Consider the following 144179-nt stretch of genomic DNA (forward strand, 5'->3'; position numbering starts at 1 on the left):
GGGGCTTGGACAGTGTGAGCTGGGGTGTAATGGGAGAAGAGAATGGGTAGGTAAGAGAGAGAGAGAGAGCTGACGTGGCTCAGTGGAAAGAGCCTGGGCTTTGGAGTCAGAGGTCATGGGTTCAAATCCCGGCTTCACCACTTTTCAGCTGTGTGAATTTCGGCAAGTCACTTAACTTCTCTGGGCCTCAGTTACCTCATCTGTAAAATGGGGAGGAAAACTGTGAGCCCCCTGTGGGACAACCTGAACACCTTGTTAACCTCCCCAGAGCTTAGACTACTGCTTTACACATAGTAAGCGCTTAATGAATGCTATTATTATTATTATTATTTAGGATGGACCACGGTCTTGGCCTGATGTATCTTCAATTTCCAGAGTTGAAACAAAGACTAATTATTACTCATGAAAACAGAATGATGATGAGTCCATGACTGTTGTTCTAGGAAGGAGTCCCACAGTAGAAACCACGTGGGACTGGGCAGTTATTTAGCTTTTAATGGCTGAGACCACAGGAAGCCCAGAATCCCGGCCTTCTGAGATTCCCGGACAGTGAACTGCCTCAGCTAATCTCTGGGCCCGTCCTCCCATGGGGAATCCCTCAGGAAATAATTCGGCCGTCGTCTGAGGGGACGGCACAGACATCCAGTCAGCAGAAAGTGGGAGAGAGAATCTTGACAGCCCCCTCGCCTCACCCAGACCTTTCTCTCACCCCCACCACGGTCCAGGATCGACGAGGTGGAGTGAGCCTCCCTTTCAGTAGAGTTCGATGCTCCCCAGCTCAGGACAGGACTAGTGATTCCGGAAAGGAGCAGCGGAAGGTGAGGGGCAGGGAAGATAAATTTCAATATACGCCCAGGGTATAATAGGAATTTTCCTGTTATTTCTTAATAATAATAATTGTGGTATTTCTTAAGTGATTACTGTGTGCCAACCCCATACTCAGTGCTGAAATAGATATGAAATAATCAGATTGGACATTGTCCCTGTGCCGCATGGGACTCACCATCTTAAACACGATTTTACAGGTGAGGAAACCGAGGAACAGAAGAGTTAAGTGATTTGCCCGAGGTCGAACAGTAGGTAACTGTCAGAGTCGGAATTAAGGCCAAGGTTCCCTAGACTCCCAGTACCATCCTCTTTCCACTAGGCTGTGCTGCTACTCCAATTATGTAGAATTATGTGACCAAATTCCTTGCAGATATTTGTATATGGAATAGGCTTCTAAGAGTGAGGAATGGTTTCAGTGCCGTCCTGAACCAAGACAGGTTGATTGGAGGAGATGAATAACCTGATTAGTGTTTAGTAAAGTGTTTGGAACATAGTGAGCATGAGAAATCCCCATAAAGCGCCCCGAGATTCCCACCAACCAAAAGATTTTCTCCTCTCCTGTGCACTTTTCTCTGCAATATTATTCTCATCCGTATCATTTATAAATGTCCTTAGGCAGACAACGTCAATTCCCGGAAAATGAACGATGTCACCATGAAGACAGAATTCCTCCTTCTGAGATTCTCGGAGGTCCGGGAGCTGAAGCTGGTTCAGGCCGCGCTGTTCCTTCTGGTCTACCTGGAGGCCGTTACGGGGAATCTCCTCATCGCAGCCGTCACCACCCTTGACTGACGCCTCCACACCCACATGTCCTCGATTTCTGCTACATCTACGTCACCGTCCCCAAATCCATCCACAAATCCCTGACCAACAAGAGATCCAAATCTCCAGAGGGATTTGCCCTCTAGGTCTTTTCTGTGGTCTGGTTTGCCGGCTCAGAGCTGGTGGTCTTTACGGCAACGTCCTACAACCGATACGCTGCCATCTGCCTCTCCCTGAGCTATGAGGTCGTCATGGTTCAAGAGGTAGTTGGGAAGTTGGCCGCCGCCTCCTGACGCAGTGGGGGTCTGTTTGCAGCAATGCGTTCAGCTGGGAGGTGCTCCCTGTCCTTCTGCGGGTCCAACACCATCCCCAGGTTGTTCTGTGACGTCCCTCTTCTGCTGAAGATCACCTGCTCCAAAAAACACATCGCCATCGACGTGACTGTAATACTGGGGAAGCCTTAGCTGTCGTCTGCTTTATTCCCATCATCGTCTCATACGCGCGCATCTTCTGGGTCATGCTGAGGACGCCGGTCACAGAGGGCCTGGCCAAAGCCTTCTCCACCTGCCTGCCCCTTCTCACTGTTTTCCTCTCTGCTGGTGCATTTGTCTACATCAAGCAGCCCTCAGACTCCTCCATGATCTTGGACCTGCTGGTGTTCTTGTTCTACGCAGCGATACCCCCTGCTCTGAACCCCCTTATCTACAGGTTGAAGAACTGGGAATGAAGACCGTCATTGGCAGGATCCTAAAAGGGTCACTCACCCAGCCTCTACTCTGGACAAAATGTCTCCTTCCTTGTTCAAATAATCTCACACAACCACTTAACCAAGGAATTGTTCTTGTACCTGGCCAGATACTTAGCTGTCCTACTGGGTCCCTAGAAAACGCTGGATGTTGATGAATTGTCGATGTCTGGGAGGGAATAGGCTAAGACTAAAGTAGGACGGATGCCTCCAGTTTTCGTGAGGCATCAAGGCCTAAAAGAAGGGGAGTCCCTGTAGACTGTAAGATCACTGTGCGCCGGGAATGTGTTTAACAACTCTGGTACATACTTTTTGCCAAATCCAACGGCTCCTACTCCATCCTAATCCTCCTCGATTTTGCAGCTGCCTTCGACACTGTGGACCACCCCCTTCTCGTCAACACGCTATACAACCTTGGCTTCAGAGACTCCGTCCTCTCCTGGTTCTCCTCTTAGCTCTCCGTCCATTCATTCTCAGTCTCCTTTGCAGGCTCCTCCTCTCCCTCTCATCCCCTTACTGAAGGGGTTCCTCAAGGGTCAGTACTTGGTCCCTTTCTGTTCAGTACACTCACTTCCAATCAATCAATCAATCAATCAATCAGTCAATCGTATTTATTGAGCGCTTATTATGTGCAGAGCACTGTACTAAGCGCTTGGGAAGTACATTTTGGCAACATATAGAGACGGTCCCTACCCAACAGTGGGCTCACAGTCTAGAAGGGGGAGACAGAGAACAAAACCAAATATATTAACAAAATAAAATAAATAGAATAGATATGTACAAGTAACATAAATACATAAATAGACTAATAAATATGTACAAGCATATGTACATATATACAGGTGCTGTGGGGAAGGGAAGGAGGTAAGGCAGGGGGAATGGAGGGGGGGAGAGGAAGGAGGGGGCTCGGTCTGGGAAGGCCTCCTGGAGGAGGTGAGCTCTCAGTAGGGCCTTGAAGGGAGGGAGAGAGCTGGCTTGGCGGATGTGGGGCGGGAGGGCATTTCAGGCCAGGGGGATGAGGTGGGCCAGGAGTCGACGGCGGGACAGGCGAGAACGAGGCACGGTGAGGAGATTAGCGGCAGAGGAGCGGAGGGTTCGGGCTGGGCTGTAGAAGGAGAGAAGGGAGGTGAGGTAGGAGGTAGCCAGGTGATGGAGAGCCTTGAAGCCGAGGGTGAGGAGTTTCTGCCTGATGCGTAGGTTGATTGGAAGCCACTGGAGATTTTTGAGGAGGGGTGTAACATGCCCAGACCGTTTCTGGACAAAGATAGTCTGGGCACCGGCGTGAAGTATGGATTGAAGTGGGGAGAGACAAGAGGATGGGAGATCGGAGAGGAGGCTGATACAGGCTGATACACTTCCATGGTGAACTCATTCGCTCCCATGGCCTCAACCATCATCTCTACGCTGATGACACACAAATCTACATCTCTGCTCCTGCTTTGTCTCCCTCCCTTCAGGCTCGGGTCTCCTCCTGCCTTCAGCACATCCCCATCTGAATGTCTGCCTGCCATCTAAAACTCAATATGTCCAATACTGAACTCCTTATCTTCCCTCCCAAACCCTGCCCTCTCCCTAACTTTCCCATCACTGTAGACGGCACTACTATCCTTCCCGTCTCACAAGCCCGCAACCTTGGTATCATCCTCGACTCCGCTCTCTCGTTCATCCCTCACATCCAATCCGTCACCGAAACCTGCCGGTCTCACCTCCTCAACATCGCCAAGATCCGCCCTTTCTTCTCCATCCAAACTACTACTTTGCTGGTTGAATTTTTCATCCTATCCCGACTGGATTACTGCATCAGCCTCCTGTCTGATCTCCCATCCTCCCATCTCTCCCCTCTTCAGTCTATACTTCACGCTGCTACCCGGATCATCTCTGTGCAGAAACGCTCTGGGCATGTTAGCCCCCTCCTCAAAAATCTCCAATGGCTGCCAGTCAACTTACGCATCAAGCAAAAACTCCTCACTCTCGGCTTCAAGGCTCTCCATCACCGCGTCCCCTCTTACCTCACCTCCCGTCTCTCCTTCTACAGCCCAGCCCACACCCTCCACTCGTCTGCCGCTGACGTCCTCACTGTACCACCTTCTCGCCCGTCCCGCCGTTGACCTTCGGCCCAAGTCCTCCCTCTTGCCTGGAATGCCCTCTCTCCACACATCCGCCAAGCTAGCTCTCTTCCTTCCTTCAATGCCCTACTGAGAGCTCACCTCCTCCAGGAGGCCTTCCCAGACTGAACCCCCTTTTTCCTGTCCTTCTCACCATCCCCCCCGCCCTATCTCCTTCCCCTCCCCACAGCACTTGTAGATACGTTTGTACAGATTTATCATTCTATTTATTTTACTTGTGCATATTTACTATTCTATTTATTTTGTTAATGACGTGCATTTAGCTTTAATTCTATTTATTCTGATGACATGACACCTGTCCATATGTTTTGTTTTGTTGTCTATCTCCCCCTTCTAGACTGTGAGCCCGTTGTCGGGTAGCGACCATCTCTATATGTTGCCAACTTGTACTTCTCAAGGGCTTAGTACAGTGCTCTGAACACAGTAAGCGCCCAGAACATATGATTGAATGAACGAATGAATGGTAAACTGAACTCTCCCAAGTGCTTAGTAAAGTAAATCCAGTTTCAGTGTAGTTCTAATCCCTGATAAGCCACTTGTCTTCTGTGTGACATTGAATGAGACACTTAACTTCTCCGTGCCTCAGCTATGTCATCTGTATAATGGGGATTAAGACTGTGAAAGCCACATGAGATAACCTGATTACCTTGTATCTACCCCACTCTGATTAGAATAGTGCTTGGCACATAGCAAATGCTTAACCATAATATTTTTACAAAATTATCGTGCCCTAAAGGAATAGGAATCCCTCTACACTTTAAGCTCATTGTGGGCAGGGAACGTGTCTACCAATTCTTTTAAATTGAACTTTTCCAAGTGCTTAGTACAGTGCTGGGCCCAGAGAAAGTGCTGAATAAATATGATTAATTGATTAGTTGAGACGAGTTCTGATGCCAGCTCTGCTACTGGCCTGCTCTGTAAGCGTGGGGTAGTGACTTAATACAGGAGATAGGAAGAGGAGACATTGTCCAGCACTTCTTCTGTGACGTCCCGTCCCTGCTGAAGATCTCCTGCTTCAAGGACCACGTCGCCATCGCTGGGAGCGTCACTGGTGGGGTAGCTTTAGGTGTCGTCTGCTTCGTCTTCATCATCTTCTCCTACGTGCACATCTTCTATGCCGTGCTGAAGATGACGGACTCCAAGAGCCGGGCCAAAGCCTTCTCCACCTGCCTGCCTCACCTCGCCGTCATCACCGTCTTCTTCTGTACTGGAGCGGTTGAGTATCTCAAGCCCATGTCAGACTCCACCTCGACCCTGGACCTGCTGGTGTCCGGGTTCTAAACCGTGGTGCCCCCCGCCCTGAATCCCCTCCTCTACAGGGACATGAAGGCCGCCCTGTGGAGAGTCCTAAAGGGAAGATTCCTCCTCCCTCCTCTAAGGGACGAAATGTCGGTTTCATTTTTCTGACTATCCCATTCCTCATCAAGGTTCTGGACTTGGGGGTATCCACATAAAGAGCTGCCCATAGACAAAGTCCAGCGTCTGAGGATTTGTTAGTGTCTGGGACAGATGTTGATAAACCGTGTGTGACTGTAAGCCCGGTGTGGGCAGGAATTATCTCTCTTCATTCTGAATTGTACTCTCCAAGCGCTTAATACGGTTCTGTGCACACAGTAAACACTCAATAAATATGATTGAATGAATGAATGAATGAATGACAAGTGATTGTTCTGGGCGGCACCATGGCTTAGTGGAATGAGCATGTTGCTAGGTGTCATAAGACTTGAAATGTCTGCCAAGTTCTGACACCGGCCTGCTGAATGACCTTGGTCCAGCCACGTATTCTGTTTGGGTCTCTCTGTAAAATCGGGATTCTATAAGTTCTCTCTCTTTCTCTTACAGTCTGAGCCCCTGTAGGTCAGGAAACCTGTCCCATATAATTAGTTTGTTTCTACTACAGCACTTGGCAGTCTTTTGCAAATAAATTCTTAATAAATTAAATAATGATAATGTTGATACTACTACTGATAATAACAGTAACTTTATGAATTTTAAGATCACTCTTGGTGGTTATGAAAATCAGAAAATCGGAGCATTACAAGGGATGCTGTCATGGAAACTGTTCCCGACATTTGAAAGCCTGTTTACTTGTTTTGATTCCTGTCATTTATTCATCCATTCATTCAATCGTATTTATTGAGCGCTTACTGTGTGCAGAGAACTATACTAAGGGCTGAGGAAGTACAAGTCAGCAACCTATAGAGAAGGTCCCTATCCAAAACGGGCTTACAGTCTCCCCCTTCGAGACTGTGAGCCCGTTGTGGGCAGGGATTCAACTCTATTGGAATTGTACTTTTCAAGCACTTAGTACAGTGCTCTGCACATAGTAAGCGCTCAATAAATATGAATGGATGAATAAATGAATGAATTTGACTGATCAAATCTTTGCTTCGAATCAATTCGTTCATCCATTCCATCCATCCATCCAACCTTCAATCCATACATCCATCCATAATAATAAAAATAGTGGTATTTATTGATCGCTTATTATGTGCCAGGCAGAGTACTAAGTGTTGGGGCAGATACAGGCTAGTCAGCTTTTGCACAGTCCCTATCCCACATGGTGCTCACAGTCTCAGTTCCCATTTTACAGATGAGATAGCTGAGGCACAGAGAAGTGACGTGCCTTGCCTAAGGTCACACCGCAGACCTTCAACCCATCCATCCACCTGTCAATTCACCTACCAACCCACCCCTCCATCCAAACATCCAACAACCTTTCCATGCATCCATCTATCAATCCATCCATCAATCAATGATATTTGTTGAATGCATCCTGGGTGTAAAGTGCTGTAGTGAACCCTTCAGAGAGATCGAAATAAATTAAACACCATCCCTGATTTCCAAGAGCTTAAAACCTAACAGGGGAGATTGACACAGAATTAATTCATGAGAGGACAGAGAAGAGAATGGAAAGAATGGTGAATAGATGACTATGTGCTCAAAGAGTACATTTTATAAAAGCCACTACGTACAGAACTATAATGTTGGGTGTGAGTGCAAAAGTGAAGAAGTGGTGTAAGATGCTGATTGGAAGTTGAGAGATGACTTAGGGAGAAGAAAAGTGAATCGTTTGTGGCATACTAGGAGTGGTGGGAAGACAGAGGGACGAAGTTGGGGAAAGCTGTGCTCTGATGGACTGGAAGCCGGGAGGAGGAAATGTGGATGATTGTTTCTCCGTTTTCCATCACTGAGATATTTTGAAAGGGGACAGGGCCATTCAGAGGAGAGAATGCAATGACCTCCGCATCCCCCGTTTGGTACAGTGTCTCAGATCTGAGATAGAAGAGGACGAACACTAGGCTACAACCTGTTCTTTCTGAAACCAGGGATTTTCTCATTGTGTCCACCCAGCCAGTATCAGTGTTCCCTGCCCATCACCCCATTCTCAGAAGCCCTCAGCCCACCCCAAAATGATAGTATTAATGACAATAATAAGAAACACATTTGTTAAGCACTCACTATGTATCAATCATTGCTCTAAGCGCTCGGGTAGATGCAGCGTAATCAGGTTGTCCCAACTGGGGTTGGTTCATAGTCTTATTGGTGGTGACAAAGGAGAAATTTGCTTCAAGCAAAGAATATCCACTTTGTTTTCTGTAGCTAAGGTGGTCTTCAGGGCCACAAGGGAAAACATATGAGATGGAAAAGTGGAAATTTGCTATAAGAGGAAAATCTCCTGCTGCAGTTTCTCTACCTAACGATTTCAAGGGCTGAAAAGACAATATTTAGGGTAAAAAAGTGGAATTTTAGTTCAAGCATAAACTCTCCTCCTTATTTTTCCACCCAAGGTCTTCAAGGCGTCAAAGGAGAGTACATTAGGTGCCAAAGAATAAATCTGTTTCCCTGCACATACATCCTCTGGTCCTTTCTCCACCTCGGGCCTTCAAGGTCTTTTAATTGAGAATGAATAAGAGACTATTTGAGGCGAAAAGGGAGACAATTTCTACATGTAAACGATCTAGGCTTTTCGTTCTCTGTCTGAGTATTTTGAGGCCTCCAAAAGAGGGTATTTGAGGTGAAAAAGGAGAAGGTTTATCTCATGCAAACAATCTCCAATTTATGCTTTTCTAAGATCTCCAAGACCTCAAAAAAGAAACTTTCTAAGGAAAAAGGAGAATTTGGACAAATCATTTCCTGCTTTCATTTTTGTCACTAAGTACTTGAAGGCCTGAAAAAACTTGATCTGGCATTTTTTTAAAAAGGAGAATTTCACCTCATGCAAAAACTGTCCTGCTTATTTGTCCACCTTAGGTCTTCAATCAATCAATCAATCAATCAATCAACCAATCGTATTTATTGAGCGCTTACTGTGTGCAGAGCACTGTACTAAGCGCTGGGAAGTACAAGTTGGCAACTTATAGAGACAGTCCCTACCCAACAGTGGGCTCACAGTCTAAAAGGGGGAGACAGAGAACAAAACCAAACATACTAACAAAATAAAATAAATAGAACAGATATGTACAAGTAAAATAAATAAATAAATAGAATAATAAATATGTACAAACATATATACATATATACAGGTGCGGTGGGGAAGGGAAGGAGGTAAGATGGCGGGATGGAGACGGGGGCGAGGGGGAGAGGAAGGAAGGGGCTCAGTCTGGGAAGGCCTCCTGGAGGAGGTGAACTCTTAGTAGGGCCTTGAAGGGAGGAAGAGAGCTAGCTTGGCGGATGGGCAGAGGGAGGGCATTCCAGGCCCGGGGGATGACGTGGGCCGGGGGTCGATGGCGGGACAGGCGAGAACGAGGTACGGTGAGGAGATTAGCGGCAGAGGAGCGGAGGGTGCGGGATGGGCTGTAGAAGGAGAGAAGGGAGGTGAGGTAGGAGGTGGCGAGGTGATGGAGAGTCTTCAAGCCCAGGGTGAGGATTTTCTGCCTGATGCGCAGATTGATTGGTAGCTACTGGACAATTTTGAGGAGGGGAGTAACATGCCCAGAGCGTTTCTGGACAAACACTATCTGGACAGCAGCATGAAGTGTGGATTGAAGTGGGGAGAGACACGAGGATGGGAGATCAGAGGGAAGGCTGATGCAGTACTCCAGACGGGATAGGATGAGAGCTTGAACGAGCAGGGTAGCGGTTGGGATGGAGAGGAAAGGGCGGATCTTGGCAATGTTGCGGATCAGAGACCGGCAGCTTTTGGTGACGACTTGGATGTGGGGGTGAATCATAGAGCGGAGTCGAGGATGACACCAAGGTTGCGGGCTTGTGAGACGGGAGGGATGGTAGTGCCGTCAACAGAGATGGGAAAGTCAGGGAGAGGGCAGGGTTTGGGAGGGAAGTTAAGGAGTTCAGTCTTGGACATGTTGAGTTTTAGGTGGCGGGCAGACATCCAGATGGAGATAACCTGAAGGCAGGAAGAGATGCGAGCCTGGAGAGAGGGGGGGAGAGCAGGGGCAGAGACGTAGATCTGGGTGTCATCAGCGTAGAGATGATAGTTGAAGCCGTGGGAGCGAATGAGGTCACCAAGAGAGTGGCTGTAGATCGAGAACAGAAGGGGACCAAGCACTGAAACTTGGGGAACCCCCACAGTGAGGGGATGGGAGGGGGAGGAGGAGCCTGCCAAAGAGACTGAGAATGAGCGACTGGAGAGATAAGAGGAGAACCAGGAGAGGACAGAGTCTGTGAAGCCAAGGTCGGATAGCGTGTTGAGGAGAAGGGGGTGGTCCACAGTTTCGAAGGCAGCTGAGAGGTCGAGGAGGATTAGGATAGAGTATGCGCCGTTGGATTTGACAAGCAGGTGGTCATTGGTGACCTTTGAGAGGGCAGTTTCCGTAGAATGCAGGCACGTGAGAGGTGAAAAATGATCCATTTCCTCCATGCAAACAATATCGAGCTTTAATTCCTTTAAGGCCTTCAAGGCCTTACAAGAGAATCATTTAGGTGAAAAGGAAGAAATGTGCTTCATGTGACAGATACGTCTCTTGTTCATTACTGCACTTCAGGCCTTCCAGACGTTTTCAGTGAGCACAAATAGAGACTATTTGGTCTTCAAAAGGAGTAATTTGCTTCATGCAAACCATCTCCAGCTTTTATTTCTCCATCTGAGGTCTTCAAGGCCTCCAAAGAGAATAGTAGAAATGAAACCGGAGAAATTGGCTTCATACAAAACCATCTCGTGCTTTCATTTGTTTAATTAAGTCTTCATGACCCGATAAGAGGATATTTGAGATGAAAAAGGAGAAATGTGCTTCTTGCAAAGACTTGCAGCTTAGATTTCTCTACCGAAGTTCTTCAGGGCTAGCAGATAGAATAAGTGAGTTTCATAAGGAGAGCTCTGCTTCATGCAAAACATCTCCAGCTCTTACTTCTCTACTGAAGGTCTTCAAGGCCCAAAAAGAGAATATCTGAGGCGAGGAAGGGGAAATGTGCTTCATGCAAATCATCCCCAGCTGTTACGTTTCTTCTTAAGGACTTCAACATCGTAAAAAAGAAATTATGTGAGGTGAAAAAGGAGAGATTTGGTTCCTGCAAAGGCCTCCATCTTTGATTTCTCTACCCAAAGGCATCAAGGCCCGAAATGAGAATATCTGAGGTGTAGAAGGTGTAATTTGCTTCATGCAAACCCTCTCCAGCTTGTATTCCTCTACCTAAGTTCTTCAAGGCCTTAGAAAAGAGAATATATGAGGTGAAAAGGGAGAAATCCGCTTCCTGCAAAGACCTCCCGCATTGATTTATCTGCCCAAGGCCTTCTAGATCAGAAGAGAGAGTATTTGAGTTGCATAAGGAGAAATTAGGTTCATGCAAGCCGACTCCAGCTTTTACTTCTGTCTAAAATCTTCAAGGCCTCAAGAGCAAGTATTTTAAATGAAAAGGGAGAACATTTCCTTCTTGCAAACGACCTCCAGCTTTGATTTCTCTATCGAGAGTCTTCAAGGCCAGAAAAGAGAATATCTGAGATGTTAAAGGAAGAATGTGTTGCACCGAAAGAGTCTGCAACATTGATTTCTTTATCACGGGTCTTCAAGTCCCCAGAAGAGGATATCTGAGGTTACAAAGGAGAGAGGTCCATGAAATCTCCCAGTTTGTATTTCTCCAACGTCTTCAAGCCCTTCAAAGAGAATATATCTAGTGCAAAAGGAGAAATTTGCAATATGCAAACAATTTCCTGCTCTAATTTTTCTGTCAGATCTTCAAGGCATGAAACAATGATATGTGGAGTTCAAGAAGGAGAACCTCGCTTCAGGAAAAAGCTATCCTGCTCATTTGCCCACCTTAGGTCTTCAAGGCCTTTCCAAGAGAATATATGAGGTAATAAATGATTAGTTCACTTCAGGCAAACAATCTCGAGGTGTTAGTTCTGTACGGCTTTGGTCTTTAGGGCCTCCAAAGAGAACATTTGAGGTGAAAAATGAGAAATTTGGTTCATGCAAGCAAATTCTAGTTTTGATTTATCTAAACACTTCAAGGCCTCCAAAGATAATATTTAAGGTGGGAAAGGAGAAATTTGCTTCATGCAAACAAACTCTAGCTTTAATTTCTCTAAGGTCTTCAAAGCCTGAAGAGATTGTGTATCTGGTGAAAAAGGATGAATTTGCTTCATGCTAGTAATCTCCAGCTGTTATTTCTCTACATAAAGTCTTCAAGGCAGAGCTTCAAGGGCAGATACACTTCTTCTGTACTACTCCACCTCAGGCCTTCAAGGCATTGTAATTGAAAGCATTTGAGGCGAAAAAGGAGAAATTTGCTTCAGGCAAACAATCTCCAGCTTTTACTTCTCTGTCTAAGGTCTCCAAGGCCTCGAAGGAGAATAATATATGACATTATAAAAGGAGAATTTTCTTCATCAAAAAATATCCTGCTTATTTGTCAACCCAAGGGCTTCAGGGCCATCAAGGAGAATTTATGTGGTGAACAAGGATGAATTTTCTTCATGCAAGCAATCTCCGGCTGTTATTTCTCTATACAAGGCAGACTTGCAAGGGCAGATACACTTCCTGTGCACTACTCCTCTTCAAAGCCTTGTACCTGAGAATGAAAACAGAATATTTGAGGTGCAAAAGCAGACATTTACTTCATGCAAATCTTTTCCAGCTTTTACTGGAAAAAGGAGAGAGTTTCATGTGGGCAATCTACAGTTTGTATGTCTCTAAGACATACAAGACCTTAGATCTTCAAGACTTTCTAAGACCTCTCTAAGACCTTCAGGGCCTTAGAGGAGAAAATTTCAAGTGAAAACAGGGATATGTGCTTCAGGTAAAACAACTTCCTGCACTCGTTTCTCTAAATCAAATCATGAAGGTGAAATTTGCTTCATGAAAAAAAACTGCCTGCTCATTTGTCCACCTTAGGTCTTCAAGGCCTTTCCAAGAGAATATGTGAGGTGAAAAATGCTTAGTGTACTTTACGTAAACAATCTCCAGATGTTATTTCTGTAAGATCTTAGGTCTTCAGGGCCTCCAAAGAGAATATGTGAGGTGAAAAGGGCTATATTTTCTTCATGTAGTCCAACTCTAGCTTTTAGTTCTCAAAGGTCTTCAAGGCCTGAAGAGATACTCCATGGAACTAAAAAATGAGACTTTTACTTCATGCAAACAATGTCCTGCTTACCTGACAACAGAAGGTCTTCAGGTCCATCAGAGAGAATATCTGTGGTGGAAAAGGAAGAATTTGCTTCATGCAAACCATCCCCAGCTTTGATTACTCTATTCAAGGTCTTCAAGGCAGACCTTCAAGCGCAGATATACCTCTTGCGCATTCCTTCACCTCAGGCCTTCAAGGCCTTTTATCTGAGAATGAATAGAGATTATGTGGAGGTATAAAAAGGAGAATACCCAGTATTTTGCTTCTCTAAGGTCTTCAAGACCTCAAAAGTGAATACTGGAGGGAAAGCAGAAAATGGGTTTCATGCAAACCACCTCCAGCATTTATTTCTCTACCCTAAGATCTTCAAGGCCAGAAATGAGAAGGTTCGAGTTGCGACAGGAGGAATTTGCTTCATGCAAAAATCGTCTCCAGCTTTTACTTCTCTGTCTAAGGTCTTCAAGGCAGCAAAAGAGATTTGAAGTGGGAAAGGAGAAAATCTGTTTCACGTAAACCACCTCCAGACCGTATTTTGCTCCCTAAGGTCTTCAGGGCCAGAAAAGGGGATATTTGATGTGAAACTGGAGAAATATGCTTCATGCATACGATCTCCAGCTCTTATATCTCTAAAGGTCCTCAAGGCCTGAAAAACAGAATGCTTGAGTTGAAAATGGAGAAATGTGCTTCATGCAAACCATCTCCTACTTTGATTTCTCATAATGAATGTCTTCAAGACCTGGAAAGAGAATATGTGTGTTGAGAAAGGACATGTTTTCTTCATGCAAATAATCTCCTGCTTTTGTTTCTCTGCCTAAGGCCCGGAGAAGGTAATCTATGGAGTTCAAAAAGGAGAAATTTCTTGATACAAAAATTCACCTCATAATGTTCCATTTAAGGTCTTCAAGACCTGAAGGGAAAATGCACGACATTGAAAAGGAGAAATAGGTTTCCTGCAGAAAGACCTCCTGTGTAATAGTACACTTCAGGCCCTCAGGGCCTCTGAAATGAGAATGAATAGAACATATTGGTGGTGGAAGGAAGAAATTTGTTTCATGCAAAAAACCCTGCTTGTAAACAAAATATTTGAGGGAAGAAAGGAGAGGTTTGCTTCATGCAGATAAATCTCCGGTTCATTGCACAACTTGAGGCATAAAAGGCATTTTCATGGAGATTATTTGACTCGTTGGGTCACTCGGGCCCCGACCACTTCTGTTGCTATCCCACTGGGTCACCTAGTCACTGACTAGCTGGCCGAGACGTTTCGGTGAGGGGAGAGCTGAGCTTCCAGCTCTAGGTAAAAGCCCAGGACACAGGGGAGGAGAAGGGGAATGAGGCTTGGGCATGAAATGTAGTTGAAGGAAAGGAATCCGCTCAGATGATATCTAAATGAAAAAATGACTACTGAGAAACCAAAAGTACTAGCCCAATACACCCGCTTCTTGGGGAATTTGACGGGATTTGCATGACTTAGTGGAAAGAGTGCAGACTTGGGAATCAATGAACGTGGGCCCTAATCCCGCCCCCGCCACTTGACTGCTGTGTGACCTTGGAGTGAAGCTCCACTTAACTTCTATGTTCCTGTTACCTCATCTGGAAAATGAGGATTAAGGCCGTGAACCCCACGTGGGACAACCTGATTACGTTGTATCTACCCCAACACTTAGAACAGTTCTTGGCACGTAATAAGTACTTGACACATACCACGATTATTATTATGATTATTATCATTATTATTATTCTCACTCCCCATTTTTCAGATGAGGTAACTGAGGCCCAAGGTCATACGGCAGAGAAGTGGCAGAGTTGGGATTAGAACCACATCTTCTGACTCATAAACCCGGGCTCTTGCCACTAAGATAGTCTGCTTCTTATGCTGCTTCTCCTGGTTCATCCACCAAGCCAGCTCGGGGGAGGGTCTTAGGATGGATTTAGAGTCATTACCAGTTTTTTCTGGATTTGAAATCAGAAGATGCAGAAAATACAACTCATTAAATGATAGATTGATTGTTTGAGGTCATGAACAAGATGTAACTCAGATCAGCAGCCTGGCCTAGTGTATAGATCACGGACCTGGGAGTCAGAATGACCAGGTTTATACTCTCGTCTCTGATACCTTTATGCTATGTGACTTTGGGCAAGTCTATTCACTTCTCTGGGCCTCATTCCCCTCATCTGTGAAATCGGGTTTGAAACTTTGAGCCTATGTGGGACAGGGACTTGTCTGACCCAATTTGCTTGTATCCACTCCAGCGCTTACTACACTGCCTGGCACATAATAAACTCTTATCAAATACCACAATTATTATTATTGCTATTATTATTATTAGCATTAAGGATGGGGAGGGGAGCTTTTTACTCAGGCCCAGATTGAGACAGGTAAGCACCCTGAGACAGGGAAGTGCAGGGAAGCAGCATAGCCCACTTGATAGAGCATGGAACTGGGAGTCACAGGACGTGAGTTCTAATTCAGCCTCCACCACTTGTCTGCCATGTGAACTTGGGCAAGTCATTTCACTTCTTGCCTCAAATTCCTCATCTGTAAAATGGAGATTAATACTAGAAGTTCTCTGCGGGACAGGGACTGTATCCAACCTGACTAGCTTGTAAGTACTTCAGTGCTTAGAACGGTCCCTGGAAAATAGTAAACACTTATCACGTACTATTATGAAAGAAATAATCAGGGATGGTTCTGTGCATTTAATAGAGTTTCAGGAAAGGGTTTTGAAGATGGCAAGCCCTGTGGTCAGGTGGCTATGAAAGGAGAGGGATTTCCAAGCGTGGGAAAGGTGGTGAGGTAGGGGTCTGAGTGGGGGAAGTTGGGAACGAGGCACAGTGAAATGGTGAGCTTGGGAGGAAAGGAGAATACAGATAGGAATTCAGTACGGGAAAATAATGCATATCAATTGATAGATCATATTTATTGAGCGATTACAATGCTCAGACCTTGGTACTAAGCGCTTGGGAGAGTACGATATAACAATATAACAGGGTTGGTAGATACATTCCCTGTTCGTGATGAGGGTACAGTCTAGAGGGCAGTGTCTAAGATGGTTTGCTGCAGATTTCATTTGGTCCCATGCCCTGGCATGGGATGAAGCTCCAAACCTCAGCGCTTAACCAGAAAGCTATTACTAATCAAAGAAAGGAAATGATGATTACTCTGTTTATGTTGTCATAGGAAGGAATCCCACAATGGGACTGGACAGTCATTTGGGTTTTGGGGGCCGGGACCACAAGGAGCCCATGATCCCGGCCTTCCTAGAGGTCCGGACAGTCAGCTGTCTCAGTGGAGCCCCGGACCCGTCCTCCCACGGGGAGTTTCCCAGGAAATAACCGAGCCGTCGTCTGATGGGACGGTGCAGCCACCTAAAGAGCCAAGAGGGGGAGCAAGAATCCTGACAGCTCTCACCCCTCGCCCAGTCATATCTGTCACCACCACCAGTGTCCAGGACCGACTAGATGGAGTGAGCCTCTCTCTAAGCAGAGGTAGATACTCTCCAGCCCAGGACAGGCCCGGTAACTCCGGAGAGGAGGGGGGGAAAGGTAAGGGAAATTTCAATAGGGAACTGGATGACTAGGGTCAGAGTCACAATTTCTATAAATAAAAAGCAGTGTCGCTTAGTGGAAAGAGCATGGGCCCTGGAGTCATGAGGACCTGGGTTCTAATCCTAGTTCTGCCACTTATCTTGTGTGTGACATTGGGAAAGTCACTTCAGATATTTGGGTCTAGATCCAGACCTCCAGGGATTCCCCTCAGAGCGGCGGCTGCTTTATCCTTGGGGACGGAGTCCATCTGAAAAAGCATCTCAGTGTCCCCGGGAGAGCAGAGAGCTGAGGGCTGAGGGCTCCTCAATGTCCCTTCTTGGCTGGCAGAACCCAGGAGTCCGAGAGGATCCAGGGCACCAGCTCAGACTGACAGAGGACGGCGACCCCCAGCCCCACGCTGTCCCGATGAATGTGCCCTGTGGTGGGGATTTAGGGGCGTTGAAAGGCCAGCAGCCCATGGTGAATCTGTGGAGAATCTCGCACTCGGTCCCCAGGTTAGAATTCGTATCCGGGCTGCATTGCAGGAGGGTTTGCAGGAGCAGAAACCAGGCTTCATCAGGGATGAGTCAGTGGCAGGTACCACAGCACAAGCCACTAGTACTAGAATCACTTCCTCCGCTCAGGTTCTCAGTCGCATGGTCTTTATACCTGAACCAGCACTCATCTGCTATTTGCTCTAGGACATCCCTTCCGTCGTCTCGCTGACATCCCTTCATCCTCCCTCCTTTATCCCTCCGTCACTGGTTCATCGTCCCTCCATCATCTCTCCATCGTCCCTTCATCAATGCCCCATCATCCTTCCATCCCGCTAGACGGTCAGCTCGTTATGGGCAAGGAACGTGTCTACCAACTCTATTGGACTGTCCTCTACTTAACGCTTTAGTCCAGTGCTCCGCACACAGTAAGCCCTGAGTAAATACCATCGATTAATCATTTCTCCCAGTCCTCTGTCAAGCCCGAGGCGACGTATGTAATTGGGGTCCCATGCCAGACCCTTTCCCCTTTAGAAAGATTTCACTCTGCAGTTCATTTTCCTCGTATAGAGACAGCTGCAATCGGATTCCTTGGACCCACACCTTTATGTATAGGTGTGTGTGCGTGCTCAGGGCAGGGTAGGAGAATCAGGGAGCAAATCCCAGGCTTTAGGGAAAGGGGACATCTGGGTATGGAACAGTAGGGAATGTTCTCCATCTCTCCCTAGATACAGGTTTGGGGTTCAGGGAAGAGCCGAATGAATGACTATATACGTTTATGGGCTTATGTGACTGCCTATATGTTGCATTGTACTCTCACAAGTGATTAGCACAGAGCTCTGTAAGCTCTCGATAAATGCAATTAACTCTGTGTGACTGTCCATCTGTGGCAGAACCCCGATCTGTGAGTGAGCGGGAATACATGTGAGGGAATTATGTGTTTGCATGCATTTATGTTTAGCTGTAATTTTGGGTGTGAGAATGAATTTCTGTGCTTCAGGTTGCCTTGTAGGGTTAGTATAACCTTGCCTTTTGTGTCCACGGGGGGCTCGATAGACACCGTCATTACTATTATTATTACTATTAACACTATAGAGAAGCAGCGTGGCTCAGTGGAAAGAGCACCGGCTTGGGAGCCAGAGGTCATCGGTTCTAATCCCAGCTCTGTCAATTGTCAGCTGTGTGACTTTGGGAAAGTCACTTAAGTTCTCTGGGCCTCAGTTACCTCATCTGTACATAGGAGATTAAGACTGTGAGCCACACGTGGGACAACCTGATTACCTTGTATCCCCCCCCCCCCCGCGCTTAGAAATAGTTCTTTGCACATAGTAAGCGCTTATCAAATGCCATTATTATTATTATTATTATTATCAGTCAGTCAATCAGCTTAGGACAGTGCTCTGCACACAGTAAGCGCTCAATAAATACAATGAATGAATGAATATTTATTGAGACCAGATTAGAGCTCTCTGTGTAGAGCACTACAGTAAGTACTTCGGAGAGTACAATATAACAATATAACAGGGACACTCCCTACCCAAAACGAGCTTACAGTCCCTGTACATATCTGTAATTTATTTTATATTAACATCTTTACCACCTTTAGACTGTAAGGTTGCTGTGGGATGGAACATGTCTACCAACTCTGTTACGTTGTATTCTCCCAGGTATTTAGTACAGTGTTCTGCACACAGTAAATGCTCAAAAATATGATTTCTTAATTGATTGATTGACAGTACAACTTCTACCAGGGCTTTTGCTGCTATTGATGCTACTTTTACTGTGAATGCTTTCCCCTCTTATATCTTTGTCATCTTTTTTGTCCCCACTTGGAGAATTATGGTGTTAATCCTCCTTGGGAATTCTGTACTAGTTATGTGGAAATCTTTTACCCAGTTTCTAGGTCATTTTGTAATTGATAACTCTCTTCCAATATACCATAGGTTGCTCCTCCCATGCACTCAATGGCAAAACTCCTGTTGATTTCTTCACTTCATTAAGATCTTTGTCCTGTGCAGGGAGTAATCATCACTTACCAATGACTAACATCTCCACGGTGAGGGAATTCTTCCTGCTGGGATTCTCGGAGGTCCGGGACCTGCAGCTGGTACAGGTTGCGCTGTTCCTCCTGGACTACCTGGCGGCCCTGACGGAGAATCTCCTCATCATCGCCATTACCGCCCTCGACCGACGCCTCCACACCCCCATGTGCCATCCATCCATCCATCCATCAATCCATTCATCTTTCCATCCAGAAAACAGACTTGGGAGTCAGAGGTCACAGGTTCTAATCCCTGTTCTGCTAATTCTCTGCCATAAGACCTGGGGCAGGTCACTTCACTTCTATGAGCTTCTGTTGCCTCATCTGTAAAATGGGGATTGAGCCTATGAGCCCCATGTGGGACGGGAACTATTTCCAACCTGATTACCTTGTATCTACTCCAGCACGTAGGACAGTGCTTGACACACTGTAAGCGTTTGACAAAGAACATAATTATCACTATTATTATTATCAGTGGTATTTATTGACCACATCCTGGGTGCAAAGCAGTGTAGTTGAAAAGAGTTGAAAAGAGATAAAAATGCATTGTTCCTGCTCTCTAGGAGATTATGGTCTAATGGGGGAAATAGAGGAGGAAGGAGAGAAGGGAAAGATGAGAAAGTGAATGAACGCTCGATTCAAGAGTACTGTTTATATAATAAGTATGAACAGACCTTCAACGGTTTTGCAATTAGAACAAATCAGAAGAAGCAGCGTTGCCTAGTAGGTAGAGCAGGGACCAGGGATTCAAAAGGATATGGGTTCTGATCCCGGTTCCACCACATGTCTGCTGTGTGACCTTGGGCAGTGTCGCTTAACTTCTCCGTGCCTCAGTTCCCTCATCTGTAAAATGGGGATTGAGATGTGACCCCACGGGGGACGTGGACTCTGTACAATCTGATTAGCTTTTAACTAGTCCAGCACTTAGTATAGTACCTCATATATTATAAGTGTTTAACAAAGGCCATAAAAAAGTTAGTTGGCTGTTTGACTGACAGATTGAGTGTTCAGGTTGTGAATTAGACAAAGATGAAAGCATTCACAGTGGCTAAAGACTTTTGTTGAAAACAGGAACTGTTGGGACGCTGGGATGCAGATGTCTCTGTTTCCACGGAAACCCCGAGGGCTGGCTCCACCGCTGATGCTGCAGGAACCGCACCCTTATATCCCAGCAGCCTCATAAACCACGTGATCTGAGAGTGCTTGGCTTTTCCAGGCCTCGAGGGATCCACCACGGAGCAGCTCCTCCTTTATCTACAGGGATGGGAGCCGTCTGGAGAGCTTCTCAAGGTCTAAGGGATAGCGGAGAGGAATCGAGGGCTCCTCTCTGTTCCTTCCTGGCTGACTGAACCCAGGGGTCTGAGGAGAAAGAGAGGACTAGACCAACCCTGCAGAGGCCAGAGACCCCAGCCCCACGCTGCCCCGGTGAGATTGACCGGGTGTGAGTAGGATGGCGAGGTGTGGGGCACGAGAATAAGGATGGAAGTGATGGAGCCAGTCTGGGGCCCAAATTCGGGTTCGGATTAGGGCCTTGGACCCCATCGGGGCAGGGGTGCTAGCAGGAGGGGAAGTGTTTTCAAGTTCAGTAACCCCCAATCATCACAGACCTCTCCTCCTTCCTCCTCAAACCTCGTTACCATGCCAAACACCTGCCGGGCTTGGGTGCTTTACAGTGTCAGCACTGTGGACAATCAATTTGGCCTTCTGTGGGTCCCAGAATCCCTTGCAGAGGCTAAATGACAGATAGGGCTGAGAGAGTTAGACCAGCTTTGGACCACAACTGGCACTCTCAGCAATTCCTCCCGGTAAGAGTTCTTCCCAAATATTGGGAGAAGACAAACAGTGACAAAGGTTGTAATCCCTGCCCTCAAGAATTTTCCAGCCTACTGGGCTAGGTTGACACAGTATAATTTACTATCAATCAATTAATCTTGAATCATATTTATGGAGCACTTATTGTGTGCACTAAGTAGCTGCGGTAGTCCACTACCACGGTGCCCAGCGTGTTCAGGCCCTCCACTTCCACTGCGTTGTAATAATAATAATAACAATAATAATGATGGCATTTATTAAGGGCGTACTATGTGCAAATCATTGTTCTAAACGCTGGGGAGGTTACAAGGTGATCAGGTTGTCCCACGGGGGACTCGCGGTTTTAATCCCCATTTTACAGATGAGGTAACTGAGGCACAGAGAAGTTAAGTGATTTGCCCAAAGTCACACAGCTGACAATTGGCAGAGTTGGGATTTGAACCCATAACCTCTGACACTAAAGCCCGTGCTCTTTCCACTGAGCCACGCTGATTCTGTAGCTGCTTCTGTTGTAGGTGCTCATTCCATTCAGGTCGTGGCTGGGGGCAGTGTAGGTGGCCGATTCACCCCCGAAGCCCTTGTAGTGGTCGCGCACTTCGAAGTCCAGGCCGAAGAAGATGTTGTTCCAGATGAACATCTGCATTTTGGTTTCCTCACTGGGGATGATGTCCATCACATTCCCATCGATCACCGCAAAGGCCCCCCGGGTGGCTGACGCCGTGAGGTCACTGTATACCTGGAGGGGGCAGGGGCTCGGCTCAGGAAGGGAGTCCCCGGGGTGGATGCTGCTGGTCAATCTGGGGGTTTAGGTGCCGAGAGGCGGTGTGCGGGGGACTGGCGCCAACTGCCCATCCCCTAACCCCCCGACCCACACAGAACCAGCCCCTAGCCACCCTGTACCTTGAATATGGCTCTTTGCCTCAGCAGCCGCTAAGGCACGTTCTTCAGGGGCAGCTCTCGGTTTACCTGCAACTCCTGGTTTCAATCCCGCGTGTGGTGGGTGGGGGAAGGGAGGTGGGAGAGCGAGGGTCAGGGGGTTATCACTCTGCAGGGTGCGGCCTGAAACCCTCCTTGTCCTCTCTGGGTTTTCAGAAGGGCGATGCCACGACTCTGTCTAAGCTCCACGCCAGGGAGATAGAGAGGGCAGACACTGCTCCACTCAAACCCCCACAGCCACTCCCTCACACAAGGCCGGGCTCGGGCCTTGCCCCCTTCAACCTGAAGCCGTAGTAACAGATCAGGGAGGGTGGACGGTCCTTGGGAATGCCTGGGTGCTGACCGCACGGGGCAGGGGGCAAGGAGGGTGGGCAGGCAGGCACCTGTCCAGGGATGCGCTCCTCGTAGCCCAGGCGCGAGGGGTAGGTGTGCTCAGCCCGCACGCAGTCCCTGGCGTACTGGGAATGGGGCGCCTTCCAGCTGTACACGTGGAATAGGATGGCAATCTTCTCGAATGGGTGGGGCTGTACCCTGTAGTCAGTGTTGTGGGGGTAGGGGTCATAGCCATCATTCCCAGGGCACGAGGACGCTCCTCACCACCCCGGCCCATCACCGAGCCCGGGGGCTCCCAGCATCTCCCAGCCCAGCCCAGCTCTTGGGGCAGATTTTCTCCAGCTGATCGGGGGCCCCAGCTCCCACCGCCTCCCCACCCGGTGCGGAGAGAAAGGAAGGAGTCCCGATTTATTCATTCATTCATATTTATTGAGCGCTTGCTGTGTGCAGAGCACTGTACTAAGCGCTTGAGAGTACAAGTTAGCAACATATATTGACGGTCCCTACCCAACAACGGGCTCACAGTTTAGAAGGGGGAGACAGACAACAAAACAAACATGTAGGCAGGTGTCAAAATCGTCAGAACAAATATAATTAAAACTATATGCACATCATTAACAAAATAAATAGAATAGTAAATATGTACAAGTAAAATAGAGTAATAAATCTGTACAAATATATACACGTGCTGTGGGGAGGGCAAGGAGGTAGGGCGGGAGGGATGGGGAAGAGGAGAGGAAAAAGGGGGCTCAGTCTGGGAAGGGCTACTGGAGGAGGTGAGCTCTCAGTAGGGCTTTGAATGGAGGAAGAGAGCTAGCTTGGCGGATGTGTGGAGGAAGGGTATTCCAGGTCATGGGAAGGACGTGGGCGGGACAGGCGAGAACGAAGCTCAGTGAGGAGGTTAGTGGCAGAGGAGTGGAGGTTGCAGGCTGGGCTGTAGAAGGAGATAAGTGAGGTGAGGTAGGAGTGGGCGAGGTGATGGAGAGCCTTGAAGCCGAGAGTGAGGAGTTTTTGCTTGATTTGTAGGTTGACAGGCAGCCTCTGGAGATTTTTAAGGAGAGGACTAACATGCCCAGAGCGTTTCTGTACACAGATAATCCGGACAGTGAGGTGAAGTATAGATTGAAGTGGGGAAAGACAGGAGGATGAGAGATCAGAGAGGAGGCTGATGCAGTAATCCAGTCGGGATAGGCTCAGAGATTGAACTAGCAAGGTAGTGGTTTGGATGGAGAGGAAAGGGCAGATATTGGCGTTGTTGTGGAGGTGAGACCGGCACGTTTTGGTGACGGATTGGATGTGTCGGGTGAACGAGAGCGCGGAGTCTAGGATGACATCAAGTTTGCCCACTTGTGAGACGGGAAGGATGGTAGTTCCTTCCACAGTGATAGGAAAATCGGGGAGAGGGCAGGGTTTGGGAGGGAAGATAAGGAGTTCAGTCTTGGACGTATTGAGTTTTAGATGGCGGATAGATATTCAGATGGAGATGTACTGAAGGCAGGAGGAGATTCGAGCCTGGAGGGAGGGAGAGAGAGCAGGGGCAGATGTAGATTTGGGTGTCATCAGCGAACAGATGATAGTTGAAGCCTTGGGAGCGAATGAGGTCACCAAGGGAGTGAGTTTAGAAAGAGAACAGAAGGGGACCAAGAACTGACCCTTAATGAACCCCTACAGTAAGGGGATGAGAGGGGGAGGAGGAGCCCGCAAGGAGACTGAGAATGAATGGCCTGAGATCTTCTCTACCCAATGTCTTCTAGTCCAAAAGAGAGAGTACTTGAGGTGCAGAAGGAGAAATTCACTTCATGAAAACCGACTCCAAATTTTACTTCTCTGTATAAATTCTTCAAGGTCTCAAAATTATTTGAGATGAAAAAGGAGATCAGTTACTTCTTGAAAACAACCTCTAGCTTTGATTTCTCTATCGAGGGTCTTCTAGGCAAGAAAGGAGAATATTTGAGGTGGAAAAGGAGACATTTGCTACATGCAAAGATTCTGCAGCTTGGATTTCTCTACCAAAGGTCTTCAATGACCCAAAAAAGGATATTTGAGGTGAAAAAGGAGAAAGTTTCATGCAATCTCCCAGTATGTATTTCTCCAACGTCTTCAAGTCCTCCAGAGATAATATATCTCGAGCAAAAGGAGATATTTGCTTTATACCAACAATTTCCTGCGCTTAAGTTTCTAAATCTGATCTTCAAGGCCTGAAAAAAAATATACGGGGTTAAAGAAGGAGAATTTTGCTTCATGAAAATGCTGTCCCGCTCATTTGTCCTCCTTACGTCTTCAAGGTCTTTGAAAGAGAATATATGAGGTGAAAAATGATCAGTTTTCATCCTGCAAACAATCTCCAGCTGTTATTGCTGTAAGGCCTCAGGTCTTCAAGGCCTCCAAAGAGAATATTTGAGGTGGAAAAGGAGAAATTTGCTTCATGCAAAGATACTCTAGCTTTTATTTCTCTAGGGACTTCCAGGCCTGAGGAGATAGTATTTGGCATTAAAAAAGGAGACTTTTGCTTCATGCAAAAAATGTCCTTCTTAGTTTTCATCCTAAGGGCTTTAGGACCATCAAAGAAAATATATCTGGTGAAAAAGGATGAATTTACTTCATGCAAACAATCGCCAGCTGTTATTTCTCTATACGAGGCCTTCAAGGCAGACCTTCAAGGGCAGATATATTTCCTATGCACTACTCCACCTCAGTCCTTCAAGGCTTTGTATTGGAGAGTATTTGAGCTGTAAAAGGAGATATTTGCTTCATGCAAACCATATCCAGCTTTTACTTCTCTGTCTAAGGTCTTCAAGTCCTTAAAGGAGAATATTTGAGGAGGGAAAGGAGAAATTTTGCTTCCTGCCAACAACCTCCAGCTTTTATTTCTCTACCCAAGGTCTTCAAGGCCAGAGAACAGAATATTGGAGGTGAAAATGGAGAAATTTTTTTCTTGCAATCCAACTCTCATTTTGAGTAATAAAGACTTCAAGGCATCCAAAGAAAATATTTGAAGTGGGAAAGGAGAAATTTGCTTCATGCAAACAAACTCTAGCTTTTATTTCTCTAAGGTTTTCAAGGCCTGAAGAGATATTATATGATATTAAAAAAGGAGAATTATGCTTCATGAAAACTACGCCCTGCTTATTTGTCAATGTAGGGGCTTTGGGGCCATCAGAGAAAATATATCTTGTGAAAAAGGATGAATTTGCTTCATGCAATCTCCAGCTGTTATTTCTCTATATAAGATCTTCAAGGCAGAGCTTCAAGACAGATACACTTCCTGTGCACTACTCCACCTTAGGCCTTCAAGGCCTTGTAATTGAGAGTATTTGAGGTGCAAAAGCTGAAATTCACTTCATGCAAAGCTTCTCCAGCTTTTACTGGAAAAGGAAGAAAGTTTCATGCAGACAATCTTCAGTTTGTACATCTCTAAGGCCTTCAGGGCCTCAAAGGAGAAGATTTCAAGTGTAAAGGGGGAAATTTGATTTAATCCAAACAATGTCCTGCCCTCACTTTTCTAAATCAGATCTTCAAGGAACTAAAAAAATATATGAGGTTAAAGAAAGAGAACTTTGCTTCATGAGAAAAAACTGACTACTCATTTGTCCACCTTAGGTCTTCAAGGCCTTTCCAAGTGAATATATGAGGTGAAAAATGCTTAGTTTATTTCACTTAAACAATGTCTATGTGTTATTTCTGTAATGTCTTATGTCTTCAAGGCCTCCAAAGAGAATATATGAAGTGAAAAGGGCTAAACTGCCTCATGCAGTCCAGACATTTGCGTAATGCATAAATGTCCAGCTTACTTGACAACCGAAGGTCTTCAAGGCCATCAACCAGAATATTTGTGTTGAAAAAGGAAGAATTTTCTTCATGCAAACCATCCCCAGGTTTGATTTCTCTATACAAGGTCTTCAGGGCAGACCTTAATGCACAGGTATAGTACTTGTGCATTCCTCCACCTCAGGCCTTCATGGCCATTTATTTGAGAATGAATAGAAATTATGTGGAGGTGTAAAAAGGAGAATCTCCAGTATTTTCCTTCTCTAAGGTCTTCAAGACCTCAAAAGCGATTACTGGAAGGAAAATACAGAAAATGGGTTTCATGCAAACCACCTCCAGTTTTTATTACTGTACCCTAAAGTTTTCAAGGCCAGAAAAGAGAAGGACTGAACTGCAAAAGGAGAAATTTGCTTCATGGAAAAATCGTCTCAAACTTTTACTTTTCTAAGGTCTTCAAAGCTGCAGAAGAGAATATTTGAAGTGGGAAAGGAGAGAATTTGCTTCATGCAAACAACCCCCAGCCCTTATATTGCTACCTTAGGTCTTCAAGGCCAGAAAATAGAATATTTGAGGTGAAAATGGAGACATTTGCTTCATGCAAACCATCTCCTACTTTGATTTCTCATAATGAATGTCTTCAAGACTTGGAATGAGAATATATTTGTTGAGAAAGGACAAGTTTTCTTCGTGCAAAAAATCTCCTGCTTTTGTTTCTCTGCCTAAGGGCCGGAGAAGATAATATATGAAGTTCACAAAGAAGAAATGTCCTTGATACAAAAACTCACCTCATATTTTCCACCTAAGGTCTTCAAGACCTGAAGGGAAAATGTATGAACTTGAAAACGAGAAATTGGTTTCTTACAGAAACTCCTCCTGTGTAGTAGTTCACTTCAGGCCGTCAAGGCCTCTGAAATGAGAATGAATGGAGTATATTGGTGGTGGAAGGGAGAAATTTGTTTTATGCAAAAAAACCCAAAAAACATCTGCTTTGATTTCTCTCCATATGGTCTTCAGGCCTAAAAAGAAAATATTTGAGGTGAGAAAGGAGACGTTTGCTTCATGCAGATATATCTCCTGTTCATTACACCACTTGAGGCCTTCAAGACATTTTAATGGGGCTTATTTGACTCGTTGGATCACTCGGGCCCCAACCACTGACCCAGTTACTTTCTGGCCAAGAGGTTTCAGTGAGGGGCGAGCAGATAGTCCAGCTTGAGGTAAGAGCCCAAGGTAAGGACCCAGAACACAGGGGAGGAGAAGGGGAATGAGGCTTGGACAAGAAATGGAGTCGGAGGAAAGGAATCCATTCAAATAATATCTAAACGAAAACATAACCCAAAGAAACCGAAAATACTAGCCCGATCGTTGTACCCCCCTCCATGGGGAATTTGACGGGATTTGTGTGGCTTAGTGAAAAGAGCATGGGCTTGGGAGTCAGAGGATATGGGCTATAATCCCGTCTCCACCACCTGGCTGCTGTGTGACCTTGGCCAAGCCTCTTAACGTCTGTGTGCCTCAGTTACCTCATCCGGAAAATGGGGATTAAGACTGTAAGCCCCACGAGGGATTATATTATATTATATTATAATATTATATTATATTGTATCTACCCCAGAGCTTAGAACAGTGCTTGGCACATAGTAAGTGTTTAAGAAATACCACTATTATTATTATTATTATTATTATTATTATTATCATCATTATTATTATTATTAATCCCCGTTTTCCAGATGAGGTAACTGAGGCCCAGAGAAGTTAAGTGGTTTGACCAAGGTCACACAGCAGACAAGTGGTGGAGCTAGGATTAGAATCCAGGTCTTTTGACTCCCAAGCCCAGAATCTTCCCAGTAGGCTATGCTGCTTCTTATGCTGCTTCTCTGGATTGAGCCCCCAAGCCAGTTCGGGGAGGATTTTAGGATGGATTTAGAGTAATGTCTCATTTTCTCTAGATTTCCAATCAGAAGACGTCAGAAAATGCAGTTGATTAAATGACCGATTGATTGTTTAAGGTCAGGAACAAGATGTAACTCAGAGAAGCAGTGTGGCCAAGTAGATAGATCATGGACCTGAGAGGCAGAATGACCCAGGTTCTAATCTCGGCTCTGCTACATTTCTGCTATGTGACCTTGGGCAATTCTCTTCACTTCTCTCGACCTCAGTTCCCTCAACCGTGAAATGGGGTTTGGGTCTGTGAGCCCATGTGAGGCAGGGACTTGTCTGATTCAATTTGCTTTTATCCACTCCAGTGCTTACTACAGTGTCTGGCACATAATAAACGCTTATAAAATACCACAATTATTATTATTGTTATTATCATTATTAAGGATGGGGGGGGGGGGGCGGTTACACAGGCCCAGACAGAGACAATTAAACTCCCTGAGACAGGGAAGCACAGGGAAGCAGCATAGCCTCGTTGATAGAGCATGGACCTGGGAGTCAGAGGACATGAGTTCTAATTCTGCCTCTACCACCTGTCTGCCATATAACCTTGGGCAAGTCATTTCACTTCTTGCCTCAACTATCTCATCTGTCAAATGGGGGTTAAAACTGGAAGTCCTCTGCGGGACACTTACCACGTACCATTATGAAAAAATAATCAGGTAAAGTTCCATGGATTTAATAAAGTTTTAGGAAGGAGTTTTGAATATGGGAAGTCCTGTGATAGGGAGGAAATGAAAGGAGAGGGAATTCCAAGCCGAGGAAAGGTGGTGAGGTATGGATCTGAGTCAGGGGAGTTGGGAACGAGGTACAGTGAGATGGTTAGCTTGGGAGAAATGAAGAATGCAGTTTGGTGGCTCTGCCATGTACCTGCTGTGTGCCTTTGGATAATCCACTTACCTTGGATTATCCTTGGTTCCGTTTTCTGCAGAATGGGGATTCAAGAGCCCGTTTTTGAGTAGGGACCGTTTCCATATGTTGCCGACTTGTACATCCCAAGCGCTTAGTACAGTGTTCTCTGTACACAGTAAGCGTCCAATAAATACGATTGAATGAATGACTGAATGAATGAAATAATGCATATCAATCGATCAAAAATATTTATTGAGCGCTTACTATGTGCAGACCTTGGGAGAGTACGATATAACAATATCACAGGGTTGGTAGACACAGTCCCTGCCCATGATGAGCTCACAGTCTAGAGGGCAATGTTTAAGATGGATTGCTGCAGATTTCAGAAGGTGCCAAGCCCTGGCATGGATTGAAGCTCCAAACCTCAGAGCTTAACCAGAACGCTATTATTAATCACAGAAAGGGAATGATGACTAGTCAGTTGATGTTATCATAGGAAGGAGTCCCCAGAGGGGGAACCACGTGGGACAGGACATCCATTTAGTTTGTGGGGGCCGGGACCACACACGACCCCGGAATTCCGAGATTCCCTGACAGTCAGCTGTCTCAGTGGAGCCCAGGGCCACTCCTCCCACAGGGAATCCCCCAGGAAATAACAGGGCCATCGTTTGAGGGGACGGCGCAGCCATGCGGAGAGCCAGGAGGTGGAGCAAGGATCCTGATAGCTCTCACCCTTCGCCCAGTCCTATCTGCCAGCACCATCAACGTCCAGGATCGATGAGATGGAGTGAGAATATCTCTCAGCAGAGATCGGTGCTCCCCAGCCCAGAACAGGCCCGGTGACTCCCGAGGGGAGCAGGGGGCATGTGAGGGAAATTTCAATAGGGAACTGGATGACCAGGGTCAGAGTCACAGTTTCTCTATATTAAAAACAGTGTCGCTTAGTGTAAAGAGCATGAGCCCAGAGGTCAAGAGGACCTGGGTTCCAATCCCAGCTCTGCCACTAATCTGGTATGTGACATTGGGCAAGTCACTTCACTACTTTTGAACCCCGATCCAGACCTCCAGGGATTCCCCTCAGCGGTGTCTGCTTTATCTTTGGGGACGGGGTCCATCTGCAGAAGTATCTCAGTGTCCGTGGGAGAACGGAGGGGGGCTGAGGGCTCCTCGATGTCCCTCCTTGGCTGACCAAACCCAGCAGTAAGAGGTGAGAGAGGGGACTAGTCCAGCCTGGCAGAGGTCGGTGAACCCCAGCCCACGCTGCTCCGGTGAGTGAGCCCTGGGGTGAAGATGGAGGGGGTGGGGAGAGACCAGCATTCCGTAGTGAGTCTGTGGAGAATCTCGCACTCGGCCCCCAGGTTGAAGTTCAGTTCAGGGCTGCATTGCAGGCGGGTTTGTAGGAGTAGAAACCAGGCTTCTGTAGGGACGAGACAGTGGCAGGTACCACAGCACAAGCCACTAGTACTGGAATCACTTCCTCCGCTCAGGTTCTCAGTCGCATGGTCTTTGTACCTCGACCAGCACTCATCTGCTATTTACTCCAGGACAACCCGTCTATCGTCTCGCTGACATTCCTTCATCAGCCCTCCGTCAACCCTTAGTCATCCTTCTATCACTGCTCCATCGTCCCTCCATCATCCCTCCATCGTCCCCTCATCAATGCCCCATCATCCTTCCATCCCCCTAGACTGTCAGCTCGTTGTGGGCAGGGAACGTGTCTACCAACTCTGTTGTACTGTCCTCTCCTTAACGCTTTAGTCCAGTGCTCCACACACAGTTAGCGTTGGTAAATATCATTGATTAATCATTTCTCCCAGCTCTCTGCCAAGCTTAAGGCGACGTATGTAATTGGGGTCCCAAGCCAGACCCTTCCCTGTTTAGCCAGACCTCATTCTGCAATTCATTTTCGTCATATAGTGACGTTGCAATCGGATTCCCTGGACCCGCAGCTTTGTATGTCTGGGCACACGTGTGTGTGCGCATGCACGGGGAAGGATAGGAAAATCAGAGAGCAAATCCCATACTTAAAGGAAGGAGGACATCTGGGTAGGGAACAGTCGGGAATGTTCTCCATCTCTCCCTAGGGAACAGGTTTGAGGAGCAAGAAAGAGCCGAATGAGTGACTGGTTACGTTTATGGGTTTATGTGTCTATTTACTTGTTTGTATTGTACTCTCCCAAGTGATTAGCACGATGCTTTGTACACAGTAAGCACTAGATAAATACGATTGACTCTGTGCACCTGTCCGTCTGTGGGAGAACCCCGGTCTGTGAGTGAGCGGGAATACATGTGAGGGCATTATGTGTTTGGATACATGTATGTTTACCTGTAATATTGTGTGTGAGAATGACTTTGTGTCCTTGAAGTTGCCTTCCAGGTTTGTTTGTGTCCGCCGAGGGCTTGATAAACACCGTTATTACTATGGCCAATCAGTCAATCAGCTTAGTACAGTGTTCTGCACATTATAAGCGCTCAATAAACACGATTGAATGAATGAATATTTATTGAGCTCAGAGCAGAGGTCTGAGTGTACAGCACTGTAATAACGCTTGGGAGAGTACAATATAACAAAAGAAGCAGCGTCGCTCAGTGAAAAGAGCACGGGCTTTGGAGTCAGAGTACATGGGTTCAAATCCAGGCTCCGCCAATTCAATCAACACAGCTGGCACTCGTCAGCTATGTGACTCCGGGCAATTCACTTAACTTCTCCGTGCCTCAGTTACCTCATCTGTAAAATGGGGATTAAGGCTGTGAGCCCCCCATGGGACAACCTGATTACCTTGTAACCTCCCCAGCGCTTAGAACAGTGCTTTGCACATAGTAAGCCCTTAATAAATGCCATCATCATTATTATTATAACAATATAACAGGCATACTGCCTACCCAAAACGAGCTTATAGTCTCTGTACATATCCAAAATTTATTTCAAATCAACATCTTCATCCCCCTTTAGACTGTAAGGTTGTTGTGGGCAGGTGACATGTCTACCAACTCTGTTACATTGTATTCTCCCAAGTATTTCGTACAGTGCTCTAAACACAGTAAATGCTCACAAAATACGCTTTCTTAATTGCTTAACTGATTGATCCTACAATTTATACAAGGGCGTTTGCTGCTATTACTGCTACTATTACTGTGATTTCTTTCCCCTCTTATGTCTCTGTCATCTTGTTGTTTGCACGTGGAGAATTATGGTGTCAATCCTCCCTGGGAATTTGCTCCTAGTGACGTGGAAGTCTTTGACAAAGTGTCTAGGTCATTTTGTAATTGACAGCTCTCTTCAAATATACCATAAGTTGCTGCTCCCGTAGACTCGCCGGAAAAACTCCTGTTCATTTCTTCACCTCATCAAGATCATTGTCGTGTGCAGGGATTCATCATCACTTACCAATAACCAACATCTCTACGGTGAGGGAATTCCTCCTCCTGGGATTCTCGGAAGTCCGGGAGCTGCAGCTGGTCCATGTCGAGATATTCCTCCTCGTCTACCTGGTGGCCCTGACGGGGAATCTCCTCATCGTCGTCATCACCGCCCTCGAGCGACGCCCCCACACGCCCATGTAAGTCTTCCTCAGAAACCTGTCTGTCCTCGACCTCTGCTACATCTCCGTCACTGTCTCCAAAACAATCCACAAACCACTGACCGACCCTAGATCCATCTCCCTCCTGGACTGTGCCGCCCAGGTCTTCTTCGTTGTCTGGTTTGGCTGCTCAGAGCTGTTGGTCCTCATGGCCATGTCCTACAACCGCTACACCACCATCTGCCTCCCCCTGAGCTACGAGGTCGTCATAAACAAAGTGGCCTGTGGGAATATGGCCGCCGCCTCGTTGCTCAGTGGGGGCCTGACTGGAGCGTTTTTTCAGCTCCGACTTTCTCCCTGTAGTTCTGTGGGTCCAACATGGTCCAGCAGTTTTGGTGTGACGTCCCCTCCCTGCTGAAGATCATCTGCTTCGAGGACCACGTTGCCGTCGACGTGAGCATCACCGCCGGGGTAGCGTTAGGTGTTGACTGCTTCATTCTCATCTTCGTCTCGTATATGCACATCTTCCAGGCCACCGAGAGCCGGAACAAAGCCTTCTCCACCTGCCTGCCCCACCGTTTCGTTGTCACTACTTTCCTCTCTGTGAATGTATTTCTCTACATCAAGCCGCCCTAAGACTCCTCCTTGATCGTGGACCTGCTGGTGTCTGGGTTCTATGAAGTGATACCCCCTGCTGTGAACCCCCTTATCTACAGCCTGAAGAACGGGGACATGTAGGCCGCCATGGGCAGGATCCTAAAAGAGACATCACCCGGCCTTCGCTCAGGGACAAAATCCTCCTTCCTTGTGCAAAAATATCACACCACCACTTAACCAAGCAATTGCCCTTGGACCAAACCAGAAACTTAGCTGTCCTACTGGGTTCACAGAAAACGCTGGACGTTGATGAATTGTCAAAGTCTGGAAGGGAGGTGGCTAAGATTGAAGTATGATCGACAGTCCAGCTTTGGGGAGGCATCGTGGCCTAACAGATGGGGAGGTCCTGTAGACTGAAAGCTCACTGTGGGAAGGGAATGTGTTTAACAACTCTGGTAGCCTGAACTCTCCCATGTGCTTAGTATAGTAAATCCAATTTTGGGTTCTAATCCCTGCTCTGCCACTTGTCTTCTTTGTGACCTTGGGCCAGCCACTTAACTACTCCGTGCCTCAGTTACCTCATCTGTAAAATGGGGATTAAGGCTGTGAACCCCACATGGAGCAACCCGATTACCTTGCACCTACCCCAGTGCTGAGAACAGTACTTGGCACATAGCAAGTAATAATAGTAATAATAATGTTGGTATTTGTTAAGCGCTTACTATGTGCCAAGCACTGTTTTAAGCGCTGGGAGAGATGCCAGGTAATCAGATTGCCCCAACGTGGGGCTCACAGTCTTAATCCCCATTTTACAGATGAAGTAACTGAGGCCCAGAGAAGTTGTGATTTGCCCAGAATCACACAGCTGATAAGTGGCAGAGCTGGGATTAGAAGTCATGACCTCTGACTCCCAAGCCCGTGCTCTTTCCATTGAGCCACGCTGCTTCTCTAAGTAAGTACTTAACACCATAATTTTTTAAAAAAATTATCATGGCCTAAAGGAATGGGAATCGCTCTAGACCATAAACTCACTGTGGGCAGGGAGCGTGTCTACCAACTCTGTTTTAGTGAAATTTTCCAAGTGATGGTCCCAGAATAAGTGCTCAATAAACATGATTGATTGATTGAGATGAGTTCTGATTCCAGCTCTGCTACTGGCCTGCTGTCTGACCTAGGGACAGTGACTTAACAATAATGATATCATTATTGGTAATGATTATGAAAATGTAATGATATGCTCCTTAGCAAGACTCTGCGTGTGGGAATGAAAGCTGTAAAATGGAAGATGGAATTAGGGAAGGGAGGAAAGGGTGACTGCAGCTCCATCTATCTTGTCAACTCCATCCTCTCTCATCAATCCATCTTTCTTTCCTTCCATCCATCCTTCCAACCATTCATCCATCCTTCCATCCATCCAGAGCACAGGCTTGGGATTCAGAAGGCGCGGGTTCTAATTCCAATTCCGATATTTGTCTGCCTTGTTACCTGGAGCAAGTCAGTCCACTTCTGTGCCTCAGTTACTTCATTTATAAAATGGGGATTGAAACTTTAGCTCCATGTGGGGCAGGGACTGTGTCCAACATGACTACCTTGTACCTATTCCAGCACTTACAACAGTACTTGGCACATAGTAAGTGCTTACCAAAAGACCATAATTATTACTATTATTATTATCACTGGTATTTGTTGACCACATCCTGGGTGCAAAGTACTGTAGTAAGCTCTCAGGAGAGTTGAAAAGAAATTAAGTTGCATTATTCCTGCTCTTAGAAGATTATGATTTAATGGGGGAGATAGACACCGAGTAAAATACGTAGAGAAGGAAGGAGAGAAGGGAACGATGAGAAAGTGGATGAACCCTTGATTCAAGAGTGCAGTTCAAACAGCAGGCATGATCAGCTCTTCAGCGGATTTGCAATCAGGGCAAATCAGAAAAAGCAGCGTTGCCTAGTAGGTAGAGCGCTGGCCTGGGATTCAAATAGGCATGGGTTCTGATCCTGGTTCCACCAAATGTCTACTGCTTGACCTTGGACAGGGTCGCTTAATTTATCCGTGCCTCAGTTCCCTCATCTGTGAAATGTGGATTGAGATGTGAGCTCCACGGGGAACATGGACTCTCCCTAATCCGATTAGATTTGTATCTACTCCAGCAGTTAGTATAATGCCTGATATATAGTAAGCACTTCACAAAGACCATAAGAAAAAGTTACAATTGGCAGATTGACTGACAGATAGAGTGTCTCAAGTTATGAATTAGAAAAAGATGAAACCATTCACAGTGGCTAAAGACTGTCACTGAAAACAGGAACCGTTAGGACGCTGGGATACAGATGCTGCTGTTTCCACGGGAACGCCGAGGCCCGGAACCATCGCTGATGCTGCAGGGAGTCGACCCATGTCTCTCAGGAGCCTCAGGAACCATGTGCCAAGAGGGTACGTGCCTTATTCAGGCTACGAGGTCCCTCGGCATGGTCCCGAGCCATCCTCCAGGGATCTCCCTCGGAGCAGCTCCTGCTTAATCTACAGGGATCGTGGCCAGTCTGGAGAGCTTTTCAGGGTCTGAGGGAGAGTGGGGTGAGCCCGTCGTTGGGTAGGGACTGTCTCTATATGTTGCCAACTTGTACTTCCCAAGTGCTCAGTACAGTGCTCTGCACACAGTAAGTGCTCAGTAAATACGATTGAATGAATGAATGAGTGGAGAGGGATCGAGGGCTCCTCTCTGTTCCTTCCTGGCTGAATGAACCCAGGAGTCTGAGGGGAAAGAGGGGATCAGCCCAGCTCTGCAGAGGTCAGCGACCACCAGCCCCACGCTGCCCGGTGAGAGTGATCGGGGGTGAGTGGTATGGAAGGGTTGGGGTGGACGAGAATGAGGATGAAAAAAATGGAGCCAGTCTGGGGCCAGAGTTGTGGTTCGAACCAGGGTCGCGGCCTCCAGCGGGGTAGGGGTGCTAGCAGGAGGGGAGGTGTTTTCCAGTTCAGTAAACCCCAACCACCATACTCCTCTCCTTCCTCCTCAAACCTCGCTACCATGCCAACCACCCTCCAGGCTACGGTGTTCCAGCATAGTGGCAGCACTGTGGACAGTTACTTTGGCATTCAGTGGTGCCAGAATCCCTTGCAGAGGGTAAATGACAGGCAGGGCTTTGAGAGTGTGACCAGCTTTGGACAGTCACTGGCACTATCAGCAATTCCTCCATGTAAGAGTTCTTCCCAAATGTTGGGAGAAGAGAAATAGTGGGAACGGTTGTAATCCCCGCCTTCACGGGCTTTCCAGCCTTCTGGGCTAGGTTGACACAGTCTAATTTACTATCAATCAATTAATCTTGAATCATATTGATTGAGAGCTTATTGTGTGCACTAAGCAATTGGAGAGTAATAATAATGAGAAGAGTACTGGTTAAGTGCTTAACATGTCCCAAGCACTGCCCTAAGCTCTGGGGTAGATACAAATTAAGCAGGTTGGATACGGTCCTTGTTCCACATGGGGCTCACAGTCTTAACTCCCATTTTACAGATGAGGTAACTGAGGCTCAGAGAAGTTAAAAGACTTACCCATGGTCACACAGCAGACATGAGGTGGAGCTGGAATGACAACCCGGGTCCTTCTGACTCCTTGTGACTCCCAGCCCCCTGCTCTATCCACTTCATTACGCCATAACAGACACATTCCCTGCCCCTTCTAGAAAGAAAAAAAGAATGGAAAGATGAATATGCATTTATTGTGTGCCATTTTACAGATGAGGAAACTGAGCCCCGGAGAAGTGAAGCGACTTGCTCAAGGTCCCACAGCAGCAAAGGGACAGAGGCAGGATTAGAACCCAAGTCCTCGGACTCACACTATTCATTAATTTATTAATTCAATCATATTTATTGAGCGCTTACTGTGTGCAGAGCACTATACTAAGTGCTTGGGAAGTACACGTTGGCAACATAAGCTATGCTATGCTTGGGATAATACAATAGAACAGAGTTGATAGATGTGTATGCTGCCCTTGAGGAGCTCACAGTCAAGAGAAGAACTTCTTTGCCCATGCTTCTTCCACTAAATGAGGACGGAAATGAGTTGATTCACACTTGAGTTACGTGAAGTGGGTTTAGAGTGCTCGGAAATGAATCGGGGTAGTTGGTTGGAGGAGGGGGAATTTTAGCAGGGCTTAGAATTCGGAAAGAAATGTGCTCTCTGATTTTGAGTGGATAAGAGAGGGAAACGGGAGAGTCGTTGAGTAAGAACTACAAAATTGCTCTGAGAGCTGAGAAGGCGAGTTGAAGGATGGAAAGGGGGTGAAGTGCAGTCATAGGGTGGAAAGACTTCAAGCCGATTGTGAGTTTTTGTTTCTCGTGAAAAGACATAACTTGTCATGAGAGGAAGTTGAGAAGAGGAGAGAAGTAGGCTAAGCGATGCTTTAGGAATGGACTAGATGAACAATGAGATATGCTTGTGTTTGTGTGTGTACAAGTGTTAATGCAGTTATGTGAGCAAATGCAATCAGTTTGGAATATATGTAGGCTTTTATTGTTCTTTTTGTTTTATTTGTTTTATGGTATCGGTAAGTGCTTATTATGTGCCAGGTACTGTACTAAGCACTGGGGTGGATACAAGCTAAGTAGGTTGGACATAATCCATGACCCATATGGTGCTCAGAGGTGTAATTCCCATTTTTCAGATGAGGTACCTGAGGCACAGAGAAGGTAAGTGACTGGCCTCAGGTCACACAGCAGACAAGGAGAGGCTACAGGATTAAAATCCACGTCCTTCTGTCTTCCAGGCCCGTTCTCTCTCCACTAAATGCATGAATTAATTTGTAAAGGCACTTCTTGATTGACTTTAAAAACCACCCCCAAAATTTCACAACAGTCATGAACATATCTTTATGTTCTCTCACCTCTGCTATCTGCTATTCATTTTAGTTTCGTTCTCCTCAACCAAAAATAATTCTCTTGAAACTTATTAAGTGCTTACTATGTACCAAGCAAAGTATTAAGTGCTGGGGGAGATTAAGGTCAACTTGGTAGGACACAAGCCGTGTCCCACGAGGTATTCACAGACTAAGTAGGGGGGAAAAATACATATCGAATCCTCATTTACTATTGAGAAAACTGAGGGGTAGAGAAACTAAGTCGCTTTCCCATGGCTATGTAGTTAGTAAAGAACTGGTAGAGCTGAGATTAGAATCCAGGTCCTCTGACTCCCAGGCCTGTGCTCATCCCAACAGTGCACCCTGCTTCTACATGGTTCGAACCTCGTTGTTTCCAATAGAATGGAAGCTCCTTGGGGGCAGTGATCATTTTTACTAATGCCGTGTTCTCTGTAGGTTCTCAATAAATAGACCTGATTGACCTAGTCTTATTCCTTCATCCCCAGCTTGAACTTCTCTAAATTGAAGTCTTCCCTCTTCCTGTGCGGGGAGTCGACATCATTCCCCAGAAATGTTCAATGTCTCCATGGTGAACTCAGAGATCACTTTAAATTCAATAACTGTCTCCTCTCCATAGAGAATCACCAGCAAGTGTCCTGTCAGTTCCTTCACTCATCCCATTTATTGACTCAAACTTTGATTCTTCTCTCATTCATTGCAGAAAGTGAATGATGCCTCCCAAAAATGTCCAACGTCTCCACGGTGACGGGATTCCTTCTGCTGGGTTTCTCAGAGGTCCGGGAGTTGCAGCTGATATACGCCGCGCTGTTCCTCCTGGTCTACCTGGCGGCCCTGACGAGGAATCTCCTCCTCGTCGCCGTCACCGTCCTTGACCGGCGCCTCCACACTCCCATGTACTTCTTCCTTAGGAACCTGTCTGTCCTCGACCTCTGCCTTATCACCGTCATCGTCCCAAATTGCGTAGTCAACTCTTTGACCAACTGCAACTCCTTCTCCTTCTTGGGAAGTGCTGCTCAGGTCTTCCTCGTGGCCCTGTTCGTCGCTTCAGAGTTTTTATTCCTCACAGCGATGTCCTACGACCGCTATGCCGCCATCTGCTGGACTCTGCACTATGAGCTTATCATTGTCACCCGTCGTCCGGGGACGGGTTCGTTCAGTGATCGGCGAGGCGAGAGAGAGGGAGAGGCTGGGGGCGGAAAGCCTGAGTTTTATATAAAATTGATTCCGCGAGGCGAATTGAATTCATGTAATTGTTTAGGGGCCATCCATTGATTGAACTTCCCTTTCGGGAAGAATATAATCAATTAGCAATATTAGAGCTTCCCTACCTGGGAGGAGTCCGCTTGAGTTCCCGCGCACGTGGCGGGCGGCCTGCTGGCCCCCGCCACGTGGTCTCCCACTGGGAAAGAATTCACTTTCATGCGTTGCCCGTGCGCGCGGTGAGGCGGCTAGTTCTCACCACGTGCGCTCCCAGTACGGGAGCAACCCACTTCTGTTCCCCGTCCTCAGCGGGACACCTGGCTCCCACCCACGGGTGTTCAACGAGACACTCACCCGTCCCGCGGTCCTTCCCTCAGTGTGTTGGTCTGGTTGCAGAGCGGCCGTCTGGCGTTTTAGACATTGGGATAGAGACACGTGGGCCGCCGCTGCTGCTGCTGCGGCTGCTCCTACTGCTGCTGCCCGTCTCGATGGTCTGCCTAGGAGGTCAGAGGCCACAGGTATTTATATCACCTGTGGCATGGGCCATTCCCGTTTCCATTTGCTTGCTCGGTCTCCGCCCCTTCCTGCCTCCATACCTTATTTGGTCGGCACGGAAGTGAGGGACACCTATCCTTCCACACCGTTCCCCTCCGGCCAGAGACGTTACATCAGAGGTGGCATTTTGGCCTCAGGATGGCCGATGCCTAGGGTCACTTTGGCACAATCATGAACAACACGGCCTGTGGGAAGATGGAGTCTTGTATTTAGCTTCGACTTTTCCCCTGAGTTTCTGTGGGTCCAACATCGTCCAGCAGTTTTTCTGTGACGTCCCCTCCCTGTTGAAGATCTTCTGCTCCGAAGACCACGTCGCCATCGATGTGAGCGTCAACTGCGGGCTAGCTCTGTTTCATCTGCTTCATCGTCATCATCATCTCCTATGGGCACATCTTCCAGGTCTTGCTGAGGATGCTGGCCACCGAGGGCAGGACCAAAGCCTTCTCCACCTGCCTGTCCCACATCGCCATCTTCACCGTCTTCATCTATACGGTCGTCATCTCCTACCTCAAGCCCTTGTCAGACTCCCTCTCGACCCTAGACCTGCTGATGTCCGTGTTCTACACCGTGGTGCCCCCCGCCCTGAACCCTCGCATCTACAGCTTGAGGAACCGGGACATGAAGCTCGCCCTGGGGAGCGTCCAAAAGGGGAGATACCTCCTTTCTCCTCTAATGGACAAAATGTCTGCTGAACCATCCCATTCCTCATCAGGGTTCTGACCGTGGTTGTATCCATATAAAGAGCTGTCCAAAGAGAAAGTCCGGCGTCTGAGGATTTGTTAATGTCTGGGAAAGAGGCTGATTAGACGTGTGTGACTGTAAGCCCGGTGTGGGCCGTGACTGTCTCTCTTCATTAAGAATTGTACTTTCCAAGCGCTTAGTACAGTGCTGTGCATGCGGTAGCCACTAAATAAATATGACTGAATGAATGAATAAATGACTGGCTAGTAATTGTTTGGGCGGCAACATGGCTTAGGGGAATGAGCGTGTGGCTGGGAGTCATAAGATTTGAAAAGTCTGCCCAGTTCTGCCACCGGCCTGCTGTATGACCTTGGTCCAGCCACGTAACCTCTTTGGGTCTCTCCGTAAAATCGGGATTCAATATGTGCTCTCTCTTTCACAATCTGAGCCCCCGTGGGTCATGAAACGTGTCCGATCTGATTAGTTTGTTTCTACTCCAGCACTTGGCAGTATTTGTAAGTAAATTCTTAATAAATTCAATAATGATAATGTTGATGATAACAGTAATTCTATAAATTTTAAGATCACTCTTGCTGTCTATGAAAATCAGAAAATCGGAGGATAAGGGAGAAGGGTGAGCCCATTGTTGGGTAGGGACCGTCTCTATATGTAGCGAACTTGTACTTCCCAAGTGCTTAGTGTTCTGCGCACAGTAAGCGCTCAATAAATATGATTGAATGAATGAATGAATGAATGAATGAAAGTGTCCCCCACATTTGACTGCCTGTTTACTTGTTTTAATGCTTGTCTCCCCCCTTCTAGACTGTGAGCCCGTTGTGGGCAGAGCAATCTCTACTTGTTGCTGAATTGTACTTTACAAGCGCTTTTTCCGGTGCTCTGCACACAGTAAGCACTCAATAAGCACGATTGAATGAATGAATGAATTTGAAAGAGCAAATCCTTGCCTCGAATCCATTCGTTCATCCATCCATCCATCCATCCATCCATCCATCCATCCATCCATCCAACCATCCATCTGTCTGTTCACCCATCTGTCTGTCCAACCATCCAGTCAGCCAGTCATCCACCTGTCCATCCTTCCATAATAATTATAATAGTGGTATTCGTTAAGTGCTTACTACGTGATGGACATTGTACTAAGTGCTGGGGCCGATGCAAGCTAATGAGGCTTTATACAGTCCCTATCTCACATAGTGCTCACAGTCTCAATTCCGATTTTACAGATGAGATAACTGAGGCAAAGAGAAGTGAAGTGCCTTGCCTAATGTCACACAGTAGACATTCCACCCATCCAACCAGCCATCCATCTATCCATCCATCTACCCACCCAACCCTTCCATCCATCCATCCATCCATCCAACAACCCATCCATGCTTTTATCAATCAATCCACCTATCCATCAACCAACGGTATTTGTTGAAAGCATCCCGGGTGTAAAGTACTGTAGTGAACCCTTCAGTTGGATCAAAATAAATTAAACACCATCCCTGTTTTCCAAGAGCTTAAAATCTCACAGGGGAGATTGATACCCAATTAATTCATGAGAAGACGAATAGGAGAATGGAAAGAATGGTAAATAGATGACTATGTGCTTAAAGAGTACATTTCATAAAAGCCATTATGTACAAAACCATTATGGCGGGTGTGAGTGCAAAAATGGCTGATTGGTAGTTGGGAGAAGATGACTTAGGGAGAAGAAAAAAGAATCGTGTGAGGCATCCTGGAAGTGGTGGGATGACGGAGGGACTGTGAAGATGGGTAAAGCGATGCTCTGATGGACTGGAAGTGCGGAATAGGAAATTTGGGCTGACAGGTTATTTCTCCATTTTCAATCACTGAGATATTTTGAAAGGGTACAGGGCCATTCAGAGGAGAGAATGCACTGAGCTCTTCACCCCAGTTTGGTACAGTGTCTTAGCTCTGAGATAGAAGAGGATGAAATAGAAGAGGATGAACCCTAGGCTACAACCTATTCCTTCTGAAACCAGGGATTTTCCCGTCGTGTCCACCCAGCCAGTATCAGTGATTCCTTCCCATCACCCAGTTCTCAGAACCCCTCAGCCCCTGCCAAACGGATAATAATAACAACAATAATAACAATTGCATTTCATAAGCACTTACCATGTGACAAACACTGTTCTAAGCGCTGGTGAAGATACAACGTAATCATGTTGTCCACCTGGGGTTCACAGTCTTAATGCCCGTTTTCCAGATGAGGTAGCTGAGGCCCAAAGAGGTTTAGTGGTTTGCCCAAGGTCACTCAGCAGACAAGAGACGGAGCTGGGATTAGAATTCACGTCCTCTGACTCCCAGGCCTGTGCTCTTGCCACTAAGCCAAGCTGCTTCTCATGCTGCTTCTCATGCTGCTTCTCTGGGTAGATCCCCCAAGCCAGCCCGGGGGAGGGTCTTAGGATGCAGTTAGAGTCATTTCTCATTCTCTGTAGACCTGCAGTCAGAAGACGCCAGAAACTTCAACTAATTAAGTGACAGACTAATTGTTTGAGGTTATGAACAAGATAAAACTCAGAGAAGCAGCGTGGTCTAGTCGATAGAGCATGAACCTGGGGGTCAGAATGACCTGGATTCAAATCTCGACTCTGATACCTCTCTGCTGTGTGACCTTGGGCAAGGCTCTTCACTTCTCCGGGCCTCGGTTCCCTCATCTGTAAAATGGGGGTTGAGACTGTGAGCCTATGTGGGACAGGGACTTGCCTGACCCAGTTTGCTTGCGTCCACTCCAGCACTTAGTGTGTGATGGCATTGGATGAAGCTTCAAACCTCAGAGCTTAACCAGAAAGCTATTATTAATCACAGAAAGTGATTGATGATTAGTCTGTTGATGTTGTGGTCATAGGAAGGTGTCCCAGAGTGGGAACCACGTGGGACTGAACAGTCATTTAGGTTGTACGGGTCGGGACCACAGGAAGTCCACTATCCCAGCCTTCCGAGATTCCCGGAAAGTCAGCTGTCTCAGCGGAGCCCCGGCCCCATCCTCCTATGAGGAATGCCCCTGGAAATAACCGGGCCGTTGCCTGAGGGGACAGCACAGCCAACCAGAAAGCCGAGAGGGGTAGCGAGGATACTGACAGCTCTCATCCCTTGCCCAGACCTTCCTGTCACTGCCACAAGAGTCCAGGACTGACGAAATGGAGTGTGCCTCTCTCTCAGCAGAGGTAGATGCTCTCCAGCCCAGGACATGCCCGGTGACTCCAGAATGGATCAGGGGAAAGGTGAGGGAAATTTCAATAAGGAACTGGGATGACCGGAGTCAGAGTCACAATTTCTCTAAATTAAAAGCAGTGTCAGTTAGTTGAAAGAGCATGGGCCCGGGAGTCGAGGGGACCTGTGTTCTAATCCCGCCTCTGTCACTTGTCAGCTGTGTGACTTTGGGCATGTCACTTAGCTTCTCTGTTCCTCAGTTACCTCAACTGTAAAATGGGAATGAAGACTGTGAGTCCTACATGGGACAACCTGATTACCTTGTATGTACCCCAAAGCTTAGAACCGTGCTTGGCACATATTAAGCACTTAACAAATACCATTATTATTATTATTATTATTATTATTATTACTGTTATTATTATTGTTATTAATCCAAGTCCTGCTACTTATCTGGTATGTGACATGGGGCAGGTCACTTCACTTCTTTGTGCCTCAGTTACCTCATCTGTATAATGGTGATTAAGACTGTGAGCCCCGTGTCGGACAGGGACTGTTTCCAACCCGATTTGCTTGTACCCCGCTCAGTGCTTAGTACAGTGCTCGGCACATAGTAAGCACTTAACAAATACCATTAAAAATCCAGAGAGTAAGAGCTTGTTGACACATTCAATTTTGCCATAATCCTTGTTTCTCTGCACACAGTAAGAGCTCAATAAATACCGTTGAATGATTAATGGATTGATTGAGGTTCATCCCCAATAAAGGGCAATATCTTGCCACGTATGTTTCTCCCTGAATGTTTTTCATCTCTGTCTGAAATCAGGTCCTATCACATGATGCCCAAGGACATCTTGTATGACATGCCCAACATCTCCACGGTGACGGGAGATGCAATCCTCCTGCTGGATTGCACTTGTATCTATCCCAGCGCATAGAACAGTGCTTGGCATATAGTAAGCGATGAAAAAGAATAGGAATAATAATAATAATAATAGTAATAAATAGCCGGAGGGGCAAAGGGGCTGGTGCTGGACAGTGAATAAAGCTGTGGGTAGAAGAGTGGGGAGAAGTGAGGGGGGTGGTAGTTGACAAAAGGAGCGTAATTTTAGAGAAGGCAGGGAGGGTAGCAAGCGGGATCAGGAGTGGGAGGGTTAAAGTGAGGTCTGGAGGAGGGAGAACTAGTACAACTAAACCATTTTAAAATGGCCTCCCCACAGCTGTGAAGCGGATGAAGCCGGTGGGTCACTGACAAATAACCAAGATGGACAACTCCTTGTCATCTACGCAGTTACTCTGGAGGTTCTCCCTGTGCAACGCACACCAGTGTGACGGGTCACATGGCCCTAGTGGGGTAGTCACGTGGGGCAGGGCCACTTTCCCACCCAAGGTCCCCAAGGTCCCCAGCAGTGCCGGACCCCCGGGGAGCCAGGCCCGAACAGGACATAATAAGGCCCCTCCGCCCCTGCGGGGGACGTCCCGCAGAAGCAGCAGGGAGCTTTTCCAGAAAGGCCCGGCTTCACCGACAGCCGACACACTCCAAGGAGATAGCAAGAGCCAGGACCCCGCACACCTCCGGGAGATCCTCTTGTGACCGACGTCCTGGAGCTGATAGGACAGGGAACGGTTGAAGGACAACAGAGCCTAGAGCCGGCTCGCTCCAGTCTGACCAGTGAGTCTAGGCCGGGGAGAACACGGATGGGTTGTGGGTCTTACAGGGGAGCTGGTGGTGACCGAGAACTAGAATCTCCTCACATATCCATTCGTAAAACCGATCTCTCCACCGGGCGTCTCCGTGGCTCGCCATCCACTGGATCTACTGGCTGGGCGGAGGCGGTGGACGGAGATTGATCGGTGATGAACATTCTGGGTGGCCAATCGATCATATTCATTGAGCACTTACTGTGTGGAAAGCACCGTACTAAGTACTTGGCAGAGTACAATATAGGATTGGCAGGCATATTTCCTGCCGGTAAGGAGCTTACAGTCTAGAAGGGGGGACAAACATTAATAGAAATACATAGATTATGGATCTACACATAAGTGCTGTGGGATCGAGAGAGCGGTGAATAAAAGGGGCAAATAAAGTGAAGGAAGACACGAAAGGGAGTGGGAGTGGAGGAAATCGGAACGTAGTGTAGGAAGGTCTCTTGGAGATGTGATTTTAATGAGATTTTGAAGGTAGGGAAAGCAAATGTCTGTTGGCTGTGAAAAGGGAGGATATTCTAGGCAAGAGACAGGACGTGGAAAAGACGTCGTTGGTGAAAGGGAAGAGATGGAGTTAGGGTGAATAGGTTGGGATTAGAGGAGGGAAGTGTGCGAGCTGGCCTGTAGTAGAGTAGTGAGGTGAGAGGAGGGGGCAAGGTGGTTGAGAGCTGTAAAGATGATGGTAAGGAGTTTCTGTTTGACTCAGAAGTGGATGGACAACCACTGGAGGGTCTTAAGGAGTGGAGAAACATGGTCAGAGTTGGTAATGTCTGCTCTTCAGTGGTTTTTACTAAGCACCTACTATCTGAAGAGCACCATGCTCAGATCTGCGGAAGAGAAAAATGGTGGCTACATTAGACACGGTCTTTTGAGACGGCAGTCACTGACAACTAAATGAGGGTTAAGCTCAGGTGGGAGATAAAAGGCTCTCCTACACCAGATTTGTCACGAAACAGGAGGCTACATCTGGTGAGGGATAATTTATTTGGTTGCGCTCAGCAACATAGTAAGTGGTCAAGATATTTCATCAATTGATTTTGGTTTCCTTCTGACTAAAGGTTGAGGATGAAGAGGGGCAGCTTCTCATGTCGACACATTTGGCTTATCTAAAACCAACCTACTCACTGCATTTTGGTTTCATCTATCCCGCTACTGACCTGGAACTACCTCCCTCTCCATATAATAATAATAATGATAACAATAATGATAATAATAATGATTGTATTTGAGCGCACTGTTCTAAGCACTGGGGAACATTCAAGGTTATCAAGTTGGACACAGTCTCTGCTGCACATGGGGCTCATGGGCTTAGCCCCCAATTTACAGATGAGAGAACTGAGGCCCAGAGAATACAAGTGACTTGCACAAGGTTACACAGCAGGCATGTGGCGGACCCAGGACTGGAACCCAGGTCCTTCTGACTCTCAAGCCCTTGCTCTTTCAACTAGGTCTCGCTGTCTATTCTGACAGACCATCGCTCTCCCCACTTTCAGAGACTTAATAAAATCACATCGCCTCCAAAAGGCTTTTCCCAACTAAGCCCTCATTTTCGCTACTTCCTCTCCCTTCTGCCTTGCCCTTGCACTTGAATTTGCACCCTTTATTCTCCCCACTCACATCCCCACAACACTTATGCACCTAGTTGAAATGCATTTCAATGTATGTCTCCCCATCTATCCTGTAAGCTCCTCGTCGATAGCAAATATGTCTGCCAATTCTGCTATATTACACTCTCCCAATCGCATAGTATAGTGCTCTGAACAAAGTAAATGCTCAATACCGTTGATGGATTGATTTGACTGTCATTTTCTGTTGAGGCTCTAAAATATCTTCCTCCTCATTGGTTTTGTAGGTGATCCCAGCAATGTTTGGGAAATGGTCAACCGCACGGCGGTGAGGAGATTCCTTCTGCTGGGATTCTCGGAGGTGCGGGAACCGCTGCTGGTCCACGCCGCGCTGTTCCTCCTGGTCTACCTGGTGGCCCTGACAGGGAATCCCCTCATCGTCACGGTCACCGCCCTTGACCGGTGCCTCGACACCCCCAGGTACGTCTTTCTCAGGAATATGTCTGTCATCGACCTCTGCTACATCTCCGTCACTGTCCCCAAATCCATCCACAATTCCCTGACCAACTGTAGAGAAATCTCCTTCCTATGCAGTGCAGCACAGGTCTGGTGATTTTCTTTTTGTAGGTGCAGAATAATTTCTCCTCACGGTGATGTCCTATGACCGCTATGCCGCCATCTGCCTCCCCCTGTGTTACGAGGTCTTCATGAACAGAGTGGCCTGTGGGAAGATGGCGGCCGCCTCGTGGCTCAGTTGGGGCCTGCTTGGAGTCTTGGTTTCAGCTTAGACCTTCTCCCTATCCTTTTGTGAGTCCAAAGTCATCGAGCAGTTTTTCTGCAATGTCACCTCCCCGGTGAAGATACCTGATCCGAGGACCACGTTGCCGTTGACGTGAGCATTACCGCTGGGTTAGTGTTAGGTATCGTCTGCTTCATTTTCATCATTGTCTCATACGCGTACATCTTCCGGGCCGTGCTGAGGATGCCGGCCGCCGTCGTCACTCTCTTTGTCATCACTTGTTTCTGTGCTTCCTTGAAACCACCCTCAGATTCCCCCTGAGTCCTGGAACTGCTGATGTCCGTGTTTTACACCATGGTGCCCCCGGCCCTGAACGCCCTCATCTACAGCCTGAGGAACCGGGACATGAAGGCCACTCTGGGGATATGGCTAGGGAGGGAGTGGCCTTTATCTTGGGGATGTGAAGTCACCATTCTTTGCCTGCTGGAGTTTACATGGCATAGGTAACTGACCCCAGCATCTTTCAGAGACCAGATCATTGTGTGTTTCACCAACAGACTACCCTCGAGGAATGGAAAACCATGTATAACACTTATTTAGAACAAGTCCCTCGTTTCCACATACAGGCTAGATTCGTCTTATGCCTCCTGAGCTGAAGGCCAAACTTCAAAGGAGGGCACAAGTCTTAATGGAAGGTGACACTCTAAGATGTAGCATTGTCAGTCAGAACTGATTGTCCCCGAGATATAATGTCATCGGTGGGGGAGTAGCTCCTGAATTGACTCATCTCCCTTCCTTGGAACCCGGTCTGAAACTTCTAAACTTTACACTGCCCGATTACCACGTTGCAGAATGTACCTTGCTCCTATTTTTGCATTTCATTAGTGTTTCATGTCTGAATGTGTGCGTGTGTGTGTGTTTGTGTGTGTGTCTGCACAGTATGGCTCAAATAAAACTAATTTTCCCCTGAGTGATTAATTAATTTTTGTTTTGTTTTTGCTTTTTTCACTGGCGCTCAGAGTGATAAATCAATGCTTTTTTGTGTTGTTATTTTCAGACTGGTATTTGTTAAGCACTAACTATGTGACAAGCACTGTACTAAGCACTTGGGTAGATACAAGGTAATATGTTTGGACATAGTCCCTGTCCCTCCTCGGGTTCGTGGTCTTAGTCCCCATTTTACAGATGAGGAAACTGAGGGATGGAGGAATGAAGTGAATTGCCCAAGGTCACATAGCAGGGAATTGGCAGAGTTAGGATTACAACCCAGGTCCTCTGACTTCTGGGCCCATGTTCTATCCACTAAGCCATCCAGGCACCACATCTTCTGAAGCAGAGTTCCACCAGCACCGCTAATTTTTCAGGACTAACTCTCAAACTACAAGAAAAGATCAGCGAAGCAGCATGGCCTAGTAGAAGGAGCACGGGCGCAGACGTCAGAGGACCTGAGTTGTAGTCATTCATTCATTCATTAAATCGTATTTATTGAGCGCTTACTGTGTGCAGAGCACTGTACTAAGCGCTTGGGATGTACAAGTTGGCAACATATAGAGACGGTCCCTACCCAACAGCGGGCTCACAGTCTAGAAGAACTAGTCTTCTAGACCAGCTCTAGAAGAACTCACAGTCTAGTCCTAGCTCTTCCAATTCCGTGCTATGTGACCCTGGACAAGTCACTTCATTTCTCCATCCCTCAGTTTCCTCATCTGTAAAATAGGGATTCAATACCTCTCCCTCCCCCGACTTAGACTGTGAACTCTGTTTGGAACCTGATTGTTTTGTTCCTACCCCTGTACTTGGAACAGTGCTTGACACATAGTAAGTGCGTAACGAATTCCATGAACAGTGAAGTTCTGAATGGTAGTCAGTCTCCCAGCATTAAAATTATACTCACCAGATCACTACTATGTGGGGTGGTGAACAGAGTTCCGCACACAGTAAACATACAATAAATACTATCGATTAATTGATTGAGAGAGTGATGAAATCAGAATGAGCAACAGCAGATTACCCAAACAGCTACTGAATGGAAAGCAGAAACTGAGAAACTGAAAATAAGGAGGCAGAAGGAAGAAAAACATCTGAGACGATATTTCATCCTGTAGACCAGTTTCAAGGACCAAGACCACGTGACCAGAGGGTTCTCTTGTCGCCTGCGCCCCGAAGTCCCTGGGCAGGGCCCCGAGCCGGTCAAGCCCGAGGCAACGTATGTAACTGGGGTCCCACGCCAAACCCCATTCCCTGTTTAACCAGACTTCACTCTGCAGTTCATTTTTCTCATACAGAGACAGTTGCAATCAGATTCCCTGGACCCGCAGCTCTGTGTGTGTGTGTGTGTGTGTGTGTGTGTGTGTGTGTGTGTGTGTGTGTGTAGGTTATTAGGGTAGGGTAGAAGAATCAGGGAGCAAATCCCAGACTTTAGGGAAGGGGTACATCTGCGTAGGGAACAGTGGGGATTGTTCTCCATCTCACCCTAGAGAACAGGTTTGGGGATCACAGAAGAGCCGGATGAGTGACAAGATAGGTTTATTGGTGTATGCTTCAACCGACTTGTTTGCATTGTACTCTCCCAAGTGATTAGCATCTTTCCCAGTCTTTCATTCTCAGGTTCTTTTGCAGGCTCCTCCTCCCCCTCCCATCCCCTTACTGTAGGGGTTCCTCAAGGTTCGGTTTTTGCTCCCCTTCTGTTCTCGATCTACACTAACTCCCTTGGTGAACTCATTCGATCCCACGGCTTCAACAATCATCGCTACGCTGATGACACCCAAATCTACATCTCTGCCCCTGCTCTCTCTCCCTCCCTCCAGGCGCGCATCTCCTCCTGCCTTCAGGACATCTCCATCTGGATGTCTGCCCGCCACCTAAAACTCAACATGTCCAAGACTGAACTCCTTGTCTTCCCTCCCAAACCCTGCCCTCTCCCTGACTTTCCCATCACTGTTGACGGCACTACCATCCTTCCCGTCGCACAAGCCCGCAACCTCGTTGTCATCCTCGACTCCGCTCTCTCGTTCACCCCTCACATCCAAGCCGTCATCAAAACCTGCCGGTCTCAACTCCGCAACATTGCCAAGATCCGCCCTTTCCTCTCCATCCAAACCGCTACCCTGGTCGTTCAAGCTCTCATCCTATACCGTCTGGACTACTGTATCAGCCTCCTCTCCGATCTCCCATCCTCCCGTCTCTCCCCACTTCAATCCATACTTCACGCCGCTGCCCGGATTTTCTTTGTCCAGAAACGCTCTGGGCATGTTACTCCCCTCCTCAAAAATCTCCAGTGGCTACCAATCAACCTATGCATCAGGCAGACACTCCTCACTCTCGGCTTCAAGGCTCTCCATCACCTCGCCCCCTCCTACCTCACCTCCCTTCTCTCCTTCTACAGCCCAGCCCGCACTCTCCTCTCCTGTGCCGCTAATCTCCTCACCGTGCCTCGTTCTAGCCTTTCGCGCCGTCGACCCCCGGCGCACATCATCCCCCTGTACTGGAATGCCCTCTCTCCCCACATCCACCAAGCTAGCTCTCTTCCTCCCTTCAAGGCCCTACTGAGAGCTCACCTCCTCCAGGAGGCCTTCCCAGACTGAGCCCCCTCTTCCCTCTCCCCCTTCTTCCCCTTTCCATCCCCCCTCCTTACCTCCTTCCCTTCCCCACAGCACCTGTATATATGTATATATGTTTGTACGTATTTATTACTCTATTTAGTTATTTATTTTACTTGTACATATCTATTCTATTTATTTTACTTTGTTAATATGTTTTGTTTTTTTCTCTGTCTCCCCCTTCTAGACTGTGAGCCCACTGTTGGGTAGGGACCGTCTCTATATGTTGCCAATTTGTACCTCCCAAGCGCTTAGTACAGTGCTCTGCACAGAGTAAGCGCTCAATAAATACGATTGATTGATTGATTAGCATAATGCTCTGCAAACAGTAAGCGCTTGGTAAACACGATTGACTCTTTACAACTGTCTGTGTTTGGGAGAACCCCGGTCTGTGAGTGAGTGGGAATACATGTGAAGGCATTATGTGTTCGGATTCATGTATGTTAGGTGTAATCCTGGGCATGAGAATGAATTTGTGGGCTTCAGGGTGCCTTGTAGCGTTGGTATATCCTTGCCGTTTGTGTTTATGGGGGACTCAATAAACACTGCTTTTACTATTGCCAGTCAGTCAATCAGCTCAGTACAGTGCTCTGCACACAGTAAGCACTCAATAAATACAATTGAATGAATGAATATTTATTGAGCTCAGAGTAGAATTCTGAGTTTAGAGCACTATACTAAGTGCTTGGGAGAATATAATATAACAATGTAACACACTCCCTACCCACAATGAGTTTACAATCTCTGTACATATCTGTAATTTATTTTATATTAACATCTTTATCCCCCTTTAGACTGTAAGGTTGTTGTGGGGATGAAACATGTCTACCAACTCTGTTACACTGTACTCTCCCAAGTATTTAGTACCGTGCTCTGCACACAGTAAATGATCAAAAATACGGTTTCTCAATTTCTTGATTGATTGATACTACAACTTTAAATAGGGCTTTTGCTGCTATTACTGCTATCATTACTATGACTACTTTCCCGTCTCATATCTTTGTCATCTTGTTGTCCCCATTTGGAGAATTATGGTGACAGTCCTCCTTTGGTATTCCCTCCTAGTGACGTGGAAGTCTTTTACCAAGTTTCTAGGTCGTTTTGTAATTGATACCTCTCTTCCATTATACCATAAATTTCTCCTTCCAAAGACTCACCGGCAAAATTCCTGTTGTTTACTTCACCTCATCAAGGTCTTTGTCCTGTGCAGGGAGTCATCATCATCTACCAATGACCAACATCTCCACGGTGAGGGAACGTAGGGAGCGGGGGAAGGCGCTGAGCAAGGAACAAACAGGGAACAGGCAGTATGTGCACACAAACCGTACCCAACGGCTCAAGGCCAAACAGACTCAACAACAGGAGATAAAGAGACCAGGGCAAGAAAAACAAGCTTGCACCTGCAAGGCTCGGAGGCAACCTCAAGGCCATATCTGCAGCCAGCGGTGGTTGGCAACGGGTGGCTGGGGGCGAGCCAGAGCAAACGCTTCGTGACTGGACAGAGCTGTTGCTAGGCTAGTGGCTGGAGGGCGGCATGTGCTACATGGCAAAGCCTCGATACGCCATTCCCCGAGAAAACCCTGCCCCCGGGCAACGGCGGGTATAAGAGACGAACAAGACAAGGGGGCTCTCTCTCTCTCTCTCTCTCTCTCGCTCGCTCTCTCTCTCTTTTTTAACCATGTAATCGCTGATAGCAAATAAACGGCAACCAAGCTTTGGACCTCTGGCTGACTCTTCCTGGTGTGAACGCGCGGGCCGCGTCCGGAGACGTCCGAAGACCCGAAGAGGGTAAGAACCCGAGAGTTGCCCCCGAAACCGCGGGGAGCAACGAGGGAACTACTCCTGCTGGGTTTCTCCGTGGTCCGGTAGCTGCAGCTGGTCCGGGCGGCGCTGTTCCTCCCGGTCTACCTGGAGGCTCTGTCAGGGAATCTCCTCATCGTCACCATTACCGCCCTCGACCGGCGCCTTGTACTTCTAAATCAGGCACCTGTTCGTCCTCGACCTCTGCTACATCTCCGTCATCATCATCATCATCATCAATAGTATTTATTGAGTGCTTACTGTGTGCAGAGCACTGTACTAAGCGCTTGGGAAGTACAAGTTGGCAACATATAGAGACAGTCCCTACCCAATAGTAGGCTCACAGTCTAAAAGGGGGAGACAGAGAACAAAACCAAACATACTAACAAAACAAAATAAATAGAATAGATATGTACAAGTAAAATAAATAAATAAATAGAGTAACAAATATGTACAAACATATATACATATATACAGGTGCTGTGGGGAAGGGAAGAAGGTAAGATGGGGGGATGGAGAGGGGGACGAGGGGGAGAGGAAGGAAGGGGCTCAGTCTGGGAAGGCCTCCTGGTATAGGTGAGCTCTCAGTAGGGCATTGAAGGGAGGAAGAGAGCTAGCTTGGCGGATGGGCAGAGGGAGGGCATTCCAGGCCCGGGGCATGACGTGGGTCGGGGGTCGATGGCAGGACAGGCGAGAGCGAGGTACGGTGAGGAGATTAGCAGCAGAGGAGCGGAGGGTGCGGGGGGGCTGTAGAAGGAGAGAAGGGAGGTGAGGTAGGAGGGGGCGAGGTGATGGAGAGCCTTGAAGCCCAGGGTGAGGAGTTTCTGCCTGATGCGCAGATTGATTGGTAGCCACTGGAGATTTTTGAGGAGGAGAGTAACATGCCCAGAGCGTTTCTGGACAAAGACAATCAGGGCAGCAGCATGAAGTATGGATTGAAGTGGGGAGAGACACGAGGATCGGAGATCAGAGAGAAGGTTGATGCAGTAGTCCAGACGGGATAGGATGGGAGCTTGAATGAGAAGGGTAGCAGTGTGAATGGAGAGGAAAGGGCGGATCTTGGCAAGGAAGGCATGAAGGCAGGAGGAGATGCGAGCCTGGAGAGAGGGGGAGAGAGCAGGGGCAGAGATGTAGATCTGTGCGTCATCAGCGTAGAGATGATAGTTGAAGCCGTGGGAGCGAATGAGGTCACCAAGGGAGTGCGTGTAGATAGAGAACAGAAGGGGACCAAGCACTGAACCTTGGGGAACCCCCACAGTAAGGGGATGGGAGGGGGAGGAGGAGCCTGCAAAAGAGACTGAGAATGAACGACCGGAGAGATAAGAGGAGAACCAGGAGAGGATGGAGTCTGTGAAGCCAAGGTTGGATAGTGTGTTGAGGAGAAGGGGGTGGTCCACAGTGTCAAAGACAGCTGAGAGGTTGAGGAGGATTAGGGTAGAGTAGGAGCCGTTGGATTTGGCAGGCAGAAGATCATTGGTGACATTTGGGAGGGCAGTTTCCATGGAATGTAGGGGAAGGAAGCCAGACTGGAGGGGGTCGAGGAGAGTGTTTTTGTTGAGGAATTCGAGGCAGCGCGTGTAGACACTCGGGTGGAGGAAGAGGTTGGCAGCGTCAAGGAGAGATAGAAGGCGGGTGGCAGAGGAGTCGTTAGGGCTATCCATGTGGATATTGAAGTCTCCGAGGATCAGAGTGAGCATGGAGAAGGAGAGAAGGAAGATGAGGAAGGGGTCAAAGTCGTTAAAGAAGTTGGAAGTGGGGCCGGGAGGGCGGTAGATTACGGCTACAAGAATCTGGAGGGGGTGGTAGAGGCGAATAATGTGGGCTTCAAAGGAAGGGAAGGAAAGGGAAGGGGGAGGAAGGATAGTGCGAAAGCGTCATTGGGGGGCGAGAAGGAAACCGACACCTCCTCCTTTTCCGGTGAGTCTGAGGGAGTGGAAGAAGAAGAAGCCTCCACTGGAGAGAGCAGCAGAAGATATCGTGTCGCCTGGAGACAGCCATGTTTCAGTTAGGGCGAGGTGGAGTAGAGAGCTGGAAAGGAATAGGTCCAGGATGAAAGGGATCTTACTTAAAACGGAGCGGGGGTTCCAGAGGCCACACTCGGCAGCAGCTGTCGAGGGAGGGGAGAAAGGGGGAAGTGTGCGAGGGGTGGGGAGGGTTTGGATTGGGATGAGTTGGCGGGGGCCTGGGCGGGGAGAGTGGGAAGAGAGGTGGCGATGGGAAAGGAGAACTGGGATGGGGTGGGGGCAGGGAGAAGGGGAGGGAGGGAGCCGGGAGGGAGGAGTGGAGGACTGGCGCTGGTACAGAGGGATCCTTGGTAGGGGGTGAGGGGGAGTGTTCTTGGTGGGGGAAAGGGAGAGAAAAACTGGGTGGGAGAGGGGAAGGGGAAGGTGAGGAATGGGAATGACAGTTGGGAGCAAGGGAATTGAAAGTTCATGGTGAGGTCAGCAGGGTGAGTGACAGTACAGTGGGAGGTTAACAATTGAGATGCAGAAGTAATAAAACCGTAGCAATGATATAAGTAGGCGATGGCATCACAGGGTGTAGTTAAACAATCAATATGCTATGGCAATAAGAAAATTGGCAGATAATGATGTCACAGAGAGCAGATACAAACTATTATGTGCTGGAGTAGGGTGGGCCTGTTAAGGGGGGGTCAGGGAGCAGAGATACCTGTGGAGAGGAGGGAACAGCCAACTACCATGGGAGGGCTGAGGAGGTGCCAATGAGGTTGTCGTTAATGTAACATGGTGCTAACAAGGGCCTTTTACCTGGGGTGGGGTGGGGGAGAGTCAGTCAGGACCGGACCAGGAAGGGGGGGATGGGGGGCACTTAAAGGAAGGTCAATTAAGTTGGGGGAGGTGGAAGCAGGGGGCGTATATGGGGGCGCTTGGAGGAGGGGAGCCTTCCGGGAGCAGCGGGGGCCACGCGGTGTGATGGCGGGGGGGGCGGGCGGGCCTCTCGGGAACGGAGTCCCGGGCGTCTGTGGCTGCGCTCTGAGGAGAGGATCCTTCCGGGAGCAGCAAGGCCGCGCGGTGTGATGGCTGGCGGGCGGGCGGGCGGGCCTCTCGGGAACGGAGTCCCGGGCGTCTGTGGCTGCGCTCTGAGGAGAGGATCCTTCCGGGAGCAGCAAGGCCGCGCGGTGTGATGGCTGGCGGGCGGGCGGGCGGGCCTCTCGGGAACGGAGTCCCGGGCGTCTGTGGCGGCGCTCTGAGGAGAGGATCCTTCCGGGAGCAGCAAGGTAGCGCGGTGTGATGGCGGGCGGGCGGGCGGGCCTCTCAGGAACGGAGTCCCGGGCGTCTGTGGCGGCGCTCTGAGGAGAGGATCCTTCCGGGAGCAGCAAGGCCGCGCGGTGTGATGGCGGGCGGGCGGGCGGGCCTCTCGGGAACGGAGTCCCGGGCGTCTGTGGCGGCGCTCTGAGGAGAGGATCCTTCCGGGAGCAGCAAGGTAGCGCGGTGTGATGGCGGGCGGGCGGGCGGGCCTCTCGGGAACGGAGTCCCGGGCGTCTGTGGCGGCGCTCTGAGGAGAGGATCCTTCCGGGAGCAGCAAGGCCGCGCGGTGTGATGGCGGGCGGGCGGGCCTCTCGGGAACGGAGTCCCGGGCGTTTGTGGCGGTGCTCTGAGGAGAGGATCCTTCCGGGAGCAGCAAGGCCGCGCGGTGTGATGGCGGGCGGGCGGGCGGGCCTCTCGGGAACGGAGTCACGGGCGTCTATGGAGGCGCTCACTATCCCCAAATCCATCCACAACTCCCTCACCAACAAGAGATCCAATTCCCTATTGGGCTGTGCCATCCAGGTCTTCTCTGTGGTCTAGTTTGGTGGCTCAGTGCTGTCTGTCCTCACGGTGATGTCCTATGACCGCTACGCTGCCATCTGCCTCCCCTTGAGTTATGAGGTCGTCATGACTCGAGGGTCCTTTGGGAAGATGGCCGCCACCTCCTGGCTCGGCAGGGGCCTGTTTCCACCAAAGTGTTCAGCTGGGACGTTCTCCCTGTCCTTCTTCGGTCCAACACCGTCCCCTAGTTCTACTGTCACATACCCCCGCTGCTGAAGCTCACATCCTCCGAGAGGCACATAGCCAACGACGCGACTGCGATTTCTGTGGCAGTCTTAGGCGTCTTTTACTTCATTTCCATCACCGTCTCATACTTGTGTATCTTCAGGGACGTACTGAGGATGCCGGCCACCGAGGGCCTGGCCAACGCCTTCTCCACCTGCCTGCCTCACCTCTTCGTCGTCACTGCTTTCTTCACTATGGGTTTATTTGATTATATCAAGCCGACCCCAGACTCATCCTTGATCGTGGACCTCCTGGTGTCCATTTTCTGCACGGTGGTAACCACGGACCTGAACCCCCTCATCTACAGCCTGAAAAACCGGGACATGAAGGCCGCCATGGGCAGGATCCTAAAAGCGTCATTCACCCAGCCACTGCTCTGGGACAAAATGTCTTCTTCCTTGTGGAAATAATCTCACACCACCACTTAACCAAGGAATCTCATTTGGGCCTAGCCATATACTTAGCTGTTCTACAGGGTTCACAGAAAACGCTGGACGTTGATGAATTGTCAAAATCTGGGAGGGAGGCGGCTAAAACTGAAGTATGACTGACAATCCAGTTTTGGGGAGGCATCATGGCCTATGGGAAGGGGGGTCCTTGTAGACTGAAAACTCACAGTGGGCAGGAAATGCGTTTAGCAACTGATAAACTGTACTCTCCCAAGTGCTTAGTACAGTAAATCCTGTTTTGGGGCGGTTCTAAACCCTGCTATGCCACATGTCGTCTGTGTGACCTTGGGCAAGCCACATAACTTCTCCGTGCCTCAGTTACTTCATCTGTAAAATGGGGATTAAGACTTTGAACCCCACATGGGACAACCTGATTACCTTGCATGTACCCCACTGTGCTTAATATAGTGCTTACCACATAACAAATGCTTAACAAATACCATAATTTAAAAAAACATTTTTCATGGCCTAAAAGAATGGGAATCGCTCCAGGCTGTAAGCTCACTGTGGGCTAGGAATGTGTCTACGAACTCTGTTATATTGAACTTTTCCAAGTGCTTAGTCCAGTGCTGGGCCCAATGTAAGTGCTCAATTGATTGATTGATTGAGTCTCGAGTTCTGATACCAGCTCTGCTACTGGCCTGCTGGGTGACCTAGGGGCAGTGACTCAACATTCCTAGAATCTCTCTTGCTCCTACACTCTGAGTTCCTGTGGGACAGGAATTGTGTCTGAATTGATTTTTTGTTTCTACTCCAGCACGTGGGACAATTTAGGCACACAGCCTCTTAATAAATACAATCAACGCAGCTGGCACTTGTCAGCTATATGACCTTTGTCAAGTCACTTAACTTCACTGTGCCTCAGTTACCTCATCTGTAAAATGGGGATTAAGAATGTGAGCCCCACGTGGAACAACATGATTACCTTGTATCTCCCTCAGCGCTTAGAACAGTGCTTGGCACATAGTAAGCGTTTAACAAATGCCATTATTATCATTATTACTTTTTATAATGATATCATTATTAGTAATGATTATGAAACTATAATGATATTCTTTTTAGCAAGACTCTGGGGGTAGGAAAAAAAGTTGGGAAATGGGAGGTAGTATGGGAAAAGGGAGGAAAGGGTGATTGCATCTCCATTTTTCTTGTCACCTCCATCCTCTCTCATCAAGCCGTGTTTTCTTCCTTCCATCCATTAATCCTTTCAACCATTCATCTATCTATCTATCTATCCATCCATTCATCCATCCATCCATTCATCCATCCATAGCACGGGCTCGGGAGTCAGAGGTCGCGGGTTCTGACCTGAACTGAAATAGACAGTTCTATTTGTCTGACCTGTGACCTGGGGCAAGTCACTTCACTTTTCTGTGCCTCACTTACCTCATCTGCAAAATGGGGATTGAGACTATGAACCTCATGTGGGACAGGGACTGTGTCCAACTTGATTAGCTTGTATGTACTCCAGCACTTAGAAGGGTGCTTTGCACATAGTAAGCACTTAACAAAGACCATAATTATTACTATTATTATTATCAGTGGCATTTATTGACCACATGCTGGGCGAAAAGCACTGTAGTAAGCTCTCAGGAGAGTTGAAGAGAGATATAATTACATTGTTCCTGCTCGCCAGGAGATTATGACCTAATGGGGGAGATAGAAAATAACTTACATAGAGGAGGAAGGAGGGAAGGGAAAGATGAGAAAGTGGACGAATGCTTGATTCAGGAGTACAGTTTATAAAGTCAGTATGAACAAAGCTTTAACAGATTTGCAATCAGGACGTGTCAGAAGAAGCAGCGTGGTCCAGTCGGTAGAGTGCGGGCCTGGGTTTCAAATGGACATGGGTTCTGATCTAGGGGGTCCCACCACATGTCTGCTGTGTGACATTGGGCAGGGTTGCTTAAATTTTCCGTACCTCAGTTCCCTCATCTGTAAAATGGGGATTGAGACGTGAGCCCCACGGGGAAAATGGACTCTGCCAAATCTGATTAGCTTGTATCTACTCTGGCACTTAGTATAGTGCCTGATATATAGTAAGCGCTCCACAACGACCATAAGAAAAAGTTAAAATAGGCTGATTGACTGACAGATTGAGTGTCTCAGATTATGAATTAGACAAAGGTGAAACCATTAAAACTGGCTAAAGACTGTCGTTGAAAACAGGAAGCGTTGGGACGCTGGGATGCAGATGTCACTGTTTCCACGGGAAACCCGAGGGCCGGTACCATCGCTGTTGGGGTTCGGACCAGGGCAGCGGCTCCCAGCGGGGCAGTGGTGCTAGGAGGTGTTTCCCAGTTCAGTAACCCCCAACAATCATACCCTCTCCTCCTTCCTCCTCAAACCTTGCTACCATAATAATGATGGCATTTTCTAAGTGTATGCTGTATGTGAAGCCATGGGGGGAATCAACTTGATCAGGTTGTCTCACGTGGGACTCACAGTCTAAATCCCCATTTTACAGATGAGGTAACTGAGGCCCTGAGCAGTTAAGTGACTTGCCCAAAGTCACACAGATGACCAGTGGCAGAGCCGGGATTAAAGCCCATGACACCTGGTGTCCAATCCCTTGCTCTTTCCACTACACCATGATGCTACTATGCCAGGTACCCCCCAGGCTACCATACTCCAGCACAGTGTCAGCACTATGAACAGTCACTTTGGGCTTTTTTGGGTAAACGAATCCCTTGCGGAGGGTAAATTACATGTAGGGCTGAGAGAATGTGACCGGCTTTGGACCGCCACTGGCACTATTAGCAATTCTTCCCTGTAAGAGTTTTTCCCAAATGTTGGGAGAAAACAAATAGCGGGAAAGGTTGGAATCCCTGCCTTCACGGGCTTTCCAGCTGGCTGGGCTACGTTGACACAGTATAATTTGCTATTAATAAAGTCATCTTGAATCATATTTATTGAGAGCTTATTGTGTGCACTAAGCACTTGGAGAGTAATAATAATAATAGTAGTACTTGTTAAGCTCTTGTTATGTGCTTGGGACAAGCACTTTCCTAAGCACTGGGGTGGATACAAATTAAGCACAGTACTTGTTCCACATGGGTCTCATAGTCTTAACCCCCATTTTACAGATGAGGTAACTGAGGTTCAGAGAATTTAAATGACTTTCCCGTGGTCAAACAGCAGACACGAGGTAGAGCCGGAATTAGAACCCTGGTCCTTCTAATTCCTTCTTACTGACAAGCCCGCGCTCTATCCACTTTAGAATACCATAACAGACACATTCCGTGCCCCTGCTAGAAGAAAAGAAAGAATAGAAAGATGTATATCCAATTATTGCGTGCCATTTTACAGATAAGGAAACAGAGGCCTAGAGAAGTGAAGTAACTTGAACAAGGTCCTAATCAGCAAAAGGAGAGAGGCACGATTAGAACCCAAGTCCTCTGACTCCAACTAAGCTACGCCTGGGAGAGTACAATAAAACAGATCTTACAGATGTGTATGCTACCTACAAGGAGCACACATGCCAGAAGAGAACCCCTGTTCCCATGCTTTTTCAACTAAATGAGGATGGACATGAGTTGATTCGTGCTTGAGTTATGTGAAGTGGTTTTAGGGGGCTGAGAAATGAATGGGGAAGCTGGTTGGAGGAGGGGGAGTTTAGCAGTGCTCAGTATTTAACTGCTCTCTGCGATGTCATCGTCTGCTTATTTTCTTATTCCCATTGAAAGTTAATTGCTAAAGTCTCTCGATGATGTCATCACCTGCTTATTTTACTGCCTTTGTATGTTAATTGTTAACTGCTGTCTGAGATGTCATCATCTGCTTATTTTTTTGCCATCACAAAGTAGTTGTTATCTGCTCTCTGTGACATCATCATCTGCATATTTTATTATTGCCATAGAAAGTTAATTGTTAACTACCCTCTGTGATGCCATCACCTACTTATATCATTGCTACTGTTTTAGTGCTTCTGCATTTCAATTGTTAACCTCCCGCTGTGCTGTCATTTACCTTGCTGACCTCACCATGAACTATCAATTCCCTTGCTCCCAACTGCCATTCTCATTCTTCCCCTTCCCCTTCCCCTCTTCCACCCAGCTTTTTCCCTCCCTTTACACCCCATCACCCCTCCCCCTAGCCCCCTACCCAGGATCTCTCTGTACAAGCGCCAACCCTCAACTCCTGCCTCCCAGCCCCCTCCCTCCCCCCTCCCCGCCCCCACCACATGACAGTTCTCCTTTTTCATCACCACCCCTCTTCCCACTCTCTCCGCCTAGGCCCCCGCCAACTCAACCCAATCCAAACCCTCCTCACTCCTCTCACCCTTCCCCCTCCGTCCCCTCCCTCGATTCCCTCCACAGCTGCTGCCAAGTGTGGCCTCTGGAACCGCCGCTCCGCTGTAGATGAGCTCCCTTTCATCCTGGACCTATTCCTTTCCAGCTCTCTACTCCTCCTCGTTCTAACTGAAAGATGGCTGTCTCCGGACGACATGGTCTCTTCTGCTGCTCTCTCCAGTGAAGGCCTCTACTTCTCCCACTCCCCGAGACTCACCGGAAAAGGAGGAGGTGTCGGTTTCCTTCTCGCCCCTCAATGTTGCTTTCGCACTATCCCTCCTCCCCCTTCCCTTTCTGTCCCTTCCTTTGAAGTCCACATTATTCACCTCTACCACCCCGTCCAGATTCTTGTAGCCGTCATCTACCGCCCCCCCGGCCCCACCTCCAACTTCTTTAACGATTTTGACCCCTTCCTCACCTTCCTTCTCCACTTTTCCATTCCCACTCTGATCCTCGGAGACTTCAACATCCACATGGATATCCCTGTTGACTCCACTTCCGCCCGTCTTCTATCTCTCTTTGAAACTGCCAACCTCTTGCGCCACTTCACCTCGCCCACTCATCAACTTGGCCACACCCTCGGCCTCATCATCTTCTACCAATGCACTATCTCTACCCTCGCCAAATCTGAAATTCCTATCTCTGATCATAACCTTCTCGCCTGTCTCCTCACTCACACTCCTCTCCACTGTAATTCCATGTTACTACCTCACAGAGACCTCCGCTCTATCGACCCCATCCATTTTTCTGAGCGCCTCACACCCCACCTCGCCTCCCTTTCCTCTCTACCTAGTCTTGATGATCAGATTACTGCTCTCAACTCTACCCTCTCTACTCAGCTCGACTCCCTCACTCACCTTTCCCTTCGAGGCTCTCGTACCACTATCCCGCAGCCCTGGATCACTGTCAATGTCTGCCTCCTTCGCTCTTTTGCTGGAACTGAACGCTGCTGGAGAATGTCTAAACACAATGCCAACCTCGTTCACTTCAGATTTATCCTTTCCTGCCTTAAATCTGCCCTATTCTCTGCCAGACAAAACTACTTCTCCTCCCTTATTGACACTCATGCCCATCATCCCCCTCAGCTCTTCCGTACATTTAACTCCATTCTCAGGCCCCCAGTTACTCCCCCTCCTCCTTCCCTCACCCCCAACGATCTGGCCTCCTACTTCATTGATAAAATTAAATCCATCAGGTCTGAGCTCCCCAATGTCACCCCTCCCCCTTCTCCAATCCCCGGCTCTCAACCCTCTCCGCTACTCTCCCATCCTTCCCAGCAGTATGCTCAGATGAGATCTCCTCCGTCCTCTCAAGTGCTACTCTGGCCACCTGTGCTTCTGACCCCATTCCCTCTCATTTTATGAAATCTCTCACTCCGTGCCTCCTCCCGTCCTTAACTTCTATCTTCAACCGATCAGTCTCCACTGGTTCCTTCCCCTCTGCCTTCAAACATGCCCACGTCTCCCCCATCCTAGAAAAAAAACCTCTCTTGACCCCACCTCCCCTTCTAGATATCGCCCTATCTCCCTCCTACCATTCCTTTCCAAACTCCCTGAACGCGTCATCTACACACGCTGCCTCGAATTCCTCAACGCCAACTCTCTCCTCGACCCCCTCCAATCTGGCTTCCGTCCCCTACATTCCATGGAAAGTGTCCTCCCTAAAGGTCACCAATGACCAAATACAACGGCTCCTACTCTATCCTAATCCTCCTCGATCTCTCAGGTGCCTTCGACACTGTGGACCACACCCTTCTCCTCAACACGCTTTGCATCCAACCTTGGCTTCACAGACTCTGTCCTCTCCTCGTTCTCCTCTTATCTCTCCGGCTGTTCATTCTCAGTCTCTCTTGTGGGCTCCTCCTCCGCCTCCCATCCCCATACTGTAGGGGTTCCTCAAAGGTCAGTTCTTGGTCCCCTTCTGTTCTCTATATACACTCACTCCCTTGGTGAACTCATTCACTTCCACGACTTCAACTATCATCTCTACGCTGATGACACCCGAATCTACATCTGTAACACTGCTCTGTCTCCCTCTCATCAGGCTCGGGTCTCCTCCTGCCTTCAAGACATCTCCATCTGGATGTCTGCTCGCCATCTAAAACTCAATATGCCCAAGACTGAACTCCTTATCTTCCCTCCCAAATCCTGCACTCTCCCTGACTTTCCCATCACTGTTGACGGCACTACCATCCTTCCCGTTTCACAAGTCCACAAACTTTCTGTCATCCGCGACTCTGCTTTCTCGTTCACCCCTCACATCCAATGTGTCACCAAAACCTGCTGGTCTCACCTCCGCAACATCGCCAAGATCCGCCCTTTCCTCTCCATCCAAACCGCTACCCTGCTGGTTCAATCTCTCATTATATCCCGACTGGATTATTGCATCAGCCCCCTCTCTGATCTCCCAGTCTCAGTCTATACTTCACGCTGTTGCCAGGATCATCTTTGCGCAGAAACGCTCTGGGCATGTGACGCCCCTCCTCAAAAATCTCCAGTGGCTACAAATCAACTTACCCATCAGCAAAAACTCCTCACCCTCGGCTTCAAGGCTCTCCATTACCTCGTCCCCTCCTACTTCACCTCCCATCTTTCCTTCTACAGCTCAGCCCGCAGCCTCTGCTCCTCTGCCGATAACTTCCTCACTGTGCCTCGTTCTCGCCTGTCCCGCCGTCGACCCCCGGACCACGTCCTCCCTCTGGCCTGGAATAACCTCCCTCTGCACATCCACCAAGCTAGCTCTCTTTCTCCCTTGAAAGCCCCACTGAGAGCTCACCTCTTCCAGGAGACCTTCCTAGACTGAGCCCCCTCCTTCCTCTCCCCCTCCTCCCTCTCCCCATCCCCCGCCTTACCTACTTCCCCTCCTCACAGCACCCGTATCTATGTATATATGTTTGTACATTTTTATTACTCCATTTATTTACTTTACTTGTACATATTTATTTTATTTATTTTATTTTGTTAATATGTTTTGTTTACGTTTAATATGTTTTATTTTTTTGTCCATCTCCCCCTTCTAGAACGTGAACCCGCTGTTGAGTAGGGACCATCTCTATATGTTGCCAACTTGTACTTCCCAAACGCTTAGTCCTTTTGCTCTGCACACAGTAAGCACTCAATAAATACGATTGAATGAATGAATGAATGAATATTCGGGAAGACCTGTGATCTCTCTGATTTTGAGTGGATAAGAGAGGATGTTCCAAGCTAGGATGTTTTTTGTCTTATGGTATTGTTATATGCTTATTATTTGCCAGGTGCTGTACTAAGCACTGGTGTAGATACAAGCTACTCAGGTTAGACACAGTCTCTGTCCCGCATGTTGCTTGCAGTCATAATCCCCATTTACAGATAAGGTAACTGAGGCACAGAGAAGGTAAATTACTGGTCCTAGTTCATACAGGGAACAAGAGGAGGAGGCAGGATTAGAATCCAGGTCCTTCTGTCTACCAGGCTCATTCCCTCTGCAGTAAATGAATGAATTTATGTATAAAGGCATTTATTGTTTGACGCTAAAATCACAGAAAAAATTTCACAACCGTCGTGTTCATATCCTTATGTTCTCTGACATCTCCTATCCCCTATTCATTTTAGCTTCAGTCTCCTCAACCAAAAATAATACTCTTGATAGCTATTAAATGCTTACAATGTTCCAAGCATAGTATTAAGTGATGGGGGAGATTCAAGACAATCTGGTAGAACACCGTCCATGTCCCACGTAGCATTCACAGACTCTGTAGAAGGGAAAACAGGTATTGAATCCTCATTTTACTACTGAGAAAACTAAGGTGTAGAGAAATTAAATCACTTCCCCATGGCTATGCAGCCGACAAGTGGTAGAGCTGGGATTAGAAGCCAAATCTTCTGATTCCCGGGCCTGAGTTCCTCCCAGTAGCACCCTGTTTCTACACAGTTCATAGTTTGGACCGTCCGGTAGAATGTAATCTCCTTGGGGGCAGTGATCACATGTACTATTACTGTGTCCTCCTTAGGTACTCAATAAATAGAAATGATTGACTCTGAGCCCATTGTTGGGTAGGGACGGTTTCTATACGTTGCCAATTTGTACTTCCCAAGCGCTTAGCACAGTGCTCTGCTCACAGTAAGCACTCAATTAATACGATTGAATGAATGAATAAATAGACTTATTCTTATTCCTTCACCCCCAACATCATTGTCTGTAAATTAAGGTCTTCCTTCCATATTCCTTTTCAGGGAGTCGACACCATTTCCCAGAAATGTTCAATGTCTCCACGGTGAACTCAAATATCATTTTGAATTCATAAATTATCTCTTCCCCATAATCACTAGCAAGTGTCCTGTCAATTCCTTCACTAATCCCATCAATTGACTCTAACTTTGGTTCTTCGATCATCACATACAGAAATCAATGCTGCCTCCCAGAAATGTCCAACATCTCCACGGTGAGGGAATTCCTTCTGCTGGGTTACTCAGAAGTCCTGGAGATGCAGCTGGTCCACGCCGCGCTGTTCCTCCTGGCCTACCTGGCGGCCCTGACAAGTAATCTCCTCATCGTCGCCGTCACCGCCCTCGACCGAAGCCTCCACACCCCCATGTACTTCTTCTACAGGAACCTGTCCGTCCTTGACTTCTGCTACATCTCCGTCACCATGCCCGAGTCTGTCGTCATCTCACTGACCGACAGTAGATCAATCTCCCTCCAGGGCTGTGTGGCCCAGGTATTTTTGGTGGGTCTGTTTGCTGCTTCAGAACTGTTTGTCCTCACGGCAATGTCCTACGATCGCTACACCGCCATTTGCCGCCCCCTGCGTTATGAGCTCATCATGACCAACACGTCCTGTGGAAGGATGGTGGCCGCCTTCTGGCTCAGCGGGGTGCTGGCTGGCGTCCTGCTTTCAGCTTCGACTTTTTTCCTGAGATTCTGTGGGTCCAACATCGTCCAGCAGTTCTTCTGTGATGTCCCCCCCGCCCCGGCTGAAGATCTCCTGCTCCGAGAACCACTTCGCCATCGATGTGAGCGTCACCAGCGGGGTAGCTTTAGGTGTCGCCTGCTTCTTCTCCATAGTCGTCTCCTACGTGCACATCTTCCAGGTCGTGCTGAGGATGCCGACCTCCGAGAGCCGGGCCAAAGTAGTCTCCACCTGCCTGCCCCACGTCACTGTGTTCACTGTCTTCCTCTCTATGGCCATCATCTCCTACCTCAAGCCCGTGTCAGACTCGCCCTCGACCGTCGACCTGCTGGTGACCATGTTCTACACTGTCGTGCCCCCCACCCTGAACGCCCTCATCTACAGCCTGAGAAATCGGGACATGAAGGACGCCCTGTGGAGACTCCTAAAGAGGAGATTCCTCCTCCCTCGTCTAAGAGACAAAATGTCTGTTTCCGTTTGCTGAACTACCCCATTACTAATCAGGGTTCTGACCTTCAGCTCCATATAAAGAGCTGTCCAAAGAGAAATTCCAGAAATTAACTGTCTGGGACAGAGGGTGATTAGACATGCTTGACTGTAAACCTGGTGTGGGCATGGATTGTGTCTCTTAATTCTGAATGGTACTTTCCAAACGCTTACTACAGTGCTTTGCACAGAGTAAGCATTCAGTAAATATGATTAAATGAATGAATAAATGACTGACGATTGTTTCGGCAGAATCATGGCATAGTGGAATAAGCATGTGTATAACCTTGGTCCAGCCACGTAACCTCTTTGGATCTCTATGTAAAATTGGAATTCAATATGTGCTCTCTCTTTCTCTTACAGTACTAGGCCCAGTGGATCAGGAAAAGTGTCTTATCTGATTAGTTTGATTCTACTCCAGGACCTGGCAGTCTTTTGCAAGTAAATTCTTAATAAATTCAATAATGATAATGTTGACATTTCTACTGATAATAATAGTAATTCTATGAATTTTAAGATCACTCTTGGTGTTCATGAAAATCAGAAAATAAGGGGGTGACAAGGGAGAAGGGACACATTCATGGAAACTGTACCCCACATTTGATTGCCTGTTTACTTGTTTTGATTCCTGTCTCCCCCTTCTAGACTGTGAGCCCGTTGTGGGCAGGGATTACGTCTACTTGTTGATGAATTGTACTTTCCAAGCGCCTATTACAGTGCTCTGCACACAGTAGGCACTCAATAAATACGATTGAATTAATGAATGAATGAATTTAACTGATCAAATCCTTGTCTCGAATCCATTTATTCATCCATCCACCTATCTATCCGACTGTTCATCTGTCCATCTCTCTGTTTGTTCACCCATCTGTCTGTCCATCCATCTATCCATCCATTCATTCATTCACACATACATGGATCCATAATAATAATAATAGTGACATTTGTTAAGCTCTTAGTATGTGCCAGGCACTGTACTAAGTGCTATGGCAAATACAAGCTAATCAGGTTTTACACAGTCCCTATCACACGTGAGGCTCGCAGTCTCAATCCCCATTTTACAGATGAGGTTACTGAGGCACAGAGAACTGAAATGCCTTGCTTAAAGTTACACAGCACACAATCCACGCATCCATCCATCCATCTATCCATCCATCCACCCACCCACCCTTCCACCATCCATCCATCCGACAACTCATCTATGCATCCATCTATCAATCCATCCATCAATCAGTGATATTTATTGAAAGCATCCTGGGTGTAAAGTACTGTAGTGAACCGCTTCAGGGGGATCAAAATAAATTGATCACCATCCCTGCTTTTCAATAACTTAAAATATAACAAGGGAGATAGACAATCAATTAATGACAGGACGAGGAAGAGAATGGAAAGAATGGTAAATAGATGACTATGTGCTCAAAGAGAACATTTTATAAAAGCCACTATGTAGAAAACTATAATAGTGCGTGTAAGTGCAAAAATGGAGAATTGGCCTAAGGTACTGATTGGTAGATGGGACAAGATGACTCAGGGAGATAAGGCATTGAGGAGGTGGTGGGATAATGGAAAGGCATTGAAGATGGGGAAAACAGTGCTCTGATGGACTGGAAGGTGGCGTGGGTGGTGGAAATGTGGGCTGACAGATTACTCCTCCATTTTCCGCCACTGAGATATTTTGAAAGGGGACAGGGCCATTCAGGGGAGAGAATGCAGTGACCTCCTTACCCCGGTTTGGTACAGTGGCTCAGCTCTGAGGTAGAAGATGACGATGTCTAGGCTACAACCTATTCTTTCTGTAACCAGGGATTTTCCCGTCATGTTCACCCACTCAGTATCAGTGATTCCTTCCCATCGCCTCGTTCTCAGAACCGCTCAGCCACTCCCAAACTGATAATGATAATAGCAATAATACTAATTACAATTTTTAAGCTCTTACTATGTGTCAAGCACTGTTCTAAGCGTTGGGGTAGAGAAAACGTAATCAGGTTGTCCCACCTGGGATTCATAGTCATAATCCCTAGTTTCCAGATGGGGTAACTGAGACACAGAGAAATCAATTGGTTTGTCCAAGGTCACACGGCAAACAAGTGGCGGAGCCGGGATTAGAACCCACGTCCTCTGACTCCCAAGCCACGGCTCTTGCCTGTAAGCTATGCTGCTTCTCATGCCGCTTCTCTCGGTTGATCCCCCAAGCCAGCGCGGAGAAGGCTCTTAGGATGGATTTAACGTAATTTCTCGTACTTTCTAGATTTTCAATCAGAAGACGTCAGAAAATACAAGGAATAAATGGCCGATTGATTGTCTGAGGTCATAAACAAGATGAAACTGAGAGGCTCAGCGTGGCCTAGTCGATACAGCATGGACCTGGGAGTCCGAAGTACCTAGGATTTAACGTCGTCTCTCTACCTTCCTACTGTATGACCTTGGACAAGTCTTTTCACTTCTCTGGTCTTCAGTTCTCTTGTCTGTAAAATGGGGGCTGAGAATGTGAGCCCCATGTGGGACATGGACTATGTCCAACCTGATGAGCTTCTATTGAATACCAGGACTTAGTGCAGGGCCTGGCACACAGTAAGCACTCAACAGGTACCACTGAAGAAAATAAAAGAAGCTGAAGCGCCCACCGGTTGACCCAGATGGTCACTAACACCTGGAACCATTAGGAAGCTGTTCCATTGGAACCCTGCAGACAAGTGTCATCAACGGATCCTCATCTCTGTGGGGACTCAAAGACTGTGAGTATAAGCCGCTGTGAACCAGCCAGATACTTCAACACCAATTCCTCCTCAGAGGACTTCCCCTACCACTTCTTGGGAGGATGCAAGAAAAAAGCAGTGTGGCCTTTCGTATATAGCATGAGCTGGAAGCCAGTGGACTTGGGGTCTAATAACGGCTCCCCCTCTTGTTATTTTTTTTTATTTTAATGGTATTTGTTACGTGCTTACTATGTGTCAAACATTGTTCTAAGCACTGGGCAAGTTAATCAAATTGTACACAATCCCTGTACCTCATGGGGCTCACAGTCTGAGCCGGAGGGAGAAGAGGAGAACTGAGACACAGAGAAGATAAGTGACTTGCCCAAGGTCACACAGCAAGCAATTGGCAAAGCTGGAAATAGAGCCAAGGCCCTTGCTCTTTCCACTGGTCCAGGCTCATTCTCTTCTTAATGATTTGGGGCAAGCCCACTTCGCTTCTCCGTGCCTCAGGTCTCTCATCTGTAAAATGGGGACTGAGACTGTGAACCCTGAGTGGGACGGGGACTGTGACCCACCCAATTTTCTTGTATTCTCCCGAGAGCTTAGTACAGTGCCTGACATATGATGAGAGTTTAAGTAATACTGTAAAAAAAGAGGTGAAAGGCATGATCCCTGCCCTTAAAGACTTCCCAATCTAATAGGCTAGATAGGGAAAATGCCATTTGCAACTGGGAGGAAAAAAGAATGGAACAGTGGATATGTGGATGAGAAGCAGCCCGGCCTAGTGGAAAGAGCAGGGGCATAGGAGTCAGAGGTCGTGGATTCTAATTCCAACTCCTCCTCACTGAATGCCTGATCACTGGCTTCAGTGCCATCCACCTGTTCTAATTCTCCCCCTCATTATCTGATATCTTCAACCAACCCTCCAAAGAGAACCTTCTTACCGTGACTCACTTTTGATGCTTCCTCCTCCCACTTCTGGCTCCCACCCTTCCTGGTTCCCACCCTTCCTTTGGCCTGGAAATCCACCCTTTTCAATTTCCCAGCGCAGAGATATACCACCTGCAAAAACCTTCTGGAATTCCACCTTCTCAAGGTGGATTTAGCTAATTTACTTCTTCCGACCATCTGTCAGTGACCATCTCTAGACTAAATGCATCTGCAGACCCTCAGGATATTGCTGCTGTAGGTAAGGTTCATTACTCTAGACTATATGCTTCTTGAGGAAACATATCTACAAAATCTGCACACAGTAAGCGCTCAATAAATGTCTTCGATTGGTTGACTGATTAATGTCTGCTTCACCCCTAGACAGTGAGATCCTTTTGGGCAGGGAACACGCTTAATTTTCATATGTTTGAGTGCTTGATGTGTGCAGAGCGCTATTCTAAATGCTGAGGAGAGTACCCTACAAAACGGTTGGTAGACACGTTTTATATTTTATATTGTACTTATATTATATGTTATAGTATATATTTATTATATATAATATATAATAGAATAGAAAATAACATATCTAATATACTCTAATATATAATGTTGTATATAATATAATGTAATGTATTATATAATTATACATTATATTGCATCTTTATATTGTACTATTAATACCACAATAATAATAATGGCATTTGTTAAGCGCTTAATATGTGTAAAGCACTGTTCTAAGCACTGGGGAGGATACAAGGTGATCAGGTTGCCCCACGTGGGGCTCAGAGTCTTAATCCCCATTTTACAGTTGAGGTAACTGAGGCACAGAGAAGTTAAATGACTTGCCCAAAGTCACACAGCTGACAAATGGTGGGGCCAGTATTAGAAACCATTACCTCTGACTCTCAAGCCCGGGCTCTTTCCACTGAGCTACGCTGCTGTCCTGGGTCCCCTTCTGGAAACCTGGCGGAGCCGGGATTAGAACCAATGGCAGGGATAAGGAACTCAAAGATAATTTTGAATTCAATAACTGTCTCCTCTTCTTAGGGAATCACTAGCAAACGTCCTGTCAATTTCTTCACTCATCCCATCAATGGACTGTAATGGAATGTACTCATCAAATGCAGAAAGTCAATGCTGTCTCCCAAAAATGCCCAACGTCTCCACGGTCACGGGATTCCTCCTGCTGGGTTTCTCAGAGGTCCGGTAACTGCAGCTTGTCCATGCTGTTCTTCCTGTTCTACCTGGCGGCCCTAACGGGGAATCTCCTCAACGTCACTGTCACCATCCTCGACCAGCGCCTCCACACCCCCATGTACTTCTTCCTCAGGAACCCGTCCGGCATCGACCTCTGCTACATCTCCATCACCATCCCTAAATCTATCCTCAACTCCCTGACCAATAGTAGAGAAATATCCTTCCTGAGCTGTTTTTTCCAGGGTTTCTTTGTGATTCTGTTTGCCAGCACAGAGTTCCCCATGCTCACGGTGATGTCCTACGACTGATACCTGGCCATCCGCAGTGCTCTGTACTATGAAGACATCATGAACCATATGATGGCAGCCATATGGCAGTCAGGTCCTTGAGATGGCAGTCAGGTCCTGGCTTACCGGGGCAATGTTCGTCATCGTTTCAGATGCGACATTCTCCCTGCCTTTCTTCAGGTTCCATGTGATCGCAGAGTTCTTCTGCGATGCCCTGTCGGTAATAAAACTCTCCCGCTCTAAAATGTATGCAGCCTTCATGGTGGCTGTAGTCACTGGAGCCTGTTTCAGTGCCTTCTGCTTCGTCTCCATCGTGGTCTCATACCTGTGCATCTTCCGGGCCGTGCTGAGCATGCCAGCCGCCGAGGGTCGGGCCAAAGCCTTCTCCACCTGTCTGCCCCACCTCGTTGTCGTCACCGTTTTTTTCTGCACGGCCGCCTTCGACCACTTAAAGCTTCCAGCTCCTTCTTCCGGCTGGACCTGCTGGAGACCGTGTTCTACACCGTGGTGCCCCCAACTCTGAACCCCCTCATCTAACAGTCTGAGGAAGAGGGACGTAAACCTGGAGATTGGGAGGGTCCTGGTTGGGAGTCTTTTCACCGGAGATAGAAAGTTTCACTTCATGCTCTGACACTGTTATTACTCTCCCCAAGGACTGACTCTAGACAGACTTAGGCAGCCTGCAGAGATCTGTGTATTTGTGGTGTTGTCCACCAGCGAACTTGGCATGACTGACTCCATCTTGTGCATGCCAACAGTAACCCTTTATTTTGTGCAGACCGAAAGCACTCCAGTGTGTGTAAAGTAACATTAACCAAAGTGGCTCCTCTCTGTCTGGAATGTCCCCATCCTGTGTTGACCGTTATAACATCTTGTAAACAGGGATTTTAACACTAACCAAACCATGACAAGCAAACGGTTGTACTTTAACTTGGGATCTAGGAATGCCAAGGCCTCACGTACGGCACTACCTTCGGGAATCCTTTGTGTAGCTCAGATTTGGAACCCAATAAAAGAGGAAGAAGTGGCTGGGATCGGGGCTGCTTATCACTCGTACCTCTACCGGGAGGTGAACGGGAAGGTAGCCACTTTCCTTCTTTACCGCTCTATCTGAACTCATGTCAACGAGTCATTTTTCCTATCTGCTCACCACCTTGGGTACACGAGCCCTGTGGCCCATTTACACCGATTAACCTATTTTGCACCCTGCGTTTCGATAACAGTGGTTAGATACTTTTCCTGACTGCAAGCTGCCTATCATCAATGGCTTTGACTAGTCTGGGAGAAGAGTTTTTATCCAGCTTTTATTTACTGGTATTTAAATCTAGTTCCCATGCCTGGGGATGGATCTATGCACTTGGATTCACCCCCTTTATTCACCACCAGCAGAAGGTTGAGCACGGGCCTGGGAGTCAGAAAGACCTGGGTTCCAATCCCTGGCTCTGCCACTTGTCTGCTCTGCTTGTCTCTCTCTTGTCTTGGGCAAGTCACTTCACTTCTCTGGGCCTCAGTTCCTTCATCTGTAAAACGGGGATGAATACTGTGGGCCCCATGTGGGACATGGACTGTGTCCAACCTGATTACCTTGTGTCTACATAGTAAGTGCTTCACAAGTACCATTAAATAAAATGGAAGAGGTAGCTGAAGAAGGGTGTTTTAGGATTAACTTTGATCCTCAAATCTGACTCAAAAGCCAGGAGCAGGGGTACATGTTGAATTTTTCCAACCACTTAATGCTCTTAGTTGTCACTCAATAAACACCATTATGATTTCTGTTCCTACTTTTACTGTTGCTACTATTACTATTAATTTTACAATATACTTCAATATTTAAATATTAATTAATTCAATCAGTCAGTCAATCAAATTGAAGTACAACAGAAGGTCAGGGTAGATTCTTTGCACAAAAGTAGCTTACACTTTTCAAAAATGTTAAAGGTGCCTGTGACACACAGCCATTCAATGGCAGAACTGGAATGAGATCTTGGGATCTTTTTCTCTTTTTTTTACCAAGCTAATCTGAATATTACATTCAACCATGATTAACCCAATGGGTTAGGGTGCCAATTCTCCCTACTATGAAATATCTCCAATCCCCAGAGTTGAAACAGAAAGCTATTACTAATCATGGAAAGAAATGATGAGTCCGTTGAGGTTCTTCCAGGAAGGAGTCCCAGAGTGGGAACCACGTGGGACTGGGCAGTCATTTAGGTTGTGGGGGCCGGGACCACAGGGAGTCCACGATCCCAGCCTTCTGAGATTCCCGGATGTTCAGTCGTCTCAGCGGAGCCCTGGGCCTGTCCTCTCAGGGGGAATCCCCCAGGAAATAACCCGGCCATCGTCTGAGGGGATGGCGCAGGCATCCGGAGAGTTGAGAGAGGGAGGATCCTGACGGCTCCCACCCCTACCCAGAACTTCCTGTCACCCCCACCAACGTCCAGGACCGACGAGATGAAGTGATCTTCTACCTCAGCAGAGGTCGGTGCTCCCCATACCAGGACAGGCCCTGTGACTCTGGAGAGGAGCAGGGGAAGGTTGAGGGGCAGGGAAGGGTAATTTCAATATAAGCCTAGAATATGAGGATCAAAGTTAGAATTTCTTCTATTCTTTCATGTTACATGTTACTTCCCGCGGACAGATGAAACATTACAGCTAGTACCTCCTCCATGGCCAGATGAGAGGGCGTGGTCTTTGGTCGAGGGGAACTAGACCACCAATCAGTTGTCAGTGGAAGGAGCCAAGTTCTGGGACTCAGAAGACCCCTCCATCTCCGCCACTGGCCTGCTATGTTTTCTAGGAAATGCCACTTAATCTTTCTGTGCTCTAGTTTCCTCGTCCATTAAGTGCTCAGTACAGTGCCTAGTATCCAGTAAGTGCTCACCAGATATCACTGATTGATCAATCAATCTGTAGCTTTCATTCAAACATCATAGCTTTCGGCAAGCATCGTGGCCTAGTGGAGAGAGCACGGGCCTGGAGGTCAGAAAGACCTGGTTTCTAATCTCGGCTCTGCCTTGTGTCTGCTCTGTGACCTTGGGCAAGTCACTTCACTTCTCTGAGCCTCAGTTACCTTATTTGCAAAATGGGGATTAGGAGTGTGAGCTCCATGTGGGACAGGAACTGTGTCCAACCTGATTGATTTGCATATACCCCAGAACTTAGATCAGTGCTTGGTCCATAGTAATACTATTGCTATTATTATTCCCTGTGTCATAACTCATAAGTTGCTTGGAACCTTAGTTTCATTCATATACTGTGACAGAGATCCTGCAATCCATTATATTTTAAACTCCTCGAAGGCAAGGATTTCATTTTTACTCTCCCTCTCTTTTGGACTGTAAGCCTCAGGCAGACCAGAGACTGTGTTCAACATACCTATCCCAGTGATTGGCATACAGTAGGAGCAAAATGGGGATTCAACATCAATTCTCCCTCCTACTGAGACTGGGGGCCCTAAAAGGGACCTGATTATATTATATGTTCCCCAGGACTTAGTATAATGCTTGACACATAGTATGCACTTAACAAATACCATAATTATTGTTATTGTATTATCTATATCATATATTAATATATCTATTCTTATTCTGCTTATAAAATATTCTAGGTGTCTTACAGATTTCCAAATTGTAAAATGAGGAAAAGGGGCAGGTTTAAGCTAGGGTGAGGGATAGAAACTGGTCTCTAGACTGAGAGCTCACTATGGGTAAGGAAAACATCTACCAATTATATTGCATCATCCTCTCCCAAGGGCTGAGTCCAGTGCTCTGCACACTGTAAGCACTCAATAAATGCTGTCGACTGATTAAATGTGGGTAGGGAACGTGCCTACCAACTCCGTTGTATTCTCCCAGCCACTTAGTTCAATACTCTGCACACAGTAAGCACTCAGTAAATACCATTGATTGATTAATTGTTTGAATATGGGCAGGGAAGGTCTCTGAAAACCATATTGTATTGTACTCTCCCACGTTCTTAGTACAGTGCTCTGCATTGTAAATGTTCAATAATTATCACTGATTGATTAATGTTGTCTTCCGGTTTGAGACAGGTTTAGGGAGAAGGAAGAAGTCATAATTAAGTGTTGGTCTATGGGAAGAATAAACCCAGCATTGACACATTCCCTGCCCACAAAGAGCTTAGATGTTGATCAATCAATCAGTCAATCATATTAATTGAGCACTGACTGGGTTCAGAGCACTGTTCTCAGCACTTGGGAGAATACAATAGAGCAGAGCTGCTAGGCATGTTCCCTGCTTACAAGCATACAGTCAAAAGGGGGAGACAGACATCAATAAAAATAAAGGAAAGGGGAGATACACATAGAAATATTTACAGCAGAGCAATCTAGAGAGGTGGCTATGCAATGGAGTAGAACAGTATACATGCCTAGGAGGAGTATCACTCGGTCCATGATGGGTAGAGATGGTGGACGGGTTTGTCTGTCTGAGAGTTAACTGGGAAAAGCTTATTGGAGGAGATGGGCTCTTGTGTGGAAATTGGAACGTGGAACGTGGAAGGAACGTGGTCTGTCTGGAGGAGCAGCATGGTGGAGTGGATAAACCATGACTCGGGAAGTCAGAAGGTCCTAATCCCGGCTCTGCTACTTGTCTGCTGTGTGACCTTGGGCAAATCACTTCACTTCTCTGGGCCTTCAGTTACCTCATCTGGAAAATAGAGGTTGAGACTGTGAGCCCCGTGTGGGACGAACCCGATTTACCTGTAACCGCCCCAGCGCTTAGTACAGTGACTCACACATAGTAAGTACTTAGCACTTACAGTAATTATTATTTGAAGGGGTGAGAGTTCTCAGCTGGGGAAACAGACCGAGAGAGGGGAGAGGCATGGGAGTAATGAGAGTGAGGCAGAGCTAGAAGATTGGTCAGGGATTAATTTAAAAGATATGTTGGGGGATAAAAGTCGAGGCGAATAGATGTGAAAGGTAAAGTAGCTATTGAATAGGCATAAAAGGATAGGAAGGGATTTGACTAGTTCATAATAATAAGAACAATAGTATTTGTTAAGCATGTACTATGCAGTAAGCACGGTACTAAGTGCTGGGGTAGATACCAGTTAATCAGGCCCCTCGTGGACCTCACAGTCTAAATAGGAGGGAGAACAGGTACTGAACCCCAATTTTGCAAACGTTGGAACTGAGGCCCAGAGAGGTGAAGTGACTTGCCCAAGGTCACACAGTAGGGAAATGGCAGAGCAGGGATTAAAAGCCAGGTCCGAGCTCTTTCCAATAGGCTGCGCTGCTTCTCAAAGTATGTAGAATTAAGTGACTACAATCCTTTCAGATATTTGCAAATTAGAATAATAATAACAATAATAATAATAATAATAATGGCAATGTTTAAGCCCTTACTATGTGCAAAGCACTGTTCTAAACGCTGGGGAAGACACAAGGTGATCAGGTTGTCCCACATGGGGCTCACAATCTTAATCCCCATTTTACAGATGAGGTAACAGGCACAGAGAAGTTAAGTGACTTGCCCAAGGTCACACAGCTGATAATTGGTGGAGCCAGGATTTGAACTCGCGACCTCTGACTCCAAATCCCATGCTCTTTCCATTGAGCCACGCTGCTTCTCTTGGAACAGACACCTAGGCGTCAGGAATGGTTTTCTGAGATGGCCTGAACGGAGGCAGGTAAACTGAGGGTAAACCAATTCCTCCACCCCACCTCGCCCACTCACCAACTTGGTCATACCCTCGACCTCATCATCTCCTACCGCTGCACTGTGTCCACCCTCACCAACTCTGTAATCCCTCTCTCTGATCATAATCTTCTCACCTGCCTCCTCACTCACACTCCTTTCCCCTGTTAATCCGTATTACTCCCTCACAGAGATCTCCGCTCTCTGGACCCCACCCATCTTTCGGAGCGCCTCACACCCCACCTCGCCGCCCTCTCCTCTCTACCCAGTCTTGATGATCAGATTACTGCTCTCAACTCTACCTTTTCTACTCAGCTAGACTCACTCGCTCCCCTTTCCCTTCGCCGCTCTCGCACCACTAACCCACAGCCCTGGATCACTGCCACTGTCCGCCTCCTTCGCTCTTATGCTCGAGCTGCCGAACGCTGCTGGCGAAAGTCTAAACACCATGCCAACCTCGTTCACTTCAAGTTTATCCTTTCCTGCCTTAACTCAGCCCTCTCTTCTGCCAGACAAAACTATTTCTCCTCCCTTATTGACACCCATGCCCATCACCCCCGCCAGCTCTTCCGTACATTCAACTCCCTTCTCAGGCCCCCGGTTCCTCCCCCTCCTCCTTCCCTCACCCCCAACGATCTGGCCTCCTACTTCATTAACAAAATTAAATCCATCAGGTCCGACCTCCCCAAAGTCTCTTCCCCCCCTTTCTCCATCCCCCCGGCTCTCAACACTCTCTGCTACTCTCCCATCCTTCCCAGCAGTATCCTCAGAGGAACTCTCCTCCCTCCTCTCAAGTGCTACTCCGGCCACCTGTGCTTCTGACCCCATTCCCTCTCATCTTATGAAATCTCTCGCTCCATCCCTTCTCCCCTCCTTAACTTCCATCTTCAACCGCTCACTCTCCACTGGTTCCTTCCCCACTGCCTTCAAACATGCCCATGTCTCTCCCATCCTAAAAAAAACCCTCTCTTGACCCCACCTCACCTTCTAGTTATCGTCCCATATCCCTCCTACCATTCCTTTCCAAACTCCTTGAACGAGTTGTCTACTCGCGCTGCCTAGAATTCCTCAACAACAACTGTCTCCTCGACCCCCTCCAGTCTGGCTTCCGTCCCCTTCATTCCACGGAAACTGCCTTCTCAAAGGTCACCAATGACCTCCTGCTTGCCAAATCCAACGGCTCATATTCTGTCCTAATCCTCCTCGACCTCTCAGCTGCCTTTGACACTGTGGACCACCCCCTTCTCCTCAACACGCTATCTGACCTTGGCTTCACAGACTCCGCCCTCTCCTGGTTCTCCTCTTATCTCTCCGGTCGTTCTTTCTCAGTCTCTTTTGCAGGCTCCTCCTCCCCCTCCCATCCTCTTACTGTGGGGGTTCCCCAAGGTTCAGTGCTTGGTCCCCTTCTGTTCTCAATCTACACCCACTCCCTTGGTGACCTCATTCCCTCCCACGGCTTCAACTATCATCTCTATGCTGATGACACCCAGATCTACATCTCTGCCCCTGCTCTCTCCCCCTCCCTCCGGGCTCGCATCTCCTCCTGCCTTCAGGACATCTCCATCTGGATGTCTGCCCGCCACCTAAAGCTCAACATGTCGAAGACTGAGCTCCTTGTCTTCCCTCCCAAACCTTGTCCTCTCCCTGACTTTCCCATCTCTGTTGACGGCACTACCATCCTTCCCGTCTCACAAGCCCGCAACCTTGGTGTCATCCTCGACTCCGCTCTCTCATTCACCCCTCACATCCAAGCCGTCACCAAAACCTGCCGGTCTCAGCTCCGCAACATTGCCAAGATCCGCCCTTTCCTCTCCATCCAAACTGCTACCCTGCTCATTCAAGCTCTCATCCTATCCCGTCTGGACTACTGCACCAGCCTTCTCTCTGATCTCCCATCCTCGTGTCTCTCTCCACTTCAATCCATACTTCATGCTGCTGCCCGGATTATCTTTGTCCAGAAACGCTCTGGGCATATTACTCCCCTCCTCAAAAATCTCCAGTGGCTACCAATCAATCTGCGCATCAGGCAGAAACTCCTCACCCTGGGCTTCAAGGCTGTCCATCACCTCGCCCCCTCCTACCTCACCTCCTTTCTCTCCTTCTACTGCCCAGCCCGCAACCTCCGCTCCTCCACCGCTAATCTCCTCACTGTACCTCGTTCTCGCCTGTCCCGCCGTCGACCCCCGGCCCACGTCATCCCCCGGGCCTGGAATGCCCTCCCTCTGCCCCTCCGCCAAGCTAGCTCTCTTCCTCCCTTCAAGGCCCTGCTGAGAGCTCACCTCCTCCAGGAGGCCTTCCCAGACTGAGCCCCTTCCTTCCTCTCCCCCTCGTCCCCCTCTCCATCCCCCATCTTACCTCCTTCCCTTCCCCACAGCACCTGTATATATGTATATATGGTTGTACATATTTAATACTCTATTTATTTATTTATTTATTTATTTATTTATTTATTTTACTTGTACATTTCTATCCTATTTATTTTATTTTGTTGGTATGTTTGGTTCTGTTCTCTGTCTCCCCCTTTTAGACTGTGAGCCCACTGTTGGGTAGGGACTGTCTCTATGTGTCGCCAATTTCTACTTCCCAAGCGCTTAGTACAGTGCTCTGCACATAGTAAGCGCTCAATAAATACGATTGATTGATTGATTGAGGGAGATGAACACCGTGATTAACTTGTAGGTATCCTAGCACTTACTACAGTGCTTGGGACATAGTACGAACTTACCAAATGCCATAAAAAACCCCAGAATATGAGATTTCCCTGCAACCCAAAGATTTTCTCCTCTTCTGTGAACTTTTCTCTGGATTATTATTCTCGTCCCTATTTGAATCTACTTCCTTTTTCTAAATGTCCTTAGGTGGTCGGTGTCAATTCCCAGAAAATGACCAATGTCACTGTGAAGACAGAAATCCTGCTGCTGGGATTCTCGGAAGTTCGGGAGCTGCAGATGGTCCAACCTGTGCTGTTCCTCCCTATCTAACTGGCGGCCTGACTGGAAATCTCCTCATTGTCGCCGTTACCGTCCTCGACCTGCACCTCCACACCCCCGTGTACTTCTTCCTCAGGCACCTCTCTGTCCTCGACCTCTGTCTCTCATCCTCCCCAGGTCTATCTACAACTCCCTGAGCAATAATAACCCCATCTCCTTCCTAGGCTGCATCGCCCAGTTTTTCCGTGGACCTTATTTGTGGGTTCTGAGTATTGCATCCTCAAGGCAATGTCCTATGACCACTACGCCGCCATCTCCTTCCACCTGTGCCACGACGTCATCATGGACCTTTGGGAAGATTTATTTCCCATGTTACTCCCCTCCTCAAAAATCCCCAGTGGCTACCAATCACCCTACGCATCAGGCAAAAACTCCTCACTCTCGGCTTCAAGGCTTCATCACCTCGCCCCCTCCTGTCGCACATTCCTTCTTTCCTTCTACAGCCTAGTCCGCACCCTCCGCTCCTCTGCCGCTAACCTCCTCACTGTGCCTCGTTCTCGCCTGTCCCGCCGTCGACCGCCGGTCCACGTCCTCGCCCTGGCCTGCAATGCACTCCCTCCGAACATCCGCCCAGCTAGCTCTCTTCCTCCCTTCAAAGCCCTACTGAGAGCTCACCTCCTCCAGAAGGCCTTCCCAGGTTAAGCCCCCTCCTTCCTCTCCCCCTCCTCCCCCTCCACACAGCACCTGTATATATGTTTGTACATATTTATTACTCTATTTATTTTACTTGTACATATTTACTATTCTATTTATTTTATTTTGTTAATATGTGTTGTTTTGTTGTCTGTCTCCCCCTTCTAGACTGTGAGTCTGCTATTGGGTAGGGACCGCCTCTATATGTTAGCAACTTGTATTTCCCAAGCGCTTGGTACAGTGCTCTGCACACAGAAAGCGCTCAATAAATAGGATTGAATGAATGAATAAAAAGATGGCCGCCGCCTCATGGCTCATCGGATGACTGATTGGGATCTTGTTTTCAGCTTCGTTCTTCCCCACGTTCTTCTGCAGGTCCAACGTTGTACCCCAGTTCTTCTGTGACGTCTCCGCCCTGCTGAAGATATCCTGCTCCGAGGACCATGTTGCCACGGATGTAAGCATGACCACAGGGGTAGCGTTAGCTGTAATCTGCTTCATGCTCATCATCGGCTTGTACATCCACATTTTCTGGGCCGTGTTGAGGATGACAGCCACTGAGGGCCGGGCCAAAGCCTTATCTACCTGCCGGCCTCAACTCACCGTCATCATTGTTTATTTCTCTACCTGGACTTTCGCCTACCTCAAACCGTCCTCGGACTCCCCCTCAACAATGGACCTGCTGGCGTCTGCGTTCTACAACGTGGTCTCCTCCCTCCCCCAATCCCTTCATCTACAGCCTGAAGAACAAAGATGTGAAACCTTCCCTGGTGAGGGTCCTAAAGGATACCCTCTCCCAGCTCGCTCTCTGGCATAAAATGTCTGTTTCTCCTTGCCAATGATCCCAGCAGTTGTCAGAAGGATTGTCCAAGGATTTGTCCAGATTTACAGCCATCCCTGGGGTCTAAAGACATAATCCCAACAGGAAAGATTTTCCTATGTGTGCTGCTGTGTCTGAGAAGGCCCTTCTTCATGTTCAGGATTTAGTGATCTTTCCATGATCTCTGTTAGATTTGCATGGGTGAAATGCAAGTACCCCTGTAGATTGTAAGCCCCATGTGTGCAGGGAACATGTCGACAAACTGTGTTATATTGTATTCTCCCAAGCACTTAGTACCATGCTGTACACATAGTAAGCACTCAATAAATACCACTGATTGATTGTTTTGTACAGTGCTCCACAAAGAGTAAGTACTCAATAAATACCACTGACAGATTGTCTGACTGATTGATTGATTAATATCTGTATCCTCCTCTAGACTTGTACGTATACTCCTCTAGGCTTGTAAGCTCAGTGTGTGCAGAGAATGTGTCTGCCAACTCATACTGTACTCTCTCAAACGCCTAATACAGTGCTCTGTACAAGGAAAGTGATCAATAAATACCATTGATTGATTGAGTGATTCACATTAACAGTTACCCATCATCTCCATGTATGTTTTTACATTCCCCATTCTTACCTATACATAGATTACCAATTGTATATTTGGATTTACTTCCTCGTGGCGTAGGTACCCCTCCTTGTAAAATCCTTACGTTCTCTCATGAGAATCACTGGTGCCTGTTCTCTTCACTAAAATACGAGCTTTCTGAGGCCAGAATTTGCATGTCTTCCTTTTTTTGGAATTCGTTAAGTGCCTACTATGTGCCAGGCATAGTACTAAGTGCTAGAATAGAAACAGGATAATCAGTCGGTCAGTTGGTCAGTTGTATTTACTGATGCTTATTGTGTGCAGAACACGGTACTAGGTGCTTAGGAGAGTACAATGAAACAATATAAAAGACACATTCCCTGTCCACAACGAGGTTCCCATCTAGAGAGGAATGTTAATGTAAAAAAATACTGGATATGGGTATAAGTGCTATTGGGCTGGATGAAAGAAGGGAGCAAATCAGGGTGACACAGAGGGAATGGGAGAAAAGGAAATCAGAGCTTATTCAGGGAAGGCGTTCTGGAGGAGCTGTGCCTTAAATAAGGCTTTGAAGGTAGGGAGAGTGATCATCCATCGGATATGAAGATGGAGGGCACCCCAGCTCAGAGACAGGATGTGGGTGACAGGTCGGCGGTGAGATAGACTAATTCGCAGTAAAGTGAGTAGGTTGGCACTAGAGGATTGAGGTGTGCAGGCTGGGTTGCAGCTGTGAGGTGAAGTAGGAGGGGGCAAGCTCATTGAGTGCTTTAAATCCAATGATAAGGAGTCGTGCTTGATGTGGAGATGTATCGGAAACCACTGGAGATTCTTTAGGAATGAGGAAACATGGCCTGAACGTTTTTGTAGTAAAATGAACAGGGCAGCAGAGTGAAGTATGGACTGGAATGGAGATAGACAGGAGACAGGGAGTTCAGCAAGGAGGCTTCTGCAGTCATTAAGGTGGGACAGGTTAAATTATTGGATTAATTTGGGAGCAGTTTGGATGGAGAGGAAAGGAAATCGTTTTATGTACTTCAATATTTAAATACTAAGTCAATCAAATTGAAGTACAACTAAAGGGCAAGGTATATTCTTTGCAAATAAGCAGTTTACACATTACAGAAGTTTTACAAGTGCTTGTGAATGCTCAAGTTCTAGAATGACAGAAGGGAAAATGAAATTTAAATGGAATATTATCCTGGATGAGGTGGGCTTCCAAGAGGGATTTGATAATGGGGAGAAATGAGGCTTGGCAGGTTTGAAGGAGGGAGTGATCATCAGGCAGGAGGAAGGGTACAATTTAAGAGTTGTATGCAGGGAAGTTCAGAACGAGACACGGTAAGAAAGTCCGGGGGAATTAGAGAGTGTGAGCTGGGGTGTAGTGGGAGAAGAGAATGGGTAGGTAAGAGAGAGAGAGAGCTGATTTGGGGTGGTTCACGGTCTTGGTCTGATACATCTCCAATCTCCAGAGTTGAAACAGAGACCAATTGTTAATCATGAAAATAGAATGATGACGACTCCATTGATGTTGTTCTGGAAGGAGTCCCAGAGTTGGAACCACGTGGGACTGGACAGTTATTTAGGTTGTAAGGGCTGAGTCCACAGGGAGCCCACGATCCCGGCCTTTTGAGATTCCCGGACAGTAAACTGTCTCAGCCAAACTCCGGGCCCGTCCTCAAATGGGTAATCCCCCAGGAAATAACCCGGCCATCATCTGAGGGGACGGCTCAGCCTTCTGGAGAGCCGAAAGGGGGAGGGACGATCCTGACAGCCCCTTCCCCTCACCCAGACCTATCTGTTACCCACACCGGCGTCCAGGACCGACGAGGTGGAGTGAGCCTCTCTCTCAGCAGAGGTCGATGCTCCCCAGCCCAGGACAGGTCCAGTGATTCCGGAGAGGAGCAGGGGAAAGGGAGTGGCAGGGGAGGGAAATTTCAATATAAGCCTTCCTGTTCTTTCTTAATAATAATAATTGTGGCATTTGTTAAGTTCCAACAGCATACTCAGTGCTGGTGTGGACATGATATAATCAGATTGGACACTGTCCCTGTCCCGCGTGGGACTCACTGTCTTAAACCCCATTTTACAGATGAGTAAACCGAGGAACAGAAAAGTTAAGTTACTTGTCCGAGGTGGCCCAGCAGGTAAATGCAGAGTCGGGATTAGAAGCAAGGTCCCCTAGACTCCCAGGACCATCCTCTTTCCACTAGGCGGTGCTGCTACTCCAATTATGTAGAATTATGTGACCACAATCCCTGCAGATATTTGCAAATGGAATAGACTTCTAGGAGTCAGGAATGGTTTCAGTGCTGTCCTGAACCAAGGCATAAATTGGAAGAAATGAACAACCTGATTAGTGTTTAGTACAGTGTCTGGAATATAGACAGCGTGAAAAAGTACCATACAAAACCCCGAGATTCCCTCCGACCCAAAGATTCTCTCCTCTCCTGTGCACTTTTTTTCTGGAATATTATTCTCATCCATATCCTTTCTAAATGTCCTTAGGAAGTCAACGTCAATTCCCAGAAAATGACCAATGTCACTGTGAAGACAGAATTCCTCCTGCTGGGTTTCTCGGAGGTCCGGAAGCTGCAGCTGGTCAAGACTGCCCTGCTCCTCCTTCTCTACATGGTGGCCTTGATGGGGAATCTCCTCATCATCGCCGTCACCACCCTCGACTAGTGCCTTCACACCCCCGTATACTTCTTCTTCAGGTATCTGCCTGTTCTCGACCTCTGCATCATATCTGTCATCGTTCCCCAGTCCATCTACAACTCCCTGACCGACCGTAGATCCACTTCCTTCCTGGGCTGTGCTGCCCAGGTCTTCTCGGTGGTTCGGTTTGGCCGTTTAGAGATATTAATAATCACAGAGATGCCTTTTCGACCGCTACGTCGCGATCTGCTGTCTCCTTGGCTATGAGGTCGTCATGAACTGCATCAGCCTCCTCTCCCATCTCCCATCCTCCTGTCTATCCGCACTTGAATCCATAGTTCATGCCGCTGCCCGGATCGTCTTTGTGCAGAAACGCTTTGGGCATGTTACTCCCCTCCTCAAAAATCTCCGGTGGCTACCAATCAACCTACGCATCAGGCAAAAACTCCTCACCCTCGGCTTCAAGGCTCTCCATCACCTCGCCCCCTCGTACCTCACCTCCCTTCTCTCCTTCTACAGCCGAACAACCCTCCACTCCTCTGCCGCTAATCTCCTCACCGTGCCTCGTTCTCGCCTGTCCCGCCGTCGACCCCCGTCCCACGTCATCCCAATGGCCTGGAATGCCCTCCCTCCACACATCCGCCAAGATAACTTTCTTCCTCCCTTCAAAGCCCTACTGAGAGCTCACCTCCTCCAGGAGGCCTTCCCAGACTGAGCCCCCTCCTTTCTCTCCCCCTCCTCCCCCTCCACCCTCCCCATCCCCCCTTACTTCCTTCGCCTCCCCACAGCACCTGCATATATGTATATATGTTTGTACGCATTTATTACTCCGTTTATCTATTTTATTTGTACATATTTATTCTATTTATTTTATTTTGTTAATATGTTTTGTTTTGTTCTCTGTCTCCCCCTTCTAGACTGTTAGCCCGCTGTTGGGTAGGGACCGTATCTATATGTTGCCAACTTGTACTTCCCAAGAGCTTAGTACAGTGCTCTGCACACAGTAAGTGCTCAATATATACAATTGAATGAATGAATGAATGAATGAATGAATGAATGAACCAAGGGGTTTGTGGGAAAATGGCTGCCGCTTCCTGGCTCACCGGGAGTCAGTTTGGCATTTTGCTTTCAGCTTCGACCTTCTCCCTGCTATTCTCCGGTTCCCACGTTGTCCCCCAGTTCTTCTGTGATGTCCCTCCTCTGCTGAAGATCACCTGCTCCGAAAAGGACATCGCCACTGACGCGACTGTAATTTTGGGGCACCCTTAGCTGTCGTCTGCTTCGTGTCCATCGTCGTTTCATAAGCATGCATCTTTCGGGCCGTGCTGAGGATACCGCCAATGGAGGGCCGGGCCAAAGCCTTCTCCACCTGCGTGTCTCACCTTGTCGTTGTCACTGTTTTCCTCTCTGTGGGTGTATTTGTCTACAAAAAGGTGCCCTTAGACTCCTCCTTGCTTGTGGACCTGCTCGTGTCCATGTTCTACACGATACAACCCCCGGCCCTGAACCCTCTCATCTACAGCTTGAGAAACCGGGACATGAAGGCCGCCATTGGCAGGATCCTAAAAGAGTCACTCACCCAGCCTCTGCTCTGTGATCAAATGTCTCCTTCCTTGTGCAAATATTCTCACACCACCACTTAACCAAGGAATTGTTCTTGGACCTAGCCAAATACTTAGAAGTCATACTATGTTCAGAGAAAACCCTGGACATTGATGAATTATCAGTCTGGGAGGGCGGCAGCTAAGACTGAAGTAGTAATGGCAATCCAGTTTTAGGGAGGCATCATGGCCTAAAGGAAGGGAAGCTCATTATGGGCAGGGAATGCGTTTAACAACTATGGTAAACTGAACTCTCCCAAGTGCTTAGTACAGTAAATCCAGTTTTGGGGAAGTTTTAATCCCTGCTCTGCCACTTGTCATCTGTATGACCTTGGCCTATCCACTTAACATAATCTGTGCCTCAGTTACCTCATCTGTAAAATGGGGATTGAGACTGTAAATCCCACGTGGGACACCCCGATTAGCTTGCATCTACCCCACTGTGCTTAGAACAGTGCTTGGCGCATAGCAAGTGCTTAACAAATACCATAATGTTTTTAAATTTTATCATGGCCTAAAGGAATGGGAATCGCTCTAGACTGTAAGATCATTGTGGGCAGGGAATGTATCTACCACCTTTGTTATATTGAACTTTTCTAAGTGCTTAGTACAGTGCTGGCCTCAGAGTAAGTGCTCAATGAATATGATTGATTTACTAATTGACACGTGTTCTGTTGCCAGCTCTACTACTAGCCTGCTGAGTGATCTAGGGGCAGTGACTTAATATCTTAAAATCTCTCTTCCTCTTACACTCTTAGCCCCTATGGGACACGAATATTGCTGTACAGATTCTTTTGTTTCCACTCCAGCAAGTGGAACAATTTAGGCACACAACTTCTTAATACAATAATGATATCATTATTAGCAATGACTATGAAAATATAATATTAGGCTCCTTAGCATGACTCTGGGGGTGGGTATGAAAGTTGGAAAATTGGAAGAGATATGGGAGAAGGGAAGAAAGGATGACTGCAGCTGCATCTGCCTTGCCAAATCCATCCTCTCTCATCAATCCATTTTCCTTCTTTCCATCCACCCATCCTTCCTACCATTCATCTATCCATCCATCCATCCAAAACACGGGTTTGGGAGTCAGATGTCGAGGGTTCTAATCTCAGTTCCTCTACTTGTCTTCCCTGTGACCTGGGGCAGGTCACTTCACTTCTCTGTGCCTCAGTTCCCTCATCTGTAAAATGGGATTGAGACTGTGAGCACAATGCGGGACAGTGAATATGTAAAACCTGATTACCTTGTATCTACTCCAGCACATAGAACAGTGCTTGCCAAAGCGTTAAACGCTTAACGAAGACCATACTTGTTACTATTTATTATTATCAATGGTATTTAGTGACCACATCCTGGGTGCAAAGCAGTGTAGTAAGCTCTCAGGAAAGGTGAAAAAAATTGCATTATTCCTGCTCTCCAAGAGATTATGATCTACTGGGGGAGATAGAAATACAGTAAATTGCATAGAGGAAGAAGGAGAGAAGGGAAAGGTGAGAAAGGATGAATGCTTCATTCAAGAGTACAGTTTATTAGTCAGTTTGAACAGCGCTTCAGTGAATTGGGAATCAGGACAAATCAGAAGAAGCAGCGTTGTCACTGGGTAGAGCGTGGCCCTGGAATTCAAATGGACATGGGTTCTGATCCCGGTTTCACCACATGTCTGCTTTGTGACCTTGGGCAGTTTCGGTTAACTTCTCCGTAACTCAGTTCCCATAGCTGTAAACCATGGTTTGAGATGTTAGTCCCCTTCTAGACTGCGAGCCCGTTGTTGGGTAGGGACCGTCTCTATATTTATTCATTCAACCAAGCGTATTAATTGAATGCTTACTGTGTGCGGAGCACTGTACTAAGCCCTTGGGAAGTCATTCAAAATGCGACATGTCAGCATGTCAACGGCAACATGTCAGCGACACGGAACAACTCTATACGTTGCCGGCTTGTACTTTCCAAGCGCTTAGTACAGTGTTCTGAACACAGTAAGCGCTCAAAAATATAATTGAATGAATGAATGAACGAACGGGGAATGTCGACTCTGTCCATTCTGATTTTAGCTGTCCAATCTGATTACTATACTCCAACACTTAGTATAGTGCCTGATATATAGTAAGCGCTTCACAAAAGCCAGAAGAAAAAGTTACAATTGGCTGATTTACTGACAGATTGAGTGTCTCAGGTTTTGAATTAAACAAAGGTGATACCAATTACAGTGGCTAAAGACTGTCGTTGAAAACAGGCATCGTTAGAACGTTGGAATAAGGATGCCCCTGTTTCCACGGGAACCCCGAGGGCCGGCACCATCGTTGATGCTGAACGGACCAGGCCTTTGTCTCCCAGGAGACTCAAAAACCACGTGACCATAGGGTGCGTGGCTTGTCCAGTCCACGAAGTCCCTCGGCGGGACCTCGAGCCATCCTCTAAGGATCGCCTCGGAGCAGCTCCTGCTTTATCCACAGGGACAGGGACACCTCTGGAGAGCTTCTCGGAGTCTGAGGGAGAGCGGAGAGGGATCGAAAGCTCCTCTCTGTTCCTTTCTAGCTGACAGAACCCACGAGTCTGAGGGGAAAGAGGGGACCAGCCCAGCCCTGCAGATATCAGCGACGCCCAGCCCCATGCTGCCCTGGTGAGAGTGACCGGAGGTGGGTGGGATGGAGGGGCGGGGGGACGACGATGAGGATGGAAGAAATGGAGCCAGTCTGGGTCCTTTGTTGGGGCTCGGAACAAGACTGCAGCCAATAGCCGGGGAGGTGGGCTTGTAGGAGGAGAGGTGTTTTCAGTTTAATAACCCCGAACCATCACACACGTCTTCTCCTTCCTCTTCAAACCTCACTACCTTGCCAACAACCCGACGGGATACGGTTCTCCAGCACAATGTCAGCACTACGGACAGTCACTTCATCCTTCAGTGGGTCCCAGAATCTCTTGCAGAGGGTAAATAACAAGTAGGGCTGAGAGAATGTGACCAGCATTGGTCAGCCACAAGCACTATCAGAAATTCCTCCTTTTAAGAGTTATTCCCAAATTTTGGAAGGAGACAAATAGTGGGAAAGGTTGTAATCCCTGCCCTCAATAAATTTCCAGTCTACCGGCATAGGTTGACACAATATAATTTACTATCAGTCAATCAATCTTGAATTATATTTACTGAGCGCTTACTGTGTGCACTAAGCCCTTGGGAGAGTAATAATAATAATAATGATAACAGTACTTATAAAGCCCTTACTCTGCCCCAAACACTGTCCTAAGCGCTGGGGTAGATATAAGTTAAGCAGGTTGGATGCAGTCGTGGTTCCACACGGGGCTCACAGTCTTGAGCCCTATTTTACAGATGAGGTAACTGAGAGCCAGAGAAATGAAGGAACTTGCCCAAGGTCACATAGAAGGCTAGTGGCATAGTCAGGACTAGAATACGGATAGATGGAGAACAATGATTTACTGCATTGCTTTGATTTTTCCTAAAGTATTGGCACTAGGAGGGTTAGCCTGTGGAATTCTGATCTAATATCCAAGACATTTCAGCCGCTCAACCGTGCCAGGTCGGGGTGATTTTATCCAGTGTGCTGACCAAATATTCTATTAAGTGGTCTTCTAGACTGCTAGTTTGCTATGGGCAGGGAACGTGCTGGCTGATTTTGTTGTATTGTACTCTCCCAAGATGTTAGTAGAGTGCTCTGCGCATAGTGAGTGCTCAATAAATACTTTTGATTGAGGATGTTGATGATGATGATAAAAATAATTTAGGAGTCAGTCAATCGTATTTATTGAGTGCTTACGGTGTGCAGAGCACTGTACTAAGCACTTGGGCGAGTATAGTATAACAATGTAACAGACACATTCTCTGCCCACAATGAGCTTACAGTCTGGAGTGGGAGACAGGTATTAATATGAATAAATAAATTATGGATATGGACATGTGATGTGGGGCTTGGATGGGATGAATAAAGAGAGCAAGTCAGGGCGAAGCAGAAGGGAGTGGAAGAGAAGGAAAAGATGACTTAGGGAAGGCCTCTTGGAGGAGAAGTCCTTCGGTAAAGCTTTGAAAAGGTGGAGAATAAGGTACATTCTTATTGTAGGTATGACCGTTGGAGCAAGGGGAGTAAAATATCCTTGGGCAGGATTAAACTGCTCAGATCCATCTCCTCTCATCCAAACATCTATCCATTCATCCACTCATTCATCCATCCAGTAGTCCATCACTGCAGTTGATTGAGCACATCTTGGAGACTTCGTGACCTACCTCACCCAGAAGACCAAGGAGAGATGGATATCAGCGTGGCTCAGTGGAAAAGAGCACGGGCTTTGGAGTCAGAGGTCATGGGTTCAAACCCCCGCTCCGCCAATTTTCAGCTGTGTAACTTTGGGCAAGTTACTTCACTTCTCTGTGCCTCAGTTACCTCATCTGTAGAATGGGGATTAAGGCTGTGAACCCCACGTGGAACAACCTGATCACCTTGTAACCTCCCCAGCGCTTAGAACAGTGCTTTGCACATAGTAAGCGCTTAATGAATGCTATTATTATTATTATTATTATTATTATTATTATCAGGGTCCCTCAGCCACACCCTGCCCCAGTGAGAGTGACTTTGATGGACAAGGGTGGAGGGACGGGGAGCACAAGGAGGCAGATGGAAGAGTCGGAGACAGTCTGGGGAGATGCTAACATTCGGGACCTATGTTGGGGTTCAAGACGAGGGCTGTGTCCCCCAACCGGACAGGGGGCTTGCAGGAAGGGGGCGTTGTCCAGTTCAATGATCCCAACTGTCACAAGCCCCTCCATTCTGGTTGGCTTGTATCCATTCCAGTGCTTAGTACAGTGCCTGGCACATCATAAGAGCTTAACAAATACTATTATTATTATTATTATTATTATTATTATTATTATTATTATTATCCCATGCCCAATCCTGACTACCAGGCAGCCGTCTGCCGAGTTTTGGCACTGTGGCACAGCCTTGGCAATTTGGAGGAGCTTACAGTCTACCCAGGCGCTCTGACAGTGCTCCGCACACACTAAATGCTCAATAAAACGAACGAATGAATGAATGAATCTTAGGCACATGCTGTTTCCACTAGATCATACCATTTCACAAGTGACAGCACTGATAACTCGTTCAATCTCAGAAAAGAAAAGTAGCAAGTCGGGTAGATAAATTTTATTCAGAAGAAGATATCGATACTAAGGAATACAACACAAGGAGGGAATATTTTCCACATCATGTGAGACTGAGATTTTGTACAGCTTCAGTGGTATAGAAAGGAAAAATACTTTTGTTAGTTATGAAGGTTAAATGACTTACCCAAGAGAAGTAGCGTAGATTAGAGGATAGAGCTCAAGCCAGGGAGTCGGAAGGACCTCGGTGATAATTCCGGGTCTGCCACTTGTCTATTGTGGGACCTTACTTCACTTCTATGGGTTTTAAGTTCCCTATTTTATAAACTGGGGATGAAGATTGAGCCACTTGTGGGATATAAACTGGATCTAACCTGTTAGCTTGTATTGACCCCAGAGCAATGCCCTTTAAGGCAGGATTGTCCATCACACACTGATTCAACCATTCAATCGTATTTATTGAGTGCTTACTGTGTGCAGAGCACTGTATTAAGCGCTTGGGAAGTACAAGTTGACAACATATAGAGACGATCCCTACCCAACAGTGGGCTCACAGTCTAGAAGGGGGAGACAGAGAACAAAACAAAACATATTCACAAAATAAAATCAATAGAATAAATATGTACAAATAAAATAAATAGAGTAATACATACATACATACATACATACATACATACATACATACAGGTGCTGTTGGGAGGGGAAGGAGGTAAGGTAGACGGGATGGAGAGGGGGAGGATGGGGAGAGGAAGGAGGGGGCTCAGTCTGGGGAAGACTCTTAGAGGAGGTGAACTATCAGTAGGGCCTTGAATGGAGGAAGATAGCTAGCTTGGCGGATGTGCAGAGGGAGGGAATTCCAGGCCAGGGGGATGACGTGGGCCGGGGGTCGACGGCGGGACAGGCGAGAACGAGGCACTGATCTTATCAGACATCTCTCCGGACTCTGAGAAAGCCTCCTTTCAGCCAGAAAAGACAACTGTTCATATGCACACTTCTGTTGGGTGTCTTACTGAGGTTAGGGATGGCAATACCAACACAAGGAGACAGTTTTTCTTTTCAGGGAAAAGGCTGGGAAAATCTACTCTTTGGGACTCTCCCGATGCCGGCCTTCATGTCCCCGTTCATCAGGCTGCAGATGAGGGGGTTCGGAACAGGGGATACCATTGCGTAGAACACGGACACCAGCAGGTCCAGCGTCGAGGAGGAGTCTGAGGGTGGGTTCAGATGTGTGGTGACAGCTGTCGAAATGATGATAACAACAGCGAGGTGAGGCAAGCAGGTGGAGAAGGGCTTGGCCCAGCTCTCGGCGGCAGGTATCCTCAGCATAGCCCGGAAGGTGCGCATAGACGAAACGACGATGAGAATGAAGCAGACGAAAGCTAACGCTACCCCGGCGGCGATGCTCACTTCGATGCCGATATGGCTCTCGGAGCAGGTGTTCCTCAGCAAGTAGGGGACGTCACAGAAAAACTGCTAGATGATGTTGGGCCTACAGGACAGAGAGAAGGTCGGAGCTGAAAACAAGACTCAAATTGGGACCCCACTGAGCCACTAGATGGCGGCCATCTTCCCACAAGCCACTCGGTTAGTGACAACGTCGTAACACAGGTGGAGGCACATGGAGGCGTAGCGGCCGTCGGACATCGCCGTGAGGAGAAAATACTATGAAGCGGCAAACAAGACCAACATTAAGAGATGAGCCACAAAGTCCAGGTAGGAAATGGAGCTGTTATTAGTCAAGGAGATGGTTATGCATTTGGGGACAGTGACGGAGATGAGGCAGAGGTAGAGAACAGACAGGTGCCTGAGGAAGACGTACATGGGGTGTGGAGTCACCGGTCGAGGGTTGTGATGGCGACGATACAGAGATTCCCCGTCAGGTCCGTCAGGTAGTACAGGCGGCCTGGACCAGCTGCTCCTGGACTTCCGAGAAACCCAGCAGGAGGAATCCCCTCACCGTGGAGACATTGGATATTCGGGGGAGGCAGCACTGACTTTCTGCAATGGATGAGGGAAGAGCCAAATTTAGAGTCAATTGATGGGATGAGTGAAGCAAATGACAGGACACTTTCTGGTGATTCTTTATGGAGAGGAGACAGTTATTAAATTCAAAATTGTCTCTGAGTTCACCGTGGAGACATTGAAAATTTCTGGGAAATGCTGTCGAGTCCCTGCACAGGAAGAGGGAGGGAAAACTTCAATTTAGAGACATTGATGTTGTGGGAGAGGCATAGGACTAAGTCAATCAATTATATTTATTGAAGACCTATAGAGGACTCGTGATCGCTGCCCCCAAGGAAGCACCAAGCTTCTACTGGAAGCACCAAGCTCTGAACTGTGTAGAAGCAGGGTGCTATTGGGAAGAACACAGGCCTGGGATCAGAGGACCTGGGTTCTAATCCAAACTCTACCACTTGTTGGATGTATAGCCATGGGAAGGTGACTTAATTTCTCTAAGCCTCAGTTTTCTCAATAGTAAAATGAAGATTCTATTCCTGTTTTCCCTCCTACTTTGTCTGTGAATTCCTTGTGAGACACGGACTGTGTTCTACCAGATTATCGGTAGTCTCTTCCAGCACTTAATACTTTTCTTGGAGCATTGTAAGCACTTAATAAATGTCAAGAGTATTATTTTTAGTTGAGGAGACTGAAACTAAAATGAATAGGGAATAGAAGATATCAGAGAACGTAAGGATATGAACATGACTGTTGTGAAATTTTTTAGGTGGTTTTAGAGTGAAATAAGAAGTTTGACTCTAAACAATAAATTCATCTACTTAGTGCAGATTGAAAGAGCCTGGTAGACAGAATGACATGGATTCTAATCCTGTCTCGTTCCCTTGTGTGGTGTATGACCTGAGGCCAGTAACTTATATTCTCTGTGCCTCAGTTACCTCATCTGTAAATTGGGGATTAGGACTGAAAGCACAATATGAGGTTAGGACTGTGTCCAACCTTATTATCTTGTATCCACCCCAGTGTTTAGTACAGTACCTGGCATATAATAAGCATATAACGATACCATAAAACAAACAACAAAAAACCTCCACATATACATCAAACTGATTCCATTTACTCACATTTCTGCATTCACACCTTTACACACACAACACAAGCATACCTCATCATTCATCTACTCCTATCCTAATGTATCGCTCAGCGTACGTCTTCTCTTCCCCTCCACCTCCTCTCATGACAAGTTGTGTCTTTTCACAAACAAAAGAACTCACAATCGGCTTGAAGCCTCTCCACACAACGAGTGCACTTCACCTCCTTTCCAGTCTTCATTCATTCAATCGTATTTGTTGAGCGCCTACTGTGTGCAGAGCACTGTACTACACACTCGTCTCAACTCGTCTTCTCAGCTCTCAGAGCAACGTTCTAGTTGTTACTCATGATCGACTCTCCCATGTCTCTTATGGTGTTGTAAAGTGCGTAGAGCACGAGCCTGGGAGTCGAGAGTCAGATAGACCTGGGTTCTATTTCCGGCTCTACCTCATGTACGCTGTGTGACCCTGGGCAAATCATTTAACTACACTGAGCCTTAGTTACCTCATCTGTAAAATGGGGGTTAAGAGAGTGAGCCCATGTAGAATAAGGACTGCATCCAACCGGCTCAATTTGTACCTACCCCAGTGCTGAGGACAGTGCTTGGGACAGAGCAAGAGCTTAACAAGTACTACTGTTATTAGTATTACTCTCCAATTGCTTTGTAGTACCTACAGGAGCCACTCTGGGAACCCTTGTGGCTGGGGGTCGGGGGTGTGTGGGGTGTGTGTGGGGGGGTATCCATCCATTATCGACCAGAGCCTGAGCAGGGCCTGTAGTGGCCCGAGGAACCCAGAGGATCCAGGTCACATTAGGTGGGGACGGTTAAGGCCTCACAGTTCCCTGTCCTGTATTTTACAGAGGCCCAGAGAGGCTAAATGGTTTCTCACAGCCACCCGGTAGAACAGTGGCGGACCTGGGGCTCAGACCCAGATCTCCTGGCAGTGGGTCCCACCCACTTTTCAACGGACCACACCACTCCCCAGCGGGTCAGGACAGTGGCTGCCCTTGGGCCTTACTGTCCATAGAGCTTGCTTCCTTGGGTGGAGAAGGGGGGCTACAGAGAGGTGGAGGTTGAGGTCAGGGAGCCTGTCTTCTGCCTGTCTCCAATCGACTCTCCCCTTTACCAGGGCAATGCCCGATAGGCAGGCTGGCAGAACATCCCGTGGGGTGGGGGTGCCTGTGCAGTCTCGGGCACTGGGCTTCAACGGCCTCCTAACCTTCCCTCTCCACCCCCTTTACAACCGGATAGAGCTCCTGTCGGCCCTGGCGCTGGTTAATGGGGGCATCGAGAACGGGAAAGAGGAGAAGCCGCGGGAGAATGGGCATGTCGAGGAGGAGGAGGGGGACGGGGAGCCGGGCGACAAGCAGGACGTCATCGACATCCAGGGCACAGGTTTCACGGTCAAGATCTTCGCGCCAGGGACCAAGCCTTTTTCTCTACAGGTGTAGAGGGGAGACGGGAGGAGGCTGGCCTTTGGGGCAGAGAAGAGCCAAGGTGGAGTCAGGGGAGGCAGCCGCAGGCCGAGAGGGCGTCCCTGGGCTGAGTCCCAGCCATCGCACCACTGCTGAGGCGAGCCTTTCGGCTGAGTCAACCCATCCTTCCCGGGACTGTGGAGTGATTTCCGGTGGGGAGGACCGGGCCTAGCTCCCGAGGGTGATGGCGGCCCGGGGGCAAAGTTTAGCTAGAACCCCTGTCCCATGCCAACCCAGTTCCTCCCTTCATAGACAAGGGCAAAATGCTCGTGCTCCTCTTTCTGTCCCAGAGGAGGAGGGACCTTGAGGTCAGAGGCTCCGGGGCCGGATGGGAGCGGGCAGAGGGGTCAGCCAGGCCGGACCCTGATTATTGGCCCTGTTGGCTGCAGGTCTCTCCGCAGGAGATGTAGCAGGAGATCCACTAGGTGCTCATGGACCGAGAAGACACCTGCCACCGCACCTGCTTCCATGGCGTACAGCCTCAACCCCAGGCCTAACAGCTCCAGCTTTCTCAGACACTCCTTGTGAAGCTCCTCAGCCCGGCCTTCAAAAAAAACTGTGCCGCCTTGTTGAAGAAAAGGTACGGCGGGGCGTTTCCCCCATCCTGCCCCTGAGTGAGGGACACCAATGGCCACGGCTTTGCAACAGCCCCCGCTTGAACGGTTTGGCCCTCAAGTGGGCTGGTGCGTACAAGCGTCCAGACGCTGGGGAGGGGGAAGGGCATCGGGACTCCTTCCTTTCTCTCCGTACGGGGTGGGAAGGCAGTGGGATCTGGGGCCCCCGAACAGCAGGAGAAAATGAGCCCCAAGTGCTGATCTGGTCTGGGGGATGCTAGGAGCCCCCGGGCTCGGTGAAGGGCCGGGGTGGTGAGGAACGTTCTCGTGCCCTGAAGCTGATGGCTGTGCCCCCTCCCCCCAAGCTCTGACTGAAGGGTACAGCGCCACCCCTTCAAGAAGATAGGCACTCCATTCCAGGTGTACAGCTGGACGGCGCCCCAGTCCCAGGACGCCATTGACTGCGTGCGGGATAAGGACACCTACACCTCGCGCCTGGGTTACGAGGAGCACATCCCTGGACAAGTGCCTGCCTGTCCACCCTCCTCTCCACCTGCCCCGTGCGGTCAGCACCCAGGCATTCCCAAGGCCTGTCCACCCTTTCTGACCTGTCACGACGGCTCCAAGTTGAGGGGGCAAGGCCCGGGCGCAGCCCTATCTGAGCGAGTAGCTGTGGGGGTTTGGGTGGAGCAGCGTCTGCCTTCCCCATCTCCCTGACGAGGAGCTCTGGCAGAGTCGTGGCATCGCCCCTTTGAAAACCCAGAGAGGACACGGTAAGGTGCAGGCCGCACCCTGCAGAGTGATGGCACCCTGACCCTTGCCCTCCCACCTCCACTCCCTAGCACACCACACACGGAACTGCAACGAGGAGTTACAGAGAACGCTTGAGCTGCCCCGGAAGATCCTGCCCTAGCGGCTGCTGAGGCAAAGAGCCATCGTCAAGGAATGGGGTGGCTAGGGGCTGGTTCTTTGTGGGTAGGTGGTTGGGGGTGGGCATCTGGCGCCAGTCCCCACACACCGCCTCTCAGCAACTAAGCCCACAGACTGACCAGCAGCATCCGCCCCAGGGACTCCCTCCCTGAGCTGAGTCACTGCCCCCTCCAGGTACACAGTGACCTCACGGCATTAGCCACCCGGGGGGCCTTGGCGGTGATCGACGGGATGGTGATGGCCATCCGCAACAGCGAGAAGACCAAGATGCAGATGTTCATCTGGAACAACATTTTCAGCATGGATGTCGATGTGCGCTGCCACTACAAGGACTTCAGAGACTAAACAGATGCCTATGCCGCCCCCAGCCGCGACCTGAATGACATGCGCACCTACAACGCTGTGGACGTGGAGGGTCTGTACACGCTGGTCAACGTGGTGGTGGACTACCGCAGCTACCTAGTGCACACAATAAGCGCTCAATAAATATGATTCAAGATTAATTGATTGATAGTACATTATACTGTGTCAGCGTAGCCCAGTAGGCTGGAAAATTCTTGAGGGCAGGGATTACAACCTTTCTCACTATTTGTCTTCTCCCAACATTTGGGAAGAACTCTTACAGGGAGGAATTGCTGAGAGTGCCAGTAGTGGTCCAAGGCTGGTCAAACTATCTCAGCCCTGTTCGTCAGCCTCTGCAAGGGATTCTGGGACCCACAGAAGGCCAAATTGATTGTCCACAGTGCTGAAACTGTGCTGGAGCACCGTAGCCCAGCGGGTGTTTGGCATGGTAGCAAGGTTTGAGGAAGAAGGAGGAGAGGCATGTGATGGTTGGGCGTTACTGAAATGGAAAACCCTTGCCCTCCTGCTAGCACCCTTGCCCCGCTGGGGGCCACAGTCCTGGTTTGAACCCGAAAGTAGGCCCCAGACTTGTTCCATCTCATCCATACTCATCCTCGTGTCCCACACCTCTGCATCCCACTCATCCCCGCTCACTCTCACCGGGGCAGCGTGGGTCTGGGGGTCACTGACTTCTGCAAGGCTGGGCTGATCCTCTCTATCCCCTCAGACTCTTGGGTTCGATCAGCCAGGAAGGAACAGGGAGGAGCCCTCGATCCCTCCCCGCTCCCCCTCAGACCCTGAGAAGCTCTCCAGATGGCCCCCATCCCTGTAGATAAACCAGGAGCTGCTAAGAGGGTGATCCCTGGAGAATGACTCGGGGACCTGCCGAGGGATCTCAGGGCCTGGACAAGCCAAATACCCTCTGGTCACGTGGTTTCTGAGGCTCTTGGGAGACAAGGGCACGTCCCCGTAGCAACAGCGATCGTGCCGGCACTCGGTGCTCCCGTGGAAAAGTGGCATCTGCATGGTTTCACCTTTGTCTAATTCACAACCTGAAACACTCGGTTTGTCAGTCAATCAGCCAACTGCAACTTTTTCTTATGGCCATTGTGAAGCACGTACTATGTAACAGACACTATACTAAGTTCTGAAGTAGTTACAGAGTCCATGTCTCCCGTGGGGCTTACATCTCAATTTCCATTTTACAGATGAGGGAACTGAGGCACTGAGAAGTTAACTAACCTTGTTCAAGGTGACACAGCAGACATGTGGTGGAACCGGGATCGTAACCCTTGTCTTTTTGAATCCCTGGTCGCTGTTCGGCCCACTAGGCAATGCTGCTTCGTCTGAGTTGTACTGATTGCAAATCCGTTGAAGGCCTGTTCATACTGACTATATAAGCTGTACTCTTGAATCAAGCGTTCATCCACGTTCTCATCTTTCCCTTCCCTCCATCCTCCTCTACATAATTTATTCTGTATCTACTTCCCGCATTAGATCATAATCTCCTAGAGAGGAGGAACAATACACTTTTATCTCTTTTCAACTCTCCTGAGAGCTTACTACACTGCTTTGCACCCAGGATGTGGTCAATAAATACCGTTGATAATAATAATAGTAATATTTACGGTCTTTTTATGGTCTTCGTTAAGCGCTTACTATTTGTCAAACACTGTTTTAAGTGCTGGAGTAGGTACAAGGTAATCAGGTTGGACACAGTAGCTGTCCTACATGGGTCTCACAGTCTCAATCCCCATTTCACAGATGAGGTAACCGAAGCACAGAGAAGTGAAGTGACTTGCCCCAGGTCATATGGCAGACAAGTAGCAGAACAGGGATTAGAACCTATGACCTCTGACTCCCAGGCCTGTGCTCTGAGTGGAAGGATGGATGGATGGATGGATGGATGGGTGGATGGATGGATGGATGGATGGATGGATGGATGGATGGATGGATGGACAGATGGATAACGAATGGTTGGAAGGAAGGATGGAAGGAAGGAAGGAAAGACTGATTGAAGTGAGAGGACAGATTTGACAAGACAGATGAAGCTGCAATCGTCCTCTCTTCCCTTCTCCCATACCACCTCCCATTTTCCAACATTCATTCACTCACCCAGAGTCATGCTAAAGAGCATATCATTATATTTTCATGGACATTACTAAGAATGATATCATTATTGTATTTATTAAGAGGTTGTGTGCCTAAATCTTTCCACTTGCTGGAGTAGAAACAAAAGAATCAGTTCTGACACAATTCCTGTCACACGGGCTCAGAGTGTAAGAGCAAGAGAGATCCTAGGGATCTTAAGTCACTGCCACTAGGTCAGAGATAAACCCAGTAACCGAGCTGACATCAGATCTCAAGTCTCAATCAATCAATCAGTCATATTTATTGAGCACTCACTCTGGGCCCAGCACTGTACTATGCACTTGGAAAAGTTCAATGTAATAGAGTTGGTAGATAGGTTCTCTGCCCACAATGAGCATACAGTCTAGAGCGATTCCCAATGCTTTAGGCCATGATAAAATTTAAAAAATATATTGTATTTAAGTACTTGCTATGTGCCAAGTACAGGTTCTAAGCACTGTGGTAGATACAAGGTAATCAGGTTGCCCCATGTGGCGATCACAGTCTTAATCCCCATTTTACAGATGAGGTAACTGAGGCACGAAGAAGTTAAATGGCTCGCACAGGGTCACACAGAAGACAAGAGGCAGAGCAGGGATTAGAAACCGCCCCTAAAGTGGATTTACTGTACTAAGCACTTGGGAGAGTTCAGTTCACCAGTGTTGTTGAACACATTTCCTGCCCACAATGAGCTTTCAGTCTACAGGGACTCCCCTTCCTTTAGGCCATGATGCCTCCCCAAAACTGGATAATCCATCGTACTTCAATCCTAGCAACCTCCCTCCCAGACACTGACAATTCATCAGTGTCCAGCATTTTCTGTGAATCTAGTAGGACAGCTAAGTTTCTGGCTAGGCCCAAGAGCAGTTCCTTGGTTAAGTGGTGGTGTAGTATTATTTGCACAAGGAAGGACACTTTTCGTCCCAGAGCAGAGTCCGGGTGAGTGACCCCTTTAGGATCCTGCTAATGGAGACCTTCATGTCCCGGTTCCTCAGGCTGTACATAAGGGGGTTCAGAGCAGGGGCTACCACTGCATAGAACACGGACCCCAGCAGGTCCACGATCAAGGAGGAGTCTGAGGGCGGCTTGATGTAGACAGATGAACTTTCAGAGAGGAAAGCGGTGATGACGACAAGGTGGGGTAGGCAGGTGGAGAAGGCTTTGACCCGGCTCTCGATGACCGTCATCCTCGGTTTGGCCCGGAAAATGCATACATATGAGTCGATGATGAGAATGAAGCGGACGACGCCTAATGCTACCCCTGCAGTGACGCTCACGTCGACAGCGACGTGATCCTCGGAGCAGGTGATCTTCACCAGGGAGGGGACGTCACAGAGAAACTGCTGGTTGACCCTTGACCCACGGAAACATGGATTGATGGCATGGAAGGACAGGGAGACGGTCGGAGCTGAAAACAAGACACCAATCAGGCCCCCACTGAGCCACGAGGCAGCGGTCATGTTCCCAAAGGCCGCTCTGTTTATGACGACCTCCTAGCTCAGGGGGAGGCAGATGGTGGTGTAGCGGTCATAGGACATGGCCTTGAGGACCAACAGTTTTGAGCACTCATACCAGACCACGGAGCACTGGGCGGCACAGCCCAGGAGAGAGATAGATCTATGGTCAGCCAAGGAGGTGTGGATGGATTTGGGGATGGTGACAGAGATGTAGCAGAGGTCGAGGACGGGCAGGTTCCTGAGGAAGAAGCACATGGGGTTGTGGAGGCGTCGGTCGATGGCGATGACGGCGGCATTGAGGATATTCCCCGTCAGGGCCGTCAGGTAGACCAGGAGGAACAACGCGACGTGGACCAGCTGCAGGTCCCGGACGCCCGAGAATCCCAGCAGGAGGAATTCCTTCACCATGGAGATGTTAATCATTGGTAGGTGAGGATGACTCCCTGCACAGGACAAAGATTTTGATGAAGTGAAGAAATCAACAGGAGTTTTGCCGGTGAGTCTATGGGAGGAGCAACCTATGGTATATTGGAAGAGAGTTATCAATTACAAAATGACCTAGAAACTTGGTAAAAGACTTCCACGTAACTAGAACGGAATTCACAAGGAGGATTGACACCAAAATTCTTCAAGTGGGGACAAAAAGATGACAAAGATAAAAGAGGGAAAGCAGACATAGTAATAGTAGCTGTGATAGCAGCAAAAGCCCTAGCAGAAGTTGTAGTATCAATCAACCAAATAATTAAGAAATCGTATTTTTGAGCATTTACTGTGTGCAGAGCAGTGTACTAAATACTTGGGGGAATATAATGTAACAAAGTTGGTAGACATGTTCCCTCCCCATAACAACCTTACGGTCTAAAAGGGGTTAAAGATGTTAATATAAAATAAATTACAGATATGTACAGAGACTGTAAGCTCGTTGTGTATAGGGAGTGTCTCTATTATATTGTTATTTTGTACTCTCCCAAGCACTTAGTATAGTGCTCTACACACAGAGTTCTGCTCTGAGCACAATAAATATTCATTCATTCAATCGTATTTATTAAGCGCTTACTGTGTGCAGAGCAATGTATTAAGCTGATTGACTAACTGGTAATAGTAATAACGTGTTTATCGAGCCTCTAGTGGACACAAAAGGGAAGGGTATACCAACCCTACAAGGCAACCTGAAGCAAACAAATTCATCCTCACACCCAAAGTTACAGCTAAACATAAATGCGTCCAAACACATAATGCCCTCACATGTATTCCCTCTCACTCACAGACCGGAGTTCTCCCACAGACAGTCAGTCGCAGAGTCAATCGCATATATCGAGCGCTTACTGTGTGCAGAGCACTGTGCTAATCACTTGGGAAAGTACAATACAAGCAAGTAGGTAGTCGCATAAACCCAAAAACGTATCTAGTCACTCATTCGGCTCTTCCCTGAACCCCAAACCTGTTCTCTAGGGAGAGATGGAGAACACTCCCCATTGTTCCCTGCCCAGATGTCCCCTTTCCCTAAAGCCTGGGATTTGCTCCCTGATTCTCCTACCCAGCCCTGAGCACGCGCACACACGCGCACACAAGCTGCGGGTCCAGGGAATCCGATTGCATCTGTCTCTATACTGCAGAAAATGAAAGAAAATGAACTGCAGAATGAAGTCTGGCTAAACAGGGAAGGGTCTGGCTTGGGATCCCAATTACATATGTCCCCTCGGGCTTGGCAGAGGGCTGTGAGAAATGATTAATCGATGGTATTTACTGAACATTTCCTATGCGTGGAGCACTGGACTAAAGCGTTAAGGAGAAGGAGAGGACAATCCAACAGAGCTGGTAAACAGGTTTCCTGCCCGTAACGAGCTGACAGTCTAGCAGGATGGAAGGATGATGGGGCATTGATGAAGGGCCGAGGGAGGGAAGATGGAGGGACGATGGAGCAGTGATGGGGGGATGATGAAGGGCCAAGGAAGGGATGTCAGCGAGACAACGGAAGGGGTGTCCTAGAGCAAATAGCAGATGAGTGCTGGTCTACGTACAAAGACAATGCGACTGAAAGCCTGAGCAGAGGAAGTGATTCCAGTACTAGTGGCCTGTGTTGTGGTACCTGCCACTGACTCATCCCTTCTGAAACCTGGTTTCTGCTCCTGCAAACCCGCCTGCAATGCTACCCTGGTCCGAACTTCAACCTGGGGGCTGGGTGCGAGATTCTCCACAGATTCACTGCGGTATGCTGGCCTCTCATCGCCCCTAAATCCCCACCACTGGGCCTACTCACCAAGACAGTGCGGGACTGGGGTTCGCCGCCCTCTGTCAGTTTGGGCTGGTCCCCTGTCTCCCCTCAGACTCCTGGGTTCTTTCAGCCCAGAAGGGACATCAAGGAGTCCTCAGTCCTCAGCTCTCTGTCTCTCGCGTTCACGGAGATGGTTCTGCAGATGGACCCCGTCCCCAAAGATAAAGCAACCGCCGCTCTGAGGGGAAACCCTGGTGGTCTGGATCGGGCCCCAAAGACCTGAAGTGGCGTGCCCAATGTCACACACCAGATAAGTGGCAGAACTGGGATTAGAACCCAGGTTTTCTTGACTCCAGGGCCCATGCTCTGTCCACTAAGTGACACTCATAGAGAAATTGTCACTCTGACCCTGGTCATTCAGTTCCCTATTGAATTGTCCCTCACCTTTCCCCTGCTCCTCTCCGGGGTCACCGGGCCTATCCTGGGCTGGAGAGTGTCTACCTCTTGCTAACAGAGAGGCTCACTCCATCCTGTCGGTCCCGGGCGCTGGTGGTGGTGACAGGAAGGACTGGGAGGGGTGTGAGAGCTGTCAGAATCATCGCTCCCCCTCTTGGCTCTCCAGATGACTGAGCCGTCCCCTCAGACGACAGCCCGGTTATTTCCTGGGGAATTCCCCGTGAGAGGATGGGCCCGGGGCTCCGCTGAGACAGCTGCCTGTCTGGTATTCTCGGAAGGCCAGTATTGTGGGCTCCTTGTGGTCCCGGCCCCCACAACCTAAATGACTGTCCAGTCCCACGTGGTTCCCACTCTGGGATTCCTTCCAATGGCAACATCAACAGACTAATCATCATTCCCTTTCTTTGATTTATAATAATGTTCTGGTTAAGCTCTGAGGTTTGGAGCTTCATCTCATGCCAGGGCTTGGGACCATCTGAAATTTGCAGCAATCCGTCTTAGATATTGCCCTCTAGACTGTAACCTCATCATGAGCAGGATCTACCAATCCTGTGATATTGTTATATTATTCTCTCCCAAGCGCTTACTACCAAGGTCGGAACATAGTAAGCGCTCAGTAAATATGATCGATCGATTGTTATGCATTATTTTCCCCTACTGAATTTCTATCCGCATTCTCCATTCCTCCCAAGCTCACCAATTCACTGTGCCTCGTTCCCAACTCCCCGCACTCAAACCCCAACCTCACCACCTTTCCCATGCTTGGAATTCTCTCTCCTTTCATATCCACCCGACCACAGGGCTTCCCATCTTCAAAGCCCCTTCCTGAACTCTATTAAATCCCCGCGACCATCTCTGATTATTTTTTTCATAATGGTACGTGGTAAGTGTTTACTAATTTCCACGGACCCTTCTAAGCACAGACATACGTACACGCTAGTCACCTTGGACAGACACAGTCCTTGTGCCGCATAGTCTCCAGTCTTAATCCCCATTTTACAGATGAGGAAGTTGAGGAAAGAAGTCAAAAGATTTGCCAAAGGTCATATGGCAGACAAGTAGTGGAGGTGGAATTAGAACCCAGGTTCTCTGACTCCCACGTCCATGCTCTATCAATTGGGCTATGCTGCTTCCCTAGGCTTCCCTGTCTCAGGGTGCTTAATTGCCTCGGTCTGGGCCTGTGTAAAAAGCACCCCTCCCCATCCTTAACAGTAATAATAATAATGATAAGAAGAAAAATCGTGGTATTTGATAAGCGTTTATTATGCGCCAGGCACTGTACTAAGCGAGGAAGTGGATAGAAGCAAATTGGGTCAGGCAAGTCCCTGTCCCACATTGGCTCACATTCTCATCCCCCATTTCACAGATGAGGGAACTAATTCCCAGAGGAGTTAAGTGTCTTGTCCATAGTCACATAGCATAAAGGTAACAGAGATGAGATTAGAAACCGCGTCATTCTGACTCCCAGTCCCATGCTCTATAGACTAGACCACGCTGCTTCTCTGATCTACATCTTGTTCATGACTTCAATCAATCGGTCATTTTATGCGTTGTATTCTCTGACATCTTCTGATTGCAAATCTAGCGAAAATGAGAAATGACTCTAAATCCATCCTAAGACCCTTCTCCGGGCTGACTTGGTGGCTCAACCCGGAGAGCAGCATAAGAAGCAGACTAGTCTAGTGGCAAGAACCCGGGCTTGTGAGTCAGAGGACGTGGATTCTAATCCCAGCTCTTCCACGTCTCTGCTGTGTGACCTTGGGTAAGCCACTTAACTTCTCTGGGCCTCAGTTACCTCATCTGAAAAATGGTGCTCAAGAATAATAATAATCATTATAATCATAATACGAATAGTGGTATTTAAGTGCTTACTAGGTGTCAAGCACTGTTCTTAGCGTTGAGGTTGGTACAACGTAATCAGGTTGTCCCAGGTGGGGCTCATAATCTTAATCCCCATGTTCCAGATGAGGTAACAGACACACATATGTTAAGTGGCCTGACCAAGGTCACACAGCAGCCAGGTGGCAAAGGCTGGATTAGGCCCCACGTCCTTTGACTCCCAAGCCCGCGCTTTTTCCACTAGGTCATGCAAATCCCATTGAATTTCCCAAGGAGCAGGGATACAATGATCGGGCTAGTATTTTCGGTTTCCCTGGAGTCATTTATTTCGTTTAGATATCATTTGAACGGATTCTTTTCCATCAATTCCCTTACCTGTCCAAGTGTAATTCCCCTTCTCCTTCCCTGTGTTCTGGGCGCTTACCTGGAACTGGAGACTCTTCTAGCCCATCGCCAAAACCTCTTGGACAGCTGGTCAGTGACTTAATGACCCAATGGGTCAAGAGCAACAGAGGTGCTCGGGGCCCAACGAGTCAAATAGTCTCCATTAAAATGCATTGAAGGCCTCAAGTGATGTAATGAACAGGAGATTTATCTGCATGAAGCAAACCTCTCCTTTCTCCCCTCAAATATTTTCTTTTCAGGCCCTGAAGACATTATGGAGAGAAATCAAAGCAGATTTTTTTTGCATGAATCACATTTCTCCCTTTCACCATCAATATAGTCTTTTCATTCTCATTTCAGAGGCCCTGAGGGCCTGAAGTGAGCTATTGCACAGGAGGTGCTTCTGCAGTAAGCCAATTTCTCCTTTTCAAGTTCGTACATTTTCCCTTCAGGTCTTAAATACCTTACATGGAATAAAATGTGGTGAGCTTTTGTATCAAGAAATTTCTCCTTTTTGAACTCCATATAATATCTTCTCCAGCCTTTAGGCAGGGAAACAAAAGCAGGAGATTATTTGCAAGACGAAAGCTTGTCCATTCTCAACACACATATTCTCTTTCCAGGTCTTGAAGACATTCATATGAGAAATCAAAGTAGGAGATGGTTTGCATGCAGCACATTTCTCCATTTCCAACTCAAACATTCCTTTTTTCAGGCCTTGAGGGCCTTTAGAGATGTTAGAGCTGGAGATTGAATGCACAAAGCATATTTCTCTATTTTCCCATCAAATATTCTCTTTTCTGGCCTTGAAGACCTTACGTAGTGAAGTAAGGGCTCGGGGCTGTTTATCTGAAGCAAATTTTCTCCTTTCCCACTTTAAATATTCTCTTTTGTAACCTTGAAGACCTTAGACAAAGAAGTAAAAGCTGGAGACGATTTTTGCATGAAGCAAATTTCTCCTTTCACATCTCGATTCTTCTCTTTTCTGGGCTTGAAGACCTTAGGGTAGATAAATTAAAGCTGGAGGTGGTTTGCATGAAACCCATTTTCTGTTTTCCCTGTAGTATTCTCTTTTGAGGTCTTGAAGACCTTAGAGAAGGAAAATACTGGATATTCCTCATTTTGCACCCACACACAAACTCTATTCATTCTCATCATCATCAACATCATCAATCGTATTTATTGAGCGCTTACGGTGTGCAGAGCACTGTACTAAGCGCTTGGGAAGTACAAGTTGGCAACATATAGAGACAGTCCCTACCCAACAGTGGGCTCACAGTCTAAAGGAGTGGGCTCACAGTCTAAAGGCCATTCTCAAATAAAAGGTCTTAAAGGCCTGAGGTGGAGGAATGCTCTCGAAGTATATCTGTGAAAGAAGGTCCTCCTTAAAGACCTTGTATAGAGAAATCAAAGCTGAGGATGGTTTTCATGAAGCAAATTCTTCTTTTTCCACCACAGATATTCTTTTTAATGGCCTTGAAGACCTTACGTTGTCAGTTAAGCAGGACATTATTTGCATGAAGCCCAAGTCTCCTTTTTTAATGCCATACACTATCTCGTCAGGCCTTGAAGACCTTAGAGAAATAAAAGCTAGAGTAGGACTACAGGAAGCAAATTTAGCCCTTTTCACCTCAAATATTCTCTTTGGAGGCCTTGAAGACCTAAGACCTTACCGAAATAACACTTTTTGATTGTTTACATAAAGTAAACCAAGTATTTTCCACCTCATATATTTTCTTGGAAAGACCTTGAAGACCTACGATGGACAAATGAGCAGGTAATTTTTTCCATAAAGCAAAATTCTCCTTCCTTAACCTATTTTTTTAATTCCTTTAAGATCTGATTTAGAAAAATGAGAGAATTGTTAACTTCCCACTGTGCTGTCATTTACCTTGCTGACCTCACCATGAACTATCAATTCCCCCGCTCCCAACTGTCATTCCGATTCCTCACCTTCCCCTTCCCCTCTCCCACCCTGTTCTTTCACTCCCTTTCCCCACCACCAGCCCTCTCCAGGATCCCTCTGTACCTGCGCCAACCCTCAAATCCTCCCTCCCATCCCCCTCCCTCCCCTCTTCCCTGCTCCTACCCCATCCCAGTTCTCCTTTCTCATCTCCACCCCTCTTCCCACTCTCCTCGCCCAGACCCCCTCCAACTCATCCCAATCCAAACCCTTCCCACCAGTCGCACCCTTCCCCCTCCCTCCGCTCCCTCCACAGCTGCTGACAGTTGTGGCCTTTGGAATCCCCTCTCCATTGTAGGTAAGCTCCCCTTCATTCTGGACCTATTACTTTCCAGCTCTCTACTCTTCCTCGTCCTAACTGAAACATGGCTGTCTCTGGACGACACGTTCTCATCTACTGCTCTTTCCAGTGGAGGCCTCTTTTTCTCCCACTGCCACAAACTTACAGAAAAAGGAGGAGGTGTCGGTTTCCTTCTGGCTCCCCAATGTCGATTTCGAACTATCCCTTCTCCACCTTCCCTTTCCTTCCCCTCCTTTGAAGCCCACATTATTCGCCTCTACCACCCCCTCCAGATTCTTGTAGCCCAAATCTACCGCCCCCTGGCCCCACCTCCAAATTCTTTAACGATTTCGACGCCTTTCTCACTTTTCTTCTCTCCTTTTCCACGCCTACTCTGATCCTGGGAGACTTCAACATCCACATGAATGTCTCTGGTGATTCCTCTGCCGCCCGCCTTCTATCTCTCCTTGACGCTGCCAACCTTCTGCTCCACCCCACCTCGCCCACTCACCAACTTGGTCACACCCTCGACCTCATCATCTTCTGCCGCTGCATTATTTACACACTCACCAACTCTGAAATCCCTCTCTCTGATCATACCCTTTTCACCTGCCTCCTCACTCACATTCCTCTCCCCTGTAAATATATATTACTACCTCACAGAGACCTCAGCTCTCTCCATCCATCCATCTTTCTGAGCATCTAAAACCCCACCTCGCCTCCCTTTCCTCTCTACCCAATCCTGATGATCAGCTTACTGCTCTCAACTCTACCCTCTCTACTCAACTCAACTCGCTCGCTCTCCTTTCCCTTCGCTGCTCTTGTATCACTAACCCACAGCCCTGGATCACTGCCACTGTCCCCCTCCTTCGTTCTTATGCTTGAGCTGCTGACCGCTGCTGGAGAAAGTCTAAACACCAAGCCAAACTTGTTCACTTCAAGTTTACCCTTTCCTGCCTTAACTCTGCCCTCTCCTCTGCCAGACAAAACTATCTCTCCTCCCTTATTGACACCAACGCCCACCATCCCCGTCAGCTCTTCTGTACATTTAAGTCCCTTCTCAGGCCCCCTGTTCCTCCCCCTCCTCCATCCCTCACCCCCAACGATCTGGCCACCTACGTCATTAGTAAAATTCACTCCATCAGGTCTTAGCTCCCCAAAGTCACTCCTCCGGCTCTCAACCCTATCCACTACTCTCCCATCCTTCCCAGAGGTATCTTCAGATGAGATCTCCTCCCTCCTCTCAAATGCTACACCGGCCACCTGTGCTTCTGACCCCATTCCCTCTCGTCTTATGAAATCTCTCGCCCCTTCCCTCCTCCCCTCCTTAACTTCCATCTTCAACCACTCACTCTCCACTGGTTCCTTCCCCTCTGCCTTCAAACATGCCCAGGTCTCCCCCAACCTTAAAAGAAAGCCCTTTGACCCTACCACCCCTTCTAGTTATTGCCCTATCTCCCTCCAACCATTCCTTTCCAAACTCCTTGAACGAGTGATCTACACGAGCTGCCTCGAATTGCTAAACGCCACCTCTCTCCTCGACCCCCTCCAATTTGGCTTCCGTCCCCTACATTTCATCGAAACTGCCCTCTCAAAGGTCACCAATGACCTCCTTCTTCCCAAATCCAACGGCTCCTACTCTATCCTAATCCTCCTCGACCTCTCATCTGTCTTCGACACGGTGAACCACTCCCTTCTCCTCAACACGCTATTCAACCTTGGCTTCACAGACTCTGTCCTCTCCTGGTTCTCCTTTTATCTCTCCGGCCGTTCATTCTCAGTCCCCTATGAGGGCTCCTCCTACTCCTCCCAGGCCCTTACTGTAGGGGTTCTTCAAGGGTCAGTTCTTGGTCCCCTTCTGTTCTCTATCTACACTCATTTACTTGGTGAACTCATTCACTCCCACGGCTTCAACTATCATCTCTATGCTGATGACACCCAGATCTACATCTCTGCCCCTGCACTCTCTCCCTCCCTTCAGGCTCGCGTCTCCTCCTGCCTTCAGGACATCTCCATCTGGATGTCTGCCCGCCATCTAAAACTCAATATGTCCAAGACTGAACTCCTTATCTTCCCTCCCAAACCTTGCCCTCTCCCTGACCTTTCTGTCACTGTAGACGGCACTACCAACCTTCCCGTCTCACAAGCCCGCAACCTTGATGTCATCCTCGACTCTGCTCTCTCGTTCACCCCTCACATCCAATCTGTCACAAAAACCTTCCGGTCTCACCACCGCAACATCGCCAAGATCTGCCCTTTCCTCTCCATCCAAACCGCAACCTTTGTGGTTCAATCTCACATCCTATCTCGACTGGATTAGTGCATCCTCCTCCTCTCTGATCTCCCATCCACCTGTTTCTCCCCACTTCAGTCTATACTTCACGCTGCTGCTCGAATCATCTTTGTGCAGAAACGCTCTGGGCATGTTACTCCCCTCCTCAACAATCTCCAGGAGCTACCAGTCAACCTACGCATCTAGCAAAAACTCTTCACTCTCGGCTTCAAGGCTTTCCATCACCTCGCCCCCTCCTACCTTACCTCCCTTCTTTCCTTCTACAGCCCAGCCCACACCCTCTTCTCCTCTGCCGTACCTCTTTCTTGCCTGTCCCGCCGTCGACCCCCGGCCCACGTCCTCCCCCTTCCCTGGAAAGCCCTCGCTCCACACACCTGCCAAGCTAGCTCTCTTCCTCCCTTGAAAGCGCTACTGAGAGCTCACCTCTTCCAGGAGGCTTTGCCAGACTGAGCCTCCTTTTTTCTCTCCTCCTCCCCATCTCCTCTGCCCTACCTCCTTCACCTCCCCACAGCACCTCTATATATGTTTGAACAGATTTATTACTGTATTTATTTTACTTGTACAAATTTACTATTCTATTTATTTTGTCAATGATGTGCACCTAGCTTTACTTCTATATATTCTATTGACTTAACACCTGACCACATGTTTTGTTTTGTTGTCTGTCTCCTTCTTCTAGACTGTGAGCCCATTGTTAAGAAGGGACCGTCCCTATATGTTGCCAGCTTGTACTTCCCAAGCGCTTAGTACAGTGCTCTGCACACAGTAAGTGCTCAATAAATACATTTGAATGAATAAATGAATGAGTGCGGGAAACTGTTTTGCCCAAAGCAAATTTCTCCCTTTTCACTAGAAATCCTCTCCTCTGAGTCCCTGAATGCCTTAGAGACATACAAACTAGAGATTGTCTGAATGATACTTTTTCCCTTTTCCAGTAAAAGCTGGAGAAGGTTTGCATGAAGCAAGTTTCTGCTTTACACCTCAAATATTCTCTATTCATTCTCAGGTACAAGGCTTTGAAGAGGGGTAGTGCACAGAAAGTGTATCTAACCTTTTAGGTCTGTCTTGTATAGAGAAATAACAGCCGGAGATTGAGTGCATGACGAGAATTCATCTTGGGTCACCACATAAATTCTCCTTGTTGGCCCTGAATCCCTTAGGTTGACAAATAAGCTGGACTTTTTTTCATGAAGCAAAATTTTCCTTTTATAGTGTCATAGGCTATCCCTTCTATCCTTGAAGACCTTAGAGAAATAAAAGCAAGAGTTTGTTTGCAGGAGTAGTGCTTGGCACATAGTAAGCGCTTACCAAATGCAATTATTGTTATTGTTGTTATTATTATCGGTTTGGGAGGGGCTGAGAGGCTCTGAGAACAGGGTGATGGGAAGGAATCACTGATACTAGGTGATTTTACACAAGGGGAAAATCCCTGATTTCAGAAGGAATAGGTTGTAGCCTACGGTTCGTCCTCTTCTATTTAAGAGCTGAGGCACTGTACCAAACTGGGGTGAGGAGGTCACTACATTCTCTCCTCTGAATGGTCCCGTCCCCTTTCAAAATATCTCAGTGATGGAAAATGGAGAAATAATCTGTCAGACCGCATTTCCTCCTTCCCCCTTCCATTCCATCAGAGCACAGCCTTTCCCATCTTCAAAGCCCCTGCGTCATCTCAACACTTCCACGATGCCTCACACGATCCATTTTTCTTCTCCTTAAGTTATTATCTCCCAACTACCAATCAGCATCTAGGACACTTCTCCATTTTTGCACTCATACCCACTATTATAATTTTGTACATAGTGGCTTTTATAAAATATACTCTTTAAGCACATACTCATCTACTTACCGTTCGTTCCATTCTCTTCTTCGTCCTCTCATGAATTAATTCTGTGTCTATCAACCCGGAGAGATTTTAAGCTCTTGGAAAGCAGGCATGGTATTTAATTTATTTTGATCTCTCTGAAGGGTTCACTACAGTACTTTACAGGCACGATGCATTCAACACATAACATTGATTATTAATTGATGGATAGATGGATTGATAGATGGATGCGTGGATGGGCTGTTGGATGGATGGATAGATGGAAGGGTGGGTTGTTTGCTGTGTGGCCTTAGGCAAGGCATTTCACTACTCTGTTCCTCAGGTACCTCTGTAAAATGGGAATTGAGACTGTGAGCACCATGTGGGATATGGACTATGTGAAACCTGATTAGTTTGTATATGCCACAGCACTTAGTACAGTGCCTGGCACATAGTGAGTGCTTAACAAATGCCACTATTATCATTAGTATTATGGATATATGGGTGGGTGGATGGATGGATGGATGGGCGGACAGAAATATGGGTGAACAGACAGACCGATGGACTGATGGGCTGTCAGACAAACGGGTGGATGGAAGAACTAATGGATTCGAGACAAGGATTTGATCATATTCATTCATTCATTCAATCGCATTTATTGAGTACCTGCTGTATGCAAAGCACTATACTAAGCGCTTTTAAAGTACAATTCAGCAACAAATAGAGATAATCTCTGCACACTACGGGCTCACGGTCTAGAAGAGGGAAACAGGCATCAAAATAAGTAAACAGGCAGTCAAATGTGGGCGACAGTTTCCATGATTACATCCCTTCTCCCTTGTCACCCTCTGATTTTCTGATTTTCATAAACATCAAGAGTGATCTTGAAATTCATAGAATTACGGTTATTATCATTATTGAATTTATTAAGAATTTACTTGCAAAAGACTGCCAAGTCCTGGAGTAGAAACAGACTGATCAGATAAGACACGTTTCCTGATCCACAGGGACTCAGATTGTAAGAGAAAGAGAGAGCTCATATTGAATCCCGATTTTACAGAGAGTACTAAAGAGGTTACGAGGCTGGACCAAGGTCATACAGCAGGCCGGTGACAGAACCGGCAGACCTTTCAAATCTCATGACTCCCAGCCACATGCTCATTCCACTATGCCATGATTCCACCCAAACAATCAATTGTCAGTTATTTATACATTAATTCATTCATATTTATTGAGTGCTTACTGTCTGCAGAGCACTGTACTAAGCGCTTGGAAAGTACCATTCAGAACAAAGAGAGAAAATCCCTGCCCACACCGGGCTTACAATCACACAAATCTAACCAGCCTCTGTCCCAGACAGTGACAAATCCACAGGCACTGGATTTTCTATTTGGACAGCTCTTTATATGGATAACCCCACGGTCAGAACCCTGATGAGGAAAGGGGTAGTTCAGCAAAAGGAAACAGAAATATTGTCCCTTAGAGGAGGGAGGACGAATCTCCCCTTCAGGACTCTCCCCAGGGCGGCCTTCATGTCCCTATTCCTCAGGCTGTAGATGAGGGGATTCAGGGCGGGGGCCATCACGGTGTAGAATACCGGAAACAGCAGGTTCAGAGACGAGGGGTAGTCTGGCACAAGCTTGAGATAGTCAACCGCTCCAGTAGAGAGGAAGATGATGACGACAGCGAGGTGAGGCAGGCAGGTGGAGAAGGCTTTGGCCCGGCTCTCGAAGGCCGGCATCTTCAGCACGGCATGGAAGATGCGGATGTAGGATATGATGATGAAGACGAAGCACACGACACCTAAAGCTACCCAATCGGTGACGCTCACATCGATGGTGAAGTGGTCCATTGAACAAGCGATTTTCAGCCGGGAAGGGACGTTACAGAAGAACTACTGGACGACGTTGGACTCACAGAAGCTCAGGGAGAAAGTCGAAGCTGCAAACGAGACCCCATACAGCACCCCGATGAGCCGGGAGGGGGCCGCCATCCTTCCACAGGCCGGATTGGTCATGATGAGCTCATAACGCAGGGGGTGGCAGATGGCGGTGTAGAGGTCGTAGGACATCGCCGTGAGGATGACCAGCTCTGAAGCAGCAAACAGAATCACGAAAAAGTCTTGGGCAGCACAGCCCAGGAGGGAGATGGATCTACGATCGGTCAGGGAGATGATGACAGACTTGGGGACGGGGACAGAGATGTAGCAGAGGTCGAGGAAGGACAGATTCCTGAGGAAGAAGTACATGGGGGTGTGGAGGTACCGATCGAAGGGGTTGAGGGCGACGATGAGGAGATTCCCCATCAGGGCCTCCAAGTAGACTAGGAGGAACAGCGTGCCATAGACCACCTGCAGATCCCGGATCTTCGAGAATCCCAGCAGGAGGAATTACCTCACCGTGGAGACGTTGGGCATTCTTGGGAGGCACCACTGACTTTCTGCAATGTCCCACGGAAGAGCCCAAGTTAGAGTCATTTGATGGCATGAGTGAAGGAATTGATAGGACACTTTCATTCATTCATTCAGTCGTATTTTTTGAGTGCTAACTATGCAGAGCACTGTACTAAGCGCTTGGGAAGTACAAGTTGGCAACATATAGAGAAGGTCCCTACCCAACAACGGGCTCACTGTCTAGAAGACTGTGCTGCTAGAAGACACTTGCTGGTGATTCTCTATTGAGAGGAGGCAGTTATTGAATTCAAAATGATCTTTGAGTTCACCGTGGAGATATTGCACATTTCTGGGGAATTATGTTGACTCCCTGCACAGGAAGACGGAAGACTTCAATTTACAGACACTGATGTTGGAGGTGAAGGAATAAGACTAAGTCAATCAATTCTATTTACCGAGTACCTACAGAGTTCACGGTATTAGTACATATGACCACTGTCCCCAAAGAACTTCCATTTTATTGGAATCACTAAAACAAATACCAAAATTATTATTATTATTTGAACTGTGTATAAACAGGCCGCTATTGGGAAGAAACCAGGCCTCGGAGTCAGAGGACCTGGGTTCTAATCCCAACTTTACCACTTGTCGGCTGCATAGCCATGAGAAAGTGACCTAATTTCTCTACACCTCAGTTTTCTCAATAGTAAAATGAGGATTCGATACCTGTTTTCCCTCCTACTTAATCTGTGAATCCCTTGTGGTACACGGACTGTGTTCTACTTTATTGTCCTGAATCTCCCCCAGCAGTTAATACTTTGCATGGAAAGTAGTTAGCCCTTAATAATTATCAATCCATACTTCATGCTGCTGCCCGGATTATCTTTGTCCAGAAACGCTCTGGACATATTACTCCCCTCCTCAAAAACCTCCAGTGGCTACCGATCAATCTGCGCATCAGGCAGAAACTCCTCACCCTGGGCTTCAAGGCTCTCCATCACCTCGCCCCCTCCTACCTCACCTCCCTTCTCTCCTTCTACTGCCCAGCCCGCACCCTCCGCTCCTCCACCACTAATCTCCTCACTGTACCTCGCTCTCGCCTGTCCCGCCATCGACCCCCGGCCCACGTCATCCCCCGGGCCTGGAATGCCCTCCCTCTGCCCATCCGCCAAGCTAGCTCTCTTCCTCCCTTCAAGGCCCTGCTGAGAGCTCACCTCCTCCAGGAGGCCTTCCCAGACTGAGCCCCTTCTTTCCTCTCCCCCTCGTCCCCCTCTCCATCCCCCCGTCTTACCTCCTTCCCTTCCCCACAGCACCTGTATATATGTATATATGGTTGTACATATTTATTACTCTATTTATTTATTTATTTATTTATTTTACTTGTACATTTCTATCCTACTTATTTTATTTTGTTGGTATGTTTGGTTCTGTTCTCTGTCTCCCCCTTTTAGACTGTGAGCCCACTGTTGGGTAGGGACTGTCTCTATGTGATGCCAACTTGTACTTCCCAAGCGCTTAGTACAGTGCTCTGCACATAGTAAGCGCTCAATAAATACGATTGATTGATTGATTGATTGATTGATCAAGAGTATTAGTTTTGATTACGGAGACTGGAACTAAAATTAATAGTGGATAGGAGAGGTCAGAGAACATAAAGATATGTATATGACTATTGTGAAATTTTTTTCGGTGGTTTTATAGTTAAACGAGAAGTGCCCTTATATATAAATTCATCTATTTAATGCAGAGAAAATGAGCGTTTTAGAAAGAAAAAGCTTAATTTTAATCCTGTCTCCTCTTCTTGTCTGTTGTGTGACCTGGAGCCAGTCAGTTACCTTCTCTGTGCCTCAGTTACATCATCTTTAAATTGGGGATTACAACAGTGAGCACCCTATGGGGCATGGACTATATCCAACCTGTTAAGCTTGTATCCACCCCAGTGCTTAGTACACTACCTGACATATAATAAGCCCTTAGAGATGCTATAAAACAAACAACAATAATGAAGCCCACATAAAAGCCAAACTAATTCCATTTGCTCACATATCTGCACTGACACTTGTAGTTATACAAACACAAGCATATCTCATCATTCATCAATCAATCAATCAATCATATTTATTGAGCGCTTACTATGTGCAGAGCACTGTACTAAGCGCTTGGGTAGTACAAATTGGCAACATATAGAGACAGTCCCTACCCAACATTGGGCTCACAGTCTAAAGGGGGAGACAGAGAAAAAAAAAACCAAACATACTAACAAAATAAAATAAATAGAATAGATATGTACAAGTAAAATAAATGAATAAATAGAGTAATAAATATGTACAAACATATATACATATATACAGGTGCTGTGGGGAAGGGAAGGAGGTAAGATGGGGGGGATGGAGAGGGGGACGAGGGGGAGAGGAAGGAAGGGGCTCAGTCTGGGAAGGCCTCCTGGAGGAGGTGAGCTCTCAGCAGGGCCTTGAAGGGAGGAAGAGAGCTAGCTTGGCGGATGGGCAGAGGGAGGGCATTCCAGGCCCGGGGGATGACGTGGGCCGGGGGTCGTTGGCGGGACAGGCGAGAACGAGGTACGGTGAGGAGATTAGCAGCGGAGGAGTGGAGGGTGCGGGCTGGGCTGTAGAAGGAGAGAAGGGAGGTGAGGTAGGAGGGGGCGAGGTGATGGAGAGCCTTGAAGCCCAGGGTGAGGAGTTTCTGCCTGATTGGTAGCCACTGGAGATTATTGAGGAGGGGAGTAATATGCCCAGAGCGTTTCTGGACAAAGATAATCCGGGCAGCAGCATGAATTATGGATTGAAGTGGAGAGAGACACGAGGATGGGAGATCAGAGAGAAGGCTGATGCAGTAGTCCAGACGGGATAGGATGAGAGCTTGAACGAGCAGGGTAGCGGTATGGATGGAGAGGAAAGGGCATCTAGTCCTTCCCTAAAGCATCGCTCAGCCTACATCGCTCCTCTCCTCAAGCTCATCTCACGACAAGTTGTGTCTTTTCACGAGCAACAAAAACACACAATCAACTTGAAGTCTCTCCACCCTATGACTGCACTTCACCCCCTTTCCATCGTTCACCTCTCAGCTCTCCGAGACGAGTTTCCGTCGTCTCAGCTCTCAAAGCAACTTTCTAGTTGTTACTCATGATCGACTCTCCCTTTCTATCCTAGCCTGGAACTCCCTCCTGTATCCACTCGAAATCAGAGAGAGCAGAATTCTTTGCGAATTCTGAGCACTGCTAAGATCCCCCCTCCTCTAACCAGCTTCCGTGCTTCATTTTCCAGCTCTCTAAACCTACTTCACCTAACACAAGCGCGTATCAACTCATTTCCATCCTCGTTTAGTGACAACGCATGGGCCCAGGAGTTCTCTTTTTTACTCTGAACTCCTTGAGGGCAGCATACACATCTACCAGCTCTGTTATATTATAGTATCCCAAGAACAGTTAAATGGAGTCAGAGGACTTGGGTGCCAATCCTTCCTCTGTCCCTTTGGGACCTTGGACAAGTCGCTTAACCACTCTGGTCCTCAGTTTCCTCATCTGTAAATGGAATGCAATAATTGCATATTCACCTTTCTATTGTTTCTTTCCTTCTAGAAGGGGCAGGGAACGTGTCTCTTATGGTGCTCTAAAGTGGACAGAGCACAGGCCTGAGAGTCAGAAAAAGTCAGAGGGACCTGCGTTCTAATTCTGGCTCTCCCACATGTTTTCTCTGTGACCATGGGCAAGTCATTTCACTTCTCTGAGCCTCAGGTGCCTGATCTGTTAAATGGGGGTTAGGACTGAGAGCCTTACGTAGAACTGCATCCTGCATCGAACCTGCTTAACTTAAATCTACCCCAGCGCTTAAGACAGTGTTTGAGACAGAGTAAGAGCTTAACAAGTACTGCTACTATTATTACTATTACTCTCCCAAGGGCTTAATGCACACAATAAGCACTCAATAAACATGATTCAAGATTGATTGACTGATAGTAAATTATATTGTGTCAACCCAGCTCGGTAGACTGGAAAGTTCTTGAGGGCAGGGATTACAACATTTTCCCCTATTTGTCTCCTTCCAACATTTGGGAATAGCTCCTTCAAGGAGGAATTTCTAATAGTGTTGATGGTGGTCCAAAGCTAGTCACACTTTCTCTGCCCTACTTGCCATTTGCCCACTTCAAGGAATTCTGGGACCCACTGAAGGCCAGGCTGACTGCCCATGACACTGTGCTGGAGCACCGTAGCCCGGTGGGTGGTTGGTATGGTAGAGAGGTTTGAGGAGGAAGGAGAAGTTGTGTGTAAAAGTTGGTGGTTACTGAGCTGGAAAACACCACTCCTCCTACAAGCCCGCCTCCTTTGCTAGTGGCCTCGGCCTTGTTCCGAACCCCACCTTAGGCCCCAAACTAGCTCCATCTCTTCCGTACTCATCTTAGCCCTGCCCCTCCATCCCACTCACCCGCCGATCACTCTCCCCAGGGCATCGTGGGGCTGGGGGTCGCTGACCTCTTGTGGGCTGGGCTGGTCCCCTCTTTCCCCTCAGACTCCTGGGTTCGGTTAGCCAGGAAGGAAGAGAGAGGAGCTCTCGATCCCTCTCTGTTCTCCTTCAAATCCCGAAAAGCTCTCCAGATAGGTCTCCGTCCCTGTAGCTAAGGCAGGTGCTGCTCCGAGGGGGATCCTTGGAGGATGGCTTCGGCCCCACCGAAGGACCTCGTGTCCCAGAGAAGCCACGCACCCTCTGGTCACGTGGTTCCTGAGGCTCCTAGGAAGCAAGTGCCCAGTCCCTGCAACATCAGCGATGGTGCCGGCCCTCGGGGTTCCCGTGGAAACAGAGGCATCCACATCCCAGCATACCAACAATTCCTGTTGTCAACAACAATCTTTAGCCATTGTGACTGGTATCACCTTTGTTTCATTCAAAACCCGAGATACTCTATCAGTTAATGAGCCAATTGTAACTTTTTCTTGTTTTTTTGTGAAATGCTTACTATATATCAGGCACTATACTAGGTGCTGGAGTAGATTAAGGCTAATCAGATTGGACAGAGTCCACGTTCCCCGTTGGGCTCACATCTCAAGCCCCGTTTTACAGATAAGGGAACTGGTGCACAGAGAATTAAGCGACCCTGCCCAAGGTCAAACAGCAGTCATGTGGTGGAACGGGGATCAGAACTCTTGTCCGTTTGAATCCCAGGCACACACTTTACACACTAGGCAACGCTGTTTCTTCTGATTTGTCCTGATTGCAAATCCGTTTAAGCACTCTTCATACTGACTATATGAACTATACTCTTGCATCAAGCGGTCATCCTCTTCCTCATCTTTCCCTTCTCTCTTTCCTCCTCTACGTAATTTACTCTGTGTGTATCTCCCCCATTAGATCATAATCTCCTGGAGAGTAGGAATAATGCAATTTTATCTCTTTTCACCTTTCCTGAGAACTTACTACACTGCTTTGCATTCAGGATATGGTAAATAAATACCATTGATAATAATAATAGTAATATTTATGGACTTCGTTAAGCGCTTAACTCTGTGCCAAGTACTGTTCTACGTGCTGGAGTAGATAAAGGGTAATCAGGTTGGACACAGTCCCTGTCCCACATGGGTTTCCCAGTATCAATACCCATTTTGCAGGTGAGGGAACTGAGGCACAGAGAAATGAAGTGACTTTCCCCAGGTCATAAGGCAGACAAGTAGCATAACTGAGATTAGAACCCACGGACTCTGACTCCCAAGCCCGCGCTCTGGTTGGAAGGATGAATGGATGAATAGATGAATGGTTGGACGAATGGATGGATGGAAAGAAGGAAAAATGGATTGATGAGAGAGGATGACTTTAACGAGAGATGGAGCTGCAGTCATCCTTTTTTCCCTTCTCCCATACCTCTACACATTTTCCAACTTCCATACCCACACCCAAAGTCATGCTAGAGAGCATACATATCATTATATTTTCATAGTCATTGTTAATAATGATATCATTATTGTATTTATTAAGAGGTTGTGTGCTTAAATTGTTCCACTTGCTAGAGTAGAAACAAAAGAATCAGTAAAAACACAATTCCTGTCCCAAAGGGGCTTAAAGTGTTAGAGGAAGAGAGAGGGATATTAAGTCACTGCCTCAAGTTCACACAAAAGGCCAGTAGCAGAGCTGGCATCAGAACTGAAGTCTCAATCAATCAATCAATCAATCAATCATGTTAATTGAGCACTTACTCTGGGGCCAGCGCTGTACTAAGCACTTGGAAAAGTTCAATATAACAGAGTTGGTAGACACGTTCCGTACCCACAATGATCTTACAGTCTAGAGCGATACCCATTCCTTTATTATTATTATTATTAATAATAATAATAATAATAATGATAGTACTGGCATTTAATAAGCCCTTACTATGTGCAAAGCACTGTCCTAAGCGCTGGGGAGGTTACAAGGTGATCAGGTTGTCCTACGTGGGGCTCACACTATTAATCCCCATTTTACAGATGAGGTAACTGAGGCACAGAGAAGTTAAGTGACTTGCCCAAAGTCACACAGCTGACAATTGGTAGAGCCGGGATTTGAACCCATGAGTTCTGACTCCAAAGCCCGTGCTTTTTCCACTGAGCCACGCTGCTTCTTTAGGCCATGATAAAGATTTAAAAACAAATTATGGTATTCGTTAAGCATTTGCTATGTGCCAAGCACTGTTCTAATCACAATGGGGTAGATACAAGGTAATCAGGTTACAATAATGATGGTATTTGTTAAGCACTTACTATGTGCCAAGCACTGTTCTAATCACAATGGGGTAGTTACAAGGTAATCAGGTTACAATAATGATGGTATTTGTTAAGCACTTACTATGTGCAAAGCACTGTTCTAAGCACTCGGGGGATACACGGTGATCAGATTATCCCACGGGAGGCACACAGTCTTAATCCCCAATTTGCAGATGAGGTAACTGAGGCCCAGAGAAGTTAAGTGACTTGCCCAAAGTCACACAGCCGATAAGTGTCAGAGCCGGGATTAGAACCCATGACCTCTGACTCCCAAACCCGTGCTCTTTCCACTGAGCCAAGCTGCTTATCCCATGTGGGATTCACAGTCTTAATCCCCATTTTACCGATGATGTAACTGAGGAACGGAGAAGTTAAGTGGCTTGCCCAAGGTCACATAGAAGACAAGTGGCTGAGTAGGGATTAGAACCACCCCAAAATTGGATTTACTATACTAAGCACTTGGGAGAGTTCAGTTTACCAGAATTGTTAAACATTTTCCCTGCACACAATGAGTTTGCAGTCTACAGGGACTGTCCGTCCTTAGGCCATGATGCCTCCCCAAAACTGGGTTGACCATCCTACTCCAGTCTACTCCAGTCTCCTCCCTCCCAGATTTTGACAATTCATCAACGTCCAGCGTTTTCTGTGAATCCAGTAGGACAGCTAAGTATCTGGCTAGGTCCAAGAACAATTCCTTGGTTATGTGGTAGTGTGAGATTATTTACACAAGGAAGGAGACGTTTTGTCCCAAAGCAGAGGCTGGGTGAGTGACCCTTTTAGGATTCTGACCATGACGGCCTTCATGTCCTGGTTCCTCAGGCGGTAGATAAGGGGTTCACAGCAGGAGGTATTGCTGTGTAGAACACGGACACCAGCAGGTCCACGATCAAGGAGGAGCCTGAGGGTGGCTTGATAGAGACAAATGCACCCGCAGAGAGGAAATCAGTGAGGACGAGGAGGTGGGGCAGGCAACCGTGGAAGGCTTTGAACAGGGCCCTGGATGACCGACATTCTCAGCACGGCCCGGAAGATGCGCGCGTAAGAGACGGCGATTGAAATTAAGCAGACAACAGCTAAGGCTGCCCCAAAATTGCAGTCGCGTAGATGGGGATGTGCTTCTCAGAGCAGGTGATCTTCAGCAGAGGAGGAACGTCACAGAACAAATGGGGGATGGAGTTCGAACCGCAGAAGAACAGGAAGAACTTCGCAGCTGAGCACATTGCTGCAAACAGGCCCCCACTGCGCCAGGACGAAGGCCGTCTTCCCCCAGGCCCCTTGAGCCATGACAACTACGTAGATCAGGGAGAGGCAGATGGCAGCATAGCGGTTGTAGGACATCACCGTAAAGATGGACAGCTCTGATCCGGCAAACCAGACCACGGAGAAGACCTGGACGGCACAGCCCTCTAGAGAGTAGGATGTCTTGTGGCTGAGGGATTTGTGGATGGATTTGGGGACTGTGACGTAGATGTAGCAGAGGTCGAGGACGTGCAGAGTCCTGAGGAAGACGTACATGGGGGTGTGGAGGCACCAGTCGAGGGGGGTGATGGCGACGATGAGGAGATTCCCCATCAGAGCCGCCGGGTAGACCAGAAGGAACACCATGCTCTGAACCAGCTGCAGCTCCCGGACCTCCGAGAATCTCCGCAGGAAGAATTCTGTCTTCATGGTGACACTGGTCATTTTCTGGGAATTGACGTTAACTGCTTAAGGACATTTAGAAAAGAAACGGATGAGAATAATATTCCAGAGAGAAGTGCACAGGAGAGGAGAAAGTCTTTGGGTTGGAGGGGATCTCGGGGTTTTATGGTTATTTTTCATGCTTACTATGTTCCAGACGCTGTACTAAACACTAATCAGTTGTTCATCTCCTCAAATCAACCTGCCGTGGTTCAGGACAGCACTGCAAACATTCCTGACTCCTAGAAGCCAATTCCATTTGCAAACATCTGCAAGGATTGTGGTCACATAATTCTACGTAATTGGGGTAGCAGCACAGCCTAATGGAAAGAGGATGGTACCTTCTGTACTTACCTTCTGGGCGACCTCGGGCAAGTCACTTAAATTTTCTGTTCCTCGGTTTCCTCATTTGTAAAATGGGGTTTAAAACAGTGAGTCCCATGCAGGAGAGGGACAGTGTCCAAGCTGATTATATCATATCTCTTCCAGCACTGAGTATGGTGTTGGCACATGGTAAGCACTTAACAAATACCACAATCATTATTATTATTATTAAGAAAGAACAGGAAATTTCCTGTTATATCCTGGATTTATATTGAAATTTCCCTTCCCTGCCCCTCACCTTCCCCTGCTCCTCTCCGGAATCACTGGGCCTGTCCTGGGCTGGGGAGCATCGACCTCTGCTAAGAGAGAGGCTCACTGCACCTCGTCGATCCTGGACGCTGTTGGGGATGACAGAGACGCTGTTGGGGATGACAGAAAGGTCAGGGTGAGGGGAGGGGGCTGTCAGGATCCTCCCTCCCCCTCTCGGCTCTCTGGATGTCTGCGCCGTCCACTCAGGCGACGGCCAGGTGATTTCCTGGGAGATTCTCCATGGGAGGACCGGCCTGGAGTTTTGCTGAGACAGTTTACTGTCCAGGAATCTCAGAAGGCCGTGATCGTGGGCTTCTTATGGTCTCAGCCCTTACAACCTAAATAATCGCCCAGTCGCACGTGGTTCCCACTGTGGGACCCCTTCCTAGAACAACGATAATGGACTCATCATCATTCTGTTTTCATGAATAATAATTGGTCTCCGTTTCAACTCTGGAGATTGGACATCTATCAGGTCAAGTCCGAGGACCATTCTAAATCAGCTCTCTCTCTTACCTACCCATTCTCTTCTCCCACTACACCCCAGCTCACATTCCCCAATCCCCCCAGACTTTCTTACCGCATCTCGTTCTGAACCTTCCTGCCTAGAGCCGTTGGATTGTACCTTTCCTTCTTCAAACCTGCCAAGCCTCATTTCTTCACATTTTCAAATCCCTCTTGGAAGACCTACTCATCCAGGAGGATTTTCCAATTAAATTTCATTTTCCCATTTGTCATTTTGCAACTCAGGCATTCACACGCATTTGTAAACCTTTGGTAAAGTGTAAACCCCTTATGTGCAAAGAATATATCTTCCCCTTCTGTTATACTGCAATTTGATTGACTTAGTACTTAAATGTTGAAGTACATAAAACAATTTCTTTTCCTGTCAATCCAAAATGGTACCACATTAATCCAATCACTTATCCTGTCCCACCTTGATTACTGCATCATCCTCCCTGCTGAACTTCCTGTCTCCTTTCTCTCTCCATTCCAGTCCATGCTTCACTCTGCTGCCCGGATCATTTTACTACAAACACGTTCAGGCCATGTTTCCCCACTCCTCAGGAACCTCCAGTAGTTTGCAATCCACTTCCGCATCAAGCAGAACTCCTTATCTTTGATTTTAAAGCACTCAGTCAGCTTGCCCCCTCCTACTTCACCTCACTGCTGCAACCTAGTCTGCACACCTCACTCCTCCAGTGCTAACCTACTCACTGTATGGGGATTTAGTCTATCTCACTGCCGACCCGTCACCCACATCCTGTCTCTGAGCTGGAGTGCCCTTCGTCTTCATATCCGAGGGATGATTACTCTCCCCACCTTCAAGGCCTTATTTAAGGCACAGTTCCTCCAAAACGCCTTCCCTGAATAGGCCCTGATTTCCTTTTCTCCCATTCCCTTCTGTGTCATCATGATTTGCTCCCTTCTTTCATCCAGCCCCATAGCACGTATACCCATATCCATTATTTATTTACATTAATGTCTTTCTCCCCCTCTAGCCAGTAAGCTCGTTGTGGACGGGGAATGCGTCTTTTATATTGTATTACTGTACTCTCCTAAGCACATAGTACAGTGTTCTGCAGACAATAACCACTCAATAAATACAATTTACCAACTGACTGACTGGTTATCTTGTATCTACTTTAGCACCTAGTACGATGCCTGGAACATACTAAGCACTTAACAAATTCCACAAAAAAGGATTACATGCACATTCCGGCCTCAGGGAGTTCACAATTTAGAGAAATGAGTAGACATCAGTGATGCTCATCATAAAACGTAAGAATTTTACAGGAAGGGGTACCAATGCCAGGATGAAGTAGATCCATTATTAAACAAATATACAATTGGTAATCTACTTATAGGTAAGAATTGGGAGTGTAAAAGCATACATCGGGTTAAAGGGTAGCTGTTGATCTGATACAGTTGAACTGTTGTGAGTTTCTTGGGGCAGACTTCCAGAAATTAGGGAAATCGCAACTGTGTCTCTTGGTTCTTAGTACCCTCTTCTATACCCCCTGTCTCCATCTCCGCTCACCCCACTTCATCAAATAATCAGTCAATCAATTCATGGTCTTTACTGAGGGATTACTGTGTTCAGAGCACTATACCAAGTGCCTGGGATTGTACAATACTACAGAGATGGTAGACAGATTTTCTGTGCACAATGAGTTTGCAGACTAGAGGGAGATAGAGACACTTATCAATCGATTAGTCAATCAATCATTGGTATTTATTGAGCACTTTGCATGTACAAGGCACTGTACTAGGCGCTTGGGAAAGTACAGTATAACTGAGTTGGGAGACACATTCCCTGCCCGCCTTCCACCACCTCCTTCCCCTTCCCACAGCACTTGTATACATATATATGTACAAATTTATTACTCTATTTATTTTACTTGTACATATTTGTGATTCTATTTATTTTGTTAATGATGTGCATATAGCTTTAATCCTATTTGCTCTGACGATTTTGATACCTGTCTACATGTTTTGTTTTGTTGTCCATCTCCCCCTTCTAGACTGTGAGCCCGTTGTTTGGTAAGGACCTTATCTATATATTGCCAACTTGCATTTCCCATACGCTTAGTACAGTGCTCTGCACACAGTAAGCATTCAATTAATGCGATTGAATGAATGAATACAGATATTAATCAATCAGGCAATTTACCAATGGTGTTTATTGAGCATTTAATCTGTATGGAGCACTGTACAAAGCAATCGATCAGTCAATGCTATTTATTGAGGGCTTACTATGCACAGAGCACTGTAGCAAGCACTTGGGAGAGTACAATATATCTGAGTTGGTAGACATATCCCCTAGCCACAATGAGCTTACAAGTCTAGAGAAGCAGTGTGGCTCAGCGGAAAGAGCACGGGCTTGGGAGTCAGAGGTCATGGGTTCAAATCCCAGCTCCGCCGCTTGTCAGCTGTGTGAATTTGGGCAAGTCATTTAACTTCTCTGTGCCTCAGTTACCTCATCTGAAAAATTGGGATTAAGATTGTGAGCCCCACATGGGACAAAATGATCACCTTATATCCTCCCCAGCGCTTAGAACAGTGCTTTGCACATAGCAAGCGCTTGCCAAATACCAAAATTATTATTATATTATTGCAGGAGTATACTTATAAGTCTAGATAAGGATACAGATATTAATCAATCAATCAGTCAGACAATCCGTCAATGGTATTTATTGAGCACTTACTCTGTGTGGAGCACTGTACAAAACAATCGATCAATCAGTGGTATTTATTGAGTGCTCATTATGTGCAGAGCATGGTACTAAGTGCTTGGGAGGGTACAAAGCAACAAAGTTGGTCGGCATGTTCCCTGCCCACATGGAGATTACAATCTACAGGGGTACCTTGCATTTCCCCCATGCGGGATCAAGGAAAGATCTCTGAATCCTGAACATGAAGAAGGGCCTTCTCAGCCACAGCAGCACACATAGGAAAACCTTCCCTGACGGGACTCCGTCTTTAGACCCGAAGGATGGCTGTAAATCTGGACAAATCCTTGGACAAGCCCTCTGAAAACCGCTGGAAACAATGGCACGGAGAAACAGATATTTTATGCCAGAGAGGTAGTTGGGAGAGTGTAACCTTTAGGACATTCCAGAGGGCAGATTTCACATCTTTATTCTTCAAGATGTAGATGGGGGTTGAGGGTGGGGGGCAGCACGATGTAGGTAGAACGCGGACACCAGCAGGTCAGGCGTCGAGCGGGAGTCCGAGGGAAGTTTGAGGTAAAAGAAAGTCCCGGTAGAGAAAATAAACAATGACGACAGTGAGGTGAGGCAGGCAGGTGGAGAAGGCTTTGGCTCGGCCCTCAGTGGCCGTCATCCTCAGCACGGCCCAGAAAATGGGGATGTACCAGACGATGATTAGCACGGAACAGACGACTGCTAACGTGGCAACCTGGTCCTCGTAGCAGGAGATCATCAGTAGAGTGGGAACGTCACAGAAGAACTGGGGGACAACGTTGTACCTGCAGAAGGACATGGAGAAAGTCAAAGCTGAAAACAAGACCCCAATCAGCCCTCCGCTGTGCCATGAGGCGGCGTCCATCTTCCCACAGGCCCCTGGGTCCATGATGACGTTGTGGCGCAGTAAGAGGCAGATGACAGCGTTGCAGTGGTAGGAAATTGCCGTGAGGACGAAATACTCAAAACCCACAAACAAGATCCACAGAAAGCTGAGCGATGCAGCCTAGGAAGAAGATGGAGTTATTATTGCTTAGGGGGTTGTGGACGGACTTGAGGAGGATGACAGAGTCGAGACCAGATGTGGTAACTGACAGATGCCTGAGGAAGAAGTACATGGAGGTGTGGAGGCGTCGGTAGAAGGCGGTGACAGCGACGATGAGGAGATTCCCCGTCAGGGCCTCCAGGTAGACCAGGAGGAACAGCGCAGCGTGGACCAGCTGAGCTGCAGCTCCTGGGCTTCCGAGAATCCCAGCAGCAGGAATTCTCTCTTCACAGTGACAATGATCATTTTCAGGAAATTGACACTGAATGTCTAAGGACAGTTAGAAAAGAGAAGTAGATTCAAATAGGGGCCAGAATAATAATAATCCAGAGAAAAATGGACAGAGGAGAAAATCTTTGGGTTGGAGGGAAATCTCAGATTTTGGATTTTTTATAATATTTGTTAAGTTCTTACTACGTTCCAAACACAGTTTTAATCGCTAGGATAACTACAAGGTAATCACCATGGTCATCTCCCTCAGTTTACCTGCCTCTGTTCAGGCCAGCACAAAAACCATCCCTGACTCCTAGGTGTCTATTCCATTTGCAAATATCCGCAAGGATTGAAGTCCCTTAATTCCACTTCATTTGAAAATCAGCGCAGACTAGTGGAAAGAGCTCGGACCTGGGAATCAGAGGATCTGGCTTTTAATCCCCGCTCTGCCATTTACCTCCTGTGTGACCTTGGACAAGTCATTTCACTTCTCTGGGCCTCAGTTCCCACATTTGCAAAATGGGGATTCAGTACCTGTTCTCCCTCCAATTCAGACTGTGCGGTCCATGATGGGCCTGATCAACTTGTATCTACCCCAGCACTTAATACAATGCTTACCACGTAGTATATGCTTAACAAATACCGTTATTAATATCATTAATAATTACGAATTAATTTAGTAAGTAATTAATTATTAGTCAAATCCCTTCCTATCCTTTTATGCCTATTCAATAGCTCCTCTACCTTTCATATCTATTTGCCTCACCTTCTATTCCCCACCATATTCTTTTAATTCATCCCTGACCTCACTGTCATTACTCCCAAGTCTCTCCCCTCTCAGGGCTTTTCCCCCTGTTTAGAACTCCCACCCCTTCAAATAATGATTATGGTATGTGCTAAGCACTTACTATGTGTGAGTCACTGTATTAAGCACTGGGGCAAAAACAGGCAAAACGGGTTGGTCTCACGCGGGGCTCAGAGTCTCAACTTCCATTTTCCGTATGAGCTGCCTGAAGGCCTAGAAAAGTGAAGTGACTTGTCCTAGGTCACACAGCAGACAAGTAGCAGAGCCAGGATTATGACCCATGACCATCTGACTCCCCGACTCGTGGTTTATCCATGCCACCAAGCTGCTCCTCCTGACAAACCACAATCCTTCCATGTTCTAATTCCCACACAAGAGCCCGTTTCCTCCAACGAGCTATTCCCATCTATCTCCCAGGCAAACACATCCACCACCTCTACCCATCACGGACCGACTGATTCTCCTCCTAGACATTTATATTGTTTTACTCCATTGCACAGCCACCTCTCTAGATTGCTCTGCTTTAAATACTTGTGTGTCTATCTCCCCTTTCCTTTATTTTTATTAATGTCGGTCTCTCCCTTTTGACTGTAAGCTTGTGAGCAGGGAACAGACCTGGCAGCTCTGCTCTATTGTATTCTCCCAAATGCTTAGAACAGTGCTCTGCACCCAATCAGTGCTCAATAAATATCATTGATTGAATAATTGATCAGAGTCTAAGCTCTTTGTGGGCAGGGAATGTGCCAATACTCGTCTTATGGTGGAGATTTTTGAGGAGGGGAGTGACATTCCCAGAGCATTTCTGTTTGTTTTGTTATCTGTCTCCCCTTTCTAGACCGTGAGTCTGTTGTTGGGTAGGGACTGTCTCTATATGGTTCCTACTTGTACTTCCCAAGCGCTTGGTACATTGCTCTGCACACAGTAAGCGCTCAATAAATACGATTGAATGAATGAATGAATATGAGGGAGAACTGATGTTGAATCCCAATTTTGCTCCTACTTTATGCCAAGCACTGGGATAGGTGCGTTGGGCACTGTCTCAGGTATGCCTGAGGCTAACAGTATAAGAGAGAGGGAGAGCAAAAATGAAATCCTCACCTTCGAGGAGCTTATAATATAATGGATTGTTGGATCTCTGCCCGCAGTGTATGAAACAAACCAAAGTTCCAGGTAACTTCTGGGTTACAACACAGTGAATAATAATAACAATAGTATTACTGTGGACCAATCACTGATCTACACTCTGGGGTATATGTAAATCAATCAGGTTGGACACAGTTCCTGTCTTACATGGAGCTCACACTCTTAATCCCCATTTTGCAAATAAGGTAACTGAGGCTCAGAGAAGTGAAGTGACTTGCCCAATGTCACACAGAAGACACATGACAGAGCCGAAATTAGAAGCCAGGACCTAATGACTTCCAGGTCCGTGCTCTATCTACTAGGCCATGATGCTTGCTGAAAGCTACGATGCTTGAATGATAGCTACAAATGGATAGATCAATCAACGATATCTGGTGAGCATTTACTGGATACTAGGCACTGTACTATGGACTTAGCAGATGAGAAAACTGGATCACAGAGGTATTAAGCGATTTTCCGGAGATCACACATCAGGGCAGTGGCAGAGATGGGAGTCTTCTGAGTCCTAGAACTTGGCTCTTTCCACTGACAACTCATTGGTGACTGTTCCCCTCATTCACAAAGTTCCACCCCTTCTCATCTGGTCCTGAAGGGGGTACTAGCTGGAATGGTTCATCTCTCCTCAGGGAACTCACATGAAAGAATAATAGAAATTATAACTTTCATCCTCCTATTCTGGGCTTACATTGAAATTTCCCTTCCCTGCCCCTCACCTTTCTCCTGCTCCTCTCCAGAGTCACATGGCCTGTCCAGGGCTGGGGAGCACCGGCCTCTGCTGAGAGAGAGGCTCACTTCATCTCATCGGTCCTGGACGCTGGTGGGTGTGACAGAAAGGTCTTCGTAGGGGGTGGTAGCTGTCAGGATCCTCCCTCCCCCTATCAGCTCTCCAGATGCCTGCGCCATCCCCTCAGGAGATGGCAGGGTTATTTCCTGGGGGATTCCCCGTGGGAGGACGGGCCTGGCTCTCCGCTGAGACGGCTGACCACCCGGGAATCTTGGAAGGACGGGATGGTGTACTCTCTGTGGTCCCGGCCCCCACAACCTAAATGACCGCCCAGTCTCACGGGGTTCCCACTCTGGGACTCCTTCCTAGAACAACCTCAACGGACCTGTAATTCTTTTTCCATGATTAATAATAGCTTTATGTTTCAACTGGTAGGGGGAATAGGCAATCTAGCCCATTTGTTTGGTCATGGTTGAATGCAATATTCAGGTTGACTTGCAAAAAAAAAAAAAAAAAAAAAGAAAAGGACCCCAAGATCTCATTCCAGTCCTGCCACTGAATGGCTGTATGTCACAAGCACCTGTAACATTTTTGAAAAATGTAAGCTCCTTGTGTGCAAAGAATATATCTTGGACTTCTGTTGCACTTCAATTTGATTGACTAATTTATTGAATTAATACTTAAATACTGAAGTATATTGTACAATAAATGATAATAGTAACAGTAGGAAGATAACAGTAAAAGTAGGAAGATAAATAATAATAGTGTTTATTGAGTGATAATTAAGAGCATTAGTGGTTGGAAACATTCAGCCTGTACCCCTGCTCCTGGCTTCTGGGCCATATTTGAGGATCAAATATAAGCCTAAAACACCCTTCTGCAGCTACCTCTTCCATTTTATTTAATGTTGTTTTGTTAAGCACTTACTATGTACCAGGCACTGCATTAACCACTGGGGTAGATACAAGGTAATCAGGTTGGACACAGTCCATGTCCCACAAGGGGTCCACGGTATGCATCCCCATTTTACAAATGAAGGAACTGAGGCACAGAGAAGTGAAATGATTTGTCTAAGGCCACACAGCAGATATGTGGCAGAGCCAGGATTAGAGCTCAGGTCTTTCTCACTTCCAGGCCCGTTCTCTATGCTCTGCTGATGGTGAATAAAGGGAGTGAATCCAAGTGCAGACATCCATCCCCAGGCATGGGAGCTAGATTTAAATACCAGACAAGAACAACTAGTAAAACATCTTCTACCTAACTATTCAAAGCCATTGATAATAGGCAGAGTGCAGCCAGGAAAAGTCTCTAACGACAAATACCACAGATCGTTCCAGGCTTCCCAAGTCTGTCTAGAGTCAGTCCTTCGGGAGAGAAATAACAGGGTCAAAGTGTGAAGTGAAATTTTCTATCTCCATTGAAAAGATTCCCAACCAGGACCCTCTCCATAGCCACCTTCGCATCCCTGTTCCTCAGGCTGTAGATAAGGGGTTTCAGGGTGGGGGGCACCACGATGTAGAACACGACGCCAGCAGGTCCAGATGAAATTAGGAGCTGGAAGTCGGTTTTAAGTGGGCGAAGGCGGCCGTGAAGAAAAAAAAAACAGTGACAACGACGATATGGGGCAGGCAGGTGGAGAAGGATTTGTCCCGGCCCTCGGAAGCCGGCATCCTCAGCACGGCCCGTAGAACGCACACGTACGAGACCGCGATGGAGACGAAGAAGAAGACACTGAAACAGGCACCAGTGGCTACAACCAGCTTGAAGACAGCATATGTTTTAGGGAAGGAGAGTTTTATTACCGACGGGACGTCACAGAAAAACTGTGTGATTGCATGGCACCTCCAGAAAGGCAGGGAAAACGTAGCAGCTGAAACGAAGACTCCGAACATTACCCCGGCAAGCCAGGACCCGACTGCCATCTCAAGGCGGGTCCTGGGGTCCATGATGACCTTGTAGTACAGAGCATTGCAGATGGCCAAGTATCGGTCATAGGACATCGCCGTGAGCATGGGGAACTCTGTGCCTGCAAAGGGAATCACGAAGAAGACCTGGAAAAAACAGCTCAGGAAGGAGATTTCTCTATGGTCAGTCAGGGAGTTAAGGAAGGATTTGGGGACGGTGACGGAGATGTAGCAGAGGTCGAGGACGGACAGGTTCCTGAGGAAGAAGTACATGGGGGTGTGCAGGCGCCGGTCGAGGGTGGTGACGGCGACGATGAGGGGATTCCCTGTCAGGGCCGCCAGGTAGACCAGGAGGAACAGCGGAGCGTGGACCAGCTGCAGCTCCCGGACCTCTGAGAATCTCAGCAGTAGGAATCCCCTCACCGCCGTGAGGTTGACCATTTCCCAAGGGTTGATGAGACCACCTACAAAAACAAGGAGAAGGAAGCTAATTCAGAGCCTCAACGGACAATGACAATAAAATCAATCCATCACTGGTTTTTATTGACTACTTACGTTATGCAGAGTACTAAGCGATGGGGAGAGTGTAATATAGCAGAATTGGCAGACTAGGAGTTTACAGGCTAGAGTGGGAGACATACATTGAAATAAATTTCAAATATGTACATAAGTGCTGTGGGGATGAAAGTGGGGAGAATAAAAACTGAAAATCCAAGTGCAAGGGAAAGGCAGAAGGGAGAGGAAGTAGGGAAAATTGGGGCTCAGTCGGGGAAGGCCTCTTGGAGGAGATGTGATTTTAAGAAGTCTCTGAAATTGGAGAGAGCAATGGTCTGTCAGAGTACACAGAGAGGCCTAGTGGAAAGAGAAATGGCCTGAGAGTCAGAAGGACCTGGAATCCACTCCTGGCTCTGACACCTGCCTGCCGTGTGACCTTGTGGAAGTCGCTTCACTTCTCTGTGCCTCAGTTCCCTCATCTGTAAAATGGGGATTAAGCTCATGAGCCCCATGCGGAATAGGGACTGTGTCCAACTTCATAAATTTGCATCTACCCCAGCGCTTAGAACAGTGGTATCAAATGCAATTATTATTATTATTATTATTATTATTATTATTATTATTATTATTATTATTATTATATGAAGAGGGAGGGAGTTCCAGGCCAGTGCAAGGGAATGGGCTGGGGGGTCAGTAGCTGGGTAGATGAGACCAAAATACAGTGAGTAGGTTGGTTTTAGACGAGCCAAATGTGTGTCCCGGGTGACCATGAGAAAGCAGAAGGAAACCAAAATCAGTCGATCAAATAGGTTGAGCACTTACTATGTGCACAGCGCTGTACTGACTGCAACCAAATAAATGATCTCTAACCAGATGTAGCCTCCTGTTTCACGGCAAATTTGTTGTAGGAGAGCCTTTTATCTCCCATATGTGCTTAACCCTCGTCTAGTTGTCAGTGACTGCCCTCTCAAAGGATTGTGTCTAATGAATTGTCCTCTTCCTCAGAACTGAGTGTGGTGCTCTTCAGATAGCAGGTCCTTAGTAAACACCACTGAGACGCAGACATTTCCAGCTCTGACCAGGGTTCCCCACTCCTTTGGAACCTGCAGTAGTTGTCCTCTGCATCATACAGAACCTCCACAGCATCATCGTTAAAGCTCACATTCGTCTCGCTCCCTCCTATCTTACCTCGCTACTCTCCTACTACAAGCCAGCCCGTACACTTCGCTCCTTTAATTCCAATTTATTCATGGTACCTCCATCTCATCTCTCCCGCCAACCACCTCTAATCCACGTCCTGTCTCTTGCCTGGAATGTCCTCCCTCTTCATATCCGACAGACATTCACTCTCTCCACCTTCAAAGCCCTATTAAAATCACATCTCCTCCAAGAGCTCTTCCCCGACTGAATCCATATTTCCTCTTTTTCCCGATCATTTCTGTGTCGCCCTTCACTTGAATTTGCCCCCTTCATCGCTCTCTCGATCCCACGCCAATTATGTATAGATGCATAATTTATGTATTTCTATTTATGTTTGTCTCCCCTTCTAGACTGTGAACTCTTTACGAGCCGGGAATATGTCTGCCAATCATATAATTTACTCTCCCGGGCACTTAGAACGGTGCTCTCCACAAAGTAAGTGCTCAAGAAATATGATCTATTGGCCACCCAGAACGTAATTCACCGATCCATCCCCGTCCATCTCCGCCATCCACCTAGTAGATCCAGCGGATCTAGAGCCATGGAGACACCGCGGGGAGAGATCGGTTTTACGCATGGAGGCATGAGGAGATTCTAGTTCTCTGTCACTGCCATCTCCCCTGTAAGACCTCAACCCATCCGTGTCCTCCTCGAACCAGACTCACTGGTCAAACTGGAAAGAGCGGGCTCTGGTGTCTGTTGTCCTTCAACCATCCCCTGTCCCCTCAGCTCCAGGACGTCGGCTACATGAAGATCTCCGGGAGGTGTGCGGGGTCCTGGTTGTTCTTGCTTCCTGATTGGAGCGTGCCGGGCTCTCGGTGAAGCCGGGCCTTTCCAGAAAAGCTCCCTGCCGCTCCTGCGGGACTCCCTCCGGGGGACGGGTCACACGTTAGGCTGTCCTGTTATGTCCTGTTCGGGCTTGGCTCCCCGGGGGACCAGCACCGCTGGCGGTCTTGGGGAACCTGGGTGTGATAGTGGCCCTGCCCCACTTGACTAACCCACTGGGGACCATGTGGCCCGAAAAACTGGCGTGCGTCGCACGGGGAGAAACTCCAGAGTTACTGTGAAGTTGACAATGAGGTGTCCATCTTGGTGTTTTTTTTCAGTGACCCACCGGCTTCATCCACTTCACGGCTGTGGGACGGCCATTTGAAAATAGTTTGGATGCACCAGTTCTCTCTCCTCCAGACCTTACTTTAACCCTCCCACTCCTGATCCCACTCGCTACCCTCTCTGCCCTAACACTACGCACTTTCTGTCAAAAGCCACCCCCCTCTCTTCTCCCCACCCTCCTACTCACAGCTCCATTCACTGTCCTGCCCCAGCCCCTCTGGCCCCTCCTGCACCATTTATTATTATTATTATTATTATTATTGTTATTATTATTGGCCTTGTTAAGCTCTTACTATGTGCAAAGCAGTATTCTAAGCGCTGGGTTAGATACAAGTGAATCTGGTTAGACACAGTCCCTATCTCACTAAGCGTTCACACTCTTAATCATCATTTTACAGATGAGTTAATTCAGGCACAGATAAGTGAAGTGACTAGTCCGAGGTCACACGGCATTAACTTCATCGTCGCTGTGAGAATTCTGGTGGGTTTAAGGACATCCAGGTGCAGCTAGGTACAGACTTCCAGCTCTCTCTCTTGGTTATTTGCACCTGATTTTCATGGTCAAAGCTGGAGTCAGACATGCACATCCAATCAGCTGTCGGGAGACCGTGGTTTAGTGGCAAGAGCAAGGGCTTGGGAGTCAGAGGACGTGGGTTCTAATCCCACCTCCGCCACTGGTTTGCTTTATGGCCTTGGACAAGCCATTTCACTTGTCTCTGCCTCAGTTACCTCTTCTGCAAAATTGGGATGAAGACTGTGAGCCCCACATGGGACAACCCGATTCCTTTATATCTACCCCAGAACTTAGCACTTGCTTGGTACATAGTCAGTGCTTAACAAATACCATTATTATTCTTCATATTATCATGATGATCCTGATCCATAGAATTCTTCCCTAACTCACAGTCTCACAGTCATGACAACATAGCCAGTTCCTTTATCACTGAGGTATTCAATTCTCACCGTCACTGTATATCTTCAACTCCAAACAGAATGCACTGCTATATGTTAGGCACATCTCCGCCAAGAGGCCTTCCCAAGCTATGCCCTCATTTCCTCTTCTCCCATCCCTTTCTGTGTCACCTGATTTGCCGCCTTTTTCAGGGGAACCAGAACACCAGAACACCAGAGCACATATGTACATTTCTGTAATATATGTATTGCTTTAATGTCTGTCTCCCCGTCTAGACTGTAATTTCGCTTTGGGAGGGACTGTGTCTATTATGTTATACTCTCCCAGGTTCTTAGTAGAGAAGACCCCCTATCTCTGCCACTGGCCTGCTGTGTGGTCTCTGGAAAGCCGTTTTATATCTCTGTGCTCCAGTTTCCTGATCTGCTAAGTGCTTAGTACAGTGTCTAGTATCCGGTAAGTGCTCACCAGATATCGTTAATTGATCAATCAATCTGTAGCTTTCATTCAAGCATCGTAGCGTTTGGCAAACATCGTCGCCTAGTGGATGGAGCATGGGCTTGGAAGTCAGAAATACCTGGTTTCTAATCTCGTCTCTGCCATGTGTCTGCTGTGTGACCTTGGGAAAGCCACGTCACTTCTCTGAGCCTCAATTACCCTATTGGCAAAATGGGGAATAAGAGTGTGAGCTCCGTGTGGGACAGGAACTCTGTCCAACCTCATTAATTTGCATATACCCCGGAGCTTAAACCAGTGCTTGGTCCATGGTAATACTATTGTTATTATTTCCTTTGTTTTAAATCATAGGTTGCCTGGAACCTTGGTTTCTTTCATACACTGTGGGGAGAGATCCAACAATCCATTATATTGTAAACTCCTCGAAGACAAGGATTTCATTTTTGCTCTCCCTCTCTCTTAGATTGTAAACCTCAGACAGACCAGACACTGTGTCCAACGTACCTATCCGAGTGCTTGGCATACAGTAGGAGCAAAATGGGGATTCAACATCAGCATTCAACATCTCCCTCTTACTGAGACTGGGGGCCCTAAAAGTGACCTGATTATCTTGTATGTACCCCAGGACTTAGTATAATGCTTGACACACAGTATGCGCTTAACAAAAACCACAATTATTGTTATTATATTATCTATATCATATATTAATATATCTATTCTTATTATAGTGCTTATAAAATACTCCAGGTATCATACTGATTTGCAAATTATGAAGTAAGGAAAAGGGACAGGTTTGAGCATAGGACGGATAGAAATAAGTTAAACTAGTCTCTAGACTGAGGGCTCACTGGGGGTAGGGAAAATATCTACCAATTCTGTTGCATTGTCCTCTCCCAAGCGCTGAGTGCAGTGCTCTGCACACAGTAAACACTCTATAAATACTATCGACTGATAGACGTGGGTAGACATGTTCCTTATTGATTGATCAATCTCCAGTGGCTACCAATCAACCTACGCATCAGGCAGAAACTCCTCACCCTCGGCTTCAAGGTCTCATCACCTCGTCCCCTCCTACCTCACCTCCCTTCTCTCCTTCTACAGCCCAGCCCGCACTCTCCACTCCTCTGCCTCTAATCTGCTCACTGTGCCTCGTTCTCGCCTGTCCCGCCGTCGACCCCCGGCCCACGTCATCCCCCTGGCCTGGAATGCCCTCCCTCCCCATATCCGCCAAGCTAGCTCTCTTCTTCCCTTCAAGGCCCTACTGAGAGCTCACCTCCTCCAGGAGGCCTTTCCAGACTGAGCCCCCTCCTTCCTCTCCCCCTACTCCCCCTCTCCATCCCCGCTTATCACCTCCCCTTCCCCACAGCACCTATATATATATATATATATGTACATATTTATTACTCTATTTATTTATTTATTTTACTTATACATATCTTATTTGTTTTATTTTGTTAATGTTTTGTTCTCTGTCTCCCCCTTCTAGACTGTGAGCCCACTGTTGGGTATGGACCGTCTCTATATGTTGCCAACTTGTACTTCCCAAGCGCTTAGTACAGTGCTCTGCACACAGTAAGCACTCAATAAATACGATTGATTAATTGATTGATTGAATTATCATTGATTGATTAAGGTTATCTTGTGGTTTGAGACAGCTTTAGGGATTAAGAAGTCCTTAGACCAGTATTATGATAGCAGTATATTAAATACTGCTAGTAGTATTATCTTGATTACTACTAGTACTAAAATAGCATTTATTAAGCACTTACTATATACAGATCACTGTACTAAGCACTGGGAAAGAGTACGCAAGAAGGAATTAGGCACAGATCCAGTCCCTTGAGAGGCTCACAATCTATGAATAAAGATGGGGGAGAGTACCTGAGACACACAATGAGAGCAATGAAACAATAAAACATTAAGACAGCCTAAGAGACAAGGACAAATACACATAACACGAAATAAAAAGCAAAAGTCATTAGGGAGCTGTGACTGGAGGAGCCTAATTTCAGGTTCTCTGTGATTTGGAGTTCATGGCATACCCGAAGTCACAGCAATGGCTACTACAGTCACTAGTCTTCCCAAGGATTAAGGAAATCTCATGTTCCAGATGTTGGGAAGAATGGTCTGTAGAAAGTGTTGTTATCCTGTCCCTAATCTCTGATCATGGCTTCTCTTATATTTTCAACAAAATGATTAACGATTCCTCCTCAGTTCTAGGGATGCTATGCATGAATGATAAGAGAAACAGTGTTTCTTCGTGGATGAGGCATGGGCCTGGAAGTCAGAAAGAGCTTTGTTCTCATCCAGACTCTTCCACTTATCGGTTTGTCATTTTGGGCAAGTCACTTCACTTCTCTGGGTCTCAGTTATCTCACTTGTGAAATGGGCATTAAGACTGTAAGCTCCATGTGGGAAAGGGGCTGTGTCCAACCCAGTTTGCTTGTAATAATAATAATAATAATAATAATGGTATTTGTTAAGCACTTACAATTTGCCAGGCACTTTACCAAGTGCTGGAGTGGAGACAAGCATATCGGTTAGGGCACTGTCCCCATTCCACATGGGGTTCACAGTCTCAATCCCCATTTTACAGATTCGTTAATTCATTCAATCGTATTTATTGAGTGCTTACTGTGTGCAGACCACTGTCTTAAGCGCTTGGGAAGTACAAATCAGCAACATATAGATACGGTACCTACCCAACAATGGCCTCACGGTCTAGAAGATGGGCTCACAGTCTGATGAGGTAACCGAGGCCCAGAGAAGTGACGTGACTTCACATAGTAGACAAATGGCAGAGCCGGGGTTAGAACACATGACCTTTTCACTCCCAGACCGGTGTTCTTTCCACTACGCCTTGCTGCTTCTCACCGCAGTGCTTAGAACAGTGCCTGGAACATAGGAAACACAACAAATACTATCATTACTATTTTTATTACTACTCATAATAATAATGATGTGGGTCTTCCTTAGCTCATGCCTGGAAGTGTTAATATAGGAAGTCCACGCCCTTCTCTTTGCCTACAGGTTTGTTGGGTACCTGATACATTCTGTATAGCTTTTTCAGGTCTGAACTCTACTAATATCTACTGTTACTTTCGATTTTCCTGGCTACCTTCCCCTTCACTCCCTACCCCAGCAACTCATATACTAGCTGAAGCAGCGGATCCACTGTCCCTTTCTTCTCTCAGGTGGCCTTGCTCTTTCTGCCAGACCTCAGAAAATGGACTCTGAGCTGCCCAAGTAACTGGCATTCACTGCAGGCAACGGTAGCTTGGAGCATAGGCTTGCCAACAGGCGACTAGACTACTACTATTATATTTCCTACTAATAGAACAGTTACTAGTATTACTAGTAATACTTGTAACTATACTATTAGTAGTAGTGATAACAATAGCTATCTAGTACTACTAGCAGCAGCAGCAGTAGGAGGAGGAGGAGGAGGAGTATAGCGTGGCTCAGGGGAAAGAGCCCGGGTTTGGGAGTCAGAGGTCTAATTCCAGTTCCACCACTTGTCTGCTGTGTGACTTTCGTCAAGTCGCTTAACTTCTTTGTGCCTCAGTTAACTCACCTGGAAAATGGGGATTAAGATTGTGAGCCCCACGTGGGACAGCCTAATCACCTTGTATCCCCCCGGCGCTTAGAACAGTGCTTCACACATAGTAGGTGCTTAACAAATAACATTATTATTATTATTATTATTATTATTATTATTATTATATCATTATTCATAATAGTAGTAGTAGTAGTAATAGCAGTAGCACTGATGAGAAACAGTATGGCCTGGTGTATAGGGCACAGTCCTGGGAGAAAGAAAGATCTGGGTTCTAATCCCAGCTCCACAACCTGTCTCCTGTGAAACCTTGGTTAGTCATTTCACTTCTCTGGACCTCAGTTACCTCTTCTGCAAAATGGGGATTAAGACTGTGAGCTCCATGTGGGACCTGTGCTATATCCAACCTGATTATTTTTTACCTATCCCAGTGCTAAGTACAATGCCTGGTACGTAGAAAACACTTAAATACCATTTTCATCATACTAGTGCTATTACCACTTCTGTTGCCAAATTAACATGGCCTTTGCTCCTCTTTCATACACATACATAGGCACACACACACACACACACACACACACAAACACACACACCCCTTGTCAGATCTTGGTGTAGTTGAAAGAGCATATGCCGGGAATCATAGAAACTGGGTTCTAATCCCAGCTCTGCCACCTGTTGCTGTGAGACCTCGGACGAGCCACTTAACCTCTCTGTACTTCTGTTTCTTCACCTGAAAAATAGGAGTTCAATACTTAGGCTGTGAACCCTATGTGGGACAGTTACCGTGTCCGATCTGATTAATTTTCATGCACCCTAGTGCTTAAAGTAGCGCTTGACATTTAAGTGCTTAATGAATGCCATATTATTATTTTCATGATTATTATATACCCACTCCATTCTCCTACTGCACTTCAGCTCACACTCTTCTTTCCCTCAGAAGCACACCTTCTCATATGATATGTTTGCAACTCTCTTGTCACCAGTCTCTGTCCCATGAACCTTCCTCGTGCCTGAAACTCCCTCCCACTTCAAATCCACCGGTCCACAGCTCTCCCCATAGTCCAAGCCTTTTGAGAGAAGCAGTATTGCCTTGTGGATAGAGCATGGGCCTGGGAGTCAGAAGGAGCTGGGTTCTAATCCCAGCTCTGCCACTTGTCTGCTCTTGGACATTGCACAAGTCGCTTCACTTCTCTGTGCCTCAGTTACCTTATTTGTAAAATGGGGATTAAGACTGTGAGCCCCACGTGGGACAGGGATTCTATCCAACCTGATTTGCCTGTATCCACCCCTGTGTTTGGTACAGTGACTGGTGCATAGTAAGCACTTAACAAATACTACTATTATTATTATTTAAATTCCAAGATGCCTATCCTAATTAATTTTCTTTTTCCTAGGTCACATCATCCCTACTCTCTTTTCAGCTTTTTTGCACTCACCTCGTCACATTACACTTTAGTACAAACCATATTATCTACTCTACTATAGAGTAGATAATACATAGGCTGTAAGCCCTATGTGGGACAGCTACCGTGTCCGATCTGATTAATTTTCATGCACCCTAGTGCTTAAAATAGCAGTTGACATTTAAGTGCTTAGTGAATTCCATAGTTATTATTATTTTCATTTATAAATTACTTTAGTGCCTATCTTCCCTGCTAGCTCTTTGTGGGCAAGGAGTGTCGGTTTTTTATTATATGCTCCCAAGCACTCAGTAGAGTGTTCCAAACACAGTAAACACTCAGTCAATACTTCGATAGACTGTAATCCATTTTAGGGTGGGGATCATGTCTTCTACCTCTATTGCACTCCCCCGAGTGCTCACTATAGCTGCCTGTAAACACACAGTAAGTGTTCAGTACTTACCATTGATTGCCTAATTGCAAATTGCTGCTATGTTAAGGGGAGATTGGATGTAAAAGAGTTCTGAGTGACCCAGCACCAGATTCTTTACAAGTATCTAACAGTAAAATATTATTAATAACAATAATAATAATAATAATAATAATAATAATAATAATAACAGTAATGATATTTGTTATTTGGTATTTGATTATTAGGTACTTGGTATTGAGAAGCAGCATGGCATATTGGATAGAGCACGGGCCTGGGAGTCAGAAGGACCTGGGTTCTAATCCCTGATACACCACGTCTTTGCTGTGTGGCCTTGGGCAAGTCACTTCACTTTTCTGGGCCTCGGTCACCTCATTTGTAAAATGGGGGTTGAGGCTGTGAGCCCCATGTGGGACAGGGATTTTCTTGATTTTCTTGATTTTCTTGTATCCACTCCAGTGATTAGTACAGTGGCTGCCACATAGTAAGTGCTTAACGAATACCATTATTATTATTATTATTGTTGTTGTTGTTAATCCATTACTAGGTGCCAAGTACTGTACTAAGTACAGGGGTAGACACAAGGTAATCAAGATATGGGGGTCACAGTCTAAATAGGGGGAAGAACAGGTATTGAATACCCATTGTGCAGACGAAGGACGAAGGCACAAAGAAGTTATGTGACTTGTCCAAGGTCAGCCAGGACACATCTCTAACTCGGAAACTCCCACTCTTTGATCTAGGCCTTACCGCTTCTGGAAAGCAATCCCTCTGGAGTGATCAAACCCACTCGGGAACAGTTCATCATTCTATTGTTATGTCAGAGGTAGACAAATCGAGTACGGTCCTAAGACATAAACTTTGAGAAGTGACTAATGAGGCACTAGGGGAATGATTAGTACACTTGGAA

This window comes from Tachyglossus aculeatus, unplaced genomic scaffold, assembly GCF_015852505.1.
Source record: "Tachyglossus aculeatus isolate mTacAcu1 unplaced genomic scaffold, mTacAcu1.pri scaffold_130_arrow_ctg1, whole genome shotgun sequence".
NCBI classification, from domain to species: domain Eukaryota; kingdom Metazoa; phylum Chordata; class Mammalia; order Monotremata; family Tachyglossidae; genus Tachyglossus; species Tachyglossus aculeatus.